Genomic DNA, 120,154 nt, shown 5'->3' with positions numbered 1-120,154 from the left:
CACACGTTGTCTTGTGGTGTCTTTTTATGGGTCTATGGGTCTATTTCCTCAAACATGTGGGCCTTTTGAATGAATCACCAGGACACATCCACATGGAAGTTCCCACTGGAGGATGCCAACCAAGTAGGAAAGATTTCAAGGTTAAGCTCACTTTAAGATGTGTATCCCTGTGGCTGAAAAATGAGCTAGTAAGGTGTAATAGAACAAATATATAATTCATAACCCAAGTAGTTAGTAAAGCCAGTTAATATGACACCATGAATTACAGGAACACGCCACAGGACTTCTAAGGACTATAAAGTACTTTTTAATAGCTAAACTTCCTTATTAGGGACAAACAGTGATTTATGCACACAGTGAAAGGCAGGCTAATGACTGGAGATCTGACCTTCGGTGCACTGGAGGCTGACAAAAATACTCCAGCGCATGTTTTTATGTGCAGATTGAAAGGAGACAATCAATTTCGCAATGTTTATCCCGTTTGGAACACAGTGGCTCAACGCTGTTCTGGTTTTCTACAACAATGGACATCTTTCCACTCTGAATGTAATGCACAGCCCTCTTCTCACTTTCTTCAGATTTCATCAGATTTGTGATTTTAACTGGTAATAATTATCTTTAGCACTGTGTAAAAACGTGCAGTGGTACAGTAGTGCATGTACTTACTTTCCACCAATGCATGTTTTGTTTTAATTATTAGTCCTGGTGGACTTCTGTCTGCTGTGCTTGAGTAAATTCAGAGTTTGCAGTGCTCCTCAGAGACGGTTGAATCTGTGGCAGCAGGTGCATTTGCTCCGGTTTGTACAGAACAAGGGAATCATGTCCAAAGTGCTCCAAAGAGGCAAAGCAAAATCCCTGTAATGGATTTAGCCAACTGTACTTTGCTCACTGCAATAAGACAAAGTGCAGATACCGGCAGACAGGAATGTTCTACTGATACTAAAGGGCTGCAATGAATGAAAGGTCGGGTATTAATCTCAACTATATATACTCCACTCAGCCACTTAATTATATCTGTCAGTCAGATAAAGAATGAAATATCCCCATCAAATATGATCTACTCTGCTGTGTTTGCTATTATTATTGAGATCAGACAATATTTCTACTCTGAAATTTTAGATGAGGGGGGCGGCAGGTCGAACAAAGATCTCTGGGTGGTGGGGTGGTGCTATAAACCTGCAGACACCAAATTTATTAAGTGCAAAACTAACTAACTAACTGAGTCACTGGTTCACTGTCATTTCATTGTGTTGAAAAAAATTATATTCTTTTTGAGTATTTTTAACAAATTTAATTTAATTTAATTTAAATCTAATACGAGACTCTTTAATACGAGACTCTGGACACGCTGGTTGCTTTTTCACATGCAAGTTAGTTAGTCGGCTCTCAGGTAACGGTGCTAACAGACCTAGCAGAGCTAACGGAGCCGGCAGCGCTAACAGAGCTAACAGAGCTAACAGAGCTGGCAGCTCTAAAAACGCAAACTATGGCAAACGAAAACGGAGGGAAGAGCAACTTCGTTCTTTGCTCGGATAGAAAATCATTACACTATATCTTTCTGCACTGAAAGTTGAATGCTTCTTTGAAGAAACCTGCAATAGAAAAAGCCTTATAGTAAATGGAGTCCCGAAGCGCTTTAGCATTAGCCTACCTGCCATCATTCACCCAGTTCCACCCATTCACACACTGATGACAGGAGCTACCATGCAAAGTGCCACCTGCCCACCAGTAAATAACGTTCACGCCATTCAAACAGTAATCACAGCTACGGGAGCAACGGTGGGGTTAAGTGTCTTGTGCCCAAGGACACTCGGTTAGCAGGGCCTGTGATCAAACCGCCTCTCCACTCACCCGCAGTCACCCCATGGTAAAATGTCATTTAGATTCATTCAAAAGTAAATTATTAAACATTTTGGCTTTATTATCATTAATAACTGACATGAAACTTTAATAAATGTTGTGGTAGGTAATCATTGACCTTTTCCTCCTTTAGAGGTTTTCAATACGGTAAAAGTCTGTCAGGAGGGCTAAGATTTACCGCTCATTTCAGAACAGGGTTACAGCGATTAGAGAAGTAGTCTGAGTTCCTTACAATTACTGTATCTTACAGAGTTTGGATGGCTAGTTATAGAAAGGCATACTCTATCTACTGGTCTTATCACAACAAATCAAGGACATAGCTTGTGAGGTCCGAAGACCACAAGTTATAAAACTGCTCATTGATAATCTGCAAAACGAAAGGTACAATATTCATCTTAGTCATTAGTCCTACACTATGTAACAAGGAGTTCGTGCTACAGTAGTGTCCTAGTTTCTCTGAAGTATAAATATTTCTTATCATTTTTATTGCTCCTGACATCTTTTTGTTGTTGTTGGGTGCAGAAGAATGTAAAACGTTCTCAGAATTTTTCCCTTTATTTGCAAAGATGAGTCATTTGTCTATCTTGGTTCCAATCACAGAAGGGAAGTGATCAGTATTTTACCTATGAAGATTCAATGCAAAGTAGCACATTTGTTAAAATGTAATAGATTTACAACCCCCAGTCGGGTTAGTTATTTTCCTTAGGGAAGTGGGCTTCTAGACCAGGGTGCAAAGGGACTGTGTTTTTTTCCACTAAAAATAGATTTCAGATAAGGGTGTCACACAGGTGACTGAGACAATGGTGCGATAATGATCACGTTCGTAACGACTAAAGTGTGTTGAGTGTGAACATGACCTGCCTTATCACCACGGGACCGTATCGTGTGTGCACATACATACACACACGATTGTCAGGTATTGCCTCCACTGGAAAAGACCCAAACGCAGATTTGTTAGTCACCATGTATTTTATTCGTGAAAAGGAGGCACCGGACTAGGAGGTGACGGGGTGGTGACGGCGGTCCCGGATTCCAGAGGTGGGGGAAAAACAGTGAGCGGGATTCCCGGGGAGGTGCGTGGGCCATGCGGCCCGTTCAGGTGCCTGGGTGAAAAGAGGAAGACAGGACACTGGTTAGTTTTAGAACAGCGGCCTCTGACTTCTTGCTGTTCTTCGACCTGAGTTATCGGTCTGACTCACAAACAAGACTAACAATCCGGCGGGGAAGAGGCTTCGGGGCCGCTCCTAAATACCTCCCCTGATTGGAAGGCAGCAACAGGTGGGTGATTGTGGATGAGACGCAGCTGGGCCCTGCTCTCACCTCCGTGCTGACGTCCGGCCCCCTCGAGTGCTGGTTGGTGCCAACACACCGACGCCTCCTGAGGGTGGCGACCTGACAGTACCCCCTCTCCGACGGGTGTCTCCAGACACCCCACCAGGCCTGTCTGGCCGACGGCGATGGTAGTCCCTCACCATGACGGCGTCCAGGATCTGGCGGCGGGGAATCCAGCACCGCTCCTCTGGACCAAAACCCTCCCAATCCACTAGGTATTGGGTTCCCCGGCCCCGGCGTCTGGAGTCCAGAATCCTACGCACTGTGTAAGCCGGAGCACCGTCAATGATCCGTGGTGGGGGGGGTCGCGGGGGAGGGGGCAGGAGGGGGCTGAGGAGGACCGGTTTAAGACGGGACACGTGGAAAGTGGGGTGAACACGAAGGGACCTAGGTAACTTCAATCGGACCGCAACCGGGTTGATGACCCCTTCAATTACGAACGGGCCAATGAATCTCTGAGACAGTTTTCTAGACTCCGTCCTCAGTGGAAGGTCTTTAGTGGACAGCCAGACCTTGTCACCTACTTTGTAGGTCGGGGCGGCCGTCCGGTGGCGGTTGGCATGCCGTTGGTAATGCTCAGAGGAGCGGAGCAAGGCCGCGCGGACTCGATGCCAGGTTCGGTGACAGCGACGGATGTGACTGTGTACGGAGGGCACGGCGATGTCTCTCTCCTGGGATGGGAAAAGGGGAGGTTGATAGCCGTACAAACATTGAAAAGGGGACATACCTGTTGCGGAAGAGGGCAAGGTGTTGTGCGCATATTCTGCCCAGTAGATTTGGGAGGCCCAGGACCCGGGATTAGCAGACACTAGACATCGAAGAGATATCTCCAGTCTCTGGTTAGCTCTCTCTGCCTGACCATTGGTCTGTGGATGGTATCCCGAGCACAGACTGACTGTGGCCCCAATGGCCCTACAGAAGGCTCTCCAGACAGCCGAGGAAAATTGGGGCCCCCGATCCGAGACCAGGTCACAAGGCAACCCATGTATGCGAAACACCTCCTTGACAAGGATAGAGGCCGTCTCCTTTGCTGACGGGAGCTTGGGGAGTGGAACGAAATGGGCATACTTGCTGAAACGATCAACCACGGTGAGTACAACTGTGTTACCTTCTGACGGGGGTAGTCCGGTCACGAAGTCCAGTGCCACATGAGACCATGGGCGTCGTGGTATGGGCAGGGGGCGTAAAAATCCGGCGCTAGGTCTATTAGATACCTTATTTTGTGCGCACACTTGGCAAGCTGCGACGTATCCCTTTGTGTCGTCAGCCATGGTTGGCCACCAGAACCGTCTCCTTAGAAATGCCATGGTCCGAGCCACTCCGGGATGGCACGTCAGCCTTGAGCCATGAGCCCACTGCAGGACATTAGTTCTCACATTATCTGGCACAAATAGCCGGCCCGGAGGCCCATTACCTGGCCCCGGGTTGACTCTGAGGGCAGAGGTTACCTCGTCTTCTATTCTCCACAGGGCTGCCCCGACCAAGCAGTGTTTGGGGACGATGGTGTCCGGCTCTCGCCCCTCCTCCTCTCTGGAAAACACTCTAGATAGGGCGTCTGGTTTGGTGTTACGTGATCCAGGTCTGTAAGTCAGGGAGAAGGAAAAACGTCCAAAAAACAGGGCCCACCTGGCTTGACGTGAGTTGAGGCGTTTCGCTGACCGGATGTACTCGAGATTCTTATGGTCTGTCCAAACCACAAACGGTAGTTCCGCACCCTCCAACCAATGACGCCATTCCTCCAGGGCGACCTTGACGGCCAGTAGCTCACGGTTGCCCACATCGTAATTGCGCTCGGCCGGGGACAACCGACGCGACAAGTAAGCACAGGGGTGGAGCTTACCGTCCGTCGCGGTGCGTTGGGATAACACCGCTCCCAGCCCCACGTCAGAGGCATCCACCTCGACGACAAACTGCCGGCACGGATCAGGTTGGGCAAGGATGGGAGCAGACGTGAACCGCCTCTTGAGTTCCCCAAACGCCCCCTCTGCTTCTGGGGTCCACACGTAGGGTTTGCTACAGGAGGTAAGTGCAGTAAGGGGAGCGGCGACACTACTGTAATCCCGAATAAACCGTCGGTAAAAGTTAGCAAACCCTAAGAACCTCTGAAGTTGCTTTCTCGTGTCGGGCCTAGGCCATCCAAGTACTGCCTCCACCTTAGCTGGATCCATCCTCACCTGTCCCTCAGAAATGACGTAGCCCAGGAATGAAACAGTGTCGGCATGAAATTCACATTTCTCCGCTTTGGCATATAATTTGTTCTCCAGGAGACGTTGTAGCACCAGGCGGACATGTTGAATGTGTTCGGTGGGGTCTCTAGAAAATATGAGGATGTCATCAAGATACACAAATACGAAACGTCCCAACATGTCTCTGAGCACGTCGTTAACCAGCCCCTGAAATACCGCTGGGGCATTAGTCAATCCAAACGGCATGACTTGATATTCAAAATGCCCCAACGGTGTGTTAAATCCTGTCAACCACTCGTCTCCCTTACGAATTCTCACCAAGTGGTATGCATTACGCAAGTCTAACTTAGTGAAGATTGTGGACCCTTGAAGTGCATCAAAGGCCTCGTTCATGAGTGGTAACGGATACTTATTCTTGATGGTTATCTCGTTTAAACCGCGATAGTCAATACATGGCCGGAGGGAACCGTCCTTCTTGGTGACAAAAAAAAAACCTGCTCCCAATGGAGACGAAGAGGGACGGATGAGCTCGGCGGCGAGCGACTCCTTAATGTATTTCTCCATGGCTACCCGTTCCGGTTTAGAGATGCTGTACAGACGACTACTGGGGAACGTGGAACCAGACTTTAATTCAATCGCGCAGTCGTACGGGCGGTGAGGTGGAAGTGATGAGGCCCGATTCTTACTGAAAACCTCCCCCAGGTCATGGTAGTCAGTGGGGACGAGGGATAGGTCAGCCGCGCATTGGGTGGATCCCTGGCTGTTCTCTAGTCTCGGACTTGCAGACCGCAGGCAATGAGCATGACAAAACTTACTCCAGTTGGTTATCCTAGCCTCTGGCCAGTCGATTACCGGATTGTGTTTAACCAACCACGTAAGTCCTAGAACGATCGGAATCTTAGGGGAGGAAATAATTAACAGGCTGATCTCTTCCTGGTGGTTACCTGAAATAAATAGCTTAACGGGCTCGGTTCGGCTGGTGATCCTGGCCAGCAGCCTGCCGTCAAGAGTAGCAGCCTCAACCGCCCCCTCCAGAGGAGTGGTGTTGAGGCCCAGTTGTCTCACCACATCAGCATCAATAAAACTGTCGTCTGCCCCAGAATCGATTAAAACTTGAAATCGAAAAGACTGACCTTTTGTTGAGAGCGTGGCGTGCAGTGGTGCTCTGGGCCGGGGGTTGGGAGATATGGGTACTTGGCTCGCTAGTATTCTCTCCACATCTAGCGAGCCCTCCTGTTTGATGAGCGCCGAGGACAGGAGGAACGGTAGTGTCCTTGTAGCCCGCAGAAAAGACAGCTGTTGTTGTCAAACCGGCGCCGCCGCTCCTCTTCGTCAAGGTGATATCGGCCTAGTTGCATGGGCTCATGCTCGGGCCTCTCTTCATTGTTGGTCCCCGCTGGTGATCTGGCGTTGTACCTGGGAGGTCCCCCTCCAACAGAATATGAGGTTGCTACCCTTCGGGGGAGGGGTGACTCGCTGCGCCTCCTTTCTCTCTGTCGCTCCCGGCATCGGTTATCTACCCGAATCGCCAATTGAACCAGATCCTCTAAAGTCTCTGGTTCAGGGTATGAAACCAATTCGTCCTTGATCTGGCTACTTAATCCGTTATAAAAAACAGATTCTAAGGCCTCATCGTTCCATCCGCTTTCAACGGCTAGCGTCCGGAACTCAATGGCGTAGTCTGCGACGCCTCGGGTACCTTGCCGCAGCGCGTGTAGTCTCTTGGATGCGTCTCTACCACGCACTGGGTGGTCAAATAATTTACGCATCTCTGAGGTGAACATTGGGTAGGTACTTGCCACATTACTCTGTGTCTCCCATACCGCTGAGGCCCACTCTAAGGCTTTTCCACGTAGCAGTCCAATCACAAAAGCAATCTTTGACCCGTCCGTGGCGAATGAAGTTGGTTGTTGGTCGAAGACCAACCCACATTGTAGTAGGAAGGCTCGACAGCTGCCGAGGTCGCCATCGTACCTCTCCGGGGTAGGAACCTGTGGCTCCCGATGGTAGGGAGGGACTGGCAGTGGCGGTGTTTGAGCAGGATCTGGAGCCGGAGCCGGAGGACCAACCGGGGCGCTGAGTCGGTGTTGTATCCCGGCGACACTGGTTGAGAGCTCCTGTAGTCCCTTCATGATCTCCTGAAGTGCTAGGCTGTGTTGATCTAGCAGGGCTCCTTGATTGGTGACGGCCCCGCGGACAGATTGTAGATCTGCTGGGTCCATGTCTTTGGCCGGATTGTTCTGTCAGGTATTGCCTCCACTGGAAAAGACCCAAACGCAGATTTGTTAGTCACCATGTATTTTATTCGTGAAAAGGAGGCACCGGACTAGGAGGTGACGGGGTGGTGACGGCGGTCCCGGATTCCAGAGGTGGGGGAAAAACAGTGAGCGGGATTCCCGGGGAGGTGCGTGGGCCATGCGGCCCGTTCAGGTGCCTGGGTGAAAAGAGGAAGACAGGACACTGGTTAGTTTTAGAACAGCGGCCTCTGACTTCTTGCTGTTCTTCGACCTGAGTTATCGGTCTGACTCACAAACAAGACTAACAATCCGGCGGGGAAGAGGCTTCGGGGCCGCTCCTAAATACCTCCCCTGATTGGAAGGCAGCAACAGGTGGGTGATTGTGGATGAGACGCAGCTGGGCCCTGCTCTCACCTCCGTGCTGACGTCCGGCCCCCTCGAGTGCTGGTTGGTGCCAACACACCGACGCCTCCTGAGGGTGGCGACCTGACAACGATAAGCTCCTTGTATTCATTCCGGGATTGTTAAAATTTGGATTGTCTGGATTTGTGTTGCTCAAGCGCACACACTTGCTTCCTCTCGGTCTGCTGCCGCAGCGACGTTGGACAGCTACGGGCATAGTTTAGAATTAGAGAAGATATCAAGGCATCGACTTTTCCTGAAGCCAAGACTGCCCCATAGAGCATCACGGCAGTTTATAAAATCACACACGAGCACATTTTACTGGACGTGTTCTGCAGATTGCAATAAAAGGGCCCTCAAAAAAAACAAAGATTCGATATTTCAAATTGAAGTTTAATCAAAACTAAATCTACTAGCTGAACAAGCAGGTCGGGAGACGTCCTCATGATATGCCACACACACACACACACACACACACACGTGCACGCACACACACACACACACACACACACACACACACACGTGCACGCACACACACACACACACACACACACACACACACACACACACACACACACGTGCATGCACAGGTGCTCTACTGTTTCTAGATGAAGGCACATTAACCCATTGAAGGTCACAGTAAGGCAGATTCACAGCACTAAGGAGAAACCGTAGACCATTTAGCAAAACACTCAAGTCTTTCACCTGTCTGCCTTATTACAGGATCTCTTTTTTTTTAATAAATGCCTTGTCCTCCTCTGTCTGGAAGGAGGTAAGTAAATGAGAAAGGGTGACGATGGCAGAGAATTTGGACGAAAAAAAAGATGTTCACGTCCGGCGCTGACAGATATTCCACCCACGTTTTCCTTGTGACCTTTTCCTCTTACAGGTATAGTACGAGTTTATCCCTGTCGGATAGAAAATAGCAGCGCAGAGTGAGTGAGTCCTTCCCGGTTTTCAACCCTCATATCCCTTAAAGGTTCTTTGGCTTTGTTGCATCGGCCAACTATTTCAACAGAATGCTTGACAGCCGGAATAAATGACAGTCCATAAATCCACATCATCGTATTCTTTCCGGACACACTATCTTGAGTAAACAGCTTGTACTTTTGTATAATGTTTGCATTATTTAGAAACAGTAACATCATAATGTTAATCACAGGTGGTCGAGTTGCCTTTCATGATGCGATGGAAAGGACCCATCTTTACACATAAGGTATCTTGTCCCTGAGTCTTCAAAATGCATCTGAATAATCTCACTTTGCGGCCTAGTCCCACCACCTCTATCCACAGACATTCCAACTGTGGGTACTAGTTAAAGGGAGATTCAGTCAATTTTGTGTAAGTCCATGAGTTGAGAAACACACACCCCTCGCAGAGGGGAAAATAATATGAAACAGCTGTGCATCTCACTCACTCAGATACACACAAAAACAAACATCTACTCTCACAGAGACTCCATACTGGATGTGAACTGCACGCCCGCTGGACAACACACAGGCTTCAGTCTCCGGGTGCGGCGGTCCGTCATCGAGTAATGTTGTGTCACGTGCTATGGTTGCAATGCTTGTGAAGAGCTGTGTCTTGCGTGTGTCTGCGTGTGTATATATATATACTGTATGTCTGTCTGTGGCTGTTTCCGTTCATGAGGACATGTGTGTGTCCCCGTGTTAGGTAAGGGCGTACTCAAACGTCCCTTTCTCCAGCCCCTCGACGCCATCAGCCCAGTTGGAGGAAGGCATGCTGCTGTAGGGGTCCAGCAGGATCCTGAAACACCTCACTATCAGCAGCCCCAGGAACACCAGCAGCATCCCCACAAAGGCAAACGCCGTCTTCTGCTCCAGAGTCAGAGAGTGCGCCATCATGTCGTTTCCGCTCATGGCAGCAAGGGTGTGGTTATAGTGGACGCTGCACATGGTAAACCAACATCCGGGCGCTTCATCTCTCCTCGGATGGGGTCAGGCGTTTCGAAGCCTGCATGTTACCTGGACAGAGATCACGTGAGGGCTTCAGATGGGTGCCGTCTTGTCTCCTCTGCTGCGAGCATCAGTTTAATCAACCTTTTAAAATGACCACGTGTAACGCATACACTTCCACGACAAAATGAGCTGATGGACATGTGAAGAGTTAAAGGTAGCTATAAATAGCTTCTTTTGAATGTGGTATCAAGCAGAAGCCTGAGACTTTGATCTCTCTGCCTCACTCCGCTCGAGTGTGTGTGTGGGGGGGCGGCGAGCGGAGCGGGGGGGGACTGCAGGAAAATGGGTTCAGTGATATGAGCCAATGCCAAGGCTACATCCCTTTAAGTCGGGTTGGAATTACATCTGTCGCAGTGCATAGTCAGCTGTACAACACGGGTGCAAAAGCAGCAAGGTGTCAATGGAAACGATGCGATGTGATGTTATGTATGTCTTTTATGGACGAGAGGGCTCTTTACCTGTTGCATGCAAGCAGATGACTGCCAGACAGCGTAATTCCATCCGACCAAAAGGCGACAGGGATTGACCAAACCTAGTCAGGAAATTGGTGTGGTCACACAATCTGAAGTCTGGAACTGTCATTATTTTCCTCCTTAATCCTTCATATGAACTCAAGCAGCAGGTGGCTCGGGTGAGAGGGGGGGGTTGGATGAGAGAGGGAGGGGGGAAATGTACAGAGAAAATTGGGATAGACGGATGAGGGAGAGGCAAGTGGGCTGATGAGCAGGACGCTGCACAAGTATGCGTGGTGAGAGAGTGAAAGAGGAGAGAGAGGGAGGGAGGGAGAGACAGAGAAAGACAGAGACTGCATGGACAGATTCTCGAGTGGGGATATCTGTGGGAGAAAAAGGAAGCATCTCACCTTCATTATTGTTCCATCCTCACAGACCTGTTGCTGCTGTTCCTTTTAAACAACTCCTCTTCCTTGCAGCCCTCATATCCATTAGTCCGTCCATTGCCACACGCTTCATGTGCAGGACTGACTTCCCGTCCAAACAAATAGCTAAAGAGATAAAGAGAGAAACGGGGAAGCGAGGGAGGTGCTGGATCGAGCTATGGTATGTGTCGCTCCTCAGAGATACGGCTCCTCAACTCGTGCTCCCCATACTTGCCGCCTCCTATTCATTATCATTCTGTTTCTCTATCTCTCTCCCTCCAGAAGCAGGGACGCCTGCTCCTGCTGCATGGCAACCACTTGTTAGTCTCACTCCACTGCTCTGCTGCCTCAGTCATTCACAACGTTCCCCTCTTCAGCAACACCGGGGCGGGATGCAGCAAAAAAAGACAAAAAAACAAGCAAACCGCCTCTGCTTTTTATTTTCGCCTCACGCTCCCCATCCCTGGCTTTATATTTGGCTTTTCTAAAAAAAAAAAGAAAATGACTCCACAAAAATGTGACAGGAACAACAAATGGTGCCTCCCACCGCTGCTGCTTAGCAAATGTTGGTGCAGAGGTAATTGTGGTACATGACAGCATTATCCCCCGAGCCCGGTTTCATGATGTGTTTTTAAATGCCGCAGTTTGCTGTGGTCAAATTGAATCAGTCCCTTCTGCTTAAAGGCTTACGGGACTAAGCTCCCTGCAGTTTCTATCACTGTGGGTTTCACGGCTTACAGGTGGTTCAGAGAGGTCCATTTTCTTTTCTTTATTTGGCTGTAAGCAGCAGGAACAAATCCCTGAGAGGAAATAACCTTCCTCGAAATTCGTTCCCGCCAAACTTTTATTTTTCTTTCTGTCAGCAGAAATGTTCTGGTCCTGCTGTGCGTTTAATACTCGGCTGTGCTCGGGTAGAAATAGTGCCGGTGTGACCCCATGTGATTTGTCAAATGAGTCAGCCACTCAATTTTATTTCCCATTTACTTCAAGGACATTTCTTGCAAAAGTGTACAGACTGTACAGATGGTACAGGCTGCACCTTCGGTACAGTTGCTGTACAGCCAATAGAACCGTTTTACAGTTTACCCTGTTGCCCTCATCAGTATAAAAGATACGGTCAACATGATTGAGCTGTTGTATAAATTCCCAGTGCACTAGTGTAGGGGGTTCCCAGTAATGAGCTCACATTACAGACAGTGTGAAATGGAAGTAATTAGTAGAGAGGATTCCCTTTGTGGGAAAATAAATAAACATTCAATGACATATTAGGAAATGTCCTTCTGAATTGCCTTTATCAAGTGTTTTTTTCACATGAGTGCCAAGGTGTGCTGATGTGCTTTGGACTCTTTTGGCTCAGGGAGAGGACCTGTTAAGGTAATCTGCACCTTATTTGTAATCTACAAATAATAGCCAGCGTTCATAGGACATAATGATAAAGAGGTTTTTATCTCGGACGGACAGCAGACCAAGAGCCAAACTGATATTGAGATAACTCATTGATATTCAATGATTCAGCAAATTGCTCTAAAAGTACTCTGCGTCAATGTTAATGAACTCCACGCGTCTGCACAACAAATACAATAATCTGCAATATTGCTATTAAAGACATATTGCCAAGATGATGTGCGTATACAGCTGTTGTTGCCAATGAAGCTATAAAAAAACATCTTTAAAAATGTTTTACTGCCACTTTGTGTTATTGCGCCATTAAAAATTATTTTAAAAAATGAAGTTAATGGATTTTTTTTGCACTAAAGAGAACCTAGACTTCTTAAAGTGGAAAAACATTTGAGTCTTGCATGTTTTTTAGGACGGCAATACGATGAGAAGGTTTTAATAACTAACGACCCATCCAAAGGTTTATTTGGGTTTATATAAAGAATGAAAAGAATGCGGTGAGCTACTCAGAAAGTTCCATTCCAGTTTAGGGAAGCTTCACAATCCTACTACAATAACAACTAGCAATAAAGGAGATATCATATCAGTTTATTGACCTGGTTTTACATTAACAGAGCAATATTTGTTATATGTTGAAGGTTAAGTTATATGTTACCTGATCTCTGATTGTAATTAATAGATATTGACTTATCAGTAACATCCTTAAAAAATATATTATATATATATTTTCTAAAGTGACCCATTTGCACCTATCATTTTTTAATACACAAAAGCATGCAGCAAAACTAAGCAACTGAATCAAGACATCCATATTAAAAAATTAAGTTGGAAACATACCGTTTGAAAAATGTGAGACAAACACTAATCCAACGTTACCTTTATATCGGTTAGACTGCCCCATGGGAGGACTTGCTTTGATGCATTGCTCAACGTGTCAAATGTGTAAATAATAATCATGCAGCATAAAACTATGATTATTTAATTAATGTTGTAGTCTTTATGTCTCAAACAACGTTTAACAATTAGCCAGTGGTCGGCTTTCTAGCTGTAAAATCAACTTTTTTGAATTGAAATTGTTTGTTTTGGTGATAGAACCTGCACAAACTTGCAGAGCAGATTCTCTTAAACATTAAAGCACATTCTACAGAAAATATAATTATTCCACCCATGGAGTAAAAGTCCTTTAGTGGCCAGAATGATGCAATGGTGTGGCTTGTAATGCATCATTAGTTTTCAGGGACTTACAGGTTTCTAGACCAGGATGCAGACATCAGTCAAACACTCGTGCATACATTAGGACTCTCTTCACTTGCTGATCCCTGACACGGTGTCTGCCAAACTGGGGACAATAATGGGCTCAATATATTCAAATATTTTCAAATTATTTTTGCCAACACTACAATCGTGCTTCACTCATATAAGCTGTTATAGACACCCAGGCTGCCATAGCAACAGCTTAGTTCTAAATCTCGCGTTGGAGGCAAAGTCTCGCATCGCATTTTGAACTGCGTAGCAACGGGGGCACCTTGCGTTGCGTTTGGGAGAACAAACCTCAACATGTCAGATGTTATAATTATTGACGAGGAGCCGACCCAAGAGGAATCTACCGCATCCGTCAAGTCTGAGGAGACGTCCGAAGAAACACCCAATGGCGTGAAAACGTGAGTGACAATGATGTGCCGTGTGAGCATTTGTTAGCCACCTGAGATAAAATGGAGTCCTGTGATGCTAGCTAGCTATTGTTAGCCAAGATGCGACCTCAGGTTACGTTGTTGCTAATCATGTTGTTACCACGAAGTACCATCGTATTGTTTTTTCGGTTCGTGGCTAACATTACGCCAAAGTATGCTGTGTAATGTTTTACCCACTAAAAGGAGAGCCGAGGTGATACGCTGTTTTACGTAACATGAATCAACCATTAACGGTGCTGGGTGCTAATCTCTGTTGTTAGACGTTAGCTGAACATCATTCTGAGATGGTAATGTCAGCGGCAAATTAACGTCACTCATCTTCAATCAACTAACTAATCATACAAAAATTCAATTGAAGTTAGCTGTATGAATCTAATAGCCATTGTTGTTGTTGTTAGCGTTTCTGTAAATCTCTGCTCAGTGTTTCGTTGTGTCTGAAGCTAACTGCCAATGGCACTGTGATGCTGCACTGCAAGCTAGCCATGCTAGCGTTAGCTAGTGTAACCATAGGAGACGACTCACATCTCCCATACATCCTTGTCAGAGCCGATAAAATGTCTTGAATTTCGAATAATAAACAATTCTAAAATAATAAAAGTGAATGTTTTCCACCGGCAATAATGTAACTGATTATACATAATTAGATGTACTTGTTTGTTGTTTGTTTACAGTAACGTCGCAAATATGTATTTTCTCCCATCAGAATAATGGGTTCTGTCAGATAAATAATTTTTTTATTTTTCTTACGTTCCTGAACGTTACATAATCTTCTTGACAGATGAAGAAATGCAACCATTTAGTTTCAACTGAACTTTTACTGAGTGTTTTGAGATGGCTGTTGTCTGACTTTTCGCTTTATTTTGTAGGGATGCAGAAGAAACCAAGCATCCCAAAGAAAAGCACGATGCTAAAGAGAAGGCCTCTGGGAGCAGAAGAGCGAACCGCTTCCATCCCTACAAAGACAAACATGGGGGAGAAAAGAAGGGTGCTCATAGGAACCGGGTGTTCATCAGCAACATCCCCTATGATATGAAGTGGCAGGCGATTAAAGATCTAATGCGGGAGAAAGGTAATGTCCCCATGGATGGGGATGGTGTCTCCATTCTCTCGATCACTTCAGCTGATACAAATTTCTACCCCTTTTCCCTTTTTCACTAGGTGTTGCATCCTGCTTGTAGCAGTAGTCAATTAGTTTGTAGCTTTCTGCTGGATGTACTTCTCGCACATAGCAGGGAACCAACATTGTGTGTTACTAGGTGATTGGCGTTTTAATACTTTTTTTTGCGATGGAGACCAATTTAGTTTGGGCTGATACGTCTGTGAGAAATGGAAGATGAATTCCGTTACATTGTCACTGGTTTTTGTGGCCTTGTTAGCTCCAAAATGTAACCTCAAACCAGTAGTAGAATTGATTGTTGAATGATTTTGTTGCATCTGTTGCAAGGTGACCCTTGATGATATCAATCAAAATATTGTTATGTTCTACCTTCTGAATTACGGGGCCTCAACATGCCTTTTTAAAAGCCCAAAGGACAGCTTAAAACTCAACTGCCATGAATGGAATCTGTTGACAAACTGATAATGTTGAAGTCTTTTGAATTTCCCAGGTTTAATGTAGCTGTGTTTCTCTCTGGCCTTGGCCTTTGGGTGTCTCAGTCACTGCCCAGAAAGGCATGGTGTTGTCTGGTGGGATGTTGGTCTGGGCTGACTGTTGATCATTAATGGGACATCTCCATCTGTAGCGGCATTGCCAAGGCCGACGGCAACTTGACGACTCGGTGACTTAAATTACTTTTGTTCTTTTGGTATTTTTCCTTTTGTATGTCTCATGTAGTTGGTGAGGTTACATACGTGGAGCTCTTTAAGGATGCAGAAGGAAAGTCAAGGGTAAGTGATGTGGCCAACTTGCTGCACGAGGTTTTAAATGCCCTCAGCAGGCTCTCATTAATCAAGTGCTCTTTTAGGTTCTGATCCTTTGGGTCTTACTAAGTTACTGGAGTTACTGTGGGTTGTGTTTAGAGCCTGATAGTTGGCTAAAGCTTGATACTCATTTGAAAGGGAGATGTCCTGTTGATTTTGGAAAAGTAGCCTAATGAACTCACATGAGTGCACTTTTGCTTCTGTTGTTGTTATTTCAAATGGTGTAAAAGTTTGTTTGTTTGGCCATTTTCCAAAGGAGAATGTGGGTTGTGTGATTTGTCCTATTGATTGACCCTCGTCTCAAAATCCTATTTTATAATTCTGTTATATGGCACAGCTCTCTTCAAAGGAACAAAATAGCCTTGAATGATCCAGTCGTGCCCTTTTTAATTCTGTTTCTGTATTGAACATGTATATATATATGTGTATACTACACATGTAAAGAAGAGTACAGCGTTTCTCTTTACTGCTGTGGTAATACTGGTCAATCCTAAACATTGTACAAAATACACTTGTTATTGTAGTTCCTTAAAATGCTCCCATGATATTTGTGTCTAGTTCAAAACATAAAATGTTCTGTTATGGTACCTGTTAGTGGTAAATGTTGTCAACAAAACTTATGATCCACCATTGTTTTCTTATTATTTTAAAAGTGTCAATGTTCAACTTTGCCTGAGATAATGATTTGCTCTAATGAGCCTTTTAATCTTTGCTCTAGATTCCTACACAACCAAAAACCTGCCACCTTAAGCTCCTGGGCAAAATATGGCCGACATGCACTATAAAAATACTAAAAGCAGGTTGATACATTAGATGTATTATGCTCCAATGCTTTTGTCTTTGTTCTAACTGCATTGTGTTTACTCCCTCGACTTTGGATATGTGTGTGTGTGACCTGGACTCCTGTCATTCCCCCCGAGTAGGGTTGTGGGTAAGACACCACCTTGTTTTCATGAACATAGAACTATTTTTTTTCAATCTCACACGTGCGCTCAGTCATCTAACACTTTTGTTTTCCTAATCCAATAGTGTGGTGGAGTTCAAAGATGAGGAGTTTGTGAAGAAGGCGATAGATACTATGAATAAGCATGACTTGAGTGGAAGGCCGCTGAATATCAAGGAGGTGAGTCATGGTCACGTGATTCCAGCAAAACTGAGAACTTTGGTTAGATGTAACCATGTGATGTTTTTTTTCCACTATTAAATGCATTTTTTTTTGCTACAACGTTTTCAGTGTCTGTTTTACTTACATTGCAAACAATGCTGCTCTTCGATTCCACTTTGCTCATGGCTTTTCTGTAGATTTTTATCCATACATGGTTTGAAAAAGGTTGATCATCCGATCTACACCCCGTCGATCTAGAAATATAGTACACTGGAATATCACAAGATAATACAATCGGGTGGACAATTTTTTCTTTTTGAGTAGTTTTAAAACTTTCCTGACCAATTCTTTAAGCTTATCTCGCTTTGCTTTATTTTTCCTAAGATCAGAAGTCAACTTTGACCTATTTTTACCTTTCACAAGGACCCCGATGGTGAGCACGCTCGGCGTGTGCTGCAGCGCATCGGAGGAGGTCAGCAGGGAGGTCGCGGGCAGGACATGGGGCCGGGTGGGATCAGCATCCCGCCTGCCATCGCCAACAACCCCAACCTCCCGCCCGACGTCATCCATGCACTGCAGGCCGGGCGACTGGGCACCACGGTGTTTGTGGCCAATGTGAGAACATACTGCAAACATTACCCAAATCTGGTTAGTGATGATTATTCACGTTGATTAAGTGCAGCACTGTGTGTTTTACAGCTGGATTTCAAGGTGGGCTGGAAGAAGTTGAAGGAGGTGTTTGGCATGGCCGGCCTGGTGAAGCGAGCAGATGTGAAGGAGGATAAAGACGGCAAGAGCCGGGGGATGGGAACAGTGACTTTCGAGCAGCCGCTCGAGGCTGTGCAGGCAATATGTATCCTTCCGAGTGGCACGCAACCACGAGAACGAGAGAGATCACAGACCTTGCACACAAAGTGATCCCTTCTAATTTGACCGTGGTCTTCTTCTTAACTCTGGACTCAGCCATGTTCAATGGACAGATGTTATTCGACAGACAGATGCACGTTAAAATGGTATGTTGATTTGAGTTTTTATGTAACTTGAGATGAAGAGGACGTGAGAGCGAATTTTGACATTTTGGTTTTGTGGCTTTACAGGATGAGAAATCGGTTCCTCCTGATGACTTCCGTCAAGTGGAAAAAACACCTCAGTTACCTCGTGAGTACACTTGTTTCCTACGGCTGGTTGTTGACATCAAACTTCTATCCATGGCAATGACCTCAGTGAATTGCAAGTGCCACTAAAATAGTTAGTACGGTTGTTTGATTACCTGTAGGAACATTGCACAAGTTTTTCAAATTGCATTGATATTTTACAGTGATGTTTAAAAGGCCCAGGGATTCTCAGTACTAATGAAAGTATGATATTGTACAGTGATGTTTAAAAGGCCCAGGGATTCTCAGTACTAATGAAAGTATGATATTGTACAGTGATGTTTAAAAGGCCCAGGGATTCTCAGTACTAATGAAAGTATGATATTTTACAGTGATGTTTAAAAGGCCCTGGGATTCTCAGTACTAATGAAAGTATGATATTTTACAGTGATGTTTAAAAGGCCCAGGGATTCTTAGTATACTGATGAAAGTATGATAGCTGAAGGCCTCTTCATCTTATCTTTCAACCGCGAGCAGCTTCACTCTTAAAGGTGTGATCTCATAAGCAGCGATGGTTACTGCAGTTAAACATTCCTTAAATAAGAAATTCGTGGCATGGTTTTATGAGGCCACGTTTGTTATTGTATTAAACAGTGTCTCCCACAAACGCAGATAAAACCCTTTTTATTGATTGCAAAGCTGCAGTTGGTATTGTATTTTTATTATATTGCTAAATGCTGCTACACTGTATCAGTGCTGCGCCAACTAAAAAGAATGGACGATGAACTGCTCCTGGCCTATTTAACATCAAACGGCACACAGACAATGCTGTTGGGTCGACCAGAGGTTAATTATTCACTTGTCACATTTTTTTCAAGATCTACATCCGGTTTTGGTGCAGCAAGTGTTCATTTTCAGTGCTGACATCCGACCTCTGTTCATTCTATCCATAAACAAGCAGACTATACAGTGGGAATCTGCTTCAACTCAAAGCACTTTCACAAAACCGCTGCTACATCCAAAACAAGAATGGGGAAAATATGTTTTTGCACATTTCCTTTTCAGTAAACAACTTTGTATTAAACGAACAAAGGTCTCAATGAGTGTGTTTGCATTTTTGACGATTGAATAGTTGGAATACATTATTTCAAGTTATGTTTTCCACTTTTATTTGTGCGAGTAAATCCCACAGTTCCAACGGTCACCTTCTTGTGTATTTTGTGTGTAGGGGGTCTCGGTGGTATTGGCATGGGCCTGGGACCAGGGGGGCAGCCTATAAATGCCAACCGTCTCGGCGGCGGTGGAGGAGGAGGCGGAGGAGGCGGCGGCGGCAGCATCGGCTCGATGGGGCCTGGAGGTCAGTTATGTTTGTGCAGAAATGCTTTCACACTTACTATTCTGTCTTTAGGCAAATGCGTATTGGAGAGAAACAGATCAGAACATGTGAGCATAAAAAAAGCAGCTGCTTTGAACCTTGTTCTGTAAAAAAATCTTTTCAAACATTGTGCTAAAATAAATTGCCTCAGCCAGTGCCTTTCCTGGGATACGTACCCAGTGGATATAACTGGACACACTTTGTGCCTGACTGACATCGTTTCTCGCCGTAGGCATGGATGCTCAAGGTTACGGTGGAATGAACCGGCTCGGAGGAGGTAAGGCTTCTGCTACGTCTGAGTTTCTTTCCTGTGCTGAGGGAAGGAGAGATTCGTGTTCAAACTAAGTGCTGCTTTCGCCAGGAATGAGTGGTGGCGGGGGCTTTGGGGGCATGGACAGCATGGGGAACATGGGTGGCTATGGAGGGAGAGACATGGCGCCAGGTGGCCGGATGGGAGGTAAGTGAGCGTATTCCCTGCTCAGAGATGAGGTTCAGCTGTATGATGTCATCCCTTTTGGGCCGTTGGTTACTTCAGTCTAAGGTTATTTCTTTTCTCCTGTATTGAGATATGTACCGGTCCGGAATGGGTGGGATGGAGCGTGACTTTGGCCACAGTGACATGCCGATGAATCGAGGATTCGCTGACTCTTTCGGAGGAATGGGTAAGTGGTTCCCTGAGTCCTCTTATACTGGCCGTGCAGACACAGTGCTGGTTATGCCTGTTCCTCTGTGTAGTTTGCTTTTGTGTTTGCTGAGGGGATATTGTAGTTGGGGCGTAATCTAAACCGACGTGCATTCTCTTCCCCAGGTGGAGGTTTTGGAGGAGGCATGAGCGGTGGTGCAATGGGGCACATGGGAACTGGAATGGGTATTTCTATATTATATTTACAGTTTGTTAAATTCATTTTAGTGTTGTCGTATACTGGAAGTTTTGACTGTGACACATGGAAAAACGTATCAATATTCAAAGCCATTTTCAATCACTCATGGAAATATTTACACAACATTGAAATCATAACATTTTAGATTTAAGTTTTTTTGTGTTAATTCACCGACGGAGAGAGCAGAAAAGCACAGCTGCTAACAACGTATTGGTATTGTGGAGTTTGTATTGAAACAGTCTCCAATATTCATTATGAATATGGATTAATAATTAGTAATACTACCATTCCTCCTCCATACTGTATATGACAATTACACCAAAAATGAACTATATGGTCTAAACTAAAATAGTATTGCATGCGGGTACGTAAAAAACTAACACAGCCCCCTCCTATGGAGGCAGCGTGGTGGTGCTTTGTGTTCATGTTGTTGGATGTGTCTTTATTAATGAGGACACCCTCTGGTTTCTACTCCACGTCAGCTGCCCTTCAGCACTTACATGAACCGGAACGCTCGATATGCCGGTATCAAATTACTCCGTATTTCTCTTGTTAATCGCAGGTGGTGGAATAGGAAACATGTCGATGGACCGCATGGGGTCCGGCTATGACCGCATGGGCATGTCGGGAATGGACATGAACCGCGGCTTTGGCGGCTATGGAGGTGGAGGACCGAGTCACATGGGTGGAGGCATGTCTGAGAGGGGCTCCGGGTCCAAAGCAGGCTGTCAGATCTTTGTGCGAAATGTAAGTGTGGATGATGAACTTTGCCGGCAGAGACGAGCTGTGTAGCTCCCCAATTATTTAACGACTATTTCATTGACGGATGCCTTTTCTCTACGCTTTGATGCCCCAGTATTTAGTAAGGGTTTAACCAGCCATGCTTGACATGCATCGATATAAATGGTAATGATTCTGTGACTCAGTTTATGATTTTTGTGCTTTTGGGTAAACGAGATGGTGCTTCAGTTCACAGGAAGCTGTTAACTGTCGGCCTATTTTCACTCGAGTCAGACTCGTAATGTTTTATTTGTACCATATGCGTCTTTTTAATGGCATAGTTTTGCCTGTCAAAAAAGGTAATGTTGACAAACGTATTGACTTGAGGGTACGTGTGTGTGTGTGTGTGATTTGCAGCTGTCTTATGACCTGACGTGGCAAAAGCTGAAGGAGAAGTTCAGTCACTGCGGTGAGTTTTTGGTTTATTGTGAATTCAATCTTTAGTGCAAGTGTTAGGAGCCCTCAAAGAACTTGACATTTCATAATGAAAAATCTTTGCATTTGTTTCATTGCTCCACCTTGTCTGCTGCAGGCCAGGTGATGTTCTCCGACATCAAGCAGGAGAACGGGAAGTCAAAGGGCTGTGGGACGGTGAGATTTGACTGCCCGGAAAGTGCTGAGAAGGCCTGCAGGATGATGAATGGAACCAAGATCAACGGCCGAGAGGTGGACGTCCGCATCGATCGCAACGCCTAGAGTTTTTTTTGCAGACGTCACGCTAACACACTTCCACATTCAGCCCCTTTGCCTACGAGCTTTTGTTTTGTTTTAAAAACACAATTATTTCATATCTCCATGTGGCCACAGTTTTTTGTTTTGTTTATATATATATATATATATACTGCGTAGTTCTTATGTCTTTGTTTTTGTAAACCTTGTCAGCAAGTTTTATTTGGATGAATAAACTTTTTAATTTTTAAACTTGGTGGTTTTTTTTTCTTTTTTCTTTTTTTTTTAAATCTTAAATCTTTTGATCAAAGTTTAGGAAGAATTGTAAGTTCCATCGTTCCTCAACACTGACGCTCAGTGGCGGCCCAAAGGTCACTGCCCACTAAGGCTTTAACCAAGTGAGTCAGAACGCACACGGGCCTGGAGGAAGCTTTTTAAAGGGCCACAGCTCCAAGAACATAGCATTTTATCCCTTTGTCATCCCATTTTATCATATTTCCGTTAGATAAAGACAACTGGAAAGTTTTTTTTGTTGCTCATTTCTTCCTGGCAAACCATAAAGTCTTGCTCATATAAGCTTATCAGTTGAGCTCTGTGTTGTATAGACCTGATCTTTCCCCCCCTAAGTGACCCACTTAAAAAGAACAAGGATAAAAGTTTAGTTGACACCTTTTATTACTTTACTCCGCCTCGTCGGTCATGGAAACTTGGAGATGATCTCCATGAGATGTGACCAGCACACGTCTCATGTGGCACGATTACCCTGATGGCGTGAGAGCGGGAACGTGTTTCCTTAGACTCCACCGTTCCGTCGCTGTTTGAGTCATTGTGGCTTCGGCCGGCTGGTGAGGTCAGATCTCAGTCACTGCACAACCTGATGGGATTATTCCCAATAATCCCGAGCTCGTAGAGGATGGACAGGGTGGCAAAGACGATGTAGCAGAAGAGCGAAACAAGTCCCAGCTTCCAGTCCAACCTCCATTTGTTAATGTGGACGGCTACAAAAAGGAAGACGATGGAGAGGAGCAGCGTGGCGGAAATGAAGACCAGCCCCGTGCTGTTGACCTCCACCGGGTTGTTGGTGTCCACAAAGGCGGTTTTGATGAACCAGGGCAGGCCCAGGCACAGCATGTCGAAGACATTGGAGCCCACGATGTTCGACATGGCCATGTCCGCTTTCCCTGATGAATAGAAAAAACGTTCACCGGCTGGATTCCAGTCTCACTGAGACGACATGCGTGTCCTTTTGTTATTTTTCTCGTCATTTCTAAAATGGCTAATGGAAAGTGGGTCAGCAAAGTGCATAAATAATCAATAGTTCCCACTTAAATCTCTTTTAGCAAGAGCTCAGGTGGCACATTACTTTTAATAATCAATATTGTTATGGCCGTCCTCACAGGGAAACGCCAGGGACTCATGAAGGGGAGCGAGTCCGCCACTTTTTAGAGGAATCCAACATTATGGCAAATATACCATTTTAATCAGACTCTGCAGAGCTGATTGGCCCTTTTATATGGCAAACTCAAGTGTACTGTCCCGGCTACCAGACTATATTTAGGGAATGGCAGCTGACAAGTCGTGACACTGATGTTTACCTTCTCTGGCCACCATCACACTGGCGACGGTGTCGGGGATACTGGTTCCAGCAGCAAGGAGAGTGAGTCCCATCACTGTGTCGGGAATGCCGAGTGTCTCGCCTGTGTAGAAATATGTTAAGAACACAATCAGTTCAATGTTTTACTCCCATTTGTTTTGCATCGGCCTAAAATTAAGGAAATTACAAATTTGCTTCAGGCGGCTATACGATCTTTACACGTACGACATCATCTGTCCCGGATCCCTCAAATCAAAGTCCACATCCAGCAACAACATGGAGCACCGGGGTGATGAAAACAGCAGCTGATTTTCACTGTTGCCGTGGTGTTAACAGATAATCAGGCTGGATTTTAGAAATACTCTGGTTCCAAGAACCAAATTCCACCAGCTGAACCACGGCCACTGTTAGAACCCAACTCAACAATGTGCTGCTGATGTTTTCTTCTACATTATGTGTTAAGTTAAGCAAATTTAGTCCAAGAACATTGGAACGCGGCCTCATGATACCCAACCGGTGTAGTATGTGTAAGTTGCAGACATATTACAGAGGACACAAACCTTCGTCTGATTGTGGGGGGAACATTTTGAGGATTGTGAATAGCATAGTGTATGTTTTGTTGTACCTGCTCAGTCCCATGCTGCTCTTTCATGAGACTAACCCCCCCCACATGTCTGCCAACTACAAGATAAATACTGTCTTTATGCTCCAGCAGAGCCGCCAACGTCACATGATGAGGCTTCCCCTGTTGGGCTGATCCTAGCTCAGTTTTTCCCGCTTGGACCGGTGCCTGTGGGTTCCTCTGAACGCACACACGGGGCTCACATGACTGCTTCCTCAAGGGTGAAGCCGGCCGTAATCCCGGTCATGCTCATGGCCCCGTGGGGCCCCAATAACACCCGTCTCCACCATGTGATTCGACTCTGCGAGGCTGACATTTTTCTCACAGGTGTCAAACACTTGTGATCTCCAAAAGCTCAGCGACGTGGTGCACACGGTTTACACACCTGCAGCTAAGCCGAGAAACGCAGACAACACAAACACGAAATGCTGGAAGAAAAAAGACTCTCTCACCGACGACCGTGACCATCCACACCATGACGTAGGTGAAGGCTGAGATCCACACCGCCGACATGAAGAAGGTCACCATGAACCATCCCCTCCAGAACCTTCTCCTGCAGTCGGGGATGGTCAGGAAAAGCAGAGTGATGATGGGCAGGGACAGAACCCAGAGGATCCGTTTCAGGTCGCTCTCCGGCACGGCGAACACATTTTTGTGCTCTGCTGGACCGCGAGTAGCCGGGGGAGGGGAGGAGGGGGGGGGGGGGGCACATCGAGGTCAAACAAGCACGTGCGTTCCACAAGATGAACGCAGGTTGAAATCACTGCAAAACAGGGGGGGGTTTTTGTTTGTCTTTTTTTACCTTCAGGAATCTCGTTGAGGCCGTGCAGGCTGAGGGACAGGTGAGAGTAGCCCGAGTCGTCCTGGAAGATCCCACTGTCGGTTCTGGAGCGACTGTGGACCCGCAGGCTGGTGTCGTCGCTCCAGCCCATCAGAGGCTGCGTCTCGGTCTTCTCGCCGGAGCCTCCGCCCAGACAGGTGCAGCAGGGGCTCAGCTTCCTGAGGACGAACTCGCTGACGCGGAGGTCGAAGCACAGGACCACGATGTAGAGGGCGTAGATCAGCAGCAGAGACGCGGCGTCGTACCTGCAAGCAGAACCATCGCTTGACACTCGTTCTTCACCTTGGGGACGGATGTGAGCGGGGAACAATGTCCACAGGCCTACTTCAGCAGACGGGATGACATCGGAGCTTCAAGTTGTATTTATTGATGATCAAAGGCGCTTGCAGTATCTGAACGAATGCACCTCACTTTTGGAATATTGTAAATGGCCGTAAACATTTTAAGCTGGTGAATTTGATTTATTTTGGCTTTTATAGCATTAATATGCACTGCAATGGAGAAGTTACAAATACAACACACAACTTCAGTCTCTGCTCTTCTAGATTTGCTGATATTTAGCAGTTTTTGATTTTACTTTTTACTTCAGTACTTCAGTACCTAAAAATAACTAGGTTTCTCCCTCAGACCAGTACATTTTCGCTTAGTATTTAGTAACGTTTGGTTTTGATACATTTTCATTTTACAACATAAACAGATGGGTTCTGCGTTTATGAAACTTCATATCTAGAAGCTAAATCTGTGTGTCATCGTGCTCTTACCAAAGTCAATGCCAAGGACTGCCACTGCCCTCGCTGTGTTTATGGTGGGACGGTGTCTTATTCAATGATTATTCATACAGCTGTACTGCCAGCGTAATAAATGTCAGCTGAGTCACAGCAAAGTACTTCTGTACATCTGTTTTCATCTCTTATTTTTAGCGTCCCGTGAGGCAATAAATGGCTGTTTCTGATTGACTTTTACACCCCCCCCCCCCCCCCTCTCTTACATGTAGGTGCTGTAAGGTCTGAAGATCAAGCAGATCGCGACGTGCACTCAAACTCACCAGTAGACTTTGTTATCGGAAATGATGGCAATAACGGCAGAAACACTGATGCCATATGCCAAGCAGTCCCTGAACAGCGGCCAACAGGTGAGGCGCCCGGCCTGATAGAGGAAACAACAACACGTGTTTCATAAGCTTACATGACAAGTTGTGCAATGGTTGTTCCGCTGTGACCCAGTAAAAGGTGCAGCTCTTACGTAGAGTCAACCTTTGTGAGAGTGTGAGTGTTTCGTAAATGTACCAGAGGGGCCAAGAGTCCACACGCCGCGCAGATTCCCAGCAGGTTGTAGACCGCTGACCCCACGATGGTGCTGACCCCGATGTCTCCCTTTGTCACAAACACACCTGGCACGAGTAGAAAGGCCCGTTTTAGCTTCGAGGGACGAGCGGGGACATAACGTGGAGGCATTGGATACTTACCCAGAAAGGCTGTGACCAGTTCAGGTGCAGAACTCCCAGCGGCCATAAACGTGGCTCCTGCTACATCCTGAGACAGTCCCAGGCCTGAGAGAGACACACGAAAGGCATCAAGACTAAAATGCAATCTACACAAAACAATGGAAGCACCCGATTGTAGACGGTCCAATGCAACAACAGCACAAATGACTCCTAATGTGACCAGGCAAAGACAACTGATGCGTCTGATGTGTAATGTGTATTTTAATGCCATGACTGAAGTATGGTCATGCGTGTTTATCGGTCCAAACCCTGTAATTTTATTAGTTACGTTTACAGCTTGTTTACAACCATTACATCATTCAAAAATAATGAATATTAGCTGTTTCCAGTGAGGATTTTCTTTTCTCGGTTTTATATAATCATGAAGTGACAGTACTTTGGTGTGTGTGTCAATCAAAACAAAATGAAGTGAAAAATATCCCTTTGGACTCTCAGAACTTAATTATTTTGTGACCACAGCCCACACGAGTTGATAAAGAAATGAATCATTAGTTGATTTGAATGATGAGGCAGGTGGAAGCACCACTACACAGGCTTGTGAAAGTTATTTGCTTTTATTAAAATATAAAATATATGAATACTTGTTCAAGCATTTAAACAAACAACGCATATTGCAGACTGTTGCTAATTCTGTCCACATATTCACAGCAGCTTTTTCTTAATAGCTCTACAACATCTGCACACTCTGATCCTTTGCTTGTAGTAGAAATCTTACAAATCCTCATTATTCCCATAATTATACCACAGCATTCCAGACCATGCGATGATGCAACGATGTGCCACTTACGGTCACTGATCACTTCCAAGGAAGGCAGAAAGTAATCGTCGCAGATTATTGCAACAGCCAGAAGCATGTAGAAAATAACCATGAAATAAATAACGAGCCCTCCGTCCTTCCTCTCCTGCACCGTGAAGAAGCCGTCGGGGAACTCGGAGGACTGGGCCGAGATGCATTCAGTCTCATTCTCTGAAACAGCAGGACACACACACACACACACACACACACACACACACACACACGTCACTGACAAAAAGCGTCACCCCAAACAGCAGCGGAATGTTTGAGCTCTTAATGGAGGTTACACGGTATTTTCATGCCAATAAGACATGAGGATTACGGAGCCACAATTGATTCCTCACACTGTGACATTTATAGTGACACACTAAACGGATTGGAATAGAATAGATTAGATTCATAAACAAAAAACACACTCATGAAATAAGGAAAATCCAGACGCAATGCTGGTTCTTACCGAGAGCCCGGCGCACTCTGGTGGAATGGGTTTCCTTTGTTGTCTTTGCTGTAAATGATACAAGATGGACCGCGCAATATAAAAATATAACAAATCCTAAAAAGTAAGGTATAAAATCTTTCCTCTTTTTCTGCAGGTTCTTATTCATGGTCGTTGGAGTCAATGGAGTGAAATCAGCAAGTCTCCCAAAGAGTCATATGTTTCTTTGCTCTGACAAGCTTACAGATATTTAAAGGTGGGCCGAGGCTGCTTGCAAGCGCGGCATCTAACGCTACGACTACGACTACAAGCTGCAGAGGGAGAGATTACTGCGGTGAGAGAGCATCTTTTAAGGTCCGGCGCGGCTTAAAACCTGGGGGCCGGGTGGGGTGGGGGGGGTCACGAGTTACTACTCATTACTGTCGACTTGAACGCGCTCCGGCCTGAGGCCCATCAGGGGTGACGCCTCCTTCATTATGTAAAAAGAAACCCCAACACACACGTCTTTGACTGTGCAGAGAATAACTTAACAGAAATGTACACGGCTGAATTTAGGGAGCTCTGCAGATCAGACAGCAATGCCTTGATGCTGATGCGTTAGACTTACATGATCAAGCATAGATAAATGTTTAAGCAGTTTTGGTCAATTCTACCAATTTCAATCGTTGTAAGACGAGGAATAAATGTTATGAATTGTTATGACATTAATCCTCACACACTCATGCAGAGCTGATATAGATGAAGAGGCCTCCGCTGGTCAGATCGCATTTAGGCTTTTCTCGTGTGTTTTTTAAATAACCAATGTTTCTAGTTGTAGTAACGTCGCAGTAACTGCGTCCGCATGTCACACGGTCCGCGCTGACCTGTCTCCGCAGCGTCATTTGAGCAGTCAGTTTAATGCAGCACTGCACGCTCCGTGCGACGCTAATCAAACTGGTCCAGGACGTCGCCCTTTATTGGCCGGCCAATAGAGGGCGACGGGTCGACTGGGGCAACATTGGTTTTGCCCCAAGCTCGCGCGTTCTCTTGTCGGGGACACTGTTCTCTTATGTATCTAGATATAGGTAGATACATAATATAGCTAGATCTATATAGAGATAGATAGATAATATGCTGAATTGCGCGTGAGGGTGAGAAAAATAAGATCGTTAAACTTTTATTTACAACAATTTTTTGTGTTGCAATAAATGTTGAATATTCTTCGTATTGCGCAGTAACGCGTTTTTGATACCTTTGCATTAAAAAAAATGACAGATGGATACTTAAAATGAAATGTTCCCCCAGCCGCCACTGGTGACAGGCGAACACAGCAGGCCTGTTACAGCCTAACTCTGTTTTTCTCACTCATCTCACATGGTATGATTATATAGGCCAACGTTATTTTCTTCATCCCCTTTTCCTTGTTAACATTGTAACATTGTAACTCTGGTCAGAATGCATTTTATTATTGTTATTATTATTATACTCTCTGTTTTTGACTACAAATCTCTGAAACTGTAGGTTTGAACTTGATTGTAATGACAACTTTGAGGACTTGAATGGACACGGCTGTATAGGCTACACCCAACATGCTTGGGGAGCACAGGGTTGTGGGGTGTGACAGAGTGTGGGGCTTGTTTGGACGTGTCCCAGGTCTTCCCCACATGGACCACATGGACCAGGGAGCCGCTCAGGAGAGAAACGGATGGACAGTCTGTCTTCACTGGATTCACAGCAAGTCGTAAGTGTCTTTTTCTATTTTTCTATTTCTATATTTTGATCATATTTGAATGGCCATCACTGAATAACCCCGTTGGGCTGCATATGGGTATTTTGTTATGATGGATGACTTTGACTGTAAACATTGAGTGAATGGGATTCCTTTGTGGTGTAATCGGATCGGGTTTGTTGGTTTCTTTTTAAACACACTATTCTTAAGTCACTTTGAAGTTTGACTACTTTTAACAACTAATGAATGTATGTGATCATCCGAGATGTTAATGAGATCTGAAATGTTGAAATAAATGGAATAATGAAATCAATAATTATATAGATTTTGACATCAGAATCTAATACAACTGCGATGTTACGTAAGATTTTTAGAAATCATCGAAAATTACCGAAAATTAATTTAATTATGCTGTTCTATTTTCACAATAACTGAGTTTATTCCATTATTTCGTTCCTGGAGTTTCAAAGTAGTATTAGTAGTACTAGAAGTTCTACCATTTATTTACACAGCCTTTCCCCCCATTAACATTTTATTTTATACTGCCACTTTTCACTGAGGGGAGAACTTAATTACTGTAGACAAAAAAATGAAATCTTATTATTTTACATTCTTTGTCAAATATACTGTATATTTGTCTGTATTCATTCATACGATTATCTATTTAATAATGTCTTGTATGTTCAGTATTTTACATATTTACCACATAACCTATGCACTCTGAATATACATTTATTTGATGTTAATCGTTATATGTGGGTCTATTTATATCACCAAACCTTTCCTATTCCATGGAATATTACTCAAATCACATAAATATTTTGGACAAGACAGTCGCAACATACACTTACAGTATATCACGCACTATATCAGCTGTCATTGTGGCCTGTGATTATTTGTGAGTGTTCCAGTTACTGACCAGCAGATGGCAGCATCGAAGCAGAACGTGTCACTGAATGTATATTAGAGGATTTCTTAAAGATGTGATTCCTAAAACGGCACCAAACGGAAAAACAAATATTATTTCTTCCGCAGTTGATATGGTACTAATGGAGCTGACATCATCCTTTACTTTCCACTGTGTCTAAGTAATCATTTCAGTTTTTAAGAATTTAGGGGTCATAGCAGGAGCGTTGTTGACATTATCAAGAACTGCAGTCATACCGAGAATAAATACCGCATCACAGATTTAATGGCACATTCCAAGAAAAACACTCCAGTGTGTGTGTGTGTGTGTGTGTGTGTGTGTGTGTGTGTGTGTGTGTGTGTGTGTGTGTGTGTGGAAAACCTATGGTAGAACAGCAGCTTGGCCTGAACCCTCCCCCATCTCATTTGTCATTGGAAGCCTCTGCTTGTGTGTGTTTGTGTGCGCTTTGAATTGAAAGAAGATATAATGGAAACTCTGCAATACCGTCTTCCTCCCAGTTAACTAGAGTGTTAGCTGCATGGAATAAATCTTTTTAAGTGCTTTAAGGTATCTAAACACATGTGCCATTTTAAAGTAGTTTAAAGGGCATGTTTATAATGTGTCTATGTTGTATTTGTTAAAAATGTGTGGTGAAAACAAACTGTCAGTCTCGCAAAATTAACCCTCACAAGATAGAGGGGTGAAACTTGTAAGTTTAGTTTTCAAACCTCCTGCACAGAAATAGGGGAACGAAACAAGCAAATCCAGCAAAACTGGTTAAGCTGCTTTGCTCATCATTACACAAGGGAGAGTTAGCAACTTTTATTAGTTTTTACAGGATTGTCCACGAAATCTTATCATCTGCTTATCGCGTCTTGCTTTCTTGCTTGAAAACAGTGCAGGTTGGTGTGTTTTAGGTCGGTGTGTTTCGTGCACTTCCACTCGCTGAATACCAGCACCCTGCCCTCTAAGGGGAGTGCTCAGTGTTCAAGGTTCAGGGAGATAACGAGAGGTGAGTGGCTGACGCATAGCTTGTGTTGTGTTACCAAAGGCTCATATCAGATTACAGGCGACCGCGGCTCGGGTGAAACCAGAGACTCCTTCAGACCGCCGTCCCTTTCGCACAAACCAGGAACTGGGACCAACGAAGCTGAAGTTTTTGAAGAAGCTAACAAAGGGCTTACGTGTTGTTTTTCAGACGAGCGTTACCATGGGTAAGAAGACTCAACGCTCCCTGCTGCTTTTGCTGTGTCTGTCAGGGCTCGCTCGCTGTTCGGCTTCCTTTTTGTTTTGGACGGCCGTGGTGGAGCTGACCTACTCTGACGGAAAGAACGGGACCGTGGACAAGTACTGCCAGTGCGGCGTGTACGGTCGCAACTCTCTCCTGGTGAAAGCCGAGGGCGTTGTCACCCTTCCCAAGGGAGACCCCATGGGCTGCAGCTCAGGTACCGTCTACAATCGCAATTCCAGCAACCCGCCCTGGATAGCCCTGGTTAAAAGGGGCAACTGCACCTTCAGCGAGAAGATCAACGCCGCCAAACGCCAAGGCGCGGACGCCGTGGTCGTGTATAACACGGACGGCAGCGGCAACAGCACCACTCACATGGGGCACTGGGACGCCGCCGACATTGTGGCCATCATGGTTGGCAATTCGCAGGGCCTGGAGATTGTGCGTTTGGTGAGCAACGGGACAGAGGTGATGATGCAGATCGATGTAGGCAGCCCTCACGGACCCTGGATGGACACGTACTGGCTTTACTTTCTCTCCATCGCCTTCTTCATCGTGACGGCCGCCTCCATCGCCTACTTTGTGTTCATCTCCGCCAACCGGCTCTACAGTCTGAACGCGCACAGGCGCGCCGACAGGAGGCTGAAGTCGGAGGCCAAGCGGGCGATCGGCCGCCTGCAGGTGCGCAAACTCAAGGCGTCGGACGAGGAAACGGCCTCCGACTCTCACGTGTGCGCCGTGTGCATCGAGTCCTACAAGGCAGGGGATGTGGTGACGGTGCTGACGTGCGACCACATCTTCCACAAAGCCTGCATCGAGCCCTGGCTGCTGGAGAGGAGGACCTGCCCCATGTGTAAGTGCGACATCCTGAAGGCCCTGGGGGTTGACGAGGAAACAAAAGGGAGCCTTTCTGCCGAGTCACCACCAGAGGTCACTGTGATCACGGTGGCAGGAGGAGAACCCATGTACGAGGTCCCACTGGCAGACCGGCCAGGCCCCGACCCGGACAGCCTTCAGCATCACTATGACAACAGGGCCTTCGAGGAGGACTCGGCGGCTGGGAGAAGATGAACGACCGCAATGGGAACAGAACACCAACAGACCAGGACAAATGGGTATTTCTCTGGGATACGCTGAACCAGCACAATGGAATCTGTCTTTGTTGCAACAGGAGATTTGAGCTGAAATATATTATACAAAAAAATTCCACGGATATTTTTATTTTTAATGGACGTTGTGTAATTAGCTTGGATAGCACTACCTGTCCTCTGTCTTGGTGCAGGTGTGTACTTATGGGGTGTGTTCATAAAAAACAACAACTGAGAATTTCGTGGGGGAATGCCAGTGTCACATGTCTGCTTTGCATAGTGGGCACAACAGCTGAGCACTGGTCAGGCGAGTGCAGTAGAACATTTGAATAGGTGTTTTTACCCCGGGCCAAATTTCCATCGACAATAAGCTTGATGTCTTGCAGTGCTCACATGGCCAAATGCACAATTTATTTCCCTGAATTTAATACATTGGAATAATTTGGCTTTTTCTGCTTTATTTAAATAGGAGTTTAATCATGTGTTTTTGTTGTCAGGTTGCAAGTACACACAGCTCTTCCTTATGAACACACCCTGTACAGGGAATGCAGTGTGAGACTCATTGCATGACGACGAGTGAATAACATCACCTGATGGGCCGGGACTCTTATGAAAGGAAAATTAAACAACAGCTTTTAGGGTCCTTGATAATTTGTTCAACACCAAGAAACATTGGGGAATTTGGCAATGCAATAAATGTCACAAGAACTGTGGATGATGCGCCTCCCAAATATTTAATCTTGACTGTTGAATAGGGTGAATACATTTAGTGTGTAATGGATTTTGAAATGACATATATTGAGATCTATTTATCTATCATGTCAAGTTCTGAGGAACTCCCCTCTTGAAACAGACGTGCGAGCACAAACAGCTGTTCTTGAATTGGTCTTCCAGGACCTTCCTTTCAACTATTTGGAATGGTGTTTGTTTCATTTCTGTGGTCTACCTCTGAACTCTCGCATGGCTTATGGAAGATTCTTGCCATTCTCAGATGTAGTGTGTCCCCCAGTAAATTATAATCCTCAAGAATTGTTTAATGACCTTTTTTTTCTGGTGGAAATTTGCTGATTGTAGCAACTAATATATTTTTCTATATTGGATCATTTTCACTACTGTTTTACAGATTCCAGTCTTAAATTGTTCCGTAAAAATGAATATCACTTGCTGTATTAAATCACATTGATGTTTATTAGAGTGCAATAAATCCCTCAAAATGAGGCCTAAACGAAACTACGAGCATATGTCCTTTCTGAGTATGTTGTTTCTGCGCCTGTGTTTGTTGGTGGAGGGGAAATAGATGGTTGTGGACCCGTGTGAATGTGCAGCTGTATTGCTATCCATCAAGCAGGTCAAAGTGTAGGTAGTTTCTCACTTTCAGAGTTATGGTCTCGCTCCCAATAACTGTGGGAGAGGAGTGAAACTGTAATTACTTCCACACAGGTGGGAGCCAATCCTGAGCCGGATGATCATTTCATCACATAAGCGGGGCCTGCCGGAGCAAGCACAGATATGCAGCTGCATGGCAGTGGACTGGAAGTAATACTTTTTATTATCCTCCCATAGAGTCTAAGAAGCAGCGGACCGCTTTTGATGTCTGGACACATTTTCGGGGTCAGTCGGGACTTTGGGCCGGCGTGAACAGCTGATGGGTCACATGTGGACATTACTTCCTTTTAATGTCAGTGGACATTTCAATGTCCTCTTGAAATGAAGTAATGTCCACTTGTGACTCATCAGCTCAGGATTTGAGCAGATCAGCCAGAGAGGGATATTTCTCCTGCGATTCTTTAGAGGCCTGAAAAGTTAAAAGCAAATTCTGAAAAGCATATGCACATCCAATACTGTTTCCTTTTGTTTCGAGCTCCGTTAAGAGGTCTTACTTATTGGACTATCATATATTTACTCTGCATCATCCTCCATGTTTGAGATTTGTAACAATTACCCCTGTGCCAAGGTGCCCTGCCTCCATTTTATCTAGGTCTGAGGCCCCTGTGGTCAGAGGCTCTTAGGCACTGGCCCCCTTGCCATGTTTGCCAATTCTTCCCTCCTTTGAAAGCCCTTCAATCGTTTCATTTTTAAACAGAAAAAAATCATTTTGACTGCCTGCCAAGTCTCACAATCTCTGCAAGGTGCTCCATGCAAGTTTAAAAACGCATGTGTGTGTCGGGGGGGGGTTGATGCACGTGTCGGAGGGTGTGAATAAAGGTGTACAAGCTGAAGCAGGTACAGAGCACGAGTCGATGGCAGAGGTTTTTACTGAAAGCTACAGTCTGGAGTCCTGGCGTCCCCCCCCTCCCTCTCAGAGCGGTGTGCTGTGGATTGTTAGGCCAGCTCTGTGAGCTCAGCATTCATAGGTCAGATGGTTATAGTGGCATCACAGAAAGACAGAGAATCAATACTGAACTAACTGGCCAGGCTGGAAACAAACTGGCAAGCCCCGGGTCAGAGGCGCGCTCGTCTCAGCGGTGGCGCTTCTCTGATTTATTGCAGTTGTTAAAGAGAAAATTGAGTCAGAAGGTTTTCATTTAACGGCATACTAGTCTGTGGCTGCACTCTTAACACCACACTTGACCTTCGGTTCCAGATAGGCATCAAAGAGTGGAATTAACCACCGTAGTGGCCTTACGAGCTTATCTGCTCCTAATATCTTGTGTTTGCTGGGGCGACAAATAAGCCTGAGGACCGAACAGAAGAATGCAAGAGGCAGGGCTCCGTTTGTGCTTAAATAAACATGAGGGACGTTGCTTTATGTTCAGCCTGCAGGGCCGTGCTCGCCTTGTCTCCATCTGTCCCCGGGAATGTTTATGGTTGCCCTGCACCACCACCTGGTGGGGAAAATCCCTATGCACAATTCATTTGAATCCAGCCTCTTAAATCAAAGGTCCAGGAGTTCACGGGCTCCAGTCGCCTCATTGCATTTCTTGCTTTAGTGGAACCACAAAGTAATAAATGCTTTATTCTAATGACCGAGCTGAAGTTATCTGTCTATCCACCCGTCTGTCCGTGTGCTCTCTCTGCTGAGCAGCTGCAGCAGACAGCGAAAGAAAGTCTTTCTAACTCAATTACAGTAGTTGGCCTGGTCTCAGGCTCTGTTGCCCCAGACTGTCCGAGTAATTGCTTTAATGAAGGGAGGACATTTGATTCCAAAAGTGCAGTAAGAAATGAATAAATCCACTTAGTGGGTGAGTATAGCATTAAACTTTCTTTTTTCTACTCTCTTGCTGCTGTTAGATCAAATTCTATGGCTGACAGATGTGCATTCCTCCTCCTAGGGTATACTAGTCTCGACTCATTTGTGTCCCAGTAGAGTTTATGTCTTTTGGCCAATCCGTTCACATTATGAGGGAGACTTTGGATCTGTTATGAAATAAAATCAGTAGCTTTTTTGCAGGAATGTTCAATTCCAGCATTTTCTTATGCCAAAAAAGAAAAAAATCGACCGACCGGTTTCTGCATAACTCCCCGATTACGGCGGGTTTCAGGTTGATCCAGGTGGGTCCGTTAGCTTAAGGTCGACGTCGTCAACGTCTCCTTCCTCTTGTTGCCCCTCTGGAGAATCAGATAGCGCTGAGTGCACTGGACAAAACAAGCGGCATCCTGTTCTCATTGTTGTTACCGCCCGGTGCTGTCTTGTCCTTTGACATGTCGGCCAGCTCGTTGCTCTTTTTTCATGCTGACAGACATGGGAAGGGCAGACGTGGGAGGTTAAAGGAGCAGAGAGGATGTCTGAAGAAGGAACACCTCTTCCGCTCTGACTCAATGGACAGAGGAAGGAAGTGTCCGCTCAGGAGGACGTATCACAGGTGTGAAAAAGTGGGCCTTTTGTTGGCTCTTTTCCATCGCTTCTACCATTGAACCCATTATTCATTTTGTAGTTCGCAGTTAAAGCCAAGTGGGCCGCAATGATTAAAAGTCTGCCATCTACTGGAGAAATATTAATAGAGCATTATGTTAAATCAAGGAAAACTTTTCCCTTGTGATGCTCCGGATGGGTTTGTGTTGAGTTTGGAATTCTCTCCTGCTGGTGCAGATTCCAAACATTACCAACATTTGTGCTCGTAATAATTACTTCGGTCGTTACTCCAATACATCAGAGTGATCAGCCTCTGTCTCCAAAGCGATGTGTCAGCCCAAAAACAATGTTTAAAGTATAAATCCAACCAATTCCTGCGTGGCTTTCCCATCAATAGTCGTCAATCTGTACGTACTTCACGTGAATGATTCGTCAGCGGGCTCAGCGGCTGTGAGCTGTGTGCCATCGCAAGCTGGAAAAAAGCTCCTCTTGTCTTCCTCCGAGTGTCGATGGCCAGAGGCGAAGCTTCAACCAAAGTTTCCTCTCAGGAAGAAACCGCCACTCAGCACAGTTTGACAACACCAATCAATGATCAAGCTGCTTTTCATCAAGTCCCGCTATTTTCTGTAATTTTATTCACGCCCGTCTTACCGGAGGCTCACTTCTCAAAAATGTCAATAGTTTGTGAAAGTGGTCATGCGTGTTTGCGTGTTTGTGTGCCGCGCTCTTTCCCAGCAGTCCATCCATCCAGTCTGATTAACTCCTCTCGTGTCCCGTTGCCTGCGGCGATTAATTAATGACCCGTTTGTTTAATTGCAAAGAGACGAACAGGACAAAGAGAAGAGCAACAGAGGCCCCCCGCGTGGGGATCGGAGGGGCCGATGTTTGCTGGGTTTGCATCTGCCAAGAGTGGCGGAACGGAAGCTGCAGGTTGTCCTCCGTTTCTTCCCGCGTCGTCCTTCTGAGTGGCCTTTCTCGCGCCCGGCACGCGCTGTCAACGCCACCCGTTCACTCCGTCCATCTGTTCCAGGCCGGCCTGGACGCCCTGGTCCACGAGCCTCGGCCGCCGCCATTTGGCTCGCCAACAATAGTCACTCGAAGGTTTGTCCTCCTTTTTGTACGCCAGGACGTGGCTCAACTTCAGCTGCATTTTTAAAGAAATAGCCGCTACAATTTAAGAGATCCTCTTCCTGTAGCATGTCAGTATTTTAATGTTGCTCCTTTTTGCATTTATGTGTGGATTAGGTATTTGATTCTAGAAATATAAGACCAAAATGAATAACTAGGGTGGATGATCATCATTTCTTTAATTAAGAGATTAATGAGAAGCAATTAGCCAAATATTTTCTCAAAGCAGACTCATTATATTCGCAGCTCGGTGACGCGAGCTATTCGCCGCCATTTGAATGTTGAGCGCACCAGGCAAATTATTGCCACTGGACTATGCTCCAATTAAGGGTTTCTTATCAAAGTAATAACCTCCGTCTTCAGGATAAAGCTGCAGGCTGGAGCTCAGTTAACGGCTGGCTATTTTAAGGCTGGTTTGATGAATTATATAGTGCACTATACTTGACATCTTAGGGAATATTTGTCTTTGTAAGCAGTCCACTTCTGCTAAACCACACATTATTCCCAGTGTGTTTACTAGTTCATCCACACGTGTCTCATCTGCTCGCTCGGCGTCTGCCGCGTGTCTCCTTTACGAATGTTTCCCTGCGGGGCGGGTTTTGTCCGCTGGCTTCTGTTGCTATATAGAGGTAAATTTGTAAAATAATATACTTTGGAAAGTGGACGGGAACGAGAAGGGGGAGACGGTACAATGACGTGGGAGCGTTGGAAGGAGGCTGCAGCTCTGTTTGAATCTGGAGGACAAGTAGACATTAGCGGCAGTGGGAACTGGTTCCAGAGAGGATACATGTATCATCATGCACAGCGCTCACAAACCTTTGCATCTAGATGCTCCAGTGTTGGGTTAATATGTATATTGTACTCGGCCACAATAGAAGTAATTTTCAGAATTGGCTTGTGAAAGTTAATTCTAACACTTTGGTTGATGCAAAATATCTCACTCAGCGTTTGGTTGTGCTCAACTCCAGCTCCTCCCGTCCTCACTGGTTGCAAACGAGACCAAAGTCTCCCAAAATGACAAACCTCAAACGGCAGTTCACAAACCAGTGGGTTAATTCACAATGAGAACCTCCACTTCTTGTGATCAGCTCATGCTCTTTTATCACTTCTAATAATAAGAGTACTATTATATTTTTTTGTTTTGCCCCACCTCCATATTCTGTATATGGAAACAGCATAATCGTTTCTTAACCGTTTTAAATCCACTGCCAACCAGATGGCATTCAGGGAACCTGCAATGCAGGAAACCCGACGCTGAGCTCAGATCCCGATTGATAATTCTAGGTGTGCCTTCTTTTGTCTTCCTGCCCGGATTTGCACGCTAAGACAATGTAAACAGCACAAATCAACTAATAAAATAATATACCTTCTCACTCAGAGAGACTCAGTTAAAGTGCTGTTTCAATGTTCATGTCACCAAAAACGAACTAATATGTTATCATTCCGTGGGTTAACATTTGTTACGGCCTGTCTTTGTGACCCTCACACTGCAACTTTTTTTTTTTTTAGTTCTTGCTTGCAAATGCAAACAATGTATTTTCTTTTGTAAGCGAAGACAAAAGGTGTTGTTGTTGCTTTCGGAGAATAGGAGCCTTTGTCCTGACTTTATGTATGTGCGGGCATGAGTTACAGACCAGCCAAGCTTTCTTTCACACAGCAACGGGATAGCCGCTCTCCGTGGCCAGAGTGTGTGTGTGTGTGTGTGTGTGTGTGTGTGGGGGGAGGGGGGGCATGGAGACGGGACATGGATACGAGCCCCCGGCTTCAGGTGGGGTCATCTAGAGCACGGCGTGACGTCGCGTAACAAAGAGGACCTCGGCCTCGGGCGGGGAGAGAGGATTGTTACGCTGATGACGGAGACAGAGGGAATCAATTGAGGACGTTTTGTTTGTTTTCAGCCTCTTCAGACCGCAGCCGGGGCCCTTTGTGAGAGTTCCCTGTGTGGTCTAGACCGAGCCGGCCTCCGTGGCTCAGGTGAGGCCAGGATGCCGCCAGGTGAATATCATGACGTTCTTGCTCCTTTTGCATTGTCTAATGAGGTCACCCTTTGTCGGGATTACAAAAGCTAATAGGAAACAGCTTCTGGGTTGCGAGGGGTGTAAAATGTATATCTGCAGATGGCACTTGCCATTTATTCTCAGCGCGTCCTCTAGTTCATCAGGGAGACTGATCGCTGAGCATCCGGACCACAGGCCATTTATTAACAACAAATTAACATTTAAAAAGGCAGACATGATGGATTGTGTTCAAAAACCCTTTTATTAATAACGTATTACCATATATAACTGCAGACATGATGGATTTTAATGAATGCATTTCTGGTACAGATGCCTTTGATCTCTTTTCAATAAGTTAAATTGTCCAACTGTTGAGGATCAGAGTAGTTTAGTTTCTCATCCTCTACAGAGCTTCTCTTTACCCACGGGGCTACGTCCAGCAGCTGGCTAGCTTAGCTTAGCACAAAGACTAGAAACAGGGGGAAAGAGGAAGAAGCAGTTTCAGCCTTAGAAATGGAAGATTTGCATTCATTTGGTTATTAATCAATACTGTATTTACATATTACATCAACTCAGAATAAGGTGTTCCGTTTAGAGGATTTAGTCACAGCTTTCTGCCTGGGTTACTTTTATCTAAACTAAGCTCAGTTACTACATATTTATCTCACAGACATAACGATGGTATTAATCCTGTCATCTATTCCGATCTGTCAGAAATACATATCCAACTATTCCAGTAAGGTGATGCTTAAACGAGATGAAACAGGTGTAAGGCTGGAAGGGGATAAACAAGTTTATTATCAACAGTGATATTTATTTCAACCTGTGTACCTGTTATAAAAGGTGCCTCATTATAACGTGCTAGCAACTTGGTTTGGACACGCTCAACATTAACACGGATAAAACACCCACACTCGCACCTCTTTTCCTCTTTCTCTGGATCTGCCTTGTAAATAAATGTAATTTACTGCCACTGAGCGGAATGTTCCCAACGAGTTCAGACACGGCGAGCTCGGATAAATCCACCGCGGCTGCAACGACGGCAGGTCGGTCATCGAGGAAGTGCTTGAAATACAGGATCAATGAGAGGGGGAGGAACAAAGAGAGAGAGAGAGAGAGAGAGATATGGCTTACCAGGAGGGGGAGGAATACACTTCCTTTACCTGCATGCATGAACACACACAGACACACACACACACACACTACGGTGACTCTTATCTGCAGCCCGAGGGTGTCAGTCAGAGACAACAAGGGTCCCCCACACAGGGACAGTCGCCATTGCTCTGCACGCCTCTTGATTACCGCTTTAGATCTCAGTGGGGGGGAAGGACCACATTGTTCAGGCATTGTGAGGGAAACCCAGCTACTGCCCCACAGCCGAACCTCACATTTGCATTCGTTTCTGGCCTCCTCGAGTTCCAACCTGCCTGTCTATCTGCGCCAAAATCCCCCAGGAGAAAGTACTGTGCGTGGCATTCATTTTGAAAGAGAAACCTTTTCCTGAGGGATATTTATATGCGTTGATCGGGCTTATTTACATGTGTGTGTGTGTGTGTGTGTGTGTGTGGTGTGCGTGCGCCTCACACTAAATGAGCCAGTGTTTGCGACGGGCCATGAGAAGTGATGTGTGACGATGGTAACTGAGGGCTATGATGGGATATTTTCCTTGTGACTGACTGGGGCCAATGCTTCATTCTCCTCGGGCTTTTATTTCCTCGCCCTTCGAGTCAGATTGTCGATGTGTGTGATGTATTATGTGTGTTCCTGTGCGCGCGTGTGCGCGTGTGTGCATGCGAGTTCGCATTGAGGGTTAAGAAATGGGCCTGTCAGAAGTGAATGATCAGACTAATCAGGTGGAACGCGGCAGACAGCAGGATTAAGACACACTGGAGAGAGAAAGCCCAAATATAGCCAGGGTTAACACACACCTCATGCTAGGGGAGTGTGTTTGTGCGCCGAGTGTCTGTGTGTGTGTGTGTGTTTACTGTGCACTAGACCCAGTCTTGTGATGTCCCATGATAGGCCTTTCTTCCCATTTAATCGCTTTACACTGTTATGACATGGGAGTCCCAGAAAATCCATCATCAACATCACTTCAGGAGGAGGCTTGTCTGGTGGGAGTTTAAAAGCACACACACACACACACACACACACACACACACACACACACACACACACAACTACAAATCTGCAGTTTACATCGACATCCGGTATTATCTCCCTTTTTAATTGGACAACCCCTTTGACTGCTCCGCCGGTGAACAAACAAGACAAACCCTTTTACCAGCAGGCTTTAAAGGCATTAACTGTTTAGCAGAATTAGCTGCTTTGGAATGAAGGTTGTTTACCACCCGTAACAATCAAATCCATTCAACATAAATGAACCTTACAAGCCTTAAACGGAGACATCATCAACAGCCTGTGTTTATCCCCTCTATCTATCCATCTGGTTATCCAATCACTGGTGAATGTACATTCTCTCGCTCATTTTCTCTGGCAAATATTGACGTCGCTTTGGTTTTTAATGCTTCGGAGTAAAAACAGTCATTAATATTAATGGCCACTCCTCTTTGGAGATAATGCTCACATTCATTATCATCCATTAATGTTTGTTTACCTAATTGGATCGGGCTTTAACCTCCACAAATGCGCACCATGCACTGCTCGACATTGTTTATGTGAGGAGACCCGAGAGGGTGGGAGTTAATCGAACTGAAAGTCAAATGCACCCTGTGAAACTTTGTCATATTAACTGCTGTTTCCAATCAGCGGGACGCTACAGAGATTCTCATGACACCGTCGGGGATAACCTTTGTAATATTTCACATCACGTTGTTGTCGTTCACCTCATTACACTTCCAATCAGACTTGCACAGCATTGCCAAACTGTGTGAATCCAATTTTTTCCTTTTCTCTTTCCCCATCTTTCCACCGACGATGATGTTATTTTTCGTCGTGTGTCTCTTTCTTATTCTCGCCGCTCGTCGTTCCTCCCTCCTCCTCCTCCTCCTCCTCCGGAGGCCGTCTCCTCAGAGCGGCTCTAATCAAACACGGGGTCGTGGTGGTACAGAGTCTTACAGCCGAGCGGAGGAGAAAAGGCTCTAATTCCAGCTCTCAGGATGGAACCCTGACACACAATGGCCCTGCCATCCTTTCTGCCCCCCTATAAATTCCCAACTGAAAGCCCTCTCCTCAGGCAGCTTTTTAATAGGCCTCCCCTCATCCAGCACACACAAATAACACATGCATAAGCACACGCAAACACACGTGCACCTATGCCGCCGCGGTGCACGGACGCCCACGCACGCACACACGGGCCATTGCCGCACTCGCCCCCCCGTGTGTGTCTGTCACTTCTGCTCCCGCTCACACTGCTTTGGGCTTTTTGAAGTGCTCCTAAGGCCAGTGGACAGCCTCTTTACCTTTCACATCATGCAGGGGCACAACCGCTAAGCTAAGGCTGCTATTCTGGCCAACCGGTATTGTAAGAGCAGTTCTTAGGGGCCAGACTGCAGGGACTAAAGGTTCTTTAGTTTCCTCCACACGATGGAGCTTTTAAAAGCACTTGATGCACAGAGCAAGATTTAGCATGAAAAACCTATTGTGAAAGCAGCCAGTCCTGAATGGCTTCACGTTGGGAAATTGTGTGTAGGTTTATAATGGAAAAAACGAGAAAGGAAAGGAAATCAGAAGTTATATTTTACGTTGTGCAATGACAAACCCTGCGTTAAATGATCAATTGCAATTTGGCGTTTTTGTTTTTGGTAGAACAGTCTGAAGAACTGCAGATGTCCTTTTTGTAATTTTGTTGACTGAAGAATAAATTGATGGGTAACGCTTTATATTAAGGTCCTTGTAATAACAATTAACAGGGTTTCCAAACTCTAACAGACCCGCCTGAGCTGGAAGCAAAGCAGTGTTCGAATGAAGCCGTCACACACTCCAGCCACCAGTTCCGAGGGGATTATCTAATAGCGCATTTCTACCGAGCGGTATGGTCTGGTACGGTACTGGTTGATTGGTGGAAAGACAACACACGTGTTTTTCCTTGCAGCATGTAGCCTTTGCTCAAACAAAGATTGTCGTCTCCTTGTGACAAACAGCCACATATCGAGAAACAAGAACAGGATCGGCTGTATGTCCTCCATTGTTGTTTGCGGTTAGCTTTCAGTTTTTGCGCGATCGGATGACGTCAATCTACTTTCCGTCATATATCACGCCTAACAAGTGACGTTATCACTACTTTCTGGAATACACCACGCCTATCAAGTAAGGGTACTGTTGGCGGTGGAAACGCTTGACAAATCATGGTTAACAGACCCGACCCGTACCGTACCATACCGCTCGGTGGAAACGCGCCATAACGTGGGAACAGTTGCTCTTTGTGGGCTGAATCACAATTAACAATGTTTGAGCTTGACGACCTGCATATTGAGCTCATGTATGTTGTCTTTAAAGGTGTGTTGTGTAAAATATATAAACCTCATGTTCCACGCTGAACAGCTTGCTTAGAGATCTTGGATAAAACCCAATAAAGTGGATTTTTAGTATTTAAACGTTTACAATCTTTTTTTAATTAACTTTGGCTTTATTTCTAATTTAAAGGACGAATGTTGATTTGGTTGTAAATATATTCCATGAACAGATTACCGACAGCAGATATCAATTAATGCCTGTTTCCTTATAGAGATAAAATGACATTCTGATAAACACCAAAAAAAGCTCAAATCAACTTTAACTTTACCTCCGACACGAAGCCTGCGAGCGTCATGCCGTCCAACATCTTCATCAGGAAGTCGTCCTCCATCAGCGACCTCTGACCCATGAAGGCCGCCTGCGGGAACACACAACATACTAAGCTGATGGCGACCTCTCTCGTCAGAGCACACAGGTGATTGGCTGGAGGGGATATTCACATGCAGAATTTTTTTATTACAGACATTATGGAAGCGGATCACCGGTTCTGGGTGAATGCGGATGATGTGTAAACACCAGCGGTAGTCCTGGAAGAGCCGAGTGAGCAGCCACAGGAAGCCCTGGATCTCCATGTTCTGGAACACACAGTCAGGTTAGAGTGTGCACGCACACACACACACACACACGCACACACGCATACACGCACACACACACACACACACACGCACACGCATACACGCATACACGCACACACGCACACACGCACACACGCACACACGCACACACACACACACACACGCGCACACGCACACGCACATGCACTTCCACACAAAAACAAAGGAATAATGGAATGAACAACTCACTGGTGGGTTTGAGAAAGAGGAGCCTTTGTCAGCTATTTTCTTGGCAAAGTAGTTGACAAAGTCACCTGGAAGAAGGGTGGAGGGGGGAGGAGGACTGGGGGGTTCAAGGAGGTTGGAGAAGATCAAAAAGAGTTTTTTGGGGTTGGAAAATGTAGATGAAGATGTCGTCAAGGTGATGGCTGGATTTGTGAGTAGCAGGATTAATAAAGGCATGGCAAATATGCTTATAATATGCTTTTAAGTGTGTTATAGCCTGCTATTATTGTATCATAATTCCATTATTAACACTTATATAGGCTTATAAATGTTAATAAGTATCTTGTAAGGACTTGCAAGGGCCTTATTACCTATTAATTAATGGTTATTACAAGGACCTTTATACACAGCGTTAACGAATTTGGTTAGGAGACAGGGGGGTGAAAGAGGAAAGTGAGGGCGATAGAGGTGAAGTCAGTGGGACGTAGAAGTAGGAGGTGGGTTTGAGAAAGAGGAGCCTTTGTCAGCTATTTTCTTGGCAAAGTAGTTGACAAAGTCACCTGGAAGAAGGGGGGAGGGGGAGGTGGGCTAGGGGGTTCGAGGATGTTGGAGAAGATCAAAAAGAGTTTTTTGGGGTTAGAAAATGTAGATGAAGATGTAGTCAAGGTGATTGCCGGCTTTGTGAGTAGGAGAGGGACTGAGTGACGGAGCGATGTTAGCTACAGTTAACTACGCATGTATGACACAATTTATGTTGGCTGTATCCTGTTTGTTCGCCTGCCGGTGATGGCTCGGCCCACAGCCAATAGGAACCTACGGAACCTGTTGATTACTGGTGGTGCCAAGAGGCGATCTTTAATGGTGGAGGCGACCCAGTCGCCAAGTTCCGGGTCCTTGCTTTTCAATGCAATCAGCACGTTGAAGGCACTGCCCCACTTCTCACACAAATCTCTGAAGATGTTCCTGTTAAACTGCCTCAGGGTTTTTCGGTCGAGGTTAAAGTTGAGGCCCTCCAGCTCGGCCCGCGTCCTCTGCAACAGAGGCTCAACGTAGACATGGGGGCTTGAGGCGCGGTTCACCTTGCACTTCTGGAGTATCTTAGCGACCAGCGTCTGGATTAGGAACTCCAATGTCTTATCCTTGTCGTTGTTTTCTGTGAAATCAGACTGCAGGTTGACTTTTTCCCACGCTAGGTTGTTGTGTGCAGGTCCTGCAGGAGTCTCTAGAGGAATGCTGCTCTGGTAGTCGACAACCGGTGTCCGTGTCGACCTGTTTAGCAAAGCACTTCTCATCCTCTGAGCCAGTGAGGCGACCTGAGTTTTCTGCCACCACCGCAACAGCACCATGTAGTTCCACGCGCTGTAAAATATCTCATTGTACATGGTAGCATTTGATGAGGATGTGCTCCGGGCGGGCGTTAAACGGCCCACCATCCGTTGGAAGAGCATGTTGGTCAGCTCCGTTGTGAGGGATTTGCTTCTTGGAATTCCCTTCAACAATGGATGCATATACTTCTGTTTTCGAAATTGTGCTTCGTCATCATCCAATGTCAGCAGCTTGGGGAGGATGTCCTCTATGTCCTTCATCAATATGGGGCTGCATTCCATGTCTGAGTCCTTCCAGAATTTTCTCTTCATTTGATCCAGTATGCGATTTAGCCATGTTTTACTAAAGTGCAGTGTAAAAAAGCCCTTGACACAGCTTCCTTGTGCTTTCTGGTCTGTCCCCTCCGATTCCAGCAGTTCTTCGAGAACTCCCGAAGGAACAGTTGTTTCCAAGGGGCTGTCGACTTGCAAGTTCTGAAAGTCAGCGTCTGACATGTCGTCCAACAAAGGAAGCATGCTCTCATTCACCTCCCTCACAAGTACTGCTTCCGGAGATTGAATGCTTTCCATATCAGTCTGGCCACCTGATGGGACATTCTCGTGGTTCTCAACAGCGTCTGAGGTTTCTGAAGACTCTTCTCTGAAAGTGGTTCTCTGTCTTTGTTGTGGAAGGCTTTGGAATTTCCGATTCATCTTTGCTGTAAACCTTTTTAGCATTTTTGTGGCATGATTAACCATTTGGTTGAGTATTGTGGGTGGAGTGATGTCCCAAGACGGTAAGCCATCAGAGGTGTTAGGACTGACTCTGAGCTTAACCTCTTCATTGATCATGCTAGTAAACATTTTTGAGCTCTGATGTTCGATTGTGCCTTTGACTTCCAGGACATCTTTGAAGCCCTGTATCACACAGTCACCCACAACGGCGTTGACTTCAGACATGTTTCTGCTCCTTAGATTGTTGAGCATGGCTTCTGTCAAGACCGTGACCATATTTAATATCATGTCGGCCAACAGCAGTTTGGTGGTGCTGTCTGGGGAGCCATTTCGCAACAGTTCCCACTGTACTGGTGTCAAACTGTTGAAAAAGGACTCAATAAATGGCTTCACGCTGTATTCTGAGTCCTTCATCTTCTCTGTCTGTGATGTTTCTACTTGAAACTGTGCAGGTCCTGCAGGAGTCTCTAGAGGAATGCTGCTCTGGTGGTCGACAACCGGTGTCCGTGTCGACCTGTTTAGCAAAGCACTTCTCATCCTCTGAGCCAGTGAGGCGACCTGAGTTTTCTGCCACCACCGCAACAGCACCATGTAGTTCCACGCGCTGTAAAATATCTCATTGTACATGGTAGCATTTGATGAGGATGTGCTCCGGGCGGGCGTTAAACGGCCCACCATCCGTTGGAAGAGCATGTTGGTCAGCTCCGTTGTGAGGGATTTGCTTCTTGGAATTCCCTTCAACAATGGATGCATATACTTCTGTTTTCGAAATTGTGCTTCGTCATCATCCAATGTCAGCAGCTTGGGGAGCTGAGTAGTGTGGGAGAATTTCGGAAGGTTGAAGACCAGTCGAGCTGCTGCATTCTGAATGAGCTGCAGAGGTCGAATGGCGGTGGCAGGGAGACCAGCCAGGAGGGAGTTGCAGTAGTCCAGGCGGGAGATGACAAGAGCCTGAATCAGTACCTGCGCTGCCTCCTGAGTGAGAAGGGGACGTATTCTCCTGATATTGTAGAGCAGTGGTCCCCAAACTAAGGCCGGATACGGCCCGCCTACCACATTTGGCCCGGCCCCCTGAACAATACCAGAGATGCATTATTTTTTTTCAGTCTGTCCACGCAAATCCTAGACTAGCCCCTGTCAAATAGAACGGAATAATGGAGACATGGTTAAGAGAGAAATGCATTCAGAATGCAGAATATTTAACCTGCAGCGGTCAAACGATTATTTTTTGTTCAACGCAAAGAAAAGGCTGTTTGTCTCATCTGTCAAGAGGCAGTGGCGGTATTGAAAGAATACAATCTGCGCCGACACTATGAATCCCGTGACAGAGTATGATAACCCGAGAGGGTTATTTGGTTATTATTTATTTTCTGACTTTTTTTCTCTGAAGATGCCCGGAAAGGGTTATTAATATTTGGTTACGGCTTTCTGGAAAACAATCAAAGTTTACATTAAGGCCCCCCAGCGATTTTTCTGTTACAAACTGACCCCGGCCCCCACCAGAAAAGGGAAAAGTTATCTGGCCCTCACAGGAAAAAGTTTGGGGACGCCTGTTGTAGAGCGTGTATCTACATGATCGCGTTGTTGCAGTGATGTTGGGCATCAGGGAGAGTTGGCTGTCGAGTGAGACGCCGAGGTTCTTAGCGGTCAAAGTGGGCGTTAGCACGGAGTTTCCAAAGTTGACTGTCAGGTCCTGGGTAAGCGAATCTTTTCCGGGAAAGAGAAGTAGTTCAGTCTTGTCTTGATTAAAGATAGCACGTTCAAGGGTTTTGGACAAGAAGGGAAGAAGAGAGACTGGTCTGTAGTTGTTTTCTTCAGAAGGGTTGAGGGTAGGTTTCTTCAGGAGGGGATTGACTCTTGCCTCCTTCAGAGAAATGGGAAAACAGCCTGATAACAGAGCGTTGTTGATGAGACAGGTGAGGAACGGAAGAGGGTCAGGTGCGACAGATTGTAGAAGATGTGATGGAATGGGGTCAAGAGGGCAGGTGGTCGGACGGGCAGAGGTTACTAGGGTAAGAATTTGGTTAGGAGCGAGGGCGGTGAAAGAGGAAAGTGAGGGCGAAAGAGGTGAGGTCGGTGGTACGCAAGAAGTAGGAAGTGGGTTTGAGAAGGAGGAGCGTATGTCAGCTATTTTCTTGGTGAAGTAGTTGACATGAATATGACATGATGACATAATGACATAAATGAATATATAACCTGATCCTGAATACCTGGCGATAGCGATAGATCCATTTCTACATTGATATGTTTCTACATATCTTTTTTGGTTTTGGTCCAACCACGTATACAGAGTGACCTATTGATTAAAGTATCAAAGCATTTATTAAAATGATTTATATCGCTATTAATATGAAAAAGAAAATTGTACGCATGCTGTTCGTGGCAATGTCCGTTAGATGGCCGTGTATTCTAAGCAAATGCTGTTGAAATTAATCAACGCCACGGAATGGTTAAAAGGTTTGTGTGATGTGCATTTTGTTTTATGGAAAATGCAGACGAAGCTGATGGATCCACACGGAACCTTCTCTGACACATCATCATTTCTGCAGAGATGTAGTCTACTTTTGAATTGTATATGAGAACTGTAACTGATCAGAAATAATGAATACCATTATCCTAATCCTTATCTGCTCCACTGTGCTACTGTTATCAATCAGGGATGTCATTTGTGTTCCCTTGGAACTCCTTTCAACGAGGAACTGCATCTCAACAGTAACGCACTCTTTTAATGATGATTAATCTGATGGAAGAACTGCTGATAAAAGGTATGCACGGGTGCCAGCTCCCTTCCGAGTGGTGACGTCTGTCAGGTGGAGCTTGCCGAGATCATCATGTATGCCCGGGTCCTGGCGATCCACCCAGAGCACCTGGTGGACAGCCTTTACAACTCGCTCCCGTCCGGGTTCAGGTACGGGTACGAGGGCGCGGAGGAAGGGCTGCTGTACACAGCGGAGGTGGAGTTTCTGTGCGATCAGGCCTGGGGCAGCATGCTAGAGGTGCCTTCTGGATCAAGGCTCAACCTGACTGGACTGGGGTTCCTGTCCTGCCAGTCCCACACCGTGATGGAGAACTACTCCTACTTCTTCTTCCTTAGGTCTGTAAGTGCAGAACCTAATTCAAGTACCAACACTCTTTTGGACTCTAAACATTATTTTAACAGTTTATAGAGGTTTAATTGTTGTCACTATCAAGTCCATTAAGCTGAATAGCAACTAAAAGTTATTTTCATTCGTCAGTTTGTTTTGGAGAACTGATCAGTTCTATAAGCAATACTATGGTTAAATATAAATATTTGGTATGCCAAGAGTATTTCCAGCAGGGGAGACTTGAGATTTTTATCTTCTGCATACTTGATCGCAGTGCGAGCTGTTTTGCAAAGGAACATTTTACCTGCAAAGCAAAAAGGCTCATTTTAACAAATGAAATGCATCGGCCTATGCTATTTGCAAAAACATACTTCATATGCTACAATGTCAGCCAAAACACCAATAATTCCCTCAGCCGCTTCAGCTCCCTCCTCAAAGTTTCTCCTGGACAATCTCCTCTCCTCCCCCACGGCGTCAACTTTCAGGACACCATCTTAGCCGACACGTCCGACAACAGGCGCACCTTTTCCAGCCTCTTCCAGTTTTCCAACTGCACCCAAGGGAGCCACGTCCCCTTCTTTACACGTCTTCAGTCCGGAGTGGGACACACAGGAGGACAACAGGGTAGGATATATTGTTTCCACAGCATCACATACAACATAACATTTTCAATATGTAGCCTCTGAAAGGCAAATAACAACAACATAAAGACAGCAGGCCTAGAAACTGCTCAGTACTGTTGACAGCGATATACCTCTGCACACAACAAACAGTCCATCAATGAGCAAAGAAAGAAAAATAACAATGCTTGAAAACATGATTTGAAGATCAGCTGACAATTTAGTCAAAGAAATTTCTGAAGACACCAGGACCACAGAGAGCCTTCACATCTTCAAACTAAAGACACACCTCTTCAGACTCTACCTCGACTAAAAGACTAACAAATTGTAGCACTTACAGCTGTAAGCTGTAACACGTAGTGAGGTTAGTTTAAGTAAGCAACACGCTAACATATCCAGGTCTGTTTTTAGCTTTCGTGTGCTAACTAGCCGGTGTCTGCCGCGCGTCGACATCTTTAGCTAACGTTTGCTAATACCAGGCGAATTAAACTAGCTAGCTAAACAGTTTCCTGCTCTCAAGACTGGTAACGTTAACTGGTTTGAGTTTAGCACAATGAAGAAAGTCTATCTACCTGGTGTAGTTAACCTAGTCAGGTGCATAGCGCCCCTTGAATACGTTTGCAATGTACGTCCACTGCAACTCGCGCCTGTTCTTTGTCGTACAGATGTGAGAGGGACGTGGCCAGACCCAAAAATCAAATAGTCGTCTATTAACTTTCCCCGCTGGATACTTCCTGCTGAGCAGCTCTCATTCACTCAGACAACAAATAAAAAATCAGACGGAGACGGACATTTCCATTTGAGCTAACGAGAAATCGGTTAGCAATCATTGGCCGGAGCCAGGCACAAACCTGCAATTAAGCCCTGGTTGGTTACCTTACTGGAACGGCTGTTTGGTTGGACAGAAAATGGCTGCGAAAGGACCAGTCCCAGCGCGTGACCGCGGCTGCACTACCGCTGCTCGCCGCTAGAGCACCGTGCTACGTCCAAGGACCCCTTGCAAACTCCTACCTAAGAGGTTTAAAGTGACTTCAGCAGTAGAAACAAGTTTATTTGGGACTGGGAAAATAGTTTTGCAGTCAAGGAAATGCAATGCCAAATACAAAGTCAATATACTTCAAAACTAAAGAATGTGTACATTTAGAAAGTGCTAATTATTTACAAACAGATCCTAGTTTTTAGGTCTATCTATTTATTTTATATACTGTAATTCCTACATTCTTGGCTGTACAGGAAAGCACCCCGTATACCTTCTGAAGTGCCTCATGGAATAATAAAATATCCACTGAAAGTATATTCATGAGAAAACGGATCATAAACGTTCTAACATTCACGCTTCACCCTCTTATCTCTGTTAAACTAGAGTGAGCTGTATAAGTAACGCATTGGAATCTGTGGATGAAGATGGTGCCTGGTGCTCATCTTCAAAAAGCATACTTACGCTGATCAGCCACGAGGTAGTAAATCCGCCTCAAAGAAACACGGACAGAAATGCCATCGCACACACGGCTCAAAACAACAGCAGTCCGCAGAGGAGAACACTCTTAAAAGTGATTGACTGCAGCCTCCATCCATATATTAATCAACTATAATATTAATTAAAGCTGCAAGCAGCCCTTGCATGTCAGGGGGAGGGGGGGGGGCAGCGGTCAGCCGGACACGCCGCCAAAAAGACAAAACAAAAGACAAGAAAATCAGTGCCGGGTGTGGTATTTGGATCCGGTAGCTGCAAAAAGCATAGTTAACTGTTAACAAGTGCATAGTTAACTTATAATAGATGTGCAATTGAGTATATTTTAATATCAATAAGCAAACAATAAAAGATTAATAAAGGCATGGCAAATATGCTTATAAATGTGTTATAGCCTGCTATTAATTGTATCATAATGCCATTATTAACACTTATATAGGCTTATACATGTCAATAAGCATCTTGTAAGGACTTACAAGGGGCTTATTACCTATTAATTAATGGTTATTACAAGGACCTTAATATAAAGCGTTACCAAATGATTATTTAAGTTACTTGCCTATGTTGCTTGTGTTGCCCATTTCTGATTCAGCCCGTTGCCTCTGCCTTGAACCTCCATCTTTAAATACAAAAAATAAAACAGATCAATGTGCTCTGCAATCACACTGGCTGTTTTGTGACATCATTACCAATAACATGGCCACTCTAATTAGTTTTGTAGCAATCCCGCTGTAAACCCTCTCCGAAAGAGTATTAATCCGCATTTGAAACTAAGCCTTGAGCAATATTCTGTTTACTCCTTTTAGTTACGTTTGCTAAAAACTAAAAGCCGTTGTGAAATTAAACCTTATATTTGTGACACTATTAAAAGGTTTGCACCATCAGCAGTACCAAATGGGATCTGGGCGTATTGCCACATTGACAGTTTGCGGACTGCAAAGAACTGAGAAATGGGCTTTTTCCATTGGATGTATTATATCATACACTTCTCATCCCTAAAGCGTTACTACAACTTCGATAGGTATCTGGTGTGATTTTTCACAGCTATATTTACAGAGATGAGAATGTCTGAAAGCGTATTTTCGGTTGTGTGTGGGTATGTGCTGCTGATGGAGGGGAGGGGGGGCTAAGCTGTATCCTATAAGTCCAGGGCATTGGATCAGTGTTGATGTGTTTTGGCCCTGAATGATAATTCTGCTTGTTGGAAAGACTGAGGGTTGTTGTGCAACATCTTGGCACTCAGCTCTTCCCTCCTTTCCGGGCCATCTTCTCGCCTCCGTCTCTCTCTCTGTCCCTCGCTCCCCCCTTTCTCCTCCCCGGCTCCCCTCCTAACAGTCCTTCACTCTCCCTGATGCCGGAGGATGCCCGCGGTAACACAAAGAGACAGTGTTCAATCAGGGCGGGAAGAGTCAGAGAGGGAGCCCGCCTGCTCAGTGCGACGCCCATTACGTATCGATCTGCGCCCCCCCCCGCGAAGGGCAGCGAGGGCCGAGGCGTTGCGGTTTGTGTGGCCTCTGCAACGGCGTGTGCGATGATCTGATTTCTTGCAATAAACAAGGGGTCGCTTCGGGGATGTCTGTGGCGCGCATGGGGCCCGCTCCTGAAATTTCTCCGTGCTGATGTGTGCGGCCCATAAGCCCATTGATCTGCCGGGAGAATTAATTCGCAGTGGCGCTAATGCAGGAGGGAGCTAACTCCATGTTGTTAGCCAACGTCAGAACCAAGCTGTATTCCATTAAGCCCTGTAACAAAGGCACAGAGTGCTGCACTCAGAACTGCCCCACATAATGTAAGCCACGTCAATTGTTATTTTTGTTATACACGGCTGGCCTTGGCGCAGGTGTGCTCTGATGAGTAATTTGCGTACGATCGGATTATCCTGATCTAAACGGCAATTAAAAGTGTCACGTGATGAAGAACTGCTGCACATGGCGTAAGCTTTTTATCACTATTACAGTGCCCTGCCCGTTCACCCCTGTGTGTGTGTTTGTGTGTATTCGTGCATCGGGGGAGGTTCCCAGGCCTGGAGTTCTAGCAGGCGATGAGGGCCCCCGTCGGCTGTGATGTGTACGTTCTTGCGGAGCCTCGGGCGAAAGGGTGCGTGTGCGTGTCGCGGTTTGTCTCATGCCGTCTGGGAAGATGTGGTTCCCTCATGACAAAGCACTGTAATAGGAGGCTGGGCTTTGGTCATAAAGCAATCGGGATAATCCACCGGTTTTACCAACAAAGCTCCCAGAACACCCACACACAAGATGGCCTGAGTCAGGCTTGAGAGGAGGGGGGGGGGGGGGGGGGGGGGTAAAGAGGGTGGGAAGAAACCAAAAGAAAAGAGGGAGAGAAAAAAAGTGCTTTTTTTCCAGCCCGACAAGGAGGAGGGGTTAAATATCAGATGGAGACTTTTTGTGATAATCCTTAACCTGATCAAGCAACGAGAGTTAAACCCTTTCAGGTGTTTACCATCTAAGTAAGTGAAAATGTGCTTGCTGCAACTTGCCCCCCCCCCCACCCACTGCTTCTCCAAATCACACCCGCACACACACACACACACACACACACACACACACACACACACACACACACACGGCCGGGTGAGCAGATGAAAGCTGACAGATAAGCCCTTTTGCTTGCAGGTGCTGGAGCAGGGTCCGTGCATCTTAAAGAAGCACATTGGACAGATATTCATCTCAGTCATTCGTCCTGCTCTTAACACTTCTCTCTATCTGTGTCCACCGACTCTTTCCCTCAGACGGGCCGAGTGTCAGTGGGTGGACGCTGCGCATGGTAATGCCGACTGTCGCAGATCTGGAGCAGATTTATGAGGGGGGGAAGTTGGAGAGTTTCCCACAGAATTCTCAATTCAATTCATTGTAAAAGAACGTGTTGTTCAATTCCCATGACAGAATTGATTCAAATGTTTTTCAGCAGGTTTCTGTGATGTCACAGACGTGTTCGTGCCAGAAGTCGACTCAAGTTAAAGCCGAATGCACAGTACGTCCATGATGAAGAATTAACTCTGTTAAATTAAATTAAAGTCCAATTAAATCAACCCTCATTTTTCTCCTCCCCTAAGGTTGGCAGTGCCAACGAGCCGAGTGCCAAGTCAGTGCCTCTGTCGTTTGCTGAATGGGTATGTTGAGCGTATGTAACACGAAGCCACATTAGCTCGCCTACTCAGCGGATAAATATCGCCGACAAGCCAGCCTACTCGCTAACAGGTCGACGTTTCACCTCATCTCAATAACGTTACGCTCATGCTCCGATTTTAAACTGTGATGTGTCACCAGGATATCTCTATTAACAGTGATGGGTAACGACACTCTGGGCTGTCAGATCTAATGATTTAGCGTCTTACACTTATAAAGCAGAAGGACAAGTTTATGACTTGAATGAAGTCACACTTGTTGCACGTGTAGTTTAATACAGTGTCATGTGTTAAGTCCCATATGTGTGTTTCAAACGTTTATATACAATTCAACAAAATCAATGGCGCAACGAGTCAAACTCCAACAAGAAAGAGAGGGTCAAAAACGTTTTATTCAAATTTTTTTAATTGAGGCACAACGTGTGTGGCCCGCAAGAAGTCAAGGAAAGAAAAAGAAAAATCGATAGCAGCGTGGATTTCTGGACTTCATTGGCTAATATAATGCATCACATTTGCAGACTCAGCATAATCATTTCCTTATGACTCCCATTGCACACTGCTCCTTAAAATGATGTCTCATGATAAGACACAGGTGGCAGTGCAGATGGAGCCATAAAAAAGGCTTTCTTGGAGTAGCAATTCACTTTAGGGAAATCTCAGCAGCCATTATATAATTTAGCAAATAATTAAAATCTCTGCAGCCTTGTTACTTCCCTCCCGCCGTCTCCTCTGTGTGGTGTCAAAGACGTTGATTGCAGAACGTAGCAAAAACTGGGAACTGGGAAAAGTCCCTGCGCCGTTCCCTCTCATGAAGCTGTTTTGTTTATAGTTTATCTTCAAACAACATGTCTGTATTTGCTCATAAGGCCTACTAGTCTCTTCCTGTCTGCACCTCCATTCCTCATATTTCAAACAACCCCTTTCTCTGCCTTGCTTTTGCTTGCCCGCCCTTTAAGTCACTTTACAAAGCAATGTGTGCCATTAACCAACTGGTAATGTAAGGTTGCCTGGCACATGGATTATAGACTTTGAAGGCTTTTTTTTCTCCAACTGTACCGCAAAGGGCACAAAACCTTTTATTCAATCCAACTCAATTTCGGTTTCTTTCCTGTCATTTAATTCCCTTTTCAAATGAAGCATTACACGGACACTCGGTCAGATTTTAATACATCAGAGAGGGAGCACATGTACTTGCCAAAGCCCACAAAGAAACCCTTTAAGCACCTTTCCATGACCGAGGCTTGCAAATGTAATTGCTGGTTTCACCTCCAGGCTTTTAAGAAAAGAGGAAGGAGTACAGATGGATGATTTCCAGTCCAATCTCCACCCATACATTTCTAAGGAGATGCTGCAGAGTGGGGCAGAAAGCAAAGTAATGGACTCAATCCCTCTCTCCCTGTGTTAGTATGTTCTATGTGTCTGTATCTGCTCGCCAGTGCTGCATTTTAAAAGCACATTTTACTCTCTACCTTCAGCAGCATCCTCCTGCTTTTACATGAGTGGTCTTGCTGTGTTCCACTTACACTAACTAAGAGATGTGGGTTGGTTTTTTTTTTGGCATCCGCTTCCTCAGTCCCTTGTGAAGTGTAATAAACACACACACACACACACACACACACGTTCACAGACACAACAGCGTGACAACGAAAGCATGCTGTTTTGTCCGGCAACCGTCAGTGCCAGTAATGAGGCTAAGTGTGGCCAGGCGGACGGACAAGTGAAAGAAACGGCCACAGAATCATTGGATGTGTTTGATTTGCCTCCACTAATTCAAAGAGACCATCTGATAAATTGAGAGGATGGGATGTACATCAGAATAGCAAGAGGCGCCTCTTTGTTGTTCCCCGATTCCCAACCAACTCACACCCCGACCCCCGTTAGAACGCCCAGAGGGGAGAATGTTTCCCTTGTGTGTGTGTGTGTGTGTGTGTGTGTGAGAGAGAGAGAGACAGAGCTGGGTTGCTAGGAGGTGCGAGTTTTCAGGAGGTTCTGTGGAAAAGAAATGAAAGAGCACTTGTGTCAACATTGTGACGGCAGCAATGAGCCACAAAGCCTCCGGCCCTCCGAGCCCTCCTGCTCTCCTCCTTTCGGTTAGATTAAAAACCCTTTCTCTTTTTATCCCGATGTTTGACTTGTAACGTCTAACGTTTAAAATGATGACCGTAAATCGCGTTGTCTAAAACAAATGTTTTGAGAATTTTTTTGTCTTTGATTGATAGTAAAGCGGGAAGAGGCGCACAGGAAATGGAGGAAGAAGCGGGGGGGGTTGATATGCAACAAAGGTCCCTGTCGGGATTCCAGGCGGGGTTGTTGTTGCTGTCATGCGGTGTGCGTTTACAGACCGCTGAGCCACTGGGACATCCCGTGTTTGTGATGAGGACGTGGGCCTCCTTGTTGTTTAAACTAAATTGTGCATTTCTGCGTGAACTCGGAGGGCTGTCAGAAGTTCAGCACGACCGCATGTGGCTGCCTGTGTCATTTTGAGGGAGAGCGGCCGATCCTTACGCCGCAGTTTACTCATTTATCATTCTGCACATCTGCAACGCTTCGAAAGTGACTCAACCAAGCGCCACTCCTTTATTCTTTGTTGTCAACAGCTGATCTTATCACAAGGTTGTCAGTGCGTGACATCATGCGTTGGATGTTTATGTTTATATGCATTCTTCCGCAGCTCGTTGATGGCTCAAATCCTACGCTCCCCTCCTCCCCCCCGAGCAGTTGTTCCAGATGTTCGGTGTCTAAGGGAACATGCTACTTTGGAAACTTTCCCACGTGCTATCTGGTGTGGTTGACTCTGCGCTGGCCTCCGACTTCAAAACAACCCGGCTCTAAAAATAAGTCTGAAGCCCTTAATCATTCCGCGGACCCTTCGTGTCTCGTAGTCAGCTTACAGAACTTACAGGGCACATTGACCCCCCCAGGAGTCACGCTGTAACGACCGAATGCATTTCATGGCTCTCAGGCTGCGTTCAAAGGCCAACGAGCATCTGATTGTTCTTTACGAAACCACACAAGACTATATGAAAAAAAAAAAAAACACGACCACTGTTTCTGTGCCATAATGTTTTATTTCAACTATACATGCCGTGTTAAAAAAATCAACAAAAAAACGTCATGAAACAAAGACCGTCATTATTATTTACACATTCACAGTACAACTTTAAAACATATCTACAGGCTGAAATACTCTGGAGATCATCTGTACAGCTAGTCTGGCATCGCCACGTTGCACAGCATTCAAATCAAAATAACATGACAAATTCCGGTTCATCTGCACATCCACAGAGCTCCGACTGAAATATAAAGGCTTCAATTTAGATTGCAACAGAAAGACCCCGTTCATATTGCAATGTACAAGGCAGTTGAGCGTCGCATGTCGAGTGTGTGTGTCTGTTATGTCGAGCGTGCACGCGTGTGCACGTGTCGGGTAGAAAAGATGACAGGCAGAAAGTCTTTACATACAATCATCACTTGTAAACAAAACGTGGCTTTGGGTCGAACAGGCAACTGACCCCTCGGATATGATGGCAGATGTCACCCGAACCGTGTACCCAAGAGAGTCGCCACTACTGGCCAATAGAAAGGGATTCCTGTCGCTGCGATCCTGGGGACTCGCGTCTTCCATGTGAACACTGTGTTAATGCGTTGGCTGTGGACGGGATGTGCTGCGTTGAGGCGACTGCTACACACGGCGAGATCTAACCACCCTACATCCCACTGTCAAGGAAATACATTCACTGCATGGCACCTCCATGTGGTGGATTAACACCGTTCCTTTCAACACCGGCAGTAAAAGGAAAACAAGGTAAAAATGGGTTTACACCCAAAATAAAGGGTTTTACTGTGCTTTTGTGAGACTAGCATTAACAAGTGGAGTCTCTTGTCAGTCAATTTTCTTTTCCGCATCACTTCGGTTCGTGATATTCCAACACATCTGGCTGATCCTTAATCCTTAATATAAAACTTGATAATATAGAATATGACAATAACATACAGAGGACCAATTGACATTGCCAATATTATATACTGTAGTAATTTGTTTTGTGAATAAGGCACACAATGCACAGATTCAGGTTCACTAGCCTAAAAATATTTATACTCCTTATTTATAATATTTAAGTATATACAGGAACTCGTCATTCCCAGCATGACTCATTTGGACACATTGGTAATTTGTTGTGTTGATTGTACACTGGCCAGTCGCAGGGAAGCTGCACAGGGAACACGGCAAATGACATGGGGATGTATTGTTCTATGGTCAGATTAATATACCTTTTAATAGGGTTAAAGTAGAAGGAAAGTTCTAGTGTTATTGTATTAAGGGAGACACATGTTTAACAGAAGTGCCCTGAAATGTAAAATGTTGGATTAATTTACACGGGCTTACATTGGTGTTGCCTTAGTTTCTTATGGTAAAATCTTTAAATAACACAGTAAAACATTATGAAGGTAAATCCTTTTGTTCATAATTAATATATAGAATGAGATGAGAAATGTTTTTTCTTAATACCATTGCTACATAAAGAAAGAAGTCTCCTGAACCACCAGTAAAGTTCCTACAAAGGGGCAGTGGAGGTGAGGGGAGTTTTTAATCCTTGCGAGAAGCATTCTTCCCCTTGTATGTGTTTAAACGGTGTGGTTGCTGAAAACTATACTTCCTGGCCTGTAATACAACACACACACACACACACACACACACATTCACAAAAAAGCCGAATCGCGCTCCCGTATCGATGCCTAGTCTGGTAGAGTGAAAAATGCATGAGTCTAAAACCAATAGCAGCAAATAAAAAATATTTCTGGGTGAGTCCCTCTGCTACTTTAGACATGGCCACCTTCACTTAATCTTAACCTAAACACCAAAAAACCTTACAGGATGATTTTTTTTAAATGAGTTCTTCTTGATTCACCTTTGTCAGAAAAGACCAAAGATGTAATAATATTATTGAGATGAAAGACAGGGATTTAGGTCTTAGTCAGGGATTAATTTGCATCCTCTGGCATGTTGCCACTCTCGATAAACAAGTGTGAAGGCCCAATGAGTGTACTACCTTTACACAAATCCGCTTTCCAACCAACACACACATTCACATGCATCCTTTTCTCTGTCTGCTCACCGCTCGGTCCAGCTGTCCACGCTTATATGTATCTCAAGCAACACACACACACACACACACACACACTTTTTGGATTTCCCTCTCCACTGCCCCGAGCCATCCTGCTAACAAAGGCATGGCATACTCCTCCTCTTTGTTCAGTTCACATTAGTGGGAAGACAGCGCTCAAGGGCAGTGCCAAATGAGACCCATTCTTCAAGTATTCAACGGCTTCAAACCCAGCGCTCCACACACGGACGCCGAAGCGGACCCACCGGTGTCATAAACCTCGTACCTAATATTGGAACGGGAGACACCCGAGCCCGGATGGAGCGGGGGCCAGCTGATTCCCCGCCGTCCCCTGTTCATGTCCTTCGGCTACCGTGACAAGGGAGGGAGACGGAGTTGAGGGGGAGCGAACAAAGCCCCAAGGAGTTTCTTTGGCCACGTGTGATTTTCCCTTTATCATGGTGTGGGTGAATGTGCATATCATTTAAAGGGGGGAACACACCTCAAGTGGATACACAAACACACACTAGGCCCCTCCTCCCAAGCCCCCAGGGCTCAAAAGCTCTACAGTCTAGTCCAGGAGCTCACTCAGAAGTGTCCAGGCTCTTTTAATAACTGTACTTGTTGACCACTCGCATCTGTGGAGTCTGTGGTGAAAACCCGTTGGGTTTAGGGGGCACATCTGGCTTTAGCGAGGGGGTCCTTTTGAGCCCTGTGCGAGGGAGTGAGCCATACCCGCTGTAGCTGCCCTGTCGCGGAACAGACGATTGGTGGGCTGAGTGCATTCCCGCCCCCATCACTCCGCCTTGGGAGTCGAGTCTGGAGGGGGGTGTTGGGGGCATGTAACCCCCTCTGTTCATACTGTGCTGGCGAGACACAGACACCCCCATGGTTACCCCGTTTGGCGAGGTGGATAAGGAGTGCCTGTGAGAGGCACTCCGGTGGAGTTGATACCCCCCTCTTTGCCTCTCCAGGGTGCCCCCCATGCTCAGGCTGCCCGTTGGCGTTGTGGGAGTGGTGGGCAGAGGTACATCGACCCTCTTGGTGGGGCTGTTCCTCGGCAGGGAGGAGGAGGGGGAGTACAAGGAAGCCTCCCGGCTGGGCACCTTGGGGGGTAATTCAGTCAGTTCCTCCATGGGCTCCAGAGTGAGCTGTGGCCGTGGGCGGGGCCCCGATCCCTCTGGAAGAATGGCCTTGGGGTTGGCCACTGAGTCATTAAGGTGTTTTAAAAGGTCATTTAGGGTATTTCTGGCATCCACAGACCTTTTCTGCTCCTTCCTACCTCCCTTAGAGTCTGGGTTCCTTAGCTTCCTTTCAGATGAATGCGGCAATGTATCCTCTCCACTCTCGAGGTTAGAGTGGTCATGTGTGGCATTGGGCAGGACGACGGCACTAGGGATGTGGGAGTGTCCCAAGGCGAGGTGAGGGTGGTTGGAGTTGGAGTTGGGAGGAGCACCGGCAGAAGAAAGAAGGAACTGAGGACTCATGGCGGATGAGTTGGACTCCTTGCGAGGTCCACTGGCCTTTGCATGAGCCCTCTCCCACTGGTTTTTGATGGGCTGCAGGCTTTTCTGCTGAAGCACAGGGGTGGACTCAGGTGTAGGCAGGGCAGCCAGCTCAGGGGGCTGACAGCCATCCCGCAGGATCATGGTCTTGGTGTCTCCGTTGGGTGAATTCAGGTCTTTGCCGTTGCTCAGCAGATTGGTGTAGAGCTTGGGAGAATCGATGTTGGTCTGGTACTCCTAAGAATGTGACAACCAAAATCAAAATAGTAAGATAAGACATAGTTAGTCGCATATCTTGAGATACAGCATTGGACCTGGTTGTATGACTGTACCTTTACAGGGCTGTCAAAGAGGCCATTGAGCTTGACGAAGCTTCCAGTGGAGTCCGAGCAGGACGGTGCACACTCCGCGTCCTTGTGGACATGTCTCGGCTTACGGAGGAATGAGTCTCGGTAGCAGAAAACAATCAGACCAGCCAGGAGGGCACCCATGAGAAACGCAGCAAACACGCAGGTGATGAGGATGTTCATGTGGACCATTTGGTTGGTCTCGCCTGCTTGAATATCCCACACTCCTAAAAAAACATAGAAGCATTGGTTAACCCCAACATAACATGACATAACATGCTAAGTGAAGCATCCCTCCCCGTTTAACAGCAGAAATGTGCATGTTTGTGTGAGAACACCACCATGCATGAGTTTCTGATTGAACCCCCCCCCCCCTTCGAGGATCCAGTCAAACACAAATATTAACACACTCCTATTCATCCCAAGCCCAGATGAAGAAGAAGAAAGATGGAAGAAGCTGTTAGGTACCCACATCCATTTCGCCATCTATGAAAAGCAGTGCTTTGTTAGTTCAGAAGGGAAGACTTAAAGTGTTGACTTGATCCACGCTCCACTAGCAGCTTTCTGTCAAGCGTCTAACCGCTACCAAAGGGTTAGGAGAACACTGTGATGGAGAGCCAAATCATTCTGTTGGTACAAGAGCAAGAACCAGCAGGAAGCTTTCCAGCAGAGGAAAGAAAAGCAGCTCTTGCTGCTCTACTGGAGGTTTGTTAGTGACCACAGACATTGAAAGAGTTAGTCATCCACCGCACGGCCACAGTAGTGGTGTTTCCGAGCAGGCCCACTCAATGGTCTACCAGCCAGGGTAAACTCCTACTAGTGTTAGGGTGCAGTCGAAAAGTCCCTTTCGCACAGGAACGTTGCTAAATTAGTGAAATGAAACGGAAGAATTGATGTTGCCGCCAAGGATAAGAGCTGTTCAAATTCCCTCAATACTAATGAAAGCTGCTTCACTGGGCCAATGCTTCCTTTCTTAGCTCCCCTAGCATAGGACACACTGGATCTTTCTTTACCAAAGGAAAGAGGATAATGCCGTCCAACGTTCCCTGAGGCAGCAGCATCATTTCAAGTGACCATTCGGCCGCCCGTGAAAACAAACAACAACATGCCTATCTGGCACGGGTTTAAAAAGGGTTTTCATGTAGTCATTAGCTTGTGTGATTCACGCCCACGAACATAGGGTGACAATCCTTTTGTTTTAAACAAAAACAAGTAAGGCGCCACGCTTGTCGTTGCCTAATTGCTCAGTCTCCTTCAGACTTTTGACCCCTATGCCGTCTTCCATGAAGATCAACAAAAAGCGATTCCGAAACAAAGTTAGAAGTCTTTTCCACTGCAGCCCTTGAGTTAGAAAATGTACAGCGCAGCTAAATCCAAGCCAAAGATTTGAAAGAAAAGGTTTTGAGAACTGCTAGTGTAGGGTTTAATGATTAGAAAACTATGATTAAAAAAGTTAAAAGAAAGAAAGAACATAAGGAAATTTTATAGAAAGAAAACAATAGTAACATAAATATATTACATAAAATATAATGTGTAAATCAACATAGATTATGTATGAGAGTGTTTGAAAAAGAGACAACATTTTAATCTGCTACATCATCTAACGGAAAGACTAAAAAGCTGTATTTATTTGCGTATGTGAGTCTATGTGTGGATTCACATTAGTGTGGCTTAGTGAGAGCTATCAGATCAGGCTCGTTGCAGCATGCTGGCTGCCTCCCTGCGGGCCTTACCCTCGTGCCCCCTTGGGATAGAGTCTAAAGAATTAGAGTTGGCTGGGTCATCCTGCGGCACAAGGTCTGAGCCGTAGAGCTCTGGACCAGGCCCAGAGCTGGGGCTCTGAGTGGGTATGAGTACTGGGGGGTGTATGGGCCCACTGGGGTGGGCTGTGACTGGCGTTGTTGAAAACTCCATGTCTGTGGTGACAAACAAATTGTTAACAAACTGTGCAGACGTGGGTGAAGCATACTGTTATCATCCCGGTTAGTAGGCATGGGAATTGGGTCATTTTGTGAGGTTAGTGTCCGACAAAATAGGAACAAACCGTATCACAGTTCACGTTTACAGACCAATGAATGCAGACTTTTCTTTAGACAATTTGGAAGGGGAAGAAGGAGAGGATACAGCGATTCAAGTCGGTACACAACAATGAGGATGCCAAGGTATGGTGGGTGGGCATGCAAGAAGGAAGAGGAATTGGAAATGATGAGTGGAAAGGAGGAAGTGAATCTGTGCTGAGATAGAGCAACGATGTCGCCTACGAGTCTGCCGTTTGGCGACGATGAGAACGAAGCAGGTGATTAGCATTCGGGAGGTGTTTGGTGAGAATAGATGAATGGTGACGGTGGTGGAAAGACAGGGTTGGAGGTGCTGAACTCAAGGAAAGAAACCATTTGAGTAAAAGATCAAACTAACCAGAGGTAGGGTCGCCAAATGATTTGTAATCTGGCGCTGATGTACTGCCCAAAAACGCTAAAAGAATTAAAAGGACAAGATATCAGTATAAAGGAATTCAGGAGTAAAAAATTAAATTCCTAAGAGACACAAAAGAGTGCAGTTTATTCGGTTTAACAATAAATAAATAAAGGCACCCGCTGGCAGTCTCCTTTTCTCACTGGAGCCCTCTGGTTCTGATCCATACTGAGGTTCGGCCGGGGTCGTGTTTAGCTGGTACAAACGGAGGGCCGGCCGGTTAAATCAGCGAAGGCCGGTTTTCTGGCCATCGGATATCGTCCGACCTCCACCATTTGCACCGGCTGAACATGACCCAGGACTGTACATGTCCATGTCTCTGCCTCACAGGTGGCCATGTACTGTATGCAGATGTGTGTGTTAATACTGCACATAGACTTATGTAGGGGCAAGTTACTGAGTGGTTACTGGTGCGAGTGTGCAGGCTCATGGTGTCTGTGGAGATGGCGTTTGTGTATACTGCACGTGTCAGCGTATGTGTATCCGTGTGTGTGTGTTTGCACGTGTCTCAGGGTGCACGGCATGGCATGGAGATGAGATTCGTACCGTGGCAGTCTCCCAGGCGGGCAGTGTTTCCCAATTCAATGTCTTGCTCATATCCAGTCCTAAAAAGAGAGCAGAGAGGAGACAGCGGGATTAATCAAATGCTGCAAACGTTCATTATCTTATTTTCTCATCTTGCGATCTTTGCAATTCATATTGAAGCTTGAACTCACAAAACACCCGGCTGTATCCTCTCACAGACCCCGTGAGACATCCAGCCACAGTAGGGATCCCTCGATGCAATGCAGGACCTGGAGCAAGACAAACACACCATCAGAACACCGGGTTTAATCATTCTGGGAAGTGCTTTGCAATCATTGCACTTGACTGTCTGAACATTAACCAAAAGGCATAAGATTAAGCTCCCCCCTTTTTTTTACGGAATTTACTGAAACACAAAACAATAAAGTCACAAGCCTGTGACCGACCGCGCGGAGCGCATTTTAACCCCCTACGCGTGCAGCGGCGCGCGTCACTTACTTGTGGCAGGAAGAATGCCTTTCACAGCGACTCAGGGGAATACGGATGACACAGCTTGAAAAGGCGACGTAGAGGCTGTGCGCCTCTTTGTCCACGTGCAGCGAGAGGACGCGCTTGTCATCCTCGCGGTTAGACAGGCACCTGGGAAGGGAAGAGAGAAACCTGATCAGAGGTTTAACGGATAAGTCGGTCTACTGTTTCAGTCTCAGTAGATTTAATCACTTGTTAGGTGGAGGAGTCACATAAGCTTTCTCTCACAGTTTAAAAGGATTTTAACCTCTAACACACCGCGGGGTGCGTTCTCTCATCCCCAAATAAGGACAAAAAGAAATCAGACTCATGCTGAGCATGCACAGAAAGTAGACAGACGCGGCCATCTGGCCCAGGAAGGAGTTGCAGACTCAGCCAGAAGGGGAAGAGAAAAAGAGAAGATAGAGATAGAGAGAGAGGGTGAAAATCATGCGTGTTCCTACTTTGCCCTGTTGAAGACGTCTATCTCCTCCAGTAGCACGCTGTCATTCAGAGACACAGAGGAGGTCTTGGCTAAAACTTTGAGGACAACCCCAGACTCGGCCCCGATGAACACCACTGTGAAGTTCTTGTGAGGTCCTGCTTCATTGTCCACAGCCAGCGCTGTCAGTCTGTACCTTCACACACAGCAGAGGAGCAGCAGTTACTCACTGTCGGGGTTTTAGCATTCAAATTTCTTGTGATGACTTTAAACGGTAATGCAATGTAAGACGTTTTGCAAGTAGCGGTGGAACATAAACAAGAGTTTGGTCTTTGGCACACCTGACGCGAGTCTTGGTGAACCAAGGCTCGTCCCCAATCGAAGGGACAGCTGTGTCCATGAGGGGGTGGGACTTGATGAACTGCAGGGTATCGTCCGGGAACTCGATGGAGCTCTTTAAGGACGCAGCTGGACCATGACCCGCACAGCAGCCGGGTCTGGGATGGAGGATGCACATGAAAAGAAGGCAAAAGGTCAAAGATCAGCCTAGACGATCACACACGGGGGAGTAATAATAGCGTGTATTGAAATGGATAAAAAGGGCAACGGGAGGGTGGGGGGAGGGGGGCAGGTGCTTATTAGGATCACAAAAAGGCCTCAGCTGGACACATAAAATATACATATGCATGGTTATCGTCCATTAATGATTTACTGGGGTAATGAGGTGCTTTGTGGACTTTGTGTTTTGGACACAGGGCTGGCCTACAAATATACGTACGTGCTGGCGGTAAACACGTTAAAAATGCAACATGTCTAATTATGCCAGATAAATAATTAAATCATCAGCAGATGGTGAGTGTGTGTGCTGGGTCAAAGATAATAACCTGGTTCCTTACTAGTGAGAAAGAGTTGATGTCATTCAGTTTAAACTGGACAAATAAGGGTTAAGAAAATAAAATAAAAATATCAGATATTAAACAGCTGGTGAATCAAGAATGTATATGTATAAAATCTGAAACCCTCTTTTGGACTTTCTTTTTCAAGCATTTTTCTACCTAATATTTTTTTACTTTTTGTTCTCATGATATTGTCAAACGTAAAATATTTGGGGGTTTTGTCAAAACATTTTTCAACTCTATAAACTCATTTTTTGACTTCCTTCCCATGATATCAATTTTTTCCATGACATCTTTTTGAAAAAAAGTCCAAATATTTCACGTCAAAAATGTCAAAAAACATATTTAAAAAAAAGTAAAAATATGTACGGTCGAAAAAAGGCATAGAAAAAGTAAAAAGATATTATGTCGAAAAATGTTTTGAAAAAAAATCAAAATATGTTAGGAAAATGTAATGTTGAAAAAAAGCATAGGGTCAAAAATTTTCCTGGGAGAAGAAAAATATGATCCTCACCGAGGTTTGGGGAGCTTCTCCTCTGGAAATGGAGTCCACACAGAGTCAGGAGTCTTCTGCTCTTTGAACCGCCCCAAGAATACCGCCTCTATGTCCGCCATCGAGAAAGCACACACTGCTGACCCTGGGATACTGTGGAGAAAAGAAAATGCATCAATGCACCACCACGCATGACTCCTCAATTTCTCATTTCCTGTCCTCTGCATTGGTGGTTTTATCCACCTGAAGCAGACGGGCCTCACCTGTTCATCTGAGTGGTGAACACACCAACCACCGAGAGGACTCCGTTGATGTTGATGATGTCAGTGATGGACTGAAGCACATCAAAGTAGAAGAAGGATTCCCCCGGCACAGAGCAGTTCAGCCTCGCCTTTGCAAAAGACGTCCAGTGCTTCTCCAGGACCCGCTGTGACCCACCCACGTCATTCTTACAGATCCGGGCGACTCGGGAGTACACAACCTGCGAGTTGCACAGGTTTTAAAAGGGAGGTGAGGGGAAGAGGACGGAAGCTGAGCGAACGTCACTAAAAACACTTCAACCTGCTGAATAAAACATCCCCATCCTGTAGCAACTCGGGATGGACCACATAACAAACACACGCGCCCATCTTAAACTTTTTGTGCGCAGATTGTTCACCCGGACCGGAGCAAATGTCTAAGCGAAGAGCATCCCATTTGCCTCGAATGGCCCTGGCGCAGTGGAATGTGAATACGTCTTTGATTGCACTTATTACCAGAGCTTAGCGTATGGATGAGGTGTGTGAAGCGGTCGGTTTTAATTATTTACCGGCGCAAACCTCCATCGGAGGCCAGGTGTCACCCAAGCATTAGTAGGGTTGAAATATTTATTGGCTGGTGGTCGACGGAGGACGCTGGTTTCCCCGTGGCTCGGCCGGACCGGCACGGTCCAATCTGAAAGTTGGCTTTCAGATTGCCCTCTGTCCGCGTCAGACACAGGGAGACAAATCCTCTCACCGCGTAAAGGTTTTACATTAGTAGAACACCACCAGCACACATGGCGGTTGAATGTATTCTAATGCGATGTACCGTCCTCGCCTGAATGGGTCACATTACCGCTGAGGCCGCTTGTGGCAGAAACGCAGGCACCGAGGGAGGTGTAAGCCTTTTTTTTGGTGGGGGGGGGGGTGGATAAAGGCCTGCATACTGTATCTGGGTGGAATATGTAATGCATTATGAACGGCAGGTCTTACCTTGCCCAGATTGCTGTGCTCCACCGCAATCTCCCGGTAGAAAAAGTACACGTAATTCCCATACTCTGCTGCGTGCAGGAAATGAGGTTCTGAGGGAGAGACAGAAGCAGAAAGTTGAAGTGTATTTCTGCACCGTCACCACCACTGTGCATGTTGAATATTTCAGCGATTTGTACATGGCTGTAGATGACTGGGGGTGACCTAGATTTCCTAGGAGAGAATAGGGCCAATCCTCGTGGAGCTTGGCGGGGAAAGGAGAGCTTGCTATCATTCCAAAAACAGCTCTGACAGCCACTCACATACATACATCATGCAAAGACACCGGGGCCATTCAGCTGGCTGGCAGGCGGACGAGCGTTTCTCCAAAATAGAGATGGGGAGAGAGAGAGAGAGAGAGAGAAATAAAGATTGAGAGTGATGAAGAGCCAATCGCTTACCTTTCAGCCATTTGGAGTCGTATTTGATGGTCCTCAGGGCTGATCCATCACCCATGCTGCGATAGATGACGGAATCACTCGCCTGGAAGTCCGCTACAGTAGCCGAATACAGCTTCCCCTCTAAAATAAACAAAACAGAACCGTCACAGTCACTAAAAACTAGGATACTCTAGTCAATGCCGTGATGTTTATCTTCTTCTTAAAAGGCTTGATTAGCCACCGTGTTGTGGCTGCGGGCGCCGTTTCACCGCGGCGAATACACAGAGGTGCTAATGAGAGCATAAGTAGGAACCTATTAGTTCTTCTTCGGGAGGACTAACTGTGTGCAGAGGCGGCCGTGTGATTGAACCTCACCAGCGAAGAGGGCGACGTTGGTTTGCTTGGAGTCGAACGGGCATCGTGCCAGTCCATTGATCTCCTCCCCGTCAAACTCAAGGTTATCCAGCTGAGGAGAGCACAACAATCACCCACACTTTAAACATGGTTTTGTCAAGCGACAAAGCGAGAACCAGCCCACGCATAGACCACTTCAAACCAGTGCATATTTATTCGAACGAGAAATGAAAATGAAGGGTGTGTTACTCGAATCGGCCTTTGTGCACATGTGAGCGTACTAACCCTGTAGTATCTGCACATGGGGTTGAAGCCGTTGGTGCCGCAGATGAACACCAGGTCGTCGTTTCTGGGAACCAGCACTTTGATGAAGTTGTGGCACTCCTCCTGAAAGCGGACACACGGCGCGTTTAGAGGCGGCCGGCTCCTTCTCTCACCCAAACGTCTGCAGGCGGCCTCTTGTACTTACTCTGTGTTTTCCCTTGACGGCGCACGTGTCTCTGTCCGATTGGCCCGATCGCCATGTTAGCTTCTGTGAAAATCAACACGGGAGCATTAGACGCCCGCGCGGACAACTAGCAAATCACGTCCGCCTTTTTCCACTCCCTCAGTTTTCAACCTGTCACAGTTTGCGATGAATGTCTCTGGGTTTTTGAAGCGGCCCGTTTAGTGTGTGCGGATTGAGAGAGTCTTACCCGGTAAGGAATGATCTCATTCCTGTAGGATTCTCTCAGGCTCACCAGGTACACCTGATCTCTGTGGACGCACAACAACACAACACACAGCTCGGTGACACAGCACAACCATCAACGGAAACACACTTTCAAGTTTTTCTGTTTTAAAGAAGGAATCTGGGGCTTTATCGGTGTCGTTTTCTAATAGTAACAAACACATTCTGATTAAACAGAAATTCGGGTCTCATCTTAAAAATACAAGTTCCAGCACATCAGATGGTTCTTTGTCTTTAGATTCTTAGAAGGACTTGAATGCATAATAAGCAGCCAATTTGCATTGTTTCCCTGATTTTTCTGTTTATTAGCCATTCTGAGAATATTGCCATGTGCGGTACTTGTCATTAGATGATCTAATTCACTGTGAATGTTTTCTGACTCCTCTCGTGGCGGGAAATGAACAACCATTTTGTTCGAAGTAATATAAAATCCGAGGGAAATGGGTTAAAACCAATTTCTCTGGCTAGATTTATGTTAAGAACTGAAAATATAGATATTCAAATGACTGCATAATGTGAACAACAAACTGAGGGCTGCAGAGTGGATGCATATTACATTTTTCACAAAGCTGCCTGTGACATGAAAACCCGACTAGCCTCTCTGCTGTCCCATTTACCACGACGACCACTCACTGTTTGATTATTGCCTCGGTTATAAGAAAATGTAATAAAACAATGGGGATCAGATTTTCTGTAGAGAAACAACATTTTGCTTCCTATTGAGTAGAAAAAAAGTGAATTCTCCGGAATGGCAAAAGGACGATCCACCTGAAAACCGAGACACAAGTGGCGGTGATTACAGAGGTTCCAGCAGTGGGAGTTTTATGCCGTAGATTTCCTGCTATGATATTAGTGCTGGCAGTCAGATTAATCCTACGGGCAATAAATACAAAATGAGACATGTAAAGATGCCAGGAAATCCCTAACCGAGCTACAGGCCCGTATGAGAGACGCCTTTTCTCGATCAATACCGGCCGTATACAACAAATGCAGGCCCAAAAGCGACAGATCCAATAACACTAAGAGCCCCCCCCCCCCCCCCCATTACACCACTGTTTACGTGCCAAGGAGTGACTGAGTATATGAGTGTGGGGGATGTGTGAAAGAGAGAGGAATGCGTGCGCGTGTGTGTGTTGAGTTTACCTGCCGGCGATGAACAGAGTGTCCTGTATCTTAGTCATCAGCTGAAAGTCCAGGCGATGCTGGGACTCGTTGCCAGAGGGCCGGCCTCTGAACACGGGGTATCTCCGCGCAACTGTGAAGGCATCACGCACGCTGTTAGCGGGGGGGGGGGGGGGGGGGGACTCTTGGTTGCGCAATAACGCTCTTTGCCACGTTTAGCTGTACTGATTAGAAAGAAATGTGCCGTGTTGTGTGTGTCCGCTTCGTACAAATCCTGCGGCAATCGCAGTGTGAAGATCTACGGTATGTTGTGTATAATTATATCTGTGTGTCAGCGGGCTTTGTTTGCGCCTTAGATAATGTCTTCCTCTGTCAGCACATCTCTGCGTTCTCCCACTGCATCCCGGAGATGAGAATGCAATCCACTTAATGCTGCAGCTGACCATAGAGCAGATTGATTTTATGGCAATGAATGTGGCATGCGAGCGTCTTAAACCGCTGACACAGCGAGAAAAAGCAAAAAAAAAAGGAGAAGGAGGAGGCCGCCGCCGCCGGCGCTTGTTTTCTCGTTCAACTGAAGAGGAGTAAAGAGTGTGTGACTTTCTTCGGGGACGGCGCGTACGTGTACTCACAGTGCGCGTCGACCACGTCGAGGGCCGCCGTGTCCTCGGGGAAGCTGACGGCGAGGAGAGTGCGTGAGGCTGTCAGCAGCAGCAGCAGCAGCAGAAGCACAGCTCTCTGGCCCATGGCTGCTCGCAGGCGACGCTTCCTGTTTCACTCGAGCGGAGATGTTACCTGCGAACACACACACACACACACAAAACCCATTGCTTTTTTGTTGTTTGTTCGCGGCTCGCGGCGTGTTTAAACCTCCTGTGTGTGAAGCGGCAATGAAAAAAGAAGAAGAAGAAGAAGAATTTCCACAGTGACCTTTTCCCCCCTTTTTGTCATAAAAACCAAACGGAGGCCCTCTCTCCTGCTTATTGATGGCTGAGCTCTCTCCGCTTGGCGTTTCCCCTTCTTCCTCTCGCTGCATCTGCTGTCTATGGGAAGGTCAGCCAAGAGGGCCGGCGGGGGGGGGGTCTCTGCGTGTGTTTGGACGCGGCGGAAGTCCGCGCTGTTAGAAATGTGCCGGGCCTGCTGTCTCTGTACATCTGTGCTCCCGTTGGTTGGTCCTGGGCTCAACACCAATCAGCACATTGCAACTTCATCACCATTACCGGCGTCGCCTCTGCTCTGACCCTGGCAGGCGGCCGTTGGCGCTCGGCCGGCTGCCGTAGCTCGTGCCTCTCCTGAGGGGAAGGCGCGCTTTATTCGCCGAGCTTCGTCTTCGGCGGGGTTCGAGTCACGTTCATTGGTTTTGACGTGGAAGTGTTTTTTCCCGTGGATGATAGTTTGTACCGCATCTGATTGTCGACATGATACATCGGCAGCTACATGGGTAATAATTCATTGTGGGAGTTGACGGAGTTTACTGAGGAGAGCTTTAGAGACAGACTGTGTCTGTGCATATTAATGATCGGTGTACATTCAAATATTTATAAGGCAAACAAATTATTCATGCAGGCAAAGCCTGAACGGATATAAACAATTAACCGGCAGACGTCACACAGGCAGAGGGATGGATTAGCTGGGAGCATACTGTGAAATACACACACACACACATATATGGCTGCACGTACATAATCACCCCTTCAATCGGTGTAATGCAAAGACTGATGCATGATGCACGCACACACACACACACCAGTATTGACGCCTTTTTCAATTAGCCCCAAAGCACACCTGCTCCAGTGCTGTCTGTGGGCCCTGCCTGCCAAGCCATTAGTGCTTTGATTGATCCGCACAGGAAGCACGGCGGATCAGCGGCCAGAAAAAGGCAATCTATGGGCCATCACTGTAGCCGCGAGAAAGACGTTTTTAACTCATAACTCGGTCCCTTTCATTTCTTGAATGAAATGAAAATGTTGTTGTTGTTTTTTTTTAAGTATCCTCAAATCCTTTTTAGTTTACGTCAGTAAATGAGCTGCGATACGCTTGGTAATAGATAAATAAACTAGGAAGCATGGGGCTTTTAAAGACATTAGCGGCCTATTGTCAGTGTTGGTGGATTACATGGGCTAACGCACACACACCGGCTGCACTGCCTTAAAGCCTACATGTTGTTATAAAGCGCACCGTGTGTTTCCCAGGGCATTAATAATCCAATTTTGGACTGAACAGTTCCTGTACGACGGTGTGGCACTAAAGGAAAACGTTGACGGCGGAGATGGAGGCAGCAGCAATGTGTAATCACGGCCATTCAGCGTACTGGGGCCTTTTTAAGAGCAATGCCATTAGGACTACGTAATGAAGGCCTGGACACACTTCATCTCAATTAGTCCGCTCAACAGTTAAATTACGGGTTTGATGTTTCGACAAAATAAGAAGATTGAATCCCACCCCCCCCCCACACACACACCCTAATCTAGATACAGATGGATACACAAACAACCTACAGATGTGCACACAGGCTGCCCGATCAACTGTCAGCAACTTAATATCGACGAACGACAAGTGATGCCGCTCTGAGAGAGAGGGGGGGAGAGTTGTAATCCTAAGAAGCCTTTTTTTTTTTTTTTACTACCTGCTTCGGACGCTCTCACACCAAGAAATGTGTGGTATGAAAAGCCAAGCAATAAATTGTTGAATTCCTGCGAGAAGCCAGGGACAAGAATAGCCACCAAACCGTATAACAACAGAGGAAACGGCGTAGCAATGAAAGGTAAATAAACCCCGCTGCACATTTTAACCCGGCTGCAGGCTGTGCTTCCAGGCCAAACTGCTCACGTGTAAATCATTTCCTCGCTTGTCCAATTTCCGAGACCCGCCCCGTATCCCCTCTTCTCCCCCTACACCGCCCCCCCCTGCCATTCTGACTCACTAAAACATTCAGGAGAAAAACACTCTGACGACAGGCAGAAAGAAGTTGAGCTCTGAATCTCCCATGATTCCTTGCAGGGGTAATAGCCACGCCGCAGAGGCGAAGGCTTTCCTCCAAACCTTTAATGTAAAACAGAAGACATCCAGAGGTCAGCGATCTAAAATTACTTCTCACTCTCTAGTCAGCCCAGCGTGTTTTCTATTGACTATTCCTTTGCACTCTCTGGTTCCTGCCCTCCAGTGTGTGTGTGTGTGTGTGTGTGTGTGTGTGTGTGCGTGCGTGTGTGTGTGTGCGTGCATACGCACATATATGGGCCTCAACAAGCCAAGAGATGTTGGGCTTGTCACGCAACCCAGTGCCATTTAGCCTTGCCTCCCTCTACCTCTGTTATTACAGGCTTCTCAATGTCCTACAACCGCGCACTTTCCCTGTTGATGTTGTTGGCTCGGGCCCATGGTGTTAAACACGGGGAGGGGAGGAGCGGAGAGCGGGGGGGGGGTTTGGTGGGTCGCTATTTCTACTGACGGTGGGTCTGTAGCCCAGTTCTGGTAGCCGCTGCTGAAGATTAAGTGTTCCAAGCTTTAAATGACAGATTAACACATATTCTCTTAGCTGTGCTTTCACCGACACATGTCAGCCATAACCCCCCCTGCCCCCCCCTGCAACATCTTTTGCAAGGGAAGTCCCATTGGGAGGAATTGGGGCTAATAAAAAAAGGGAGACCAACAACAGCGGTGCGTGAGGTTTCACAGATTGTGTGCGAGTAAGACGGGTGCCTGTAATCCCGGCAGAACAATGGCCCGCGCTCGAGGCTGCTCGGCTTTTCATCTTGCGCCACACTGAGCTGTAAACCCAACAGTACAGGAACGCAGGAGCCCGGGTGTTCGGTTCCAAGGCATTTTTACTTCGTCACACCTGGCGCATGTATGTCGAGATCTGAGTGTGCGTCCAAAGACTGGATGCGTAACCCTGGTCGCCTCAACTCTCAGCTGCCCCCCCCCCCACCCACAGAAGAGTGAGTCGGCCGGATGATTATTGCCACACAGGCCCAGAAATGATTACGAACCCCCCCCCCACACTTCAATAACAACCACTGCCCCTAATCGCGTGCTATTTACCTACGGACCACTTCTGACGGGCTTGGTCGGACTTGTTGCTCCAGAGGGTTTTGGCAGCGGCGGAGGGCCGTGCCACCCTAAACCGTGCTTCCCTCCCCTTCTGCTCCACCTTGGATGGAGGCGGAGTGAAACAGGAGAAAGGCTGTTCTCAGCAGTAGTTCGGCTATAGTGGAGCACAAAAGGGGGCTGAGCTGCAGGTGTGACCAGGAAAACAAAAGGGGCTTTGGGCAAGTCAACACAATAGAGCCCCACCCCCGATCGGTGGACCTACATTCGGGGGGAGCTGTTCTGGGAGGGGGGGGGGGGCTCCTAAAAAAGGGGGGTTCCAAAGGGGAACAAAGCAAACCGCACGAACACACTGACTCCAAATGCCGCACAAAAGGTCAAAGTTGTATAACTCGACAAATTTCGCACAGAACAATCTGGTTCCCAAGCAGCGGTTCGCCCCCCCCCCCCCCCCCCCGCTGGGCGAGCGGTGGAAAGGAGTGAAGGCCGATCGCTGTACGGTTCAGTGGAGGTTGTTCCGGGGTTACAGCCGGCTGTAGTGGAGGTTAACGGCGATCGTTCGTTCTGTGACCCCTGAGGCCGGTGAGGTGAAGTGAGACGCAGCAGCCAGCTGCGCCCGGCTAAGAACCTCGGCTGGTTCCGATGTCGGACCCGGCCACAGTGGGGCGATCCCGCCAACATCCGGTTTGTGGTGCCAGTGCGTCTCTCTGTGACGGACTCCGATGCTCCAGAGTCTCGTGGAAATGCACATCTGTGGGTTTTTACACAGATGTGCTGTGTTTTTTTTTACATGTGTAAAAGTGCTACCGCGGTACAGGGGAATAGCATCAACAGATTTTGAGCACAGACACTTACATTTTATTTAACTGTGCACTATTTGTTTTTTGTTTTTAAATGTATTTTTAAAGAAGCCCAAATGCTCCATCTCTCTTTGCTCATTTATTTCCTGAAATAATGAGGCAGAGCAGAATGATTCCTAAAACTTCTCTCTCCACACTTGCCCCCTTCGTGAATTGAATGAACCATCCCAATGATCTCACTTATTATTCTTCATTTTCTCTGCCTCCAATCGAAGTTTTTCGCTTGGGCATCCTCTCCTCCTCCTTTTGCGCGCACAACCCAGCAGCGCTGCTGGATCGAATGTGCGCATTGTGCGCACTGGAGGCGCAAAGGCATTCAAGGTTTATCCGTGGTGAATCTTTTCAGACCCCTTTAGTCCACATGCAGGACGCGCACAAAAGACAACAAAGACGCGCGGAGGGGGGGGAGACAGCGGCGGAGTGACGGCTGCGATGGGGCTGCGTTTCACCGCCTCCACGGGCACTGGGTGCACGCGCAGGGCTGGGTTCTCCCGCTGCTCTGCCTCCAGAAAGGGTTACGAGCTCTTCTCCGGTTTCATTTTCCAGTACGGGAATAGCATTATGAAATTGCATTAAATGGATTAGAAAGGCATCAGTGAGTGAGCAGGGAACGCGCTTCAAGTCCAAACTACTCGTCCTATACTCGCATGTTATTGTTGAATGCTCGCCAGCGTGCTCCGCGCAATCCGACCATTTACTCAAAATGTCAGAATTTTAAACTTTAATTTATTTAACTCAACGCGGAACAACAAACAACAGAAGGGGTGAGCCATCGGGATTTAAATTAGAAGAAAATAAGGGGGGGTGGCTCTGATTTTTTTTTTTTTTTTGCTTTCGATGAATCATAATATGCGAACATCTGTTTTTAAAATGTAAAATGCTTTACTTTGAAATCAGTGTAATTGGTTCCCTGGTACTGATGTTCACAAAGTAGCTATCCGGAGTGGTGTGCCCCCCCCCCCCCCCCCCCTTTATATAGGTCCAGCAGCTACACCAAAGAGTGTTTCCAAGAAATACAATTCACCCAATCAATAATAGGACATCATCGACCTCTACCCTGCGTGTCCGAATTCACTCGCGATTGAGGCGACTCGACAGACCGTCATACTCCTTAATAATCCATCTAAGAGAAAACACCGGGCATGTAATATCCCTGTCATTTTGAGCTCCACCAAGACACCCACTTTTCTCCTCCTTTTTTTGTGTGGATCCAGTTGCGCGCAGATTTCAGCTCCGCTCGCCCCAAAAACGAGCTTTTCGACCGGCTGCTCTGTGTCCGTCCCGGGGTGGGGGGGGGTGGCCCTCCTGCGCTCTGATGACTGATCTTCAAAGCTGTGCCACGACCACACGACCCCCCCCCCCCCCCCCCCTCATACACCGGCACACCGCCCCCCTTCCACTAGCATTAAGTTTGGAAACCAGAGGCGAAAGAGATAAACATTAACGACGCGCGCTCTGCCTCCCCGCGCGCACTCATTGATTTAAACGCTGACTAAAGACAATCCAGGGCGAGATATCGCACCCACCCACCGGGAAAACAGACATTTAAACCTCTCGATTAACGCGTTTATTTCAGTGCGCGTTCGTCCCAGCAGCTCACTTACTTTTTGATAAGTGCAACTATATAAACCCGTAGTGGAATAGCGCGCAATGACAGCGTCGGCTGCAGGGGAAGCCGTGGAGCCAATAAAGAGGGGACTTTAGATCGGCTTCACCCTCCGTTGCAGCGCGTTACGCGCTGTGCTCCTGCACCTTGTCGCGGGTCGTGGACGGAATGAATGAGGAGCGAATCGCATTAAAGCACCGGTAAAAATAGTCAGGAGCTGGAACTATTTCCGTCCTGCAGCGCCTCGGTGTTGCAGGGCAGCACGGCGACGGGGTCCAAAGGAATATCTTGTATCCCAGCAAAGACTTCTCTCTAGTTTCCCCCCCGACTTTCACTGCGTAATGCGGCGGCACAAAGTACATCCACGTAGCGGCGAGAGACTCACCTCATCTGGATTGCTTGTTTTGTATCCTTTAGTGTGGCAGTAATTCCCCCCCCCCCGCAAAAAAAAAAACAGAATTGCGTGGCGCGCGCGTCGTAGTGAACCAACTTCTCCTGGCTGAGGGCAAAAACAAACTAACGCACGGCGAATGGCGTAATTCGACCCGTGTTAAGTCAATCCAACCAGAGAGAGAGAGAGGGGGAGAGAGAGGGAGCCACAGCCGACCAATGAGGAGCGCCGTCGCTCATGTCCCTCCCCCACCCAACATCTCCCCCCCCTCTCTCTCTCTCCTTCTACCTTCGGCTTGGTTCGGTCTTCTCTGCTTTGCTTTGGCTTCCTTCCTTTTCTTTTCCAGAGCCCCGAGAGAAAGAAAAAAATAAATCACCCCCCCTCCCCCCACACCCCACCACCTCTCCCACACAGTTATCCTCCTATGTGACCCCTTACTGCCCCCCCCCTCCCTCTCTATTCTCTTAAATCCCATCCCCCAACTCCAAGTCAGCAAGAGCGCCTAGTAAAAATCATCTCAGCTGAGTTGCGGCTGCTTAGTAAAACACGGCTTTAGACATCTTTGGATTTAAGAGGATGGCGTTTGAGCCACAATGCTTCTCCTTTAGCTAAACACAGCACCGTGCAAGTGTTTCCTTTTTTTCTAGAAAGAAATATAAAACAGAGTAAAAGTTTAAAATACGTTGAAGAACTGTCCTACCTTTGGACCCCGATTAAAATACGATAACCGCTTCACTCCGGATTGATTGTGCACTATTAATCAAAGTGAAATTGTTCTTCCTCTCAGCTCGAGCACGCTTAGCGCTCTACTACTCGTGTAGGTAAACATCAGCGTGGGTCCGAGGTCAACGTGTGCATGCAAAGCTGAAGTCGCCATGGAACGAACGTGTGAAGTCCTTCCTAACCAGGTCTGCAGGGCGGGACAATGGGGGCCCATTTGCACCCCATTGGAAAAGCAGATGTGTGAGCGAACATCCTCACCCCCACACACACTCACACACACACACACTCACACACACACTTCTTACATCCCCCATTATGAGCTGCGAAAGTGGGATCTGCATCTCAATACTTGCACAGGAAACACTAGTTTGCACTGCTGACCCACTGCTGGGGGGGGGGGGGGGGTTACTAGTTCTCGATATCTAGGCTCTTCATTTCTATCGCCTCAGGCCTTCTTACCCCAGCAGAGTCTGCTTCTTCTGGCGTCGCGGGTTTCAATCTTGCACCTCAATGTTTCTTTCAGTCCTGGCTTTCTTATGTGTGATGTCCCTGTACCCTGTGGGGAATGAATCAGCACCAGCATCTGTTATGGTGATAGAGGGGGAAGATGAATGGATCAATTTGTCGAAGATTCGTGCAGACGCAGGTACTGAGTGTCAGGATGGGTGAACATTTATGGATCGGGGGCTGTCTGGTGATTGGTGGCTGTATTGAGCGGTCATTTGTTCCTCGTGAATTGGCGGTTTCGTCGTGGGTTTAATCGGTGTGTGACACCGTTTCAGTGGGTTTGAAGGGCTTTTGGTGCACTTTTGTTAGCTTTGTCCCTTTTTAATCAGCTTACGGTGTAATTATTTAGCTATTAACATGAATTGTCACTAAAACAAGGATGGTCGAAGGATAAATCACGGCTTTACAGTCTTCACACACTAAAGACATTTCGAAATTGTCTGATGTAACGATGCTAGCAAGAAAGAAACGCTTTATTCACAAGATTGATGCCATGTTTTTATTAGCTCAAGTAATAATCCCTTTCTACCTTCATTTTTGAAAAATTTCTATTAAAAAAAGGGGATTTCTTAAAGAAATTGCATTGTTGGAGGAGTGATGATTAAAGTGAGACACGGTTTACAAATATAGCAGAAATAAAAGTGGAGCAGATGTTTGAAGGACAAAGCTCTCTGTCAATGAGTGCGTTTGGATTGATAGTCGGGACGGACAGATGAGCGTCTTGACGTTGGGAGATGGAAAGATGAATGGTGAGAGTGGGAGAGCGGCGTTGGGTGGAGGGTAAAGGGAGGGCGGACGGAGGACAGAAGGCCTGTGCTACCTCTGAAGCATGTTTCGCTCCCATGGGGATTTGTGCAGTGTGTAGGTCAACCCCATGGGGTGTGTGAGGGTGGGCCTCGGGGTATAGAGGAGAATGCGAGGGCTTGCCCTAAGGTCAGGCCTACCAGAGAGTACGCTACCCTCCGCTCCCTTATTTACTGCCTGAAATGCCCGTACAGATGGCCAAGAGTCAAAGATGGCGGCCAGGGGCTCACGGCTGGGGCTGAAGCTAAAAGATGGAGAGCGCCAAAGGGTCGGATGTTTAGAGCACTTGAGAATATAAAAACCCAGCAGAGTTAAGCAAAAAACCCCCAAAAGGTGCCCAATGAAAAGTTGCCCAGTGGGATTCGAACCCGTCGAAGAGAGCTCAACTGTCTGACGTTGCCGTAATCGCGAACGAGCTCTTCTCTGCTGAGAGCGGTCTTTCACTTCTCGGAACCAATGAGTCGACATTAACGGCGGCGGTGACGTGCTAACTAGCTGAAAGGGCCGCGTCGCTCTGCGGCTTGGCATTGAACGGTCCGTCAGATGGCTGCCTCTCCGGGTGAAGGCAGTCTGGACTGAGCTTCCGTGGTGACCTCTGATTGATTAAGAGGCCGTTTCTGGCACTCGGCTCGGCCCGGGGCACCATTTGTCACCTGACTGTGCAGTCCTGTCGAGAGGCTTTGTGTCCTCCAATCTACACGCAGACCTTTTTTTTTTTTCCTCCTCTAAATCCCCAACTCAGCCCGGACCCACTGGGGCCACCCATGTCAAAAAAATCTGTTCCCTCATTCTGGTGCTCGGCCTTTTGGATGTGAGTAAACACCAAATGGAATGTAGAAAACGCGACGAGTTACAATGCCCTTCAAGTGATGCCGTGTACTGCGTTCGTCTCAGGCGGCTGTTTTTTAAGCAGATTTACAGTCATACAGAAAAAGCATTGAGGCTATATCATTAGTGGTGCTTTGATTTCTGCAGTGATGCCAAGGGATTCTGCAACTTATTTCTTCAATGTTGTGATTTGAATGAGAGATTTCCAATGGTGAGGCAACAAAACTTTGTCGTTGCTGTGAGTTTCGACAGTTCATTCAGAGGTAATTTGGTATCACCAGGAACTGTGGTAACAAAGGCCGATGTTCAGCCTCACACAAATGTTTAATATTGTAAAGGGAGAGCAGCTGCCTCCTCCAATACGTCCAAAAGCAGCCTGGGGGAAATAATATTAATAGTAATATCATCTATTTACGTCAAAGAAATTATATTTGATTAAAATTTCAGTTTGTCTCTCGAGAACCGTTTATGAGTGATCATATTTTAAAAGTTGAGAGTCACAGATTGTAACATTGACAAGGATACTGATTTGCTTCATAAGCTGCTTTTATGCAAACTGTATCCTAACCAAAGTTCAGAGAAAGGTGACAAGTTTCATAGCCAAACAGTTAAATGTGCCGACTGGATGTAGGACCGAAAAATATATCTGTAATTTGCAGTGAAATGACCCTGTGCCCTATTTGCATATATTGCTCCCTCAGCAGAGATTTATTTTTTGTTGATGAGAGACGGAGGGAAGCACAACTTGCTTCCTGTCCTAAACTAAAGGAAATTACAGGATCTAAACACTGATGGCTGCCACCTTTACTAAAGGAAATATACGGGAAGGTAAGGAATAATATTCTGATATAATGCAATTGTGTTTATTAGAATTTTCTTGGTGAAAATGAGAATGCTAATCATATTCATAGCCAGGGCTGCGGGTAATTTGCTCCCTGTGATAAGATGCGCTATCACTGTGAACTGCTGATGATTGAGTGACACACGTGACATTTCCGACTCATTATTTATTGATCCCGTTTCAGTTCCCATTTCAACGTTTTAATCTGCCCTGCTATCAAGGCGCTCACGCAGGAGAGCTAAATGAAATGTTCTCGCATTGGAGCTGATGGCGACGCAGTTGGCCTCTCTCTTATATCTGAATCGAATGAGAGTGTGTTTCAAAGCCATGCCACCTTGACACTATTAGGACGATTAGGGACAGTACTCCCAGGCCCGAGCGGGGCACTAACATTCGCTCTGCATGGGAGGGAGGCCATTGTTAGGGGGCAAAAGTTTTATTACTTCTGTTAATGCTAATAAATGCTTCTTCCCGCACACTCGTGCCCTTCATTACAGCATTGATCCCATAACATCTTTCTGCAAATCCATCACTGTAGCGCAGTTAATGAATGCTCCGAACGTAGCAATCAACCGCGTGGACGATCCAAGACCTTCTCACGTTCTCCGTAATGAAGCTAATGAGCAAACGGAGGCGTCGAGGTTTTCGGGGAAGGAAGGATATGACTTTATTCGGGGTGGAAGAGGGTAGAAGCCGGCCGAGGCTGAAGTGTGAACAGGAAAGGAGGAGCCGAGCAGAGGTTGCTCCGTTCACACGCTCCGAAGTGAGGGTCTATTCTTGTGTGTGTGTGTGTGTGTGTGTCTGTCTGATCTGTCTGGCGCGCATACATAGACAGGCGTGAACATAAGACGCACACATGCAAACAGGTGCCGTGTTTTGTACCGACTGCACGGGGAAACAGCTGTGCGTAGGAGCTTGTGCTGGCCGCGCAGGGAGGTAGCTGTTGCATTTGCCGTCCTTACCACCGGACGCAGCATCTGACACAGGCAGACAGACAGGCAGACACACACACACACTGAGGGCAGCTGCAAGGTGTCATTCAAGGCCTGGAAGGCCAACTGCACCCGCCGCCACACAGGGCCCACTGTCTCCCGCATGGTATTCGGCGTTTGACCTCACAGCAAGATGAGCCTGTCTCTGCCGTGCGTCCCGATTGAGAAGGAAGATCCTGCCTGTCTGTAAGTGCTCTGAGTGCAACCAGAACCAGGAACACTCAAACCACAACTGCCAGCCTCCAAATATTTACCTGCAACGTTAGCCGACCAGCGCAAGACCCGTAAGCTCCAACGCCGACCCTCCGTCCCACCTCCAATCCTGGCCGTGAGTCGTCAGCTAAGTCCTGCTCGCAGCTCGGAGCCTATCAGGGATTTACAGGAAAAGCCTTTTATCCAGCGACTTTCTCTGCGGGCCGGGACGAGTGAATGCCTCATGTCAGCGAAAAAAACACCACAAATACTGCAAATGGCATCTTTTCGGACTTTTCGGAGGTGTCAAAACAAACTTTTCGGAGAGAGCAGCGCATCATGGGGGGGAAGTGAATCATTGGTTTATTTTTTATTCTACATCTGTGTTTGTAAGCATCCATTTCCCCGTTGGTTCTTGAGCGGGTCGACGTTAGGGTTGAGCTGGCGGGATGTGATGCTACTTGCCGATTAACCCTTAGTTGGATTGTATTTGCTAATCTGGGGGAATTAGGCTCCCAGCGTTGAGGAATTCCTGCGGCTTCCACGTCCAGACCAGGTGTCCGTGTGCGGTCAACAGGGGCCGGGGAGGGGTGGGGGGTGAGAATGCCGCCAGTTGGTTGTGACACACCTTATTACCACATGGCCCTGTTGTGGCGAGAGAAAGAGAGAGAGAGTGTCCCTTTAATGAAGGTACCATTAGGACTGGCACCAGGGGGGGGGAGCGGCTGGAGAGGGTAATCCCGTCTCTCCAGGTCAGCCAACAGACCAGTCGTAGCAGGCCCCACCAACTCTGGCCTGATCAAAATACACCAACAAGGAACTATTTCCTCCTCAGACTCGCGTTGCAGCGCACGCCCAGTTCTCCAGCTAACCGTTGCAGGGTTAATCATTTTCAGCCTCCACACTTGGGGCTCTTAACCGGCTCCAACATGCTCGGGCTCCTGCTCCACAGTTTCTATGTCACAACTCCTCCGGGGATCCAGTGAAAGATGAGCCGACGGGGGTTGGATAGGATGCTGAAGAGATATGAAATTCTGACGGCATTGCAGCATCGGTCCTGCTTTGTCCGTGCACGTAAAGAATTTTATTTCCCGTGACAGGTAAATAAAACCAGAATGATGTGCGTGAATAGGCATAAGAAGTGAGAAAATACATTTTTTTTATTTCTATTTGGGTCAACTGACTTTCTTAATGGATACACGTATATATGTTTTCAAAAATTTGGGCCATTGTCTCTGTCGGGTCAAGATAACATTACATCCACTAATTTTAGTCAGCTAAGCAAGGAGTACCGGTTATAACCAAGCCAACGGTTCAGTTAAACCAAAGTCAGCCTGTGAGCTGTAATACATGTTTACAACTGACATATTGGGTAATACTTTCAGCGTATGTCTTCATTTTGTCTGACCAACTGCTCATATAGCCTCATTATCTCAATAACTGACGTTATGAGTAAAGTGTTATTAGTATTGATATGAACAAGTCCAAGACAAGAGAGTAATAAAAAAGAATCACCCAAAGTACGTCTGTGAGCTCTTTAAAAACCAAGCTGTGATATATTTCACTGGTGCTCGGCTCCCGGAAAAAGCCCCGCGGCGACACTCGCCACGACACGATGGATCTGGGAGACGCGTGGAACTCTCCCTGCGACTCCCGCCCGACCCCGACCAGGTGGAATGTGAAACGCCGAGCGCCACGAACGAGACAGTCGTGTGTGTGTGTGTGTGTGTGTGTGTGGACGGAGATACGCAGCCCTGGCGTCTGACCCCTCACCCACTCCCTCAAAATCACCACTCCCCCCCTCCTCCTCCGGACGCCCTTCTCCAAGTGCATCTCCAGCTGCGTGTTGGGAGGGTGGGGGGAGGGTATCAGGTGTCATTTAAAAAAGCAGTTGTCAGGACTGGCTGAAAATGGAGCATGACTTTATTCAGCCTGTCGTGGCCCCTCGGTGCCCCTCCGTAGTGGAGGGGCCGCTTCGGTTCTCCGTTTAAATGGATTTCTATTAAGCGCTGTGTTTTTATTGGATTGATTTCTCCTTCCCGTTGCTCCAAATGAATATTTTCTATGGATTTAAAACAGCTCCTGCTGGATGCCAGCTGTCGTTAAATAAAAAATAATGTCTGACGTCTGCTATAGGTAGACTCTATTTAAATGAAGAAAACCTTTACTTTGCTAAGTCATCTGGCTTTAGCAGCATCACGCAGCTCTAAACACAGACACACCCCCACACACACACCCGCACGCACACACACATACCCGCACACACATGCCACACTGACTTTAGCAGTTTCTTCCCCCTATTAGCCTCACACACATAAGTGCATGTCCACACACACAGCTGGTGGGGATTAAAGGGAGAGGAAGCAGAGTGAACACACTGGGTTTCAGAGTCAAAACAAGGGAGCTGGACTTGACCTTTGACCTGCGGGGCCATTCGTCTGTTGATAACATCAGTCAGTTCCATAAGGCAGGACCAGAGTGTGTGCAGGCCACTAAGTGTGCCCCGGCACAGATGGACAGCCCCCCACTCCCCTTATTGGCAATACACACTCCCTTCCATAGGATTTAAGATAGGCGATGACTGCAAAGTATGAAGGTATATGATAATTAATGGCTTCCATTAGGGGTAAACCCTTTCTCTGCACTTTTCCTGGCGGATGGAGTGCTGGAGTAGCTTAGCTCGGGGTTTCTGTCCTACCTGGGGCAGTAGACAAGCCGCCTCCTGCATGTTAAATAAAGTCTTAAAGCTCCGACGTGGCCTCCGTTAAATCAAGTCTTCCAATCTCTGCCTCCCAACTCTTTCTCCATCCAGGTATTGTTAATGGGATCATTTACTATTTCCTAATATTCCAGTAATTTACATCGCATTACGTTTCCTCACGGTCTGTCGAGTAAGGGGAAAGAAAGGGATCAGTGAATATATCCTGTGATGAAGGCGGAATAATGAATATAGTCTCCGCATAGTCTATGGTATGGATGTGCGTCTTGAATCGGAAAGTGTGTGTCAGGGTCCTGGTGTTGCTGTTGTGGGACGCTGATGATATCTCCCCTCGGGCTGGTGTCCGTGTCGTGGAGTAAGTAGAGTCATTTACCAAAGGTTACGGCTGCAGTCATCGATACCGGCAGAACGATGAGCATTGTCCTTAGTAATCACCCTTTAGAATCTCTCCATCTACCACATCTCTTCCTGTTGTCTATTTGCATTTTTTTTTTTTTTTTTACCTCTTTGTTTTTCATTCACGTCCCCTTTCTCTAATTCCTCTGAAATCTAACCAACTCCCGCGTGCTTTCCCTTGGTGGAGAAAAGCTAACTAGCGCGCAGCTGTCAGAGGGTTATTATGCAGTCTGCCAACTTCAGCGGCTCATGGTATCCACACCACTATATCACGTCCACTCCTATGGAGATATGGAAATGTGACAGCAGCTCTCAACAGGGGCTCTCAAAACAATTATCTATACTCCATAGGCAGGAACGCTGCCGGCCCATTGGCCGGTGCTCTGGGCTTTCTCATCTCTCTAAGAGGTAAATGTTGCTGACTTGCCTGTTTTCTCACAGCATCAGCCTTGCCCTTGCTTAGCCTTTTTTTTGTTGTGTTTTGTTGCCGTAGCTCGTCCTTTTGTTGCAGCCAAACGGCAGAGACAACAGGTATTGTGTGACGGGGAGGTTACTGGGTTTTTCAGTGTAGCAGAGCGGCACAGTGTCGAACGTGAATTGAGGCAGAATTGAGATTGTGGATGAGGAGAGGAAAGTAGACTGACTGAAATGAACCTATTCAATGTATCAACAGTGTATATAATTTATTGTTTGATATCTTACAAAATGTTATTTCTCATTTCTAGTGTGTTTTTCATGCGCACATCAATTCTTCCTTGCAGTCTTTTTCAGATTAACACCCATCTTCACAGAAAACCAGCTAAAATTTACTTTAAATTTACATAGGAATTCTATAGAATAGAAAGATATTTTGGTCGGGTTAGCTACAGATGTTCGATGAGACCAAAATATAATTGTAATGTATATTTGTAAGAAATATAAGCATTTTGAGCATGTGAGGTCATAGACTTGGAGCAGTGCCATGACTTTCCTTTGTTTTATTTGCAGATACAGTTTAGGCAAGAACATGGGTCGCTTAATTCAAATACACAGTTCAAATACATTAACTAATATTCCCATTTGGAAATACGCCTTATCTGAACCACATTCTCGTTGTTTTCTATCAAATTGAAATGCTTATCTTAAGATTATATATGCCAAAATAATTACTGCAGGTTCCGTGAACTCTCTGCCAGAGTTTAGAAAAGCAAAAACACCTTTAAAATCGTATTTTATTTGTAGCATATCAGTGAGCGGGAGCACGGCGAAACATCTACTAGGGTCCCGGGTTTGCCCCTAAAGGACCCTCGCACTCCTGATAGGTTAATGATGCTCATGGATCTACCTTACCCCGTGTCAACATGTCGTCAGCAGTATTTTTCCGTAATGAGCAATTTGTGTGCGCCTGTTTTTCCCTCTTTGTTCGCCCGGCGGTCTGAGCCTGTGCATACACGTCGTTCCGTGACTGATGCACGGCCAATCCCTAGACTTTGGGAAGATGTATGTGGGTGAAAAGCCAACTCAGTAATGAGCATCTGTACGAGAAAGATTCCGACTGTGTGCTTGCAAAATCGGTCTGTTGCCCGGGGCGGGTTCGGGCTGCGGTTTCAAGCTTTTTCTGAGGCAGACTGATTCTGTGTGACGGAAGCATGACTAGCCGTGTGTGAGTACGGGATGAATGTTTTGTGGTGTCTGGAGTTCCCCCCCAAGATCAAGCGCACGCCGTTTTCAGATGACTGTTTTTAGCTACAGCTGTCGGCCCGCGCTGAACATGAAAGGCTTAAAACGGAGGCAGCGTTTAAAGACCAGCCACCCTGACAAACAAGTCACTCTCGCCTGATCAGCGCCGTCCACGTCGATTACGTGGGCGGAGCCGATGCTTCGGCCTGCAACCAATACAACCAGAAGAAGCCTTGACTGACACACCTGTCTGGCTCCGCTGAGTCAGGCTCTTGGGTGTTTACATCTGTTACATCTGTATTAACGGTTGTTCTCCTACTTGTCCTCACTCTCTATCTTCCTCTTTCTTTCGTCTCCAGGTTTGCTGTTGGCACGCTCCCCCCCCCTCCTCACATCGTAATGTGCTTCTGGAGTTTCCAGAAGGCCTCCTGTCCTCTCTGTTTGCGTCAGCCTCGTCCGACGTTACAAAAGGAGCGCAGCACTAATTGTGCGGGGCACCGAGGTTACGCGGCCTCTCTGAGACTCCTTGAGGACCCGCCCCCCTGTCTTAGATGTGGCCAGGTCCCGGCTCTCTCCGCTCAGTTACTGTATAATAATGCGTGACACCGCAGTTTACATGGCCAAGACGAATGAAAACTGCACTCTGATGTTCAGAAGTGGAAAATGAAAAACGCATCGGCGCTGTCGAGGTGTACCCGTCTCTCCCGTGATCGCTTTTGACGCTAATCAAGGGAGTCAACGCAGACTTCCGTGGAGGCTGAAAGCTCTGCTTGGCTAAAATCATTTAGTGCTTGTTTTGTTTTCTCCCCCACACACACACACCCCCCCCCCCTCCGTGTGTGATGTAGGAAATGTAGGAGATGTCTGTCTTTTCAGGCGGGATCCGCTGTCTTTTGTGTGTCTTGTCTGAAACAGCATGTCAGCCAGGCGGGGCGGCTCTGGGAGGGTGTGTGTGAGAAAAAGAGAGTGTGTGTGTGCGCTGAATGAAATGCAAAAAGCAGCACGCCTGCCTGCACACACACACACACACACAAACACCCCCTCACCCCCCCCCCCCCCCCCTCACACACACACACACACACCAGCCTTTGGCCTAATGGGAGTTGACACTCTGACAGGCTCTCTGAGCTCTTTATCTGGGCCTCCCGCCTCAGAACGTGCGTGTGCGCACACACGTTTGTGCCTGTGCATTTGGGTGTTGTTTGCCCGTGTGTGTGTGCGCGTGCATGTGCATGTGTGACCCCAGCGGTGGTAGTCGCCAGGCCCCTAGAGAGTTCTTTAACCCCCTAACAGAGTCAGACTGATTTACATTGAAATGGGAGAGTGGCAGGGCCTCTTTATGGACTGTTTGCTTTTGCTCTATAGAAAAGCCTGGACTCCACCCCTCTCTGTCACACGCTAGTTTATGCATGCGTACGTGCACGCCCATACACACGCATAGTCACGGTGGACACATGGGAATTCGCCCTGCCGTGGGTCGCACAGTTGCTTTTCCAAACTGTTGTGCTGTTATGCCCTCTTTAAGGAGCTGGATTGTGTGTGTGTGTGTGTGTGTGCATGTGTGTGTGTGTCCGTGCACATGAGTTATGAGGGTCAGGCCTGTGTGACTGAAGCCATGTGGACGTTAGCTGATTGTTTTTCCACCTCACTCCACAGCTCTCCTACATTTCTAATGACTGCTGTCCAGAGCTGATCTGAGGTCCCACTGGTTCCCAACCAGCCCCACCAGTGTGGGAGTGGTCCCACACTCCAGATTAACGCGGCCCGGGGCCTCCGTACAGGGAGGATCAAAATGTGAACCCGTGCCAGTGCCGGAGAGGGTTCCCAAAGTTGGTGATGGCTGCCAGAGAGAACTCAGGTCTAAGTATAGCAAGCAGGAAGTGAGTGGGAAGGAAGCCTTTGATAATTATATTTCAGTCTGGGTAGGAGTGTGGCTCCTGTTCGCTCTCTCTTACATTTAGCGAGGACTCCCGCCCTCTTTGCCAGCTCAGTGTAATGTTTTTCCCCCACTATCTTCCTCCTTATCTCCCCCTCAGGGCGTTCTATAAAGAAAGGAGAGCAAAGTTCTTTGCTCGAAGTCAGGTGGCCGGATAAGAGTCAATGTTTTCTGCTTGTTCTTGTTTCTTCTAAGTTCTTCGCGATAAATGATGCAACACTCGCCTCATAAGTAAGGGAAAATGTCTCTGTTAAAGATCACTGAGAAATTCCCAGTGGAATCTACAGTATATTTAGCAACCTTCTATATGTATTGTGTTTGCAGATGTATATCTAAGTAGGTGTGCATGCTGTGTCTGCAATGGAGGGTTTAAATGCTATGGAGAAAAAAAAATCACAAAATGTTTCTCATGGAAATAATAATATTTTTATATATATTAATATTATATGGATCAATTATAGAGTGGAGCCAGTATGACAGGTGGTCAATACATATCAGGGTTGATACGGAGCCTTTGGCTCTCGTGGTCTCAGTTAGCATATGGCGGATGTAAAAGTGCGTTTCCCAGTCTTTAAATCGTCTAGGTTGGCTGTAGGGAGGGAGCAAGGAAAGAAGGTTGAAGGATATACTGAGAGAGTAAATTAGTGGTAAAAGCTCAAAACTTGCCCAGAAGTCTGAGGGACGTGAAAATAAATGGTTTCAATTTTTTCTCACTTTCCACTTAGCTACAGATGTTAGCAGCCTTCAACCTCCAGGTAACACCATTGTTATTAATTACAATGCCATTGCATACGTGTTCCTATTATAGTATAGTAAGTATGAATGAAGCGCCTGCCTGCCAGTTGCATGGTATTCAATGGCAAGCACGCTGTTTATCAATGGAGCCATGCGCCAGAGAAATGCCCCCATGTGGTTAGCTTGACTTTTACGCTATGTTTTTAGGATGCAAACATTCATTTTAGGTTTTTTAAGACATGTTTTAGCTGCACCCCACTTCCCTTTCCTGTCAAGGATGAGTCATCGTACGTGTGTGTGTGTGTGTGTGTGTGTGTGTGTGTGTGTGTGGTGAGTTCATTCACCGCAGTAAGAGCAATCCACTCTCGGCCTCCCTGAGACGAGATCCAGATGGAAAGTTTTCAGTGGATTGCCCACCCGGCTTACGGTTATGGTTCCTAAAATGTTCCCAAGTTTTTCCCCTCTTTCAGTTTCTTGTGCTGTTAGATTTTATACAGTAATGGATTATTGAGGCAATTTTAATGCATATGTCAATCATTTGCATTAAAACTTTCATATGTATTTCATAGCGATGCAAAAAAGCAACAGTTGCAAAGCTTTTTCAATAAAACGTTTAGATAGATCCACGTAGGCAGAGGACCAACTACCGTGATCCTGTTGACCCGGAGCGGTGGCTGGCAGGCTGAAGTAAATGTTCTTTAGCCTGAGCTACTGTAAGCTATTTTATTGAGTTTCCATTTAGCAAAATCCTCTAAGTGAATCTGAGTTCCCTAAAGCAGTTTTCTAACGGCAGAGGTGGAACTCGTCTACGCCGACTTTGTTACGGTTTAAAGGATTAATACATTTCGCCGTTTTGGTTTGGACAAAAAAAAAAACCTCTGCGTTGTTGTAAAATATGATGTGTACATATTGAATATACTCAAACAATGTTACACTCAACACAATTGGTTGATTGGTGTCTTCACACTGCGAAAGCTGAGGCAAATTCTGAAGAAAACCTACTCCACTTTTTCACTACTTATTGTTCATGAAAAGAACTCGATCGAAACAAAAGAAATGTGTATATATATATATATATATATATATATATATATATATTGTTATTGTAATGAATCATAGAAAACTATAAGTACAGTATGTGTTTACAGATCTGCAATTCATGTTGCTACTTGTAAATAAACTGTGTCAAAAATCTTTAGTAATTACTGTGAATTACCAAGTGCATGCCAAACATGCAGAGTCTCTAGCATCCAGAGAAGAAAAGAACTGCTTGTGCCCCTTTTCAGACTCCTCCCTGCATATCTTACATCCACAAACCAGATCAAAATAATCTCTCCATATCCTCAATCTTTGGTGGTAAGGAGGCCTGTGCCAGGATCTCACCGTGCACACAAAAACACACTCACACACGGACACTTCCGCATACTAACCCCTCCAACCAGAGTAAAACAGACGCACCAGGGTCCGAGAGAGCGCGCTTTCAAGTTTGGCCAAGTGGTCTTCCACTCATCCCATCCATCAGCTCCCCTCTGAGTCTGGGACACAGATCCAGGGTCAGCTTGCTGTTCACAAAAAAAAACCACACATGCTGAACCCCGCACACAAGGCGAGCCACGAGTTGTTGTCCGATCGGTGTGGCGCCCAAACACGTTTCTTGCTGTTTTGTCCTTGTTTGGTGACTTCCTGGTAACGTCCCTCAGCTGTGACGAACAAGGCGTGGGGGGAAACAAGTGTTCCTCTCTCATCTGCCTCCATGTGTTGACACCTTTGCATGTGAGCGCGTGTAGAAGGTTGGCTGCTGCGTAAATCTGTTTTTGCGTTCGCATGTAGAGAAACCCGCGGAATGATTGGTATTCAGAGCGTGTGTTTATGTGTTTGTGAGCCAAAATGATTGTGCGGCATGCTGTGCTGTGGCGCGCCGCTTCATGTTTGCATAAAAGAAAGCTCCCGCTGGGAAAAAGCCGACAGCTGAAGCATCCTCCCACAGTGCACCAAGGTCAAGCAGTTACCTGGCGAACGCGCATCGCCCTCCGCTGTTGTCCGTTTCTGATGATGCATTGATCACGCGCGCGCCGCTGTCCCACACGCCTCTGGGTTCGGAGTGTGAGTCGCGAAAAGGGGGTTCTCCTGTCAACGGCATCGCGCTCGGGCCACCGACGGTTACGATACCGCAACGGGAACAAAAACACAAAAATGAAAAACAAAACACGAATCTGCCTTTTATCTGTCTTTCACAGACCTGCTTATCTCTCCCTGCCTTTTACTGCCTACTAAAAACTACGGCTGCAAACTTTTGCTCAAACCACTTTACAGTGGTGACCCCAAATCTCAGCAGGCAGGCAGCCGGGGTACTTTCGTTGGTGCGTAAATTTTGTGTTTTATCTTTTTTTTTTTTTGTCAGACTTCACTTGTGTTGAATAATTCACTGACACCTATATATAGGGTTAAGGCTGCTGGGTTGTGTATTTTTAGCTGGCGCCGAGCTTTATGTAAGGCTCTTTATATAATCGTACGGTGTAATTGTACATTCAGCTGTTAGGTCGCACTCACGATGAGCAAATAGATAGTCAGGCAACCGTTATCCATCACAACATGCACACACACAGCATGGCGCTATTATTAAAGCCGGGTGTTTGTCAGCTCTGTGTGAGGACACAATGAGCACAATCTTTTACATAGGTGCATAATTTTGTGCCCCCCCAAAAACCCCCCCCCTTCCACCGCTGCCTTTCATTATTAGCTATATATACCAATCTACACACCGCGGTAACATCACACCTCCGCCTGCCCTGCGCTGATGAGGATGAGTCACCAGCCAGCAGGCATTAAACAGCCTGAATGGAGGCTGGGAAGGAGTTATTAGTAAACACATTTATCTTCCTGACGTGCCCTCTGTGAAAAAGGGACTCAAGTGTGCGTGTAACCATCCAGCGGTTTCTTATCTGGAGCTAAATGGAAGTCGCGGTGACAGCCACAATTAGGCAGGAGAGCGCAGGAGGCGAGAGGGTCTCGCACATGGTAATTACTCCGTTACTGCCGTGAGGCCGGTGACACTAAAACGCGGGGCTGCAGATCAACGAACACACCAGTGAGACCAACGTACGCGTCATTAGGGCGAAGGGTGAATACGCGGTTTCGGATTTGTGATGGAAGGAAGGCAACGGCGCGTCTATTGAGACATGAAAAGTGATGGAGTCCAGACAGAAACCTCACAAATGACTTGAAATGAATCAAAACGGGGTCGTCTGAACTCTCGACTTTTAAAGGCGCTGCGCATGGCTGACGCCCTGTGACGCCTTGCTGCGTGCACCTGGCTCAGAAAACTTTGTTTGCTATTCAACGGCGAAGGGCAACACAGTGAAAGTTATCCCAAGAGCGAGTTACTGCTGCAGCATGGGCTCAGGCAAGTCCTCCGAGCCAAAACAACAGCGTTGGCTGGAACGTCTTTTGAAAAACAAACCTGAACTCTATCCGGCGCGGGGCGTTTATTTACCCCACAGACACGGGCTCCGTTGCTCCAGGCCTGCCTGACACAGCAATGCTCCATATTTTATACCTTCTCTACGGGCAAACGGCGCCGACTCTGACAGGTCCTGCTCAGACTGAAGTGTGTGGAGATGTGTCTTTGTGTGCGCGTGCATGTGATGCATGTTAAGTGTGTGACAGAGCAGCTCTGCACAGAGCAGTCCTTGAGAAGCTGCTGCTGTGTTCAATGATTGACCTGTCTGCTCGTTCTCTTCCCCATCCATCCATCCATCCATCCATCTCGCTCTCACCCGCTTCCCTTTTCACTTTTCAGGCGAGGTTTGACTCTCTCCTGTTTGTCGGCCTCCCTCTTCTTTGCAAAAAGCACCGTGCGCCCGCTCAGACGTATTGATCGCGCACACGTCATTCAGATGGCAAAAAAAGAGATCGCGATCGACTGAGCGATTCGTTGTGTTTCACAGGCGTTTCATGTTTACAGTCGCTCCGTCCGTGGGAGGTTTTCTGTGGTGCATGCACGCTCCCCCGCTGGGCCCCTCCCACCCCCCCGATACGTTCTCCGGGATATTTACACCCGGACTTGACGGATAACATAATTAAGGTTGTGTAGTGATCTGTGGCAGCGTTGGTCCTGCTACGCACAACACCAAACTCAAGTCAGTAAATAAAGCTCTTACCCAGGGGGCGATGTCGTGACACAACATATATTCAGCGGAATAAACACACACACACACACACACACACACACACACAGACATAAATGAGCAATTCTACAGTCATGTCACAGTGCAGAATGGTAGCTGTTAGTGATGTGGTGGAGAAAGTACACGATGTTACAAAACATATAGCTGAAAAAAGGTCATCCGTTTTATCACAGGAGGTTTTTCTTAGGAGGCCAAGAAAGTCACCGTCTCATGACAGATGATAACTCATTACACCACCTTTCAGTGTGTCACGGTCCCCTTTATATCATCAAACGCTGCATTTAAAGGCTCACACTGACTACATGAAATAGGAGTTCTTTAAAGGAGCTTATTTGCCTCCTGGAGCTTTTAGCTACAAACTACAGCTGCTGCTGATTAGCAGGTCAAACTGCAAACAGGGAACGCTTTCAAAACGTTTCTACTCACCTCTCACCTCACTGACCACTGATATTATATTATGGTCAAAACGGGCACTCTACAAACTGTCATGAAGTTGTTTCGTCCCCATGTGGTTTTGCAGCATGCTTGTAAAACACACACAGTTATTATCACTGAATTGGTGAATTTAAATATGATAAAAAGGTCTTAATGATGTCTGACGTCATTTTTTCTACATAATTAACACGCTTTCTCTTTGGACTTGTCGAGCATAAATCTGCTTAATCTAATTCACGCAGGGGAAATACTTTGTCTATCTTATTTGTTCTCTAATTGCTGATGTCAAAGAAGGTCTCGACGTGGGTCAATATTAGAGTATTTGCATGCTTTTTATCTTGTGCGCTACTCGTCCACTTTTATCACTTGTGAATTCATGTGTCGGGCCTTTCTGTGATTGAGTTTCTCTTGAGACAGAAGATCATCCCCCACAGACTGACAGTTCCCCTCACTGGAATGTTAATAGCAGAGGCCAACGCAGCTAATTGGACTGTCTGTATGTGTGTGTGTGTGTGTGTGTGTGTGTGACCGGTGTCTACCAGCCTGTATGAATAAGTGAAGACATCTAAACTTGGGTAACTGATGTCTTTCTCCCTTCTGTCTTTAATTCCCTCAACTCCAATGGGGTCCCGAACTACGGGAGACAATCGTCACACTGAGAATTGCTGCATGCGATTTGGTTCCCGTCCACGTCTCAAACCAACGGATCAAAACACCATTTTATCATGCTAATATATGTTTTATTGTGAAGCATATCCATCCTTTAGAACAGCCTCCGCACATTCATCCTATCCGGCAAGCTCTATGGAGCCCTCGCCATCATCTCTATCTTCAAAGAGGAACAAAGAGACCCTTCATCACATGATCAAGACCGACCAGCCAACTGCTTTCAGACTTGTGAGAGGATTAGAGGCACTTTTAAACTAAAAAAAAACAAAAAAGCTCCACATCTCAGCTCGCTGACAGACCAGTGGGACGGGAGCGTGGGCAGAGCTCTATGAGGAGCGCTTGGCTGGGAAGGCAAAGGGAAACTAGGCCAGAGGGGCCACAGAGGTGGTGTGGTCCACTCTCCTTTGTGAGGATTTTAGCTCATGTGTCCATTGATATGTCCAGAATGGATTTGTCTGCTGTGACAAAGGTCACGATACATAACGGGGTGTCACAAAGCCTTCAAAGGAGAAAGGATCCACATCGACAGATAAATCTGAAAACACAGTTTACGTGTGAAAATTACACAAAAGGATTTTCCGGCTAAACAACAAATAATGTGTCAGAGCAATCAGCGGGTAAAGAGTAAAGACAACCACTTCTGGCTGGAGTTCTGGCAGATTACCACTTCTGTTTTAACTGAATGGGTACAAAATAGTTATTATAAATCACTTGTGTGTTACCTGAGGCGTTAGTCATTTGATGGTCACCTAAATATTTAGATATGGCGGAAAGCTATTACGTTAAAAGCATTAAATGTAGATGTTGTTGTATCACAGCACCAGGGTCAATAATCACTACAGCTGTAGGTAATGTGCAAAGTGTTTTTTAGTTTCCATTAATAGTTGAAAAGATTTCAGATCACGCCATGTGAAGTGTTTTATAAAGGAACCTTTACTTTAATTATGTCCGAGATCACAGCGATACAAATCAATAGAAATGAAGAGTGCAACTTTAAAGTAAATCTCACCAAAAAAAATCACATTGTATGGTGGCAACATCAGCGCTTGACATAAAGAACCATATACGAGTCATATTATCCTGGTTTCTTACCCCCTGTAGTAAAAGCTCAAAAATCTGTTGAGAAACAAGAAAACATAATCTAACCAGTTCTCTCCGGAACAAGGACATGTACAAAGAATCACCCGTGGCTCAGGTACCAACCAAGCTGTTTAAACTTTTATCCCAGATGTTGGTTTGGGGAACTATACCTTTATGAGATCACTTGTTTTCTAAGTTTCAAGAAAAAATTGAAAAAAGAAAAAATTGAAATATTTCCGTGGTTTCATCACATTTACTCGTTAAGTCATAAAAAATGTCAAAAAGTTGAGCATTAAACCTCCCAAATGAAGCCTTCAAATTAGCCACTAAAGTTCCACAGAAACCACCGCATTTTCCACCCATCAGAAGTTAAACGGCTGCTTTTCTAAAGAAAGACAACAGGCCTGCCAACTGAAAGCAGGCCTTGAAGGAGCTACTGTGTTACCACATCTAATTGTGTGAGACCTGTCTAGTGCTCAATGCACAGAGTCTGAAGGTCTTTCGTCTCCCTGGGACCATCTCTCTAAGCTGGGAAACCAGAGCTGAGGGACCCTCTCCTCGCCGGAGCTCTCCCTGCCCACGAAGCCTCTCAAAGGGGTCTTTCAGCATTGTGTCGAGACCCAGTTCCAGGTCAACGGGAGCCCAGAGATTTAGAGCTGGAGTCTGAGTGGGAACAAACGGTTTGTTTGGTGAGCGGTGTGAAGTGTCGCTCCAGAGCTTCCATCAGACCTGAGGTACTGCTGACTTTAGTGTTCGCCGTTACTTATAATGATAACAGAGGTGCTGGTTCCTGCTTTAGATTCTGTCGCTGGGCCACAGGCAGAGAGGTACGGCCCAGGCCTTCAAATAAAAGTTCACGTGAGCTTTTATTTTATTTTTATTTTTTTATGGACCCCGTAAAAAGTCATTCAGTGCAACTCGACAAAATGTCACAAAACGTCCAAGATAAATTAAAGCCGGTGACACCTTCCGTGGCATTTTCAGAAACACAATCATACTGACCTGGGAGCAAGTGACATTTAAAAAGAAACACATTCACGCCCATCGCTGGAATTACTGCTGCAAATCCGATTAAAGAGACATATAAATATGTCCGGCGTCGGGTAAAGAAACCAGTCAGGCGGAATCAGCACGTGTCCACCCGCCCGCTGTTTTGATCAGTGCCAACGGAGGATTGCTTCTGCATCTCTGTGCAGGTTGTGCTTCGGCTCGTCCCCCCATGTGGCCCCGAGTGGCAGCTCCGCTTCATCCGGGAGACGTCACCCCTGCGCTCACACATCTGTAGCTGTCTGCGCCCGGGGTCTTTGTGCGAGTCTCAGCCGCTGATCGGGCTGTATAATGTGACCGATGTCCTCTGGGCAATCTGCCGTTGGGACAAGGACGTGCCCGGGGTGATCCAGAGGCGGACTGGCGCCCGACTAACGGAGAGGACACCGTGACCTCTGAGGTTGTCTGGGTGCCAAACCGGCCTGTCAATTATGAGTCCGGACACACGACCTTCGCCGCTGGAACCAGCCTTTCCGCCGCCGCCCCAAAATGCACCAGCATCAAAGCCTTATCCGTCACCAGGTATGTTTGCGAGTATTAGTGTGTGTGTGAGATCATTTTCAAGCATCTGGTCTCAGGCTGAAGTGTCTCTTGGCGGTGTGTGTGAACATCAGACCGGGGATACTTCACTATTCCCCACAGTAAGGATTTCATGGCTGAGTAATATTGGAGAGCTGATCATAAAATGTTCGGCCCTTCTTCCTTCGTTCCCTCCCTCCCTTTGTTTCTCTCCCACCCCCTTATCTTCCTTCTCTATGTCTTACTTTCCTTTCTCCTCCCCCCTCCTGCTGTTTCCTTTTAGACCGTATCTCCTGCCATTCTTTGCATTTAGCACACAGCGTTAATACACAGTCGTTGACCTGTATACAAATGCCTTTCACCCCGTCACCTCTGCATGGAGGATTAAGCAAATATTGATGTTTTTACTTCTTTATCTGCTCGCCTCCTGATCACACACCACCTTCTCATCACAATCCAACCTCGTCTCTCTTTAATTGGCATTCTGTATTCATCCTCCCCCCATCGCCTTTGTCTCCGTTCTACATTTCCTTATTTGTTTTAGCTTCAGATGGTCGGGTACATGTAACGCAGCAGTGTTCTGCTGCGTTACATGTAGCCTGGAACAGGCGTGTGTGCGTGTGTGTGTGTGTGTGGCCTATTTGCTTATTGCATTGTTAGCGACGCTGCCTTTCAACACTATTTCTTTTAAACAGACAAAAGCCTTGTTTTGGACGAGCCATGTTTATTGTTCACGCTGACACTGCTTTTATGACAGAATGACTAATGAGTTCACTCGTGTGTGTGTGTGTGTGTGTGTGTGTGTGTGTGTGTGTGTTCGTACATAAACACCATCAAGAACAATAGCAATTGGCAGCATCCTAAAGTCCTGGCGAGCATGTTTTATGATTTGAATCGAGCGTGGTGGGCCTGTGAATGAAGGGTAACTGAAGGACATCGACTACCATTAGTATCCCACAAACCTTTAGGGACGCCTCTTCGGAACGAGTTCTCAATTGTACTGCAGAAATTAATTAAAGTGAGCACGCGGCATCATGTGGGGTTTGGGCAAAGCTCCACAGTAATCGACAAAGAAACAAAAATAGAAGAACTCTTCACCTTCGCCTGAAAGCATTTTGTTGTATAGCAAAAATACCCATAAAAGTTCTGGTTAATCTGTTTGCATGGTGTTGAAATCAGCAACGCAGGCATTTGTGTTTTATCTGCATGAGGATATTGCTCACTTCACCTTCAATGCAGCCCATAAAAAGCAACAAGTACACGGGTCAAGAGTCACAGCACTCAAACATTAACAGAAATAAGGCCAAAGACTGAAACAGATTGGACCACAACTAAATCCATCACAACTGCAGATGTTTGTGTGCATATATATATATATATATATATATATATGCAATGTTTTTGAAGCACTTGTTAAAGAATCGAGTTGTTGATTGGTTGGGTTTTCCTCGTTGGGACTGAGTTGAATGGGAAGGTCAGCACAACAATACAGACAAGACAGAGATGAGCGCATTGCAGTGAAAGACAGTTGTTATACGAACAAACAAATGTGTATTTTTTGAATAAATATAGTTTTTTCTCGGTGGTTGTACTGAAAGAAGGTGGGTAAAGGATATGTTGTAATGTCTGAAGACATCTCAAGGTTGATCACGTACCTCGTGTTTCGACAGGATGATGTCATAGTACTGGGGGCAGGTTTAACGAGGTCTGCCATTGGGTAAGAACATATCTCAGTTTCCTTCTGTTTCTTCTTTGAATCCTCAACAGTGCATAGCAATATAATGCAGCTTTTTATACCCCACAATAAAGATTCAGTTATCATAAAACCAGAAAATATTAACCAGACGGTGGGAACAGCCAGTGATTTACTGTAAGTTGATAAATAATCTCCTAACTGTGCTGCCTTTAGGTTTTAGTATTAACCCACACACACAGCTCATAGGGAGGAGGAGGAAGACAAGAGTCTTCAGACTGTCATGAACAAACAAAAGGTATTTCCTTCATTAAAATAACGCACATAAAAATTGCAACACCAGAAAAAACGTCACCTCATTAAACAAATTTCTGCACAGTCGCTGTTCAACTTGCTCAAAAGATTAGAACCAAGCAACCAATGGAAAGCAGAAATAACAACTTAGAAATCCAGCAACAAATCAGCCTCTGAGGGATCGAGAAGCTGTTCAGTTCATCATCACACAGGATCTTATGCCAACTCAGTGAGAACACTCATCGCACACACAGAGACACGTGAAACAGTTTCAGCCCGGGAGCCTGATTGCACCGCAAAGTCAACAACTGCCTTTACAATTGTGTTGCACTTTGATTTTGACGACTCGCATGCGAGGTTCTTGAATGAAGGTCAAATGCGTCGGCGTATCTCATTGTGCCGTTCACACACCGTCGTTTCCCACCAAATGCTTCTCTTTCAGTGTGTGTGGACACAGCTGGATGTTAATGAATAGAGAGCAGGTGTAAGAGAACTTGAAAGTGAAAAGCTAACTTCTTTGGTCGTACGAGATCAAAGTGCAGAGTGATGACACGTTCGATTGGGACGGACGGAAGGAGCGAGAGTCTTGAATTTTAAATCACTGCGTGTATCACCGCTCTGCTCATTTGTCTGTTTTGTTTAATGTGTCCTTAAATGATTGTCCCCATTATAAATGAAACACACTTAAACCCCTTCTGTGAAGGCATTGAATAACATTAGCAATCAATGTGAGTTTATTTAGAAAAGGCGTCTTAATGAATTACTGTTTACAGTAAACTTCTATATTATTAATGACTTTTATTTTTGCAAAACAACATTCATTAAAGTGTTCAATCTTCAGTTTATGCTCTGCACCCAAGAAGTTTAAACTCATTAAACCAGTCAATCTGGTTTGACTTATTCAATGAAACACAGGCCTCAACAACCAATTTAAAAGTGTTCCGCTGTCCATTTTCTCTTGGTGGGCAGTTTTTGCTGGGTGCTCTGGTTTGTTTTTTTGCCCAGGTGTGAAGGGTCACACCTGGGACCCTTCACACCTGGGCAAAAAAACAAACCAGAGCACCCAGCATTTGTCTTGCATATTGGGAATGTCAGATGTGTTGTGTCCCTATGCATCGGCACTAAATTATATGTTTCCTGATTTTCTATTCTCCAGCTTTCTAGTTCAGATTTTTCCCACGTGGATATAATTGCCTGTGAAAATGTACCAGTGAAAGAAAAAGTTGACGTCAAACATAGACTGAGTTCAGGCAACCGTCTCACTGCGACCTTTTTTGAGGATTCGTACAATGTAAGTGCACCCATTCCCCTTCTATTTGAAATCAGGTTGGATCGATGATGTCGTCGGATGGATTGGACGCTGGATGACCAGGCACTTTCGAGACATTCTGCATCTAACCACAGAAAGCAAATGTATGCGATTGTTGGAATTTCGGTTGAGCCAACATTATCTCCAGAGCGCAAGTCAATTTGATCCTACTTGAACAAGGGGCGTCTGTTACTAAAACATCCGTTCAATACAGCATTTTGTTCCTGTTCAGAGTCACGTTGAACCGACTCCAATTCCAACATACATTAGGCAAAAACAGGGTGTATTAAATTTCTCGCAGCGGTAAGAGTAACATTAAAAATTTTCTTTCTGAATATTCCACACAGACCCACTGTGAGCAGTTTGCGTAGATGCTATTTCCTCTGGAGAAAGTAGTTCCAAATTCAGACTACTAACATTAATCGTTTTATTCTAATATGAGATACTCATTATGTCTTAAATTTGATCCTGCGGTGTATTTACAGTTTGCCTGCTCTCTTGTTACAGTTCATTCCTTCACAACTATTACGGCATTGATTCATTGTTGGACTTCAGTTTCTATCTAAATGGGAAAAAACACCATTGTTGAATTATTGAAAGGTTTGCTTGTCTGTATTAGTTGGCTTAACTATTCCAGTTAATCCCTAAGGCACACATACAAGCCATAAAAAGTGTGCATTTGCAGGTTGGACCCGCGGTCCGTATTGTGTAATCGTGCATTATGAACCGCTTTAACACCACGTTACGGTGTTTTCAAGTGCATCACTACGGAGGAAACGCTGTTCATCGTCTGCAGATAACGTTCAGCCCCGACGCCGAGAGCCACCGTCACGGCTAGAGACAAAAATAAAATAGATAATTTGATTCAAGTATTTATCCTCGGGGGAGACGGGAGGAAGTGCTTCACCGCTCTCTGACTCTGATGGTAGCACTCCCCCATTCCTCTCTCCCACTCCAACGAGTCAATAAGCTAATAGGAATGTATCTCCCCCCCACACACATTCGCTGGATGTATTTCAAAATGTGTTGTGAGCGCAATGGAGAGCCTCAGCTGGCAGATATATGGGGGTTTTCTTGTAATGGCGTTACGTTTAATCAAACCATACCAGCAAAATTAGTATTTTAAATGAATCGAATGATAACTAATAAGAAATACATGAAAGCATTGAAGCGAGACCAGCATGCGCTATGTCGTGCATATCTACCACGAGAGTCTTTCTCTTTTTCTCTGAGTTGTGGGAGAATCTGTCCGACGCTCAGCACCTCTAAAACCAGGCCAATCCCTCCTGTCTGTGGAGATTGAGCTGCTCATCAGAGCCTGTTAATTACACCATTCTCTAAAGGGATGACAAGATAAGCCACTTTCTTTTCCTGGTTGGGTCTAAGGGAAGGAGGCGGGCGGGGTCTAAAAACTAATCTCAATAATCCATAGGGTGGAAGGACACGTCTTTGCTGTCATCGGTCATCAACCATTCTACATTATCTCCATCCCCTGTCAGCTTCCTCGAGGATATAAGAAATCATGCCTTGTCCCTGCGCTGTGCTACACCCCCCCGTGGTCTTTGCACACCTCCCCCAACCTCAGCGTCCATTGTGGAATCTCCCCTGTGCACTGCTCTATTACAGCATTAACAAGGACATAATTGCAATTGAGTACGGAGGAGATAGAAGTGTGTTTTGGGAGCCTGATGGCTGTGTTCTCCTGCTCCCTCGGTATTCTAAGCCTCCTCCCCTGGGCGGGGGGGGGCACTGACTTTACCTTCAATGGCTTTCTAGGGTTTTTCTTTTTAATACGCTTTTCCACACAACGTTGCATCAGGATCTGTACTTCCCTTTGCTGGCGGTGTGTCAGTACCCAGTTTGCCGTTGGCAATGCCCCACCTTGTCCGTGTTGCCATCAGAACATGCTAATGCCGCTGTCTGTTGGCCCACACTCCCTTTTTGTTGTTATGTTATGATGATGTTTGGAAAAGGTCAAGTGATGCATCTGCTTAACCTAACCTTTCACCGAGAGCTTTTAATTAGTGCCAGCATCACTCAGCATATGGTGGAGTTTGTGTGAATGTGTGCAGATGGGTGACAAATTGAGGGAGAAAACCAACATGAGCCTCCAAAACAGCTTCAGTGGTCTTCGGTGTAGATTGTGCGACTATCGAGATCTCCCCAGGAGGGACGAGACACCGTTCCTGTGCTGGGAAGGGTCCAGAAACAAAGATTCAAAGATTTCCAGAGTTTAATGCTGAAACGGAACCGCGTGGTTTAAAACTACCACGCTAGCTAAAGTTTATTTCTGTTGTAAAATTGGGCATTTTAACATGTGGGTTTAGGGACTGACTCGCTTCAGAGAAAGATTGAGATTTCTGCATGACGTATTGTCTCAGGTTGCAGCCTTGTTAAGAACTGGGTTGAGATCTGGTAACTCGGAGGGATGCTCACTAAAAATTACATTTTTACAAAATTAGATAATTTTCATAGTCACCAAACTCTACTGGACTTTATTATTGACTTTATTATAACATTATTATTTATTAAAAATTAAGGTTGTCTATAGCTTTGCAGGGAAATCAAATACATTTTTTCAAAGAAATGTTTCCTCCAACCTTGTGAGAAAGATTTGAAATTAAATTATGCAAAAAATGTCAAACTCCAAGCACACAAAGTACGTTTAATGATCAACCTTTAGTCTCCTCTACAGCCTGCCCGCTGCTACGTACCTCAAAATGATCATTAACAGCAAACATTAACCAGGCAGCGGTCAGTATGTAACTGACATGACAAATAAGTTATATTTCTTCACTCGCAGATTGTATTTGTTCCTTCAAAGACTGAATCCTAAAAGTAATGAGGAATCACTTTAGAAAAAGCGTATTTTAGATACTGTTGTTTAATTGTTAATGTTATTTTAAACACCGGGTGGAACATGTTGAACTAGCTAACTCTTCCAGCTAGTTTAGCCTAGCAGCTAGTGTAGCATAGCTTTAAGTGGTCTGTTTGTCACTCACCCCCCTTCTGTTTGACACGTAGAGGAATTACTCTGCAAAGTTATCCACTGCACGTCGCGCCTCTTTAATTCCAATGCAAAAAGCTCTGTCCATCTTGAGCTACTGTCTTGCTTTCTCCGATGTAACTGACCGCAGCTAGCGGCCGCTTCGTTTCCGCGTTCAACCAAAGGTACGTTAACTATGTGAAAATATTTAGTTGCATTAATCTTGGCCTCATTGATCGCCTAGATTAATGCGTTTATGTTGACAGCCCAACTTTAAATTGTTTCCATGTGCTCGCGTGTGCGGATTCCCATGAGTCAACTCAACAGTTTGCCTTATCGCCCGGTTATCATGGCAAGCCTGTTTACCAGCGGTTGGATATTAATTGGTCTATTAAGAACAAGAGCAAAGACAACCCCCCCCTGGGCAAACAACCCAACCCAGGTCACTCCTTACTGCAAACACAGCCCGATCCCTATTCACTCGTCTGGTACTGCTCCTTGTTTCAAACAAATCTGCACTTCTGCCATTTTCGGATTCTTCTACTTCACTGATTTTGAGTTGTAATCCTTCCTTGCATCCTTCCCTTCTTATATGTGCTTCTTTATGCATTTCATTTGTCTGTCCACCCTGGCAATTTTCTCTACAACCCTATAAATATCAATAGCATCTGGGTGATATCTACTGGTGTGGGGAAGACGAATGCCCCGCTCTAAATGCTTCAACCTCGTTGCCTCTCGGAGTATTAGTCATGAAAACAAACAACGTCTGCTTATTAATGGTAAAAGCTTTCCCTAATGATCCACACCTCACATGAGACCGAAATATCAAGTCAGGGCATAAAGAGCCACCGATATATCATCAAAACGAATGATGGGAGGCTGTCGGAAGGCTGGGGGAGGAGACCTGTCCCAATGCTAATTCACTCTATTTCCCTGTCACATTCATATGCTGACTGGTCATAATACATCAAGGCTGTATGATTCTTCCATTAAAGCATCTGGCTTGGCCTTCACTTCACTGGAGGTGATTTGTCAGGACTCCTGTGCATTTGGTGGTGATGCCAGCTTTCCTGAAGCGCGACAGCAAGGAGATTTACGAGTCACTGTAACTGCATGCGACACTCACATTTGCGCGTCAGGTTGTTCTGTATCCTGAAGGCAACACCACTAGGAACGCAAGTAATTTACAAACCTAATCAAATGAATTTAGGAGAAGCGGCATGTGTCTTTTAACGAGTGTTCTGTTACCGGGCCGACATGATCAGTCCCCGGCAAGAATCCATCAAAGCCCTGTTGTCTTCATCACGCTGCATGGTTCTAAAGAAAATTGTCACGACTGTGAATTTGTTCTTGTCAAATGTTGGGTAATCAAAAGCCAGCCAGGCGTAAATAAACAAATTCACTTCACGACGCTGTGGCCTACTAACTGGCTTCCCCACAATATTGCTCATAATGGGGTGTGATTATTTTTATGGCACAGCTGAGCGGTCAATGAAAATCATAATCCCGTAATGAATCAGAAGTGTACCTGTGAATTTGCTCTAATTGCTTCTGTCACTTATTCACCACTTCAACGGGCATGTTGGTTCTAATGCGTCCATTCCGTGCAAACCCGCTCACATCACATCAACGGGATAATGAAAGAGCCTCAGTGAACAATGGTTAGAGGTCAGCAAATGGGAGCGATGCATTAACGCTGCTCCTGGAGTGTAACGTTATACACGATGCAGGTGGCGCGGTGCCTTCCAGGCCTCTTAACTCTTGATTATTTCATCCACCAATTAGCTCTGAAGGTTTCGATGGAGTAGCTAATGGATGAGCGACTTAAGTGCTGTGAAAGCTGCCTGCAGTCAGTGCTATCTCGTCTCACCTGATGCTTTAAAACGAGACAACCTCAAATGATGACACCGACAAACGTGTAGTGGACATCACACATAAGAAATCAGTTTGGGCTACGGTGATTTAGGGTTGCGGCAGTTACATCGGTGTGTTTTCTTTTCTCTTTATGGACTCCAACTCCAGGAACCAAGCTGCTCCAAGACTTTAACTCTGTTTTGAACGAGTGGGGAACATTGTAAATAACCTGTAAAGGAGGCGATGGAGATTTTGCAGTGATATATTTGGGTGGCGCATTGGTTGCAGGCACATGAAACATTATCTGCACTGACACAAGGACCAAAGCGTGATAGCATTTTCTTTCAGTATAATTAGATTCATGCTTCAAATGTTTCAAGAAGCTGCTTAATGGCTTCAGCTTAATTGCTTAATTTGTTTTTCATGCTCATTCATTTTGGACAGAAAGTGTATGTTACAAAGAGCGTAGATTTTCTAGAAACTCTGAGTTTCTTTGGATTAGTTTTGACAAGTATTGTAATGGTCTGCAGTTTATTCATTATCCATAGACGGTTCAGCATTCACGCAAGCATTGAGAGAGAGAATTATGTCCTCGTTAACTTTCTAACACTATCTCTAAGGAGATTATGCCTCATCATTAAAAGTGTGAACAGCAAGGTTTTTGTATGAATAAAAATACAAGCTTTTCATTTAGTTTGTATCATTCATTTATTTGCAAATATTTACTACAGATGACTACAGCAAAGTAAAGGACAGTTCACCCTGACTTCAGGGCAGTTGAAATAAATCTCTGGGACGGTAGTGAAAAAAACTATTCTGTGGCCTCGTTCCTCAGTGTCAGCCGATATATACCTCACTGACAATTGGTATTAGCTGAAAACCATTTGGGAATAAGGTTTCTTTCATCAAGGACATTCTTCTCTCTAACATCTCCAAAGTGCCTTACAAAAAGATGTGAGTAATGTTAACAGTGTGTGAGTTGTGGAAAGGGTAGATAGACAAGCGTGATGGGTAGTTGATTATGCATGGACAATCAAAGCTTAATGTTGCAGCCGCACAGCTTCAGTCCACTGATTCTTTCTACCTGTATAATCGTCAGCAGTCCTGTGGGTTGGAGAGAAAATGAGCCGTTGAGTGAGAAAATCACTATCTCTGCTGCTAGTATCATTTTAAAAGGGACGTTAGTCTTCAATTTGGTAAACTGGTAGTGATGCTAGGTAGACGGAGAGCTGTTTGCTGGCAATCTTTCCATATTCAACAGTTGCCAAGTATTTGTATCCGTTTTCAGTGTAGTTTTTATCGGTATCGGTGTGGCCTGATTGGATTCTGAAGCGTTTTAATCAAGCCCCGAATACGGGCTGGTCAGTGAAAAGCCAGCGTTCCCACAAGACCCGCAGTCTGGACGCATCGGCTGGCTCGTTCCTACCTATGACGCCACCGTTCAATGGTCAACTGCCCATCAAGCACTGTTCGAGATCAATCACCATTTCCATCCGGACGAACCCCAGGATGGTGTCCAAGAAGGACAATCACTCCCATGAGCCCAGATCAAATCACCCCCGTCTCACACACAGTGCATTACTTAGGACCAGAGAGCCAGTTGACAAGGGAGTGGTTAAGATTATTGCTTTATTGGCTGCAATACGATGCCATTTGAGACGCATCACAAGTAGCCGAGCTTTAAAAGCACAGTGGCTCTCAGATTCCCACTTGAAAACGTGCTATCAGGCCGGTCCAGCCAGCTATGCGGCGCCTGTGCTGGTCTTGGCACTGGCACCAGGCTGGAACTGGGCCGGGCCTGGGGCCGACTACACATGAAAAACACAGCGCCCATATCCTGAGAGGAAATACAATCCCTCGCTCCTTCAACGACCCCATCCCCCAGCATCTGCTTCACTGGCCAGGGCCTGGTTCGTGTCTAGTGAGAAGGGTGCTTGGGATTGTGGGTATAAGTGCCGGAGTACATGTGACTGTTTATGTTATGTGAGGGCAGCGGGCATTAGGGATTATGGGTCACTGTGGAAATGCAGTTGAAAGGGGAGGTCTTGCGCCTGCATAACTTCCACGGCTTTTGATAAACACCGACCACTTTTCTTGTCTGTGTGCATTTTCTTGTTCGCAGTTCGAAGGTATATCATCCCGTCAAAGGGGATTTCTGTGCAGCTCTTAATGTGTCGTCGCTAAGGCCTCACACTGCTGTTATGTGGAAAAGCACGGCTGAAAGTGATGACACGGGATCATTTTCGTTTCACCCTGCAGCCCCGGCCCGACCCGGGGGCTGGATCATAATAATAGCTCTGTGTGACAGCCGTGCTGCTCCACTCTGAACAAATGCTAGCTGACAGTTGCTCCTACGTGAGTATCGCTGGGCTGCAGCTCCATTGTACTGAAGGTAACAACACCACTGAATGGTACGGAGCCAGAGCTGGCGGTGCTACGACCAGGAGCAACACGCGCTATCAATAATGTAGCTGGGTCACGGCATTTGGGAAAGGGGGAAGCGGAGAGCGGTCGATTCAAAATACATGCATGTATATATAGAACTAAAAGCAACATGACTTTGTGGCATATGTTTCGACCGCATGTTATCAGGGACAATGTTCTAAACCTGCCTTGAATATGAACTGACCAATCCGATGACACGTTGAGCCAGGTGTTGAGATGGCCGTACACCCCCATCAGGACAAGGGGATTCCCCGAAGCTTCAAAGCTTGCGATCCGGTTCCCCACAGGCAGGGTCCTTGTTTGTAATGGCCATTTTGTGGTTGCGAGGGACACGGGAGGGTTGAGTATCAGACCGCCTGGCCAAACAGTCACCCCACTGTTCTCCAGCAGAGAACACACATAGAAGGCCTCAATTAGTTTCCCCCCCCCCTTGGTAATCTCCGTCCCCTGTCACATGATCTGGGCTGTTTGTAATAACACACAGGGGGCCGGGGCCGGACCGGTCAGGAAATGAGATGATCCACGGATGACAGCTAAGGCACACAGAAGCCACTTATCTGTTATTACTATGCTCCAAAAACTCTTGCCTGTGCGTGGGCTGTGTGCGTGTGTGTGTGTGTGTGTGTGCGTGTGTGTGTGCCTGCGAATGCATGTGTTTACACATGATTGCAAGGATGCACACGAAATGAAGTGTGCTATCAAAACAAATCAAATAGATTAAAAGATTTGGAAGACAGGAAAGGTTAATCAAAATTTGATGTGTGTGTCAACAATGCTGCCGGTTTGCACAAGACTGAACCACAATCACAACCCGTTGGGTCCACCGTGATTCGGGAGTGTATGCAGGTTTTAGAAGCAGCCTGCTGTTAAGAATGAGCAATCCTTTTCCACTATAATAGGCCTCTGTCTGCCCACCGGAGCTCCAGCATCTCAAATAATCTGCCTCGACATCACCTGTGTCATGTTCTCTGTCAGTGATGTGGATACCCTGCTCCGCCCCGTACCGCTCTCGTTCCTTCACTCTCCCCCTGAATGTTCAGGCACTATCAGTCATGGAGTGTAGACACAGATCTCCATAAAAAAGCAAGGTAGGGAAAAAACCTCAGGCTCAGTTCAAAGGCTGAGAGCCCCTCTCTCTCTCTCTCTCTCTCTCTCTCTCTCTCTCCGGCTCTCGGTAGAGTCGGAGATCAAAGCTAAACGCTATGCAACAAATGTGTGTTTCTGTCATTGGCGATTTGTCTGTGTGTTTGATCAGCGGGCTTCCTTATCTCGCCGCTTCACTCCACTGCTAATATGCAGTAATGGACTGCCTTTCATGAGACAAGAGACGGGATCTTGACGTGAAGGATGTGACTGAGGTGAACGGAGTGGAGGGGGAGTCACTTTGCAGATTCCTGAAAACGCGACAGTACATGCATGTCCACGCAGGTACATTAGAAATAATTAATGTCCACCTGTAATCCTTCTGACGTTACTAAAGCTGTCCGGTAACATGTACTTTTATGATGAAGGCTACTTTGACTTTATTTAAAAACGAGATACGCTTTTGCCCACATAACAATCTCGAGCACTGATTGCCTGTTTCTCTCCCTCTGTCTCACCCAGAGCTTTGCATACATTACGGCAGCAGGCACATACGAGCAAAAACGGCCTTTGACCTTTTCAATGTTAAAAAACGAGCTGTGGTTTTGTAAAACGATATCATTTCCCACCGGATGGGCTGAAAGGCTCGTTCATTCTGTCACTTCTGCCTTTGGTCTGGCAAAGGAGGAAATAGCTTGGCTTCTCCAGTCGCTGTGTAAATACTAGAAGAAGTGCGCCACTGTGCTTCAGCAAAGCACAGGATGGTGTTTGTACAGCGCTTGCTTAACTTCACGGGCGCGCTCGGCTAATCCCCACAGAGACGTTTTCCCCCATCTCAAAAAATGAAATGCTTTTTGACGGTTGGAAATTTCGGAAATTTCAGTGGTGTTTGATTCCTGGCACAGGAAGGTGTCTCTGCTGAGTTGTCAAATTGCTAACACGGTGGGTCTAATTAGAAAGGTCAGATATAGCTATTGCAGTAGTTTTTTTCTGCGTGTGTGTGTGATTTTGAGGTTTAGGAGAACTGCTCTATCTGTGGGCCGTTCCTGAAAGCACCCTGCTGATAAAAATCCTTCCATTAAAAAGCTGTTTTTAAGACACTGGACTATTATCCCAAATCCCGGCCTCGACTGACCAATCACCTTCCCAAGGCAGGAAGGCTCCAATGACACCAGCTGGCTGGCTTGAGTGCAGACCTACGGGGTATCGGGACCCTCGGAGACCGCCTCCTTCCTCTCCTGCCAGCTCCGCCTCTCGCCGCGCACAGCTGGACAGGAACTAGATCAATGTTGTTCCACCGTTGAAGGAGTAAAAGATTGGTTTGTTGTTGTTGAAGGAAAGAGACAATAAAGAGCCAGATCTAAATTTGACTGCCTGATTTGTCATTGCCGGTTAATTACAAATGGTCTGTTTTAGCCTCCTCATCGTCACCCGCCCGTGCTTTGTCTCCTTTTAGCTTTTCACTTACAACCATCAATCCGCATTTTAATATGATGTTAAATTTGTCATGTTAATTATAACTTTTTGTTCGTATGTATGTTTTTTTGAAATTGTGTCATCTTCATTTTAGGCACAGTAAAATTTAGAAAACCCATGCTGATTTTTATACATGATAAAAAAAGCTTATAAATGCATTTGTAATAGAAATCTCGATCAGGGACTATTCCTTTCTTAACTGAACAACATTTTTTCTTTCCTCTTTTACAGATGGATGCTGAGTCTGAGCTACGTGAAACACAGGGATAAGATCTGCAGATATGAAAGCAGCCTAATGGCAGACTGGAGAATTGAGTATGAAGCGGTGGCATAAGCGGGCATACATTATCCTTTAGATACCCTCAGTACTCACACAGCAGAAAATAATGTACTGCATTATATAAGACTTAAATGTATCTCACAAGACGAGCATTTTGTTTCCCCCCAGTGTGAATAATGACCTGCACTTTAGGTCTCACAACATTAGAGAGGAATAACTATTTATCTATCATTTACGGGTATGAAGAGAAACCGTAATCACATGTGTGTCTGCTTCCTGCAGGCGAGGGGGGCAGGCTGGGTGAGGGTCCCGGAGGGGATAGGGTAACAGGTGGGCCGAATGCCATTCACAAGGGTCAGACCGCACAATGCCAGCTTCTCCCTTTGATGCTGATACCATCTTCTGTGTGTCTGCTCGGCCCGGGTCCCTATTTCACCGCTCAGCGACTCTACATCCACTTGCCTCCGATTGTGTCTGCGGAACAGCCCCCGGATCCAATAACGCAGTCCCGCTGTAAGGAAATTACCCGTTTTAATAATGGCCGTCAACACATGCCCTGTGGATAGAATATGAAATATATATATATAATATTCAGAATCCAAGTGTGTTTGTGTAGGTGAGCAGCATCAAATCCCATCAGTGAGTTTTATCAGAGCCTTTAAAATGTACTTAATTAACATTTTTCTATTGTGAGAGGGCTTTTCATTTTGTACTGCCCACGTAAACTAAACTCTTTTGGAGTAGATCAGAGAATATTGACATTTTATTCTGGTCAATTTAAAGGCACTTTAACACAAAATATCTCTAGATCACCTTAAAATGAAACAAGGGGGATATTCAGAGCATTAATATAGCAGCAAACCACTATTTTCTATGTAAACGTATAGTAGAGTAACATTTAATGTCACTTGTAACATCACTGTTAGCAACTGGTGAGAGCCATAGAGCGGCAAACCCAACGCTCCCAATCTCATAAATAGCACCTTTAACACGGAGTACGTCCTCATAAGAGCCACACGACTCCACACACGTCCCCCATGAGTACGCTAAGCCGGCACCACCATTAATGTGTTTGTATGCAGAACAAATAGGATTTAATCCCCGAAGCTGTTAGACTTGTGAGCATCCACAGTACATGAAGGGATCAGCATTCCTTGTGTATAGCATTATAAATCAGCTTGCACTTTTGACCCATCACACTCTCTGGTCTATGTCAATTTAAAAATTGTGCTTTTTATTTTTTTTTGCGTGTACGTGTGCATGTGTGTAAATTCATTGTATGTGTATTTCTGTGCGGTTGGCTGCCTTGGATTTAATTTAGAAACTAAATTATGTGAGCGATGACCATTTTGTCATTTCCCCGAATCCCTCGGCTTTTGTTTTGTGCACAGAAAACACATTAGCCGACTATCTTCAATGTGGTTTGACATGAAATCCAGGCGACAGTGTAACAACAGCATAACCACAAGAAAGAAAACAAACCATTTGTTGCAAAGATGCAACTCGATATCCGCAGAAACGTCTCGCATTTTCATTGGCTTAGTGGACCAATGGCAGCCATCTATAGGCGCACGGGACCATAACATAGAGACGAGGAACTGAGAGGAAAGACCACGGGAGGAGTTGATGAGTCATTGATGAGACATACATTATTAATGAGCATCATGATTGCAGAACAAAGATTGGAAATACGCAATGCCATCTGGACTACGAGTACGGTTTGTCAAAACAAAAGGGAAAAATTGAATTTTGATTAAGTTTATTACTGGGTCAAGATCTAATTCATACAGCCACTCGTTGCCGTTTTCCCGACTGTGCTTGCGGTCCAGAAAGTGAATTATCATGTTGAAAGGTCATGGACATCCTCACATTCTGAGCACTTCAGTGCAGTCATTTACAATATTATGATAATGTGCTTCGCCTTTATTCGATTGTAAAAGTTTAATTGCATTGGATTGGATCCACGGGAACATTGGAATAGCGTATGCTGTCTTTAATAATCGTACTTTCTAGTGCGATCACAAAGGGCCGGCCAGTGAGTTTCCCCGGGCAGCATGTGGAAAGGTTGTGCAGCGGCTACTAGCTTTTAAGTAAATTATAAGCTAGGGGTGATGGCCAAAATAAGTCATTCTATGATCAAAGCTTATGCTGATCCATTTCTATAGCATTTGGGGCCTCACCTCACGTTAGGAACCAATGCTCCAGCCTCCTTTACTTGTCCTACTAGATTGTGGTTTCCGTCTCTGCAGCCCTACGGTCTGTTATAAGGCCTCCCTAAAGCCTAGTTTATGCTTCTGCGTTTTCAGAGCGACGCAGACGCAAGACCCGCTTGCGTGTCCCTTGAGTCCCTTTTCGCACCTCCTTGCGTCCTTGCGTGTGTCGAGCCATTTTTCTAGGCTTGCGTCGCTTTTCGTAAATATGACCGCTTATACAAGCCGTCATTGGCGGCTTGTAGAAGCGTGTTGGATTCACGGAGGGAGATCGCCGCAAACGCCGGTTTGCCGGTCGAGAGGTGCACGAAGTTGTGGAGGAAAATACGGGACAAATGTGTCCGCGATGGAAAGCAGCCGTGGCGATGCACGGGGCAATAAAGTCTATGATACGTAAATAAACCAACCAACAACTTCCACACACAAAGACGTGACTCTCCAGCTCGTCTTCAACAGAAACACGTTACTCCGCCTGTTGTTCTGGCGCTGAATTGCTCTGCAACACACGCAGAACCATGAATTGAAACGAGTGCGTCGACGCAACGACGCAGAAGCCCGCGCCGGCCTTTAGGCTCGCCTGTGCAGTAGCAGCAAGGGGCTCGTATCACTCCTTGCTGCTCGAGCAGGTGTTTTACTGCTGTGGGAGGACTGGCACACGCCCAGAGATCTTCAGGGAGAGAAAGAGGGGAAAGTGAGGGATTCTGTTCTGCACCGGGTCAGAGGAATGCCTAACTGTAATCATCTGTGATGGTATAATCGTAGCTCAGTCAAACTACTCCAGGCTGATAAATCCCCCCTCTCGTACCGCTGTGCGGTGCACACGCTCGCGCTCTCTCTCTCTCTCTGATATGAGTGAAACTGGCAATCTGACTTTAAAGAGCCACGTCTCAGCTCCGTCTGAAGAGTCTTTATCATTCCAAGAGTTTCCTTTTCCCAAGCTTATCTAGGAGCGCTCTGCTCATTTTAATCTGCGTCTGTGTATGAAGAGTGTCCCATCGGGGCTGCCATACAATGCAAGATTAATGAACCCAATTTGCAAAAGTGACCTTTTGGCTACTAAAGCACTGCCGCTGCTAAGCTTCTTAATGCCTGCTTTAAAAAAAAATGTTGTTGTAGAGAGCAACTCTTTGGATAAGAGCAAGGAAAATAAGCAGATCAGGAGTCTGGATTAAAGTCGTGCCGACGTGGCCGCGGTCACAACCCTCTGAGGACAAGTTTCAGTGAGGAGCTGTGGGATGAGTGGAGCATTAAACAAGCAAATCAGAAGTGAGGATGATACTGTCATGTGTTTACAACTACAATATCAGCGTGTCCACATGCCGGACCGTGCGGGTTCCTCTCTCACATTTGGTATTGCAGCGTCGGATTGCATAAGAAGCACGATGTTTCTTTTTTGATTGAGCGCAGTGGACTGAAAGTCCTGCGTCAATCGGCCGTTGATAAATGTGAGAGATTTAACGGGTTTCGTATAAATTTGGCCCAACGTAACTCCAAAGCTGGGAAATAAAATGACGGAGAGCAGGACGGCGAGGAGGGGATCCTGTTTCTTAGAATTAATGAGGTTGTTTTTTGGAACAGGATGTAAGACACGTCCAGAAAATCCACCCCACCTCCATGTTGTCCAATCAAACGTGGTTTCCAGTCCCGGGTTGCCTCTCTGCGGCTCTCAGCGAGTCGTCCCTGCGGCTCCGGGACAGCTCCGCGCATACATTAAATTAGCCGTAACAATGGAAAGGACAGTAAGAACCATGTTGTGATGGTGGCAAAATGATTAAGGCTTCATTAAACCCTCCTCTTCAGAAACCCACAGTTCCCTCGGGGCGCTCTAATCTTTTTAAAATGAACTGACATACGACTAACGGTCTGAATTTGAAGGGATTTTTAACGACAGTCACTTCAACATTACTTAATGAGTAGTTAAACTCCACCATTAGGCCGTTAGTAAAGTATGCACCAGTCTTTGGATTTCTCTAACATTTTGCACCTAAAGAAAGTCAGAATCCCTTTCAAGGGATTAAAAGAGACCGCAGAGAAGACATTTCTAGTTAAAATATTTACTTTGAATATGATATTTTTACTCGAAAAAAGTTTAAACCTCTTCCTCACTTCCTTTACGAGCCGTCTCACAGTCTAAACTCGTCATGGTACCATGTACCTCGCATCACTCGCTCGGAGCAGAAATAAGAGTCCAAATTCCAAAACGTGTCTCTACTTTGCAAAAATATTCAATGCCAAAATCTTTTTCTGGCGACTGTTACAGCGACGGGGCGTTAAATGGCTCATAATGAATTATTAACTGAGATTTGAATACCATTTATCATGTGCCATTTCAGCTGCAGTCACAGGTGAGAAATGGGGGGAAAATACGGGCGCATCCTGAAACGTACAAAGCACAGCTTCAGCCAGGCGAAGCCATTAAAACGTAAGATTACTGGCACAAATTGCAAGTGACAAAATAAACGAAAAAGGACTGGACAGCAGAAAAAACACTTTCATCTCAGGGGAGACTAACAGGAGCTATTTCATGTAAATTTCTGGTCGTCAATTTAAAAACCCTTTAGTCTTCATGTCCCGAAACAGACAAACATATTCGGGGGTTTCGATATATTTGCAAATCCTGCGCCTTCACTGTACCGAATCGGAAAGGCATTTGCTGCGTTTTGAAGGTAAATCCAACGTAGGAATGTGGATATTATTTTTCTCTGACAGGCTCTGTGAGCGTTTGCTCAGACAAATATGATGACGGAGGCCCTTCGAAGGAGCATTTTAGCGCGAGCATCTGGTATTTCAGGTTTAAAGGTTCGTAACGAGCAGTCTCAAGCTGTTCTTTCTACCCCACAGTCCCGCGAGCCATCACTCTCGCTTCGAGGACGCAGGCTTTTAGAGGTACTGTAAGTGCTCCGAAATACGATTTAGCTGTGGAGCTCAGCCCTTAGTTCTTCAGTGATTTCTGGTATTCCCTGCCATATTTATTCCGTTAACATGAATAAAATGCATTTACGGGGCGCAAACTGAGCAGCGGTCCGCCTGCCGCGCTCCAAATTATGAGGCTGTTATTTAGCGGCCCTTTCTCTGATGGTAAAGAGGGGAGAATGAAAGAGCCGCTGGATGCGTTTGCCATTGACTCTGACATTGGAGGAGAGATTGATTGCAGCGCTTTTGCCTTTGACACAAATGTATGTTTTTAAGCAAACGGGCGAAACATCAAGTCTGTCAGGAATATAAATGAGGGAGGTCCGATAGCAGACGCGTAGCACGCCAGGCTCACTTGAATCTATTTTAGTTCCTTTCACTGAGATCCAGTTGTTTTTTTACTTCTTTCACAGCCTGTGAGCGTCAGCAGTTGAAGGACCTTGGTGCATGCGTGTCTGTTTGTTTGTGTGTTTGAGGAACCGTATCTATCAGGCGTTCTGGCAGCACAGTGCCAAGTCGTATAAACTGAACCTCGGTCAAGAGGCTGCATCCCGTCATGAGCAATGACCATTATGGGCTCCTCTCGCTGGCTCTGCTCCTGCCTTTCACTTATGAAAATGTGACATCTCAAATTCTCCTAAGAGGCGGCAACCTCTGTCTTTGTAAGTGATGGTTCCATTTAGAGTGAAATAGACCATGAAGCATTTTTTGATTGCCACCAAATGTCTTCTTCGTCCCCGGGTCACTTCAGGTTCCCAAAACCAAGATGCAGAACTCCAGCCTTCAAAATCGGAGTTCAGAAACCAAACGGCGACGTCTTACGTACAGCCTGGACTAGAAACACATGAGAATTCTCTAAACTCAACTAATTCATTAGCAAGTATCTGTTAAAGCAGCACGAAGAGGCACATTTCTGTTACAGACCTTCTCACCTTATGTACCACGTCGTATAGCCGGCACATCGGCGCGATAAAACAACGCTGTCATACACCGCTCGGGTCATTTTCTCTGCGCTGTTAATTCTGCATTCTGCTGTTGCCAGATCAACATCTGCTACGAGACCGTCCATGATAATCACAAAGCTGAAGTCGTAGAAACTGTGAGCTATATCGTGCAGTGAACTCTCAGTTAGTGAATTCAGATTGCCTTGGTGAGCAGCGTAATGTCAAGGATTTAATTGTGAAATACGTAGCTCTTTGTGTACTATCTGCTCTTCTCACATTAAATTCACTTTTTTGTCCTAATTGCCCTCCGGTCCCTCCTCCCGTCCGTCTGGCAATTCTCTTCAGGCAAAGCTTCATGATACACAGTCGACATCGTGGGACATTTTGCGTCCACTAATAATCCGACCGACCTGAACATGCTGTTGCATAACGATCAAATTATGTCAAAACGTTCTATATAACTGAATGAAGAATTAGATTTTTCTAGAATTACTCCAATATGTTACAGCTCTTAAAAAAAAACTGTCTACATTCGCTTTTAAAACAAGTTTAGGGTTTGATTCCGCTTTCATGTGCTATTCCCAAGCTCAAGGGCCACTGGAGTGTTTTTCACTTTGTAGCACATCAGACAACACATGTTGAGTGTCGGCGCTTTTCAGCCGGCCCGTCGCATCGCGTTTGATTGTATTGAGCAAGTAGCATAATGTTGTTTTTTCCCCCGGACAAGAGCGGTCTGTTGAGAGCGCGGTCACCGGGTGAGGACATTAGTTACCCCCTCCTCATTCACACGGCGAGCTCACGGGGGCCGAAGCCGTCTCCTAGCAACCGGCAACAAAGTTTAGGCAAATTCCTGTGTGTGGTCACGCTCGATCAAAGCGGCGGATGATTTACATTTTTTTTTTTTTTCAATCAGAGCAACAAAAACACACTTTTGTCAGATTAATTAGATACAGAAATGATGCTGTACACGGAAAACAGGTGTCGTTTCCCTCCTTCTGCTGCTCTTGGTCTCTGTTGCAGGAAATACGGTGACGTGGGAGGTAAACGCACTTCTGCTTATTATTGAAGCATTTAGCATCAAAATGAATGAATGCCATCTGAGAATAGCGTGCAAACAGGCTCCTGTTGCCTCGCAGTGTGGGACTTGTTTCACAGTGGGGGGGGTTAGGGGGGGCACAGAGAGAGAAAATGAATTTGAGATAGCACTGGGCAGTGAAAAAAGGGAGGTGGGGGCAAACGACCGGCAGACAGAAAGAGAGGGAGAAAGAAAGAGTCCGGGGAAGTGGTTCAGTCTGGCCCAGGATCTCTGGTCCCCCCCCTCCCAACACCCCCCCCCCCCCTCCCAGTCCCTCTGTTTACACACACAGAAATTTCGGACAATTTCACAGCTTCCCATTCAGTGGCCACTGAAAGGGGACAGATTCCTTCCTGGTTACTCACCCGCTATCCAGCGCCGGAGGTTGCTGTCATGGGAAAATGCAAACCTTTGGCATCCTCGGCGGGTTGGCGGGCCCCGCGTCGCGATTACGGCCTTCGCTGCAAACGGCGGCCCCCGCGTGACCAACCCAGGCTGCGAGGATCTGTGTGTGTGTGTGCGTGAGGTTAAGGGCGCGTTGCCGGGATGAAATCAAACAGGAGCCCCCCCCTCATTCAGGGGGTCCGCAGCGCGCGGGTGTGTTTGCATTCATGTGGTTCTTTTCAGCGCGGCCCGGTCCGGAGCGGCTCTCTCTGTTTGCTCGGCGCCGGGGGAATGTACACAACCTTGCCCCTCGTATGTAGACTGACCCTGCCAGATGCCCCCCCCCCCCCCCCCAACCCCCTCTTCTTAATCAGACAAGAGTGCTCAGAGGGCACGGGGGCACGCCGCCATTCGCCCCCCCCCTGCAAGGGAAGTGGAAAGATGGCGAAAAGAACGCGTGATTCCGAAGGGATTTGGCGTAAAAGAGGGGAAGAGCGTGACGGGACGGGGGCCGGCGAGTGAAAACAACAACAGCGTACATCAAGTAGATCTTTATGATGCCCTTAAACACGCTTAAACCAGCCCGTGGTCTCTCCGCCCAGACGGGAGCTGTGGGCCTCTTTATTTCTGCCCCAGGTGTCTCGTTACGCAGCCACCTTAACACACACACACACACACACACACACACACACACACACACACACACACACACGCACACACACAGGCTCACGTGGAGTAATGACACTCCCGCTTGTGTGAGCTAAACTATTAGAGTAACGTTTGGTTCAAGCACAAAAGCAGCTCCAGAAACTCTTTGGCTCTCGCTCTCTACTTGTAACAAGGTTATG

General features: G+C 46.2%; 6 protein-coding genes and 3 long non-coding RNA genes across 14 annotated transcripts; 4 read left to right on the top strand and 5 right to left on the bottom strand.

The window, feature by feature from the left end:
* Positions 1–2,810: 2,810 nt before the first annotated feature.
* Positions 2,811–4,014, bottom strand: LOC144385362 (uncharacterized). Its single transcript, XR_013451612.1, has 2 exons — positions 3,060–4,014; positions 2,811–2,963 (listed from the first exon to the last, which is right to left on the bottom strand). It is a non-coding gene; the product is annotated as an uncharacterized LOC144385362 (long non-coding RNA).
* A 3,645-nt stretch (positions 4,015–7,659) lies between these two features.
* On the bottom strand, positions 7,660–8,091 carry LOC144385361 (uncharacterized). The gene is made up of 2 exons (XR_013451611.1): positions 7,909–8,091; positions 7,660–7,812 (listed from the first exon to the last, which is right to left on the bottom strand). It is a non-coding gene; the product is annotated as an uncharacterized LOC144385361 (long non-coding RNA).
* A 1,465-nt stretch (positions 8,092–9,556) lies between these two features.
* ctxn2 (cortexin 2) lies at positions 9,557–10,986 on the bottom strand. Of its 2 annotated transcripts, none has more exons than XM_040167955.2 (2): positions 10,859–10,986; positions 9,557–10,002 (listed from the first exon to the last, which is right to left on the bottom strand). In XM_040167955.2, the coding sequence occupies exon 2, from the start codon at positions 9,931–9,933 to the stop codon at positions 9,688–9,690; it is 246 nt and encodes an 81-aa protein (XP_040023889.1). In that variant the 5' UTR covers positions 9,934–10,002; positions 10,859–10,986; the 3' UTR covers positions 9,557–9,687. The 2 variants fall into 2 exon arrangements, with proteins under 2 accessions (XP_040023889.1, XP_040023887.1); XM_040167953.2 differs by lacking the exon at positions 10,859–10,986 and adding an exon at positions 10,455–10,594.
* Positions 10,987–13,551: 2,565 nt separating this feature from the next.
* myef2 (myelin expression factor 2) lies at positions 13,552–22,038 on the top strand. Its single transcript, XM_040167912.2, has 17 exons — positions 13,552–13,932; positions 14,829–15,031; positions 15,797–15,849; positions 16,806–16,813; positions 16,912–17,005; positions 17,411–17,602; positions 17,687–17,840; positions 17,951–18,000; positions 18,085–18,145; positions 19,310–19,438; positions 19,689–19,733; positions 19,818–19,913; positions 20,023–20,118; positions 20,265–20,324; positions 20,900–21,084; positions 21,475–21,526; positions 21,650–22,038. The coding sequence occupies exons 1-17, from the start codon at positions 13,829–13,831 to the stop codon at positions 21,811–21,813; spliced, it is 1,746 nt and encodes a 581-aa protein (XP_040023846.1). The 5' UTR covers positions 13,552–13,828; the 3' UTR covers positions 21,814–22,038.
* A 405-nt stretch (positions 22,039–22,443) lies between these two features.
* On the bottom strand, positions 22,444–28,024 carry slc24a5 (solute carrier family 24 member 5). Of its 2 annotated transcripts, none has more exons than XM_040167938.2 (9): positions 27,601–28,024; positions 27,135–27,314; positions 26,309–26,392; positions 26,130–26,233; positions 25,889–25,989; positions 24,805–25,088; positions 24,455–24,661; positions 23,382–23,483; positions 22,444–22,967 (listed from the first exon to the last, which is right to left on the bottom strand). In XM_040167938.2, exons 1-9 carry the CDS (start codon positions 27,746–27,748, stop codon positions 22,645–22,647), a joined length of 1,533 nt encoding a protein of 510 aa, XP_040023872.2. In that variant the 5' UTR covers positions 27,749–28,024; the 3' UTR covers positions 22,444–22,644. The 2 variants fall into 2 exon arrangements, with proteins under 2 accessions (XP_040023872.2, XP_040023865.2); XM_040167931.2 differs by having other exon boundaries at positions 24,455–24,664; positions 27,601–27,923.
* Positions 28,025–31,047: 3,023 nt separating this feature from the next.
* Positions 31,048–33,740, top strand: LOC120812074 (RING finger protein 148). The gene has a single exon (XM_040167886.2). It carries the CDS (start codon positions 31,405–31,407, stop codon positions 32,491–32,493), a length of 1,089 nt encoding a protein of 362 aa, XP_040023820.2. The 5' UTR covers positions 31,048–31,404; the 3' UTR covers positions 32,494–33,740.
* A 5,577-nt stretch (positions 33,741–39,317) lies between these two features.
* On the top strand, positions 39,318–49,084 carry LOC144385356 (uncharacterized). The gene is made up of 2 exons (XR_013451603.1): positions 39,318–39,426; positions 44,367–49,084. It is a non-coding gene; the product is annotated as an uncharacterized LOC144385356 (long non-coding RNA).
* A 405-nt stretch (positions 49,085–49,489) lies between these two features.
* Positions 49,490–52,579, top strand: LOC144385350 (coiled-coil domain-containing protein 3-like). The gene is given in 6 exon segments (XM_078085546.1): positions 49,490–49,518; positions 49,520–49,816; positions 49,971–49,988; positions 50,266–50,389; positions 50,391–50,434; positions 52,546–52,579. Coding segments are annotated over 6 exon segments (546 nt in total).
* Positions 52,580–58,089: 5,510 nt separating this feature from the next.
* sema6d (semaphorin 6D) lies at positions 58,090–78,329 on the bottom strand. 4 transcript variants are annotated; one of them, XM_040198762.2, is made up of 20 exons: positions 78,086–78,329; positions 71,820–71,982; positions 71,209–71,320; positions 70,031–70,091; positions 69,805–69,867; positions 69,621–69,722; positions 69,357–69,447; positions 69,003–69,122; positions 68,566–68,654; positions 67,597–67,814; positions 67,355–67,486; positions 66,286–66,441; positions 65,967–66,140; positions 65,494–65,634; positions 65,187–65,264; positions 65,017–65,075; positions 64,414–64,470; positions 63,732–63,914; positions 61,984–62,225; positions 58,090–61,888 (listed from the first exon to the last, which is right to left on the bottom strand). In XM_040198762.2, exons 2-20 carry the CDS (start codon positions 71,932–71,934, stop codon positions 60,755–60,757), a joined length of 3,327 nt encoding a protein of 1,108 aa, XP_040054696.2. In that variant the 5' UTR covers positions 71,935–71,982; positions 78,086–78,329; the 3' UTR covers positions 58,090–60,754. The 4 variants fall into 4 exon arrangements, with proteins under 4 accessions (XP_040054696.2, XP_040054719.2, XP_040054712.2 ...); XM_040198785.2 differs by lacking the exon at positions 63,732–63,914; XM_040198778.2 differs by lacking the exon at positions 64,414–64,470 and having other exon boundaries at positions 78,086–78,278.
* Between the last annotated feature and the right edge of the window lie 41,825 nt (positions 78,330–120,154).

Source organism: Gasterosteus aculeatus, chromosome 12, assembly GCF_964276395.1.
Source record: "Gasterosteus aculeatus chromosome 12, fGasAcu3.hap1.1, whole genome shotgun sequence".
NCBI lineage: Eukaryota > Metazoa > Chordata > Actinopteri > Perciformes > Gasterosteidae > Gasterosteus > Gasterosteus aculeatus.
Note: the sequence above shows the minus strand (reverse complement) of the source record. Positions and strands in the feature narration are given on the sequence as shown.

Bases quoted from the DNA above. Each gene is read 5' to 3' on its own strand.
- ctxn2 (XM_040167955.2), bottom strand. From the start codon at position 9,933: ATGTGCAGCGTCCACTATAACCACACCCTTGCTGCCATGAGCGGAAAC.
- myef2 (XM_040167912.2), top strand. From the start codon at position 13,829: ATGTCAGATGTTATAATTATTGACGAGGAGCCGACCCAAGAGGAATCT. The intron at 17,841-17,950 runs GTATCCTTCCGA...CTCTGGACTCAG, and splicing joins CGAGGCTGTGCAGGCAATAT to CCATGTTCAATGGACAGATG. The intron at 18,001-18,084 runs GTATGTTGATTT...GTGGCTTTACAG, and splicing joins GACAGATGCACGTTAAAATG to GATGAGAAATCGGTTCCTCC.
- slc24a5 (XM_040167931.2), bottom strand. From the start codon at position 27,748: ATGAATAAGAACCTGCAGAAAAAGAGGAAAGATTTTATACCTTACTTT. The intron at 26,393-27,134 runs GTAAGTGGCACA...TGTCTCTCTCAG, and splicing joins CTTGGAAGTGATCAGTGACC to GCCTGGGACTGTCTCAGGAT. The intron at 26,234-26,308 runs GTAAGTATCCAA...TACTCGTGCCAG, and splicing joins ACTGGTCACAGCCTTTCTGG to GTGTGTTTGTGACAAAGGGA.
- LOC120812074 (XM_040167886.2), top strand. From the start codon at position 31,405: ATGGGTAAGAAGACTCAACGCTCCCTGCTGCTTTTGCTGTGTCTGTCA.
- sema6d (XM_040198762.2), bottom strand. From the start codon at position 71,934: ATGGGCCAGAGAGCTGTGCTTCTGCTGCTGCTGCTGCTGCTGACAGCC. The intron at 69,868-70,030 runs GTAAGACTCTCT...TGATTTTCACAG, and splicing joins ATGAGATCATTCCTTACCGG to AAGCTAACATGGCGATCGGG. The intron at 64,471-65,016 runs GTACGAATCTCA...TAATTCTTTTAG, and splicing joins CCGCCTGGGAGACTGCCACG to CGTTTTTGGGCAGTACATCA.